Source organism: Nymphaea colorata, chromosome 1, assembly GCF_008831285.2.
Source record: "Nymphaea colorata isolate Beijing-Zhang1983 chromosome 1, ASM883128v2, whole genome shotgun sequence".
Classification (NCBI taxonomy): domain Eukaryota; kingdom Viridiplantae; phylum Streptophyta; class Magnoliopsida; order Nymphaeales; family Nymphaeaceae; genus Nymphaea; species Nymphaea colorata.
This window is the reverse complement of record NC_045138.2, coordinates 29,854,154-29,975,976: the sequence shown is the minus strand read 5'-3', so window position 1 is coordinate 29,975,976 and position 121,823 is coordinate 29,854,154. Positions and strand designations below refer to the sequence as shown.

At 39.0% G+C, this 121,823-nt stretch overlaps 13 protein-coding genes and 1 long non-coding RNA gene across 24 annotated transcripts in view; 8 read left to right on the top strand and 6 right to left on the bottom strand.

The window, feature by feature from the left end:
• The first annotated feature begins 1,517 nt into the window (after positions 1 to 1,517).
• LOC116255533 (rho guanine nucleotide exchange factor 8-like) lies at positions 1,518 to 5,373 on the top strand. The gene is made up of 7 exons (XM_031631391.2): positions 1,518 to 2,681; positions 2,863 to 2,979; positions 3,069 to 3,223; positions 3,542 to 3,616; positions 3,721 to 3,996; positions 4,248 to 4,568; positions 4,663 to 5,373. Exons 1-7 carry the CDS (start codon positions 2,456 to 2,458, stop codon positions 5,074 to 5,076), a joined length of 1,584 nt encoding a protein of 527 aa, XP_031487251.1. The 5' UTR covers positions 1,518 to 2,455; the 3' UTR covers positions 5,077 to 5,373.
• Positions 5,374 to 15,880: 10,507 nt separating this feature from the next.
• On the bottom strand, positions 15,881 to 17,633 carry LOC126409661 (uncharacterized). Its single transcript, XR_007572260.1, has 3 exons — positions 16,927 to 17,633; positions 16,083 to 16,148; positions 15,881 to 15,953 (listed from the first exon to the last, which is right to left on the bottom strand). It is a non-coding gene; the product is annotated as an uncharacterized LOC126409661 (long non-coding RNA).
• A 1,050-nt stretch (positions 17,634 to 18,683) lies between these two features.
• On the bottom strand, positions 18,684 to 31,232 carry LOC116246492 (uncharacterized). Of its 5 annotated transcripts, XM_050075614.1 has the most exons (12): positions 30,566 to 31,232; positions 29,558 to 29,889; positions 26,888 to 27,230; positions 25,129 to 25,277; positions 24,836 to 24,929; positions 23,793 to 23,864; positions 23,247 to 23,642; positions 22,122 to 22,516; positions 21,043 to 21,134; positions 20,753 to 20,950; positions 20,454 to 20,516; positions 18,684 to 19,261 (listed from the first exon to the last, which is right to left on the bottom strand). In XM_050075614.1, the coding sequence occupies exons 1-7, from the start codon at positions 31,121 to 31,123 to the stop codon at positions 23,598 to 23,600; spliced, it is 1,593 nt and encodes a 530-aa protein (XP_049931571.1). In that variant the 5' UTR covers positions 31,124 to 31,232; the 3' UTR covers positions 18,684 to 19,261; positions 20,454 to 20,516; positions 20,753 to 20,950; positions 21,043 to 21,134; positions 22,122 to 22,516; positions 23,247 to 23,597. The 5 variants fall into 5 exon arrangements, with proteins under 5 accessions (XP_049931571.1, XP_049931569.1, XP_049931570.1 ...); XM_050075612.1 differs by having other exon boundaries at positions 20,454 to 20,950; XM_050075613.1 differs by having other exon boundaries at positions 18,684 to 20,516.
• Positions 31,233 to 32,540: 1,308 nt separating this feature from the next.
• LOC116244854 (protein ABIL1-like) lies at positions 32,541 to 37,534 on the bottom strand. Of its 2 annotated transcripts, none has more exons than XM_031616690.2 (8): positions 37,350 to 37,534; positions 37,143 to 37,234; positions 36,059 to 36,209; positions 34,398 to 34,497; positions 34,151 to 34,181; positions 33,634 to 33,677; positions 33,223 to 33,323; positions 32,541 to 32,777 (listed from the first exon to the last, which is right to left on the bottom strand). In XM_031616690.2, exons 1-8 carry the CDS (start codon positions 37,434 to 37,436, stop codon positions 32,691 to 32,693), a joined length of 693 nt encoding a protein of 230 aa, XP_031472550.1. In that variant the 5' UTR covers positions 37,437 to 37,534; the 3' UTR covers positions 32,541 to 32,690. The 2 variants fall into 2 exon arrangements, with proteins under 2 accessions (XP_031472550.1, XP_031472551.1); XM_031616691.2 differs by having other exon boundaries at positions 33,634 to 33,674.
• Positions 37,535 to 39,451: 1,917 nt separating this feature from the next.
• LOC116246078 (uncharacterized) lies at positions 39,452 to 45,460 on the bottom strand. Of its 2 annotated transcripts, XR_004170637.2 has the most exons (4): positions 44,541 to 45,460; positions 41,485 to 41,565; positions 40,347 to 40,806; positions 39,452 to 40,021 (listed from the first exon to the last, which is right to left on the bottom strand). XR_004170637.2 is itself a non-coding variant. In XM_031617767.2 (3 exons), exons 1-3 carry the CDS (start codon positions 44,920 to 44,922, stop codon positions 40,436 to 40,438), a joined length of 834 nt encoding a protein of 277 aa, XP_031473627.1. In that variant the 5' UTR covers positions 44,923 to 45,460; the 3' UTR covers positions 40,157 to 40,435. The 2 variants fall into 2 exon arrangements, 1 of the variants encoding a protein (XP_031473627.1); XM_031617767.2 differs by lacking the exon at positions 39,452 to 40,021 and having other exon boundaries at positions 40,157 to 40,806.
• A 1,444-nt stretch (positions 45,461 to 46,904) lies between these two features.
• Positions 46,905 to 52,058, top strand: LOC116245895 (probable thiocyanate methyltransferase 2). Its single transcript, XM_031617500.2, has 8 exons — positions 46,905 to 47,162; positions 47,906 to 48,036; positions 49,073 to 49,159; positions 49,459 to 49,559; positions 49,647 to 49,746; positions 50,108 to 50,154; positions 50,269 to 50,347; positions 51,709 to 52,058. Exons 1-8 carry the CDS (start codon positions 46,949 to 46,951, stop codon positions 51,766 to 51,768), a joined length of 819 nt encoding a protein of 272 aa, XP_031473360.1. The 5' UTR covers positions 46,905 to 46,948; the 3' UTR covers positions 51,769 to 52,058.
• Positions 52,059 to 53,846: 1,788 nt separating this feature from the next.
• LOC116261207 (thiocyanate methyltransferase 1-like) lies at positions 53,847 to 59,968 on the top strand. Of its 2 annotated transcripts, XM_031639864.2 has the most exons (9): positions 53,847 to 54,211; positions 54,762 to 54,892; positions 55,559 to 55,645; positions 55,982 to 56,082; positions 56,199 to 56,298; positions 56,608 to 56,654; positions 56,761 to 56,839; positions 59,605 to 59,693; positions 59,950 to 59,968. In XM_031639864.2, the coding sequence occupies exons 1-8, from the start codon at positions 53,947 to 53,949 to the stop codon at positions 59,656 to 59,658; spliced, it is 864 nt and encodes a 287-aa protein (XP_031495724.1). In that variant the 5' UTR covers positions 53,847 to 53,946; the 3' UTR covers positions 59,659 to 59,693; positions 59,950 to 59,968. The 2 variants fall into 2 exon arrangements, with proteins under 2 accessions (XP_031495724.1, XP_031495715.1); XM_031639855.2 differs by lacking the exon at positions 59,950 to 59,968 and having other exon boundaries at positions 53,848 to 54,211; positions 59,605 to 59,884.
• Positions 59,969 to 64,111: 4,143 nt separating this feature from the next.
• Positions 64,112 to 73,421, top strand: LOC116259915 (TOM1-like protein 9). Its single transcript, XM_031637924.2, has 10 exons — positions 64,112 to 64,471; positions 66,579 to 66,657; positions 66,767 to 66,865; positions 66,949 to 67,062; positions 68,480 to 68,643; positions 70,239 to 70,320; positions 70,533 to 70,618; positions 70,812 to 70,997; positions 72,001 to 72,794; positions 72,908 to 73,421. The coding sequence occupies exons 1-10, from the start codon at positions 64,371 to 64,373 to the stop codon at positions 73,237 to 73,239; spliced, it is 2,037 nt and encodes a 678-aa protein (XP_031493784.1). The 5' UTR covers positions 64,112 to 64,370; the 3' UTR covers positions 73,240 to 73,421.
• Positions 73,422 to 74,505: 1,084 nt separating this feature from the next.
• LOC116267512 (uncharacterized) lies at positions 74,506 to 81,516 on the bottom strand. Its single transcript, XM_031649270.2, has 7 exons — positions 79,365 to 81,516; positions 78,477 to 78,566; positions 78,201 to 78,382; positions 77,084 to 77,204; positions 76,673 to 76,741; positions 76,174 to 76,306; positions 74,506 to 75,111 (listed from the first exon to the last, which is right to left on the bottom strand). Exons 1-7 carry the CDS (start codon positions 81,231 to 81,233, stop codon positions 74,870 to 74,872), a joined length of 2,706 nt encoding a protein of 901 aa, XP_031505130.1. The 5' UTR covers positions 81,234 to 81,516; the 3' UTR covers positions 74,506 to 74,869.
• An 880-nt stretch (positions 81,517 to 82,396) lies between these two features.
• LOC116246046 (TOM1-like protein 9) lies at positions 82,397 to 83,421 on the bottom strand. The gene is made up of 2 exons (XM_031617734.1): positions 82,971 to 83,421; positions 82,397 to 82,734 (listed from the first exon to the last, which is right to left on the bottom strand). The coding sequence occupies exons 1-2, from the start codon at positions 83,419 to 83,421 to the stop codon at positions 82,397 to 82,399; spliced, it is 789 nt and encodes a 262-aa protein (XP_031473594.1).
• Positions 83,422 to 84,299: 878 nt separating this feature from the next.
• LOC116261231 (protein CURVATURE THYLAKOID 1C, chloroplastic) lies at positions 84,300 to 89,367 on the top strand. 3 transcript variants are annotated; one of them, XM_031639918.2, is made up of 8 exons: positions 84,300 to 84,596; positions 85,518 to 85,640; positions 86,708 to 86,829; positions 87,250 to 87,344; positions 87,828 to 87,914; positions 88,037 to 88,099; positions 88,196 to 88,233; positions 88,947 to 89,367. In XM_031639918.2, the coding sequence occupies exons 3-8, from the start codon at positions 86,709 to 86,711 to the stop codon at positions 88,999 to 89,001; spliced, it is 459 nt and encodes a 152-aa protein (XP_031495778.1). In that variant the 5' UTR covers positions 84,300 to 84,596; positions 85,518 to 85,640; position 86,708; the 3' UTR covers positions 89,002 to 89,367. The 3 variants fall into 3 exon arrangements, with proteins under 3 accessions (XP_031495778.1, XP_031495769.1, XP_031495761.1); XM_031639909.2 differs by lacking the exon at positions 85,518 to 85,640 and adding an exon at positions 85,094 to 85,178; XM_031639901.2 differs by lacking the exon at positions 85,518 to 85,640 and having other exon boundaries at positions 84,303 to 84,596.
• A 1,479-nt stretch (positions 89,368 to 90,846) lies between these two features.
• LOC116261226 (protein PEROXIN-4) lies at positions 90,847 to 95,395 on the top strand. Its single transcript, XM_031639887.2, has 6 exons — positions 90,847 to 90,992; positions 91,785 to 91,823; positions 92,317 to 92,436; positions 92,517 to 92,645; positions 94,414 to 94,543; positions 95,020 to 95,395. The coding sequence occupies exons 1-6, from the start codon at positions 90,897 to 90,899 to the stop codon at positions 95,106 to 95,108; spliced, it is 603 nt and encodes a 200-aa protein (XP_031495747.1). The 5' UTR covers positions 90,847 to 90,896; the 3' UTR covers positions 95,109 to 95,395.
• Positions 95,396 to 97,556: 2,161 nt separating this feature from the next.
• On the top strand, positions 97,557 to 110,605 carry LOC116261219 (peroxisomal fatty acid beta-oxidation multifunctional protein). The gene is made up of 18 exons (XM_031639876.2): positions 97,557 to 97,843; positions 99,024 to 99,095; positions 99,320 to 99,382; positions 99,494 to 99,550; positions 99,697 to 99,764; positions 99,844 to 99,925; positions 100,039 to 100,094; positions 101,528 to 101,830; positions 101,955 to 102,041; positions 102,631 to 102,805; positions 105,262 to 105,383; positions 105,832 to 105,995; positions 107,196 to 107,450; positions 109,065 to 109,186; positions 109,304 to 109,425; positions 109,541 to 109,689; positions 109,846 to 109,984; positions 110,360 to 110,605. Exons 1-18 carry the CDS (start codon positions 97,759 to 97,761, stop codon positions 110,399 to 110,401), a joined length of 2,163 nt encoding a protein of 720 aa, XP_031495736.1. The 5' UTR covers positions 97,557 to 97,758; the 3' UTR covers positions 110,402 to 110,605.
• A 2,929-nt stretch (positions 110,606 to 113,534) lies between these two features.
• LOC116246428 (protein tesmin/TSO1-like CXC 5) overlaps positions 113,535 to 121,823 on the top strand; it is an 8,588-nt gene continuing 299 nt past the window's right edge. The window contains exons 1-9 of one of the 2 annotated variants that reach the window (XM_031618297.2): positions 113,535 to 114,026; positions 116,027 to 116,140; positions 117,433 to 117,610; positions 118,495 to 118,854; positions 119,807 to 119,916; positions 120,047 to 120,141; positions 120,583 to 120,984; positions 121,405 to 121,616; positions 121,703 to 121,823. The exon at positions 121,703 to 121,823 is cut by the window's right edge and continues 299 nt beyond it. In XM_031618297.2, coding sequence (XP_031474157.1) covers positions 113,899 to 114,026; positions 116,027 to 116,140; positions 117,433 to 117,610; positions 118,495 to 118,854; positions 119,807 to 119,916; positions 120,047 to 120,141; positions 120,583 to 120,984; positions 121,405 to 121,616; positions 121,703 to 121,823 — 1,720 coding nt within the window. In that variant the 5' untranslated portion in view covers positions 113,535 to 113,898. Of the gene's footprint in view, positions 114,027 to 116,026; positions 116,141 to 117,432; positions 117,611 to 118,494; positions 118,855 to 119,806; positions 119,917 to 120,046; positions 120,142 to 120,582; positions 120,985 to 121,404 lie in introns of both variants that reach the window. The other variant, XM_031618298.2, reaches the window with a different exon arrangement.

The window sequence follows — 121,823 nt, the reverse complement described above, 5'->3', positions numbered from 1 at the left end:
TAATTTTCTTCCAACCTAAAATGGATGAATCATAAAAATGAAAGAGCGTTGAAAAACACACATAAACAGTAATTTCAACCTTCCAGACTACCTTTTCCAGCCCCTTTTTTTCCTCCCCACTTTGGATGGAAGATTTGAGGCTGCACAAAAACCTGTAATTTTTTAGATCAATTTCAGTAACATGAATTTTATATTCATGCTATATGTTAAAAACCATAAATTTAGAAGGGGGGAGAGAGGTTGGTCCCACCTTAAATCCATGGATCTAAGATCTTAGGTACCATGGATCTTTAATCCACAGTGAAACAAACACAACTATAAAGATACTTGAAAAACAATAATAACAATAAAAAAACAACAAATAGATGTTTTTTATGTTTTCTTTTCAATTAATGAATAACAACAATAAAAAAGATACTTGAAAAACTTAAAGGATGTAGCATAACTGGTCAAGTGATGGCATAAAATTCCTATTATTGACTCAATTCTCATGAATGTTATTCTCCTAAATAGTAAACATTGGAGTTGATGATATTTAGTTGACAAGTGTAGTGTAGCTCAAAACTTTAGAGTGGGAGATGGGGAGCCTTTTTAATCACTTGTTATCTCGTTCTCATATAAAAACAGACACTTGAAAATTCATAAAAACTGCTAACTAATGAATACTTGAGGACTAAGATTCCTCCAAAAGAGATCTTGGTACAAACTGCAAGTTGCTGCCTTTATTTTGGAAGCTTTTTCGTCTGATAGGACACAGTAACTTTTTGGAGCTATCGCTTCACTTCACGAGAAAAAGCAAACTCTCTGGCAAAGCGAAGCACACCATATAAAGGTTGCTGAACTGTTTGAACTGGAAAGTAGATGCTTTTTATGTCATCTTTCTTCCACTCTGCAGATTCCTTGGCAGCCGAAGTGTGTGAGGAGAAAATGGAGCCGAGCCATTCCGAAGTTACAAGTGATGCCTGACAAGAAAAACGGCTCTGCGGAAACTAAAAGAATTTGAAAGGTTTCAGGTGCACTTCATTTCGTTTAAACTTGAAGAAAGAGAAAAAGAAAGAGAGCAACGCCTATGTTCAAGCATAGCTTGTAAAAAAGATCCGATTGTCTAAAGAAAGTTATGGTTCATTAAATTTTGAATCTGAATTACTGTTCTTTGATCTTGTCTATTGGTAATTCTTTTGAAAAGTGCTATTATTAACATTGGTTAGAGATGAATCATTTTGTGGAAAGATTACAAAGAAGCAGTCCCACAAGCTTGAATTAGCATTTAAAATTGTTAATTTAAGAAAATAAAATACTAAAAGCTGCTCTTGATCTGCCGAGGAGGGGCCAATATGTTGCATATTTGGCAATACAGACTGACGAACGTCTAATAAACATTGATTTGGGTGTTGAACTACAGGAAAAGCTCAGATAGTTAGTTCCTTCCAAAGCAATGTATCGTTAGTTCCTTCCAAAGCAATGTATCGGTGGCGTGAGACAATGGATGATTTTCTGTTTAATATATGTATATACACACACGTTGTCCTTCTGTTAGATGAAACAGGCCACTGCCATCATGTTCCTTCTTGACCAATTCTCGTCCTGGGACCCTCAGAAACTTGACCAGCATGTCTGCCGTCTCACTATTGACAAAATCTGCTGTTTCGAGTGAGTTACCAGCACGTTCATAGAACACCTAACTTTGAAAGAAGGGCCGGTCCTAAGAGCAACAGATGAAGACATGGACCGCCAACATTTCCTTAGTTGGAGGCCGGCTCACCATAAGCAGGCATGATTCTATCCTTCTTTTGAAAAAATTGTATTAATTACAATTGATTCTTGGGGAGGCTGATTTATGCCTATCTGGGAAGATTTGTGGCTGCCACGTTTGTTGCCAACCAGAAAATGAAGGAGGAAGAGCCGAGAGGATCACATAGAGAGAGTGCTGCTCTGTAACCTCCCAAAAAAACCAACGCCCAAAGAATCAATGGTGGGGGATTCTCTCATCAAAACGAGGAAAGCCAACGGTCTCAAGAGGTTTCTCAGTAATTGAGGTGGCTCAAAAAAGGCAAGTCAACCCCTAAGATCTCTCTCTCTCCCTCTCTCTGCACAGCCAGCCGACCAAATGGCATTAGTGGCTCTCACATCCCCCTGCCAGCCTTTCCAGCCTTACACCCCACAACAGATCAGAAGGAGAGAAAAAGGAAGAAAACTTTCTCCACTCCATTTCCTCTTCCAGCAGACAAACACGCAGTCTCTCTCTGTCCCTGTCTCTGTCTCTCTCTGTACATGCACACCATTAGCTGTTTTGAGGGGATGAAGGGAATGAAGTAGGAAAAACGAAAAGGAGAGAAGAAGTTGGTTGAGTTGATACAGCGCCTTATGCCAATTCAAGCAGAGAGAAATGGTGGTCTGGTCTTGGAGATTTGCTTTTAGTAGGCTAGTCTTCGGTCTTGCTTTTGATCGATAGAAGATGTTTGAGAAGGGGATGGTTGAAGGCAGGCAAGCACACAGTTTGGTGTTCGAACCTAGCAGTAATGCGGTGGATGATAAGCTGCTGTTCAGGAGTGCAGGATCAAAGTCGCCTTCGGACAGAGGATCGGATGGTCAGTTAGGATCTTCTCTGCGGAAAACTACCAACGAGGCGCCAAAATCAAGACTTGGCAAGGATGGTCTCAGCAAGGACCGGCCGCCATCAGGCAAGTACATTAATCTCACGAGAGAAAAGAGAAGGAACACCAGAAGTTGGTTTTATTTTGTTGGTACACCTGATTACAATAGCAAGACTATTGGCACATGTACTATACACTTTCCCAATGCAGAAATTGCTGATTCTTTTCTCAATAATGCTTCTTTTACTGTGTTACGAATCTTTTGCAGACATTGACTTGATGAAGGAACGATTTGCAAAGTTGCTGTTAGGTGAAGACATGTCTGGAGGTGGAAAGGGAGTTTCATCTGCATTAGCCCTGTCCAATGCAATCACCAACTTGGCAGGTTAGTTCCTCGTAGGACACCATCTCATGTTGTCATCGTCGTTATTAGCGTTCGTGAATCCGTAGTTCGATTTTTGCTGTTTCAAGCAGCTTCAGTATTTGGAGAACAATACCGGTTGGAGCCCATGTCTGCGGAAAGAAAAGCAAGATGGAAGAAGGAAGTTGATTGGCTATTGTCTGTGACGGATTACATTGTGGAATTTGTTCCTTCGCAGCAGATAGCTAAAGATGGGACTAGCATGGAGGTGGGTACCTGTTCTTCCTGAACATAATGTTCCTTCAGAATATATCAGCAGCAAAATTCTGCAAATTCTCAAACTCCTCCCAGAAGTCTGTTCCCTCAGAACATTGCTACTGCATTAAAATGATACAAAAATTTCGAAACTTCATTTTCTTTCCCGTCTCCGTCATCAGCAGTACCAACTATCAATCATGTTTTTCTCTGCTGAGAGACTGTTCGATTAAATCTGATTAAAATGGCCACAGATCACTGCATCCATTGAACTTGGTTGCAGTCGATTCATTTGTAATGGTTCTAAACGTCTCGTGCGTCTTGTGTGCAGGTAATGGTGACCCGTCAGCGGAAGGACTTGCTTGTTAATATCCCAGCCCTTCGAAAACTTGATGCCATGCTAATAGTATGAAAAACTCAATTTTTCTCTTCATCTTTTTCATGGTTAGTCCATTTTATGAATAAAAGTCGACATGGATTGAAATACCAACATATATTGGCTTTGAGCAGGAGTACCTTGATAATTTCAAAGATCGGAATGAGTTCTGGTATGTTTCTAGAGACCAAGAAGAAGCAGATAAAGGGAGTGCCCAGCAGAGACAGGGAGACAAATGGTGGCTTCCTAAACCAAGAGTTCCCCCCGAGGGATTGTCCGATATATCAAGAAAATGGCTTCAGTTTCAGAAGGACTCCGTCAACCAAGTCCTCAAGGCAGCAATGGCCATCAACGCGCAGGTGCTCACCGAAATGGAGATTCCTGAAGCGTACATCGAATCCCTCCCAAAGGTATTGACTTTCTGGGAAAAATTTGCCATCTTTAATTGCAGATTTGCTTAAGATGGCAGGAGTACCTTATTCTTGAAATTTACAATATCACATTTGTAGTACCAACAAGGTTATGGAGTTTATCAAATAATCCTGAATAACCCATTTTAGGAAGATGAAGATGCTTTTGCGTGAAAGATAATTTCTTTACAGATAACATAAGATGACAACAATTTGATTAACCGAGCTTTGTTTCCCTTTTTGATGGTAAGAATGGACGAGCAAGCTTAGGCGATTCAATATATCGAAGTATCACAGTGGATAGCTTCGATCCTCTACACTTTCTTTCCACCATTGACCTCTCCACAGAGCATAAAATTTTGGACTTGATGAATAGGATTGAAGCCTCGGTGATAATTTGGCAACGAAAGATGCACAACAAGGATGGAAAATCATCATGGGGTTCTGCTGTAAGCTTGGAAAAAAGAGAGCAGTTCGAAGAAAGAGCAGAAACCATTTTGCTTCTCCTTAAGCAGAGATTTCCAGGAATTCCTCAATCTGCGCTTGATATCAGCAAGATCCAATACAACAAAGTAAGTTCAAAGCAACCGTGCTAAATTTTGTTTCTCATGGCCTTGATAATTAAATTTTTGTTAACATTCAGTGCTCTTGTTCTTTGCTTTGCAGGATGTTGGCCATTCTATAATAGAGAGCTACTCCAGAGTATTGGAAAGCCTAGCATTCACGGTCCTATCACGAATAGATGATGTTCTGTTTGTCGATTCTCTCACAAGAAACCCTTCACTTGCCCATCAGAATAATAGCCCTGGTAAGCCCCCAAATACTGTAGAAAAGGTCAAGAAAATCAACTCCGTGGAAGGTGGCGGAAATGGCATGACTCTATCTGATTTCATGGGCTGGCAAGTTGATCAAGAAACAGACTCGGATAAGCAGGATCAAACAGGTAATCCACAGGACATGATGCATAAAGATGCGAAGTTATTTGTGAAACCTGCCAACATTGTGACAACCAAGAAGATCTCTTACATTGAGAAGCTTGAGAATCTGGGTGGCCTTAGAAGCCCAACATCAAGGCACTAAAACTTTTCGTGTAGAGAAAAAGAAGAAGAAAGTGTGTGCCAATTTGAGCTCCTCATGTTGTTGTTTTTCAGAAGATTCACTAGTCTTGCTTGCATCACAGCGTGCTTTCAACTCTTGTATTGCAGCTGAAGAATCCGAGCAGATGACTTGTCCTGACTAGAGGCACAGAGGCATGACATAGTCACTAACTTCCCATGACAGAAGCCTGAAGGACATTGCTTCGATTACAGAGCGTAGATTGATCATTGTAGTTGTATAAATTTGGCAAAGGAATCTTCGTGAGACCTCTTCTTTCCCTTTTCTTCCTCTCTTCTTGTGTACTTTCCTTTTCTTAATCCTAGCTTTCTAGGTCATGAATTTGGAGAAGAAATTCAATCTCAAACACCGGTTAATGGCGGAAAATTTGTCATAGCATAAAACAGGCATCTGATAATAGCGCATACAAACAGCAATTACAGGTTAATTTTCTCCTGAAAAAATTCAGTCGTGCTTGGTTTATCTACGGCTGTTTTCCAAGATCTCCGACCAGTTTCCACTGGGAATGGCTGTAGATCCAGTTTTCACATAGAAAAAAATTTTCCAACTTCTTAGAACACTGCTTCATCCAGTTTGATAAGAATATATTGTACTACACAGATTCTTAAAGCACATTATTCATAAACACCTTGTCCTTATTTTAGGAAACATAGCATGATTATAAATATTATTTTTCGAATATGACAATCAAATGTCATACATAATGGTACATGTTTCTTGAAACAAGCACATAATGTTCTTTAAACATAAAATAAGAAAACTTGTCTTTCAAAAATACTGTATTTTCTTATAGAGACATTTAATTACCTACAACGGCTCGACGCACATTAAATTCATGCATTAACATACAATTCTGAAAATGAACCAAAGTCACCACCGATTTCCACAAACCTGTAGACTTGGAATAGCGTTGAGGTGTTACGAGAGGCCTTCACACGTATAGCTTGTCAAAAATGATCGATATGTATCAATTGTGAGATCGGTTTGTCAACAGTTGTTTCATGAAACTGCCCAAAAAAGTGAGCTACATTCATAAAACACTTGTTAAAGTATTTCATGAATTTGCCCTATTTTTGGGGTATGCTCATAGATACACTTCGAAACAACCAGATGCATTAGGATAGAAGACATGAGATTCTTTTGAGCAAGTACAAAACTTGTTCATTTCAATAAATCATATATATATATATATATATATATATATCTTCCGCTCTTGTAGACACGGCTATTGTAGATGGACTAGCTTGGGCTCCCTCTCTCTCTCTCTCTCCTTACACTTGTTTTTGTTCAGTGTCTTTTCTCTTTTGTTGCCCTTATTCTTTGGTTCGATTGCCTTTGTTTCTTGGTGACCTCTTGTCAGCCGAACTTGTTTTTCATCAATGAAATTCCACTTTGTCCTCTCCCTCTCTCTCTAAAATTCACTGCAGCTTTTCTGTGACACAAAACTCTCAGGTGCATTAGGTAGAAAACATGAGACCCGTTTGACCAAGAAAACTTCTCCAATAAATCATGTCGTTTGATCTTCCTTTATTTATATTCGAATTACAACAACCAACAAGATTATTTCCTCAATTACAAGGATTGTTTCGATCGTTACACCTGAAAATTTCCTTGTTTAGTTGTTGCGCTTCTAGTTAAGAACGAGACCCTCTCTTTCTCTCACTTATGATACCAAGAGAAGAAACAGGAGAAGAGAAGGAAGAAGACGACACAAGGATTAGAAGCTAAGAACGAGACCCTCTCTTTCTCTCACTTATGATACCAAGAGAAGAAACAGAAGAAGAGAAGGAAGAAGACGACACAAGGATTTTACGTGGTTCGGAGACAAATTTCTCCTACATCCACGGTCGTACAGAGTTTTTCACTATGGATCAAAGAATACAAAAAATCGCCCCCCTCTGAATGAGGATTAGGAGTTAGAACAAACCTTTTAAATGCAAAAACAAATTACACGAATGCCTTCACAAAAATTCTAAGTATAGATCAAGCTCTACACTTCGACGCCTCCCTGTTTGACAGCTGCTTCATTATCTTCTGTGTAGTCGATAAATATAGTAACTTGTTCAGCCAGTTGCCTCCTTATCGCTAGCACCGTTATCGCCTTTAGCTTGGCCTCTGTCTCTCTCTCTAAACTTCACTGCAACATCTCTGTGAAAAAACACAACAGCCACAAAGAAACAATGATCAATTCTGCGAATGGGCGAAGAGTACAAGCAAGAAATCCACAAGCAGTTACAGAACAGCTTGGTGCATCAGAAACACAGCCAGCCTCCGGTTGCTGGACAAGTAGTCCCAATCTTACAAATTAGAAAAGGTGATCAGCGTGTGTGAATCATTCAAACTGAAAAAGATGATAAACAGGGGAACAAAAAAATGTGAACAGGCGAACCAGTGGGACACCCATTTCCCGAAATTCAGAAAAAGACAAGCAGAAGATTATGCTCGGTTCAGTGCTTAGAAAACGCATAACTAATTTGGACCCCGAGATCTAAGATCATAGCATGTCAGATCCATAGTTTTCAATAGCAACTGCACAACCCCGTTTCAGAAATATTTTAAAACATGGAACTTCAACTGCAAACTCCATGTTCAAGATCTTTATCATGCCTGATTGTAAACTGAAGCACAAAGTGGTCTCGAAGGGTAACTCCGTGTTGAAGAGCTTATCTCTCATTCTAACCATATGTGCTGCCACATACTATAAAATATGAACAAACCTTTTGGTAACCAATGGAGATGCAAAAACTTTGAATAATCCTACACTTTCAAACTTAATTTAAGTTATTAAATACGAATTGCATATAAGATAATCAATGTTGCTCTCAAGAAAGGCAAAAGAAAATCTTGTGATTAACAAATGGAATGACATGCATACCTGCGCACCATGATGTGATGGGATTGTTGGAGAAATCCATTTTGGGACGGTAATCTGTATGAGGGAAGGAGTTCCCACCATCTAAGCGAAGGCCGAAGATTCTTCAACTCCCATAAGCTATTAAAAAAGGAGAGAGAGAGAGAGTGCAAAGTGCAAATAACATGTCAGGCTCTCTAACAAGATGTTAGCTGAGCAAAAGCATGCAAGACAAAAGGGTGCCAACAAGATGTTGGAACAAACAAAGCTCATATATATAAGAGAGAGAGAGAGAGAGAGAGAGAGAGAGAACACACGCACAAGAGAGGGCCCGGGCAAGAACGCCCTGCGAAACCCTCCCTCAACAGAAAAAGGACAAATTTTATTAAATATGTTGGCTGGCCCGCAAGCGCACCCGCTAAGGCACAGCCTCCAACACACGACCACAAGAACACATGCCAAGCCATACATCCTGTCATCCTCCCCCTTTGTCGACCAGGTTCAGAAACCATATGAACATAGTTATTCTTGTACTTTTACAGACAAATCCACAAACAACATCTACATGCAGGAACAGAGGAACGGATCGTCATTTCCCATCGGCGTCAAACATGGAAGGCCAATCGCTATATCTTGCAGGTAACGAAGCCTCCAGTAGTAAAGCAATGGGACCCTGAATACCAAGTAACGAAATCCAGTATAAATACTAGATAAAACTTCAAAACAACATAACTCTTATTGTCAAACATGTTATAGAGAGGAGGAACAAACTTGTCTTGTCTGATCCTTCAACCAGCAGACGCTTTTATCCCACTCCTCCAGCCCCCACGTTGATTAGGCATGACCGATCCCCCATGAGGAGTTCTACCATCTGGAGAAAAATAATCACAATCAAAATCTTGGACAAGAGTATCAATGACGAAGCAAACAGATCCTAAAGATTAGAAGAGGACAAGGATACAGGAGTCCCACATCAACAAAGAACATAGCATGCCTACGAGAATCATCAACTTACATGTTGAGAAAAGAATGAAGAAGACGCAGGATATTTCGGGAAGAGATTATAAATTTTCAAGAAATGGAGCAAGAACAAGTCTCCTAGCGGCAAGAAACCATTCTACTTATTTAGCCGATCAACAGTGAGTAGCAAGAAATGACTTCATGGGGTTAATCTTTCTCCGAGAAGCATCATTAATAAAAGAAATTAAACCAGCCTTATACAAGAAATTAATTGCAAAAAGAATAGGAGGAAATAAGCTCCAAATCTAAATAAATGTGAAGGAAAGCTTGCTAGAAGGGAAGAACCTGCGAGTCTGCCACTACCTGAACGCAAACGGGCTAAAATAACCCATTATAAGAACCGTGGGCGACCGGACAACCAAAAACTTGAACTGATCTGCAAAGATCAGAACGGAAATGGGGTAAAACAACCAGACTGGACAATTCAAGACCAAAGAACGAGTTGACCACGACAAGAAAAAAAGAAAACCGCAAAAGCTTGTTCAAAGAAACGAAGCTAAATTTAGTTTTTCATGGCCTTTCTCCATTTGATTATTAAGCCTTTGTTTTGACATTTGGAGTTCTTGTTCTTCACCCTGCAGGAGATATATGTTGGGTTTCAAACACCCATTGGATACGTTCATGTCAAGTTAATTTGTAACAGAATATTGAGTTGCAGGATCTTACCTCTGTTCTTTTACTGTGGGAGATGAAGGGGTGCACCCTGTTTGCAGACAAAGATGGTCGATCGGCTTCTGGCGTCTGGACGGGGACGAGCATCTCACAGTGGAGAAACACCGTGTAAGAATTACTTCCTCCTCTTCCCGAAGTCTGAACGCCTCATAAATTTCTACCTCTTTCTTACACTGAATCATCCTCTATATATAGACAAGCACTGGTTTTGGATAAGTCCAGATCTTTTTTTTTTTTTAAAGATCACAGATAAACATTTGGTTTAACCGCCTTACATTTGTTCTTCGGATCCTGAAGATGAATTCTAAGGCGAAGGAAAACGGCATAACTCTACCGATTTCATGGGCCGCCAAATTGATGGAGAAGGATACTCAAACAAGCAGGATCAAACAGGCAATCCACGGCGAGACGCTATTCGTGAATCCTGCCAGCATTATGACCATCAAGAATAACTCTTATATGGAGATACTCGAGAATTCAGAAGTGGCCTAAGAAGCGCAACATCAAGGCACTAAAAAGTTTTCATGTAGAGAAAGAAGAAGAAAGTGTGTGCCAATTTGAGCTCCTCATGTTGTTCTTTTTCAGAAGATTCACTAGTCTTGCTTGCATCAGTGTGGTTTCAACACTTGTATGGCAGCTGAGGAACCCGAGCAGATGACTTGCCCTGACTAGTGTCACAGAGGCATGGCATAGTCACTAACTTCTCATAACAGACATCCTGATGGAGATTGCTTCGATTACAGAGCATAGCACAGGCATGGCATAGTCATCTCTTTTTTTTTCTCTCTTTTCTTCTCGAGTACTTTCGTTTTCTTATTAATCCTAGCTTTCTAGGCCCTGAATTTGAAAAAAGAATTCAATCCCAAACACTGGTTATTGAAGGAAAAAATTATGATAGCGTAGCAGAAAATGGGCATCTGATAATAGCGCGTTTTATACATACAAACGACAATTAGAGGTCATTTTTTCCTGAAAATTTTCATTTCGTGCTTGGCTTCAGCTTGCAGGAGCTGATAAAAACTTTTCATTCGTTCAGTGAAGCCTCCAGTGCTTTCCTTGCCTAGCTTTTAGTTCCCCTCTAAGCTACGGCTGTTTCGCAACATCAGCAGCCGAATTATAATGGGAACGGAGGTAGATCTACTTCACACAGAGCAAAATTTTCCAACTTAAAATAAACAGAAAAAGGAATGGAAATTTCCACTTGTGTATCTGCCCTTTCCCTTATTTTGAGTGGCAACTATTAGATAGCAACCTAATGTTAAATTTGTCTGTCTGAACATATGAAAAATCTAAGAGATCACTGAGGTCATTTTTTTTTTAATCTAACTAATCGATAAGCTGGCATTAGCGGCAATCATGAGCACAAAATCACTAAAGTTGTTTCCTCTTCATCAACGAGACCACACATTGTTTGGTTCATCTTTTAATTTCAATCATTCTTCGATTATTTTCAATCGCATATTGGGTTAGACAATCGCGATGAAGCAGAAGATGATTAATACTAAATGAGGTCTTATTGAAAAACAGCTGCGCCATGGAGCCGTTTGGCATTGAGAACTGCTGAGTTTTGGGGCAGATTTTAATATTACTGTTCTCAGTGCAAAATTTTCTCGATCAGTCTTAATCTTGCGAATAAGTATTTCGAAGCCTCAGTTGGACAACATATGCTCTCTTTTCTTTTCTTGGCTAGCACACGTCCTCGATCGGCTACCAAAAGTTGCAATCGATCCATGGAAAACATCAAAACATGACACTGTTGCTTAAGAGACAAGCATGCCCAGAAGCGTCCTTCCATTAACAAATATAAGATATACTTCAATCAGGAAACGATCAGATACATTAAGTAGAAGACGTGAGATTCATTTGTCCAAGTAAAAAACTTCTTTATTGCAATAAAACATAGTTACTTGCATCGATCATCCGCTCTTGTGCACACGGCTATCGTAGATGGGCTAGCTTGGGATATCTCTCTCTCTCTCTCTCTAAAATTCACTGCAGCGCTTCTGTAACATGAAACTGTGAGGTGCATTAGGTGGAGGACAGGAGACTCGTTTGAGCAAGAAAACTTCTTCACTTTTATTGATCATATTATTTGCATCATTATCCACTGTCGTGCACACAGCCATTGTACATGGAGTAGCTTGCCCTCTCTCCCTCTCTCTCTCTAAACTTCATTGCAGCATTTCTGTGAAGAACACAACAACCACAAAGAAACAATTACGAATATTCCGAATGAGCAAAGAGTAGAAGGAAGAAATCCACAAGTTGTTAGAAAACAGATTGGTGCAACGGCAACACAACCATCCGTCTGGAACTTATCAACTTTCACCAACTCTTCCATACAAGAAAATGGATCAAGTTTCAACCAAATGTTTCAAAATGCAACTGCACGTTGAACAGATTTATCATGCCTAATTGTGAACTTAAATACAAAACGATGCCCAAGTTCAAGTGCAACTCCAGGTTCAAGATGTTTGTCATGCCTAGTTATAAACTGAAGCACAAAGTGGTCTCGAAGAGCAACTCCACGTTGAAGCGCTTTGTCTATCATCATAGCTATATGTGTTACAACATACCACAAAATATAAACTCAAACTAATGAAGATGCAAAAAACTTAGAATAATCCTATAATTTCAAACTTAATCATTAAATACTCATTGCATTTAAGATAATCAGTGTTGCCCTCAAATAATGAAAAACGAAACATTGCAACCAACAACCAACAACGAAAGATAGGCATACATGTGCAGCAGGATGCGAAGAGCTCTGGTGCATGACAGATGTTTTGTGAAGTCCATGCATGTAGGGTTTTGTGATGTCCACAATTCATGACGGTAACTCCTGTGAATGGAATTCCAAGGAAAGGGTTAAGCCTCCTCCTTCTCCCTCCTCTCCTTTCAAGGGTCTGTTTTGGGTACTTAGGGAGTAACACCCTTAATGTGCTTCAGTGCCCTCCTGTTTAAAGCACAAGAGGATGACACTTTGAAACTCAAACCAGCAACTGGCCGCCTACCAGCTACTGGCCTAAGCTGTTGTACCAACCTCTTTAGAGAGAGAAAGAGAGAGAGAGAGATTACATCTTCAACATTGCGCAAAATGGTTTCAATTGGATGTTGGAACAAAGAGAAATCATACACACAAAGAGGAGAGAGACAGAGAGAGGGTCGACAAAATGGAAATGCATGAACAAAATTGAATAAGAACAAGTCACTGAATGTACAAGAGAAATGCTACTAACATTTTTGGTCCCATAACAAGATGTTAAGAGAGCAAAAACACAAATTACTTAAAATGTTGGAATGGTGCCAACAAGATGTTGGGTTAAACAAAGCTCATAGAGACAAAGTAGAGAGGGAGGGGAAGAGAGAGAGGACAGGCGCAGAGGAGAGGGCCCGGGCAAGAACGCCCGCGGCCCTCCCCACAAGAAAAAGGAAAATTTTTATTAAATAATTTGGCTGGCCCGCAAGCGCACCCGCAAAGGCACAGCCTCAAACGCACGACCACAAGAACACATGCAAAGCCAGACATCTCCTCATCCACAGACATACGTTCTCAACGTCTTAATTACAGTCTGACAAACAACCCTTCTAGGAACAATAGATCACAATTTCCCAGGAGCCAAACAAGGACGCCGATCGCTACATCTTGCACAGGCAAAAAGAAGCCTCCAGTAGTGAAGCAATGGACCCTGAATTACAAGTATAAATAGACAAGACTTCAAAAACAAAATAACTCTTATGAAACCTATTAACATATGGCAATATTAATCTGCCAATCTGCAAATACCTTAACGCAAATAGGGTAAAGCAACCCATTCAGGAGCCGGAAAATAAGAACAGCCGACCGGCCAACACAAAAGATTGCAGATCTGCAAAAACCTGAATGCAAACAAGGTAAAGCAACCCATTCAAGAACAGCCGAGGGGTCAACCCACAAAAGAAAAAGAAAAAAAAAAAAGTTAAAATCCTACCAAGTACAAGATGGAAGAAAAACTTAAAAGAGTTTGCAGATGTCCTACACGGCGATTGTAGCGGCAAGATTACCAGGCAGGCGGAGTCCTAAGAGTTCGTAAGAATTATTCTTTGGATGATGTTTCCATTCTTCTGAAGACGATTCCAAAGGCAGGTCATAGCGGCTGTTCTCCCCAACCTGCAAATGATTGGACATTGTGGCAGTCATTCGGCTCGGGAAATTCCAAAGTTCAAGCTGCTCAATATAACAGCAAAAACCGTGATCGAACAGCCATGGCAGCAACTCCAAGAGAAGATCATCAAAAGCTCCACGTACATGCTTACAAAGGCCTTAGCCGCAACTCCCATCGAGCAACATCTTCCTATGGATAGGCGTGGTGCGCCGCCAAGATCACTTGCTCCCAACGCCAAAGGACCAAACAAGTTAGTTTACCATACCGTGCGTGATTATGAACAGAAGAACAAGAACTGCAACTTTATATATGTTGAACAGATTTATCATGCACGATTATGAACAGGCAAGTGCAACTCCTTGTTCGAGATCTTTATCATTCCTGATTATGAACAGAAGAAGGAAATTGTATCGAAGTGCAATTTCATGTTGAGGAGCAAATCTATCATCGTTACTATGTGTGCTACCACATGCTCTAAAATATAATCAAATGTTCTCGAAAACAATGAAGATGCAAGAAGTCTGAATAATCCTACGATTTCAAACTTATCTTAAATCATTAAATACTCATTGCACATAAATTCAGTGCATTCTCAACTAAGTCAGATTGCAACCATCAATTAGAAGCATACTCATACCTGTAAACCAAGATGTGATGAAATGTGCTGAACTTGAGAAGTTTGGAGAAGTATGTGTAGGGTCTTGCGATGGCCATAACTAGCGATGGCATTCCACGCGAATGAAAGGAGGTCCCACCATTCGAGCGATGAAGTCTCCCTTCTTCGTCCCACGTTCCAAGGTCCAATGTTGCTTTTGATGATTATGCAGTGACACCCCAAATGTTCTTCAACTTGTGCAGCACCGATGTGATGCGTCAACAAAATTTGTGTGATTGTTTTCATCTATTACAAGATATTAAAGAGAGAGAGAGAGAGAGAGAGAGAGAGAGAGAGAGAGAGAGAGAGGGAGAGAGAGAGAGAGAGAGATGATGCTCAAACTAGTGCACCAGTTTTGCAGCATAGAAAGATGATGATCAAACTAGTGACTGGCCGCCTACCAGCCACAAGCCCAAGTCTTTATGTGGACCTCTTTGGTAATATTCATGTTGGTTCTCAAATGGCAGATTCCATTAAAGAGTGGGGTGAGGTTGAGGAGAGAGAGAGAGAGAAGAGAGTGGCATTCATTACGCGCTATAACTTGTACACTGGTGCCTTTTCATTTGCAGCATAGAAAGTTGATGCTCAAGACACTCGAACATGCAACTGGCCGCCTACCAGCTGCAGGCCCAAGTTGTTGTGCCAATCTCTCAGGATATTACTGATCATGTGCTATTGGCAAAAGCTATTAAAGAGAAAGAGGGAGGGAGATATGCTACTATTCATCATTACTCAAAATGGTTGGATTGGAATATCATTCAATATGGTTCCAACAGATGTTGGATCAAACAGAGATCATACACATGGAGAAGAGAGAGAGCACATGCGCATTACTCAAAATGATTCCAACATGATGTTGAAACAAGGAGAGCTTAAAGAGAGAAAAGTGGAGCATACAAAATGGTTCCAAGTTCCAACAAGATGTTGGAATAAACATGGCTCATACACACAAAGAAGAGAAGGGGGTATGTGTGTGTGTGTGTGTGTGAGAGAGAGAGAGAGAGAGAAAGAGAGAAGACACTCACAAGGGAGGGTCCGGGCAAGAACACCCTAAGAAACCCTCCCCACAACAAAAAAGGAAAAATTTTATTGAACTATTTTGGCTGGCCCGCAAGCGCACCCGCAAAGGCACAGCCACGAGCAGACGACCACTTTTCCTCTGGTTTCTTCCACCAGGCATAGTCAATCCCAACACCTTACAGACACATCCGCATACAAACTTTTGCAGGAACAAACATCACATTTCAAGGCATCGAGCCTGGACTTCAATTAATACATCTTAAAGGCAAAGAAGTCGAAGTCTCCAGTGATGCAGTGGACCTGAACGACAAGCAACCAATTGCAGTATAAATAGGAAAGACTTCAAAAACAACGTAACTCTACCATCAAACTTATCAAAGAAAGAAAGGACATACTCATCAGTCTCGAAAAACCAGAACACTTTTGTCCCTCTTCTCTCCCATACGATGCTGAGGCATCAAGCATCATCATCAGAAATCTACTACAAATAATAAACATTGTTACTACTTGTTCTCTTGGATAAGAACTTGGTGTTCCTTGAAACACTTGTGTTCCAGCTACCAATTGCTATTTAATTTAAGAAGCAATGGAAAGAACCTCGGTGTACCTCTTTAAGTAGGAAACAGAAAAGTCATTCGATGTGGTTGGTTTTATCTGCTGATGTCATTCATAGCTGCTAAGAAGAGCGAAGTCAAGAAAGTTAGACACTCCAAGATCCAAAATCCATATTCCCCCCATAATCTGGTAAGGTTTAGTCCGCCGAAAAAGAACAAAAGTGGGTTCTCACTGTAGGGAAGGAATGTAAAAAGTGGATTTATAAAAAGAATTTACAAGATTTGATCGAACTGGCTTATAATTTTCGGTCAAGAAAGTTAGACACTCCAAGATCCAAAATCCATCTTTAGTCTGCCGAAAAAGAGCAAAAGTGGGTCCTAGGGAAGAAATGTAAAAAGTGGATTTATAAAAAGAATTTACAAGATTTGATCGAATTGGATAAACTGTCGATTAAAAGCTGGACAAAAAGAAAACATAAGATGATGAACTTACAGAAACTACGTAGATAATTAGAGTCCCAACGATGCAGGAAGGCCTCAATAACAGTGGATAGCAAGAAAATATAATACAAGATTTCTGATTCTACCGAAACCACGAGTCCATGTGATTTGAGAGAGATGAGGAGAGGAGAGAGAGAGAGAGAGCTGACAAAACGGAAATGAATCTGGTGACAAGACGCCACTAATCGACAAAGGCGAAAGAAAAAGATAAAAGCGACAAACGAAAAAAATAAACAAACGAAAAGCAAGAACAAAAAAATTAGCAAACAAAAACAAGAACAAAGAACAGAAACCAGAACAAGAACAAAAGAGAGAGGAGGAGAAAGAAAGGGAGCTAGCAATGAACAGTTTGTCTGCATTAGACATCCGACTGTGAGAGAGAGAGAGAGAGAGTACCGTGATCGATCCGGAGACGATGAGGGAGAAGACGAAGCGGTCGCGCTCCGTAGGCCGGCGATGGCGGCTTCTCTCTCTCTCCGCCTGGCATTTCAGCAATTCACTCGCCCTCCTCACCGCATCTTCTACCCTCCAGCCATACTCCCCCTCTTCCTTCTTTCCTTGCTTCTGCTGCCGCATCAAGAAGGGAAGGCAAGAAAATGATAACAAGGCCGAGCAATGGAGGACTCCTCCCTTCTTTCATGCCTACGGACGAGCCACCTCACGGAATGCACGAATCTCCAAGCCCTTTTCGTTTGCCTTGTGCAGGCGAGGCAGGACAGCAATGGCCGACCATCTCCCCTTCGGTCCCATGACGGATGACCGCGTTCCTCGATGGAAATTTTAAAACAGCGCCCTCCGAAGGTATCATGCTCTACATATAGGTTCCATGGATAAGCACTGCATGGGAATCTGTTAAATGGCGGTTGCCTCAGGCAAACTGTTTCTGCATTTGTTCTTGGGGTCCTGCCCAATCCTTATCTAGAACCAACAGACAGCCTCCAGTTGGACATTGATTCGATTACAGACGGCGGATTTTTCTTTCCTTTCTTCTCCTGTCGTTTTTATGTGCTTTCGTTTTCTTGATCCTGGCTTTATATGCCATGATTTTGGGAAGGAATTCAATCTCCAAGACCGATTAATGAAGAAAAAATTGTCATACTAACATGGGCATCTAATAACAGCCCGTTTCATGCACAAAAACAGCACTGGAGGTTAGTTTTTCCTGAAAAGTTTCATCCGTGCGTGGTTTCAGCTTATAGGAGCTGATAAAAAGAAATATATCTTCCGTTCAGACTTCAGTGCACTTTGCATATACTTTTGTTGCTTAGCTACTGCCATTTTGCAAGAACAGCCACCAATTTATACTGGGGATGGCCGTAGATCCAGTTTGCACAACCGGAAAGAGTCAGCGCCGCAATAAGACACAGAAAGAATTTTCCAGCTTAAAATTTTCAGAAAAATGTCTTAACTTTCCGAGATCTAGAACAAGAAATAAGAAGGCATGTGCCGATCCGCATAAGGCAAACAAGTTGATGGATCAGCATATTACTGGACAGATCCATCTTTTATTCTTGAATCGGTTTGATCAATGTTTTCTTCTGCGGCTCATATTCCGGATTGAGATCATTCAGCGGCTCATATTCCGGTCGGATGAACCATACTGTAGACATGAGTAAGAACTCTACAGGACATGTGAATGCTTATCGAACTACTTCAAAAAGAAACAGGTCCGATCTAAAAAAACAAAAACATCTTCTTAAAAAGTAGATTGAATTCAGAAATAAAAATGTCGTCGAACCAAATTAGGATTCAAATTTAGTTTTAGAAAAAAAGCCAATTGGATACCCATTCAGATTTGAATTCTGATTTAATCTTAAATAAGTATCATGTACCAATATCTTCGCATTTTAAGTTGATCCAAGTTAAAATCCAATCAAATGACCAGTGGCAAAGACAAGAAAAATTAGCTGGACATTTATTTAAACAAACTCAAATCCAAGAAAAATTTGTGTCTCGACAAAAGTAATCGATTTCACATCAGGTGTGAGATGTCAAGTGTCACACAAGCCATTAGAGCTGTCTGTATCTCATTTCACTAGATGCCGATTAACTATCTAACTAACCCAGAAGATAATTGTTGGTAGAAGACGGCTTTATTGGAAAAACTTAAACAGACTGAATCCTAGTGTGGAGAACGTTGCGGCTAAGACACCTACGAATAAGGGGTACATCAATTGATAAAAGAATTGATACATTTTCAACCATAAGCAGTCTGATGCATGCTACAAAACATGAGAATCGCCAAACCAAGAGAAACTTTGTTACAATAAGTCATGTCATTTGACTCATCCGCTCTAGCATACGGCAGGCACAGGTCATGGATTCCAGGTAAAACTTCTCATTTCAAGAGAGCATATTATTTCCACCATCCAAACTCTTGAGCACGCGACTGGTAGAAGATATGGGATTTGTTTGATCAAGTAAAAGTTCGGCTTTTGGATGAATATTATTTGGCACCATCAGCTCGTGCACACGGCCATTTCTGGTGGACTAGCTTAGGCTCCCGCCCTCTCCAAACTTCAGCGCAAGCATTTACGGCGACGAAAGAGGCAAAATCACCCGGCAGGAGGAGTGGAGAGTTATCAAAGCAGCCGTCCAGTAGCTTCACAAGAACACCTTTGAGGAATCTTACATAGTCAACACAAGCACGTATGGAATTCGTAAAAAATTATTCCTTGATGAATGTTTCGAATCTTGTGAAGACGGTGCGACAGGCAGCTGATGGCAGTTCCTACAAATAAACGGACATGGTAGCAGTCATTCGGCATGGGAAAGTACAAACTTCAATCTGCAAACAATTTTTACTATAGGAGCAGGAACGGTCGAAAAAACCTGAGTAAATCATGATCCTCAAATTCTTGTATGCAAATCAAAAAATAGGTAACAGGGAAAAAGAAAAAGCATGAGGACGGGCAGCCGAAGACAGGCGTCCCCAAGGACCAGGTGAGCCCTCCCCCGCCAAAATAACAGCAAATTTCATTAAAGACTGAGCAGGTCCTTCGCAAGGGCACCTGCGAAAGCACAGCCCCTTCACACATACAGATCATTTCAAAAAGCAAATTTACTCAGACAGGTCTCCTTCGCCTTCTGCAGGCACCGTCCACGCATCATGATCCAGCATTAGAAATACATTTTCCTCCTAACAGCCATAGCAGCAACTCCAAGTATCAGGATCCAGCATCAGCAATACAAACTGCCGCAACAGCCACGGCAGCAAGTCCAAGAGACAAACGGCTTCGCGGCAAGTCCAATCATCCTCCTCCTATTTACAAAGTGCTGCGCCACCAAGACCACTTGCTCCCAATACCAAAGGACGACAAAACAATATACAACAAAACAAAGGGCACCAAAGGGCCAACAAGCAAAAACAAATGAAAGCCTTAATTTGCCCCTAAAGCAATGAGCAAGATGAAGGCAAGTATTAGATGGTGAACCAAGATGAGTGCATTTGAACCGTGCACCAAATCTGAATGCGAGAATCATTTTCAGGATAACATGAGGCAAATATTGGTGGCCCAAAAATCGGTGCAAGTCAGTTTATCATACGCTGCGTGATTGTGAAGCGAAGAGGAACAATTGCCACGGTATGTTGAACAGGTTTAGCATGCCTGACTATGAACTGAAAAACAAAATAATGCCCCAGTGCAACACCATGTTCAAGATCTTTATCCTGACAATAAACTGAAGAACAAAATGGTATCGAAGTGCAACTCCATGTTGAAGAGCTTATCTATCATCATTCTCATATGGTCATGATATAATATATAGACTTTTCAAAACCAATGAATATGCAAAAGCCTGCATTGTCCCACAATTTCATATTTTACCCAACTTAAATACTCAATGTGTAATAAGATAATCATTGTGCTCCCAAATAAGGCAGAATGAAACTTTGCGATCAACAGCAACAAACACACGCATACCTGTGCACCACGATGTGATGAGAAGCGCTGAACGATAGATGACTCGAGAAGTCCACATAGGGTCTGGAAGTGGTCAGAATTCGCGATGGCATTAGACTGGCAGGGGAGAGGGAAAGGGAGAGAAGAGAGGAGAGAAAGAGAGAGAGAGAGAGACAGCACACACGCACACGAGAGGGCCCGGGCAAGAACGCCCTGCGAAACCCTCCCCCAAAAAAAGGAAAATTTTTATTAAATTTTTTGGCTGGCCCGCAAGCGCACCCGCAAAGGCACAGCCTCAAAACACACAACGACTGGCACACCTGCCAAACCAGATATCCCCTCATCGTCCGCTTTTGTCGACCAGGCACAGAGGACATATAACATATATCCAGACACCTTACAGACACATCCACAAACAACCCTTGCAGGAACGATGGACCATCATTTTCCAGGCATCAAACCTGGACGCCAATCGCTACATCTTAAAGGTAAATAAGCCTCCAGTGAAGCAATGGAACCTGAATGCCAAGTAATCAAATCCAGTATAAATAGATAAGACTTCAAAACCACATAACTTGATCATAAAACGTGATGGAAGGGAGGGACAAACTCGTTACTCGTCAGCTTCGTCCGTCAACCAGCAGAAACCTTTATCCAACTACTCCCCCATGTTGAGGCAAGAAAAATCCCCCATGGCGAGACCTACCAAAGAAAAATAATCACCATCAGAAATCTAATACACTGAATATCAACGGCAGGGGCAAAAAAGTTGCTAAGGGGGTAAGACAAGGACGGAAAAGTCCCACAACAATAAAGAACATAACCTGCTCACGAGAATCATGAACTCACATGCTAAGAAAACAATGAAGAAGACAGAGGAGATTTCCAAAAAGATCGCAAATTTTCAAGAAAAGGAACAAGAACAAGTCTTTGAATGGCAGCAAAACACTCTGTCTTGGCCGATCAACAGCAAGCAGTCAGAACTAACTTCATAGGGCTCAACACTTGGGGAAAACATTATCTGGCGAAGGAAAAAGATGAGGAGCAGAAACCATGTAACAATTATGTAAAGTAGGGAAAAGCAGAAGAAAAACCAGACTTTTTGCATAAGACACAAGAAATTGAAACAACATACTGCAAAGTTCTAAAGTTCAGAAAATCATCAGAAAATTTTGCGGAACCGTTAACAATCTCAACAGTTGTGATCACAAAAAACATAAAAGAACAGTTTTGACGAAACCAGACTGGTTGTACAGACCGGGAAAAGGCACTACGAGACCTTTAATAGGAAAAGAAGCTCCTAGGAAAATCGAAAGAAAGGAAGACAAGTTAGATACGCTTAGACCAGAACTACAAGAAACGCAAGAGGTGAAACAAGACATTTTTAGCAGAAACGAAGATTTCACATGGAATCCGATTATTGAAAAAAAAAGGCATGCTTATAAAAGAAAATTACAAAAAAAATTAAAAAAAAAGGGGAAGAAAGTTTCAAATCGACATGGATCTAAAGAAAGCCTTATTACGGAGGCCAACACTTGGAGATCTGCAAAGATCTGAACGCAAACAGGTTAGAATATCCGATTCAAGGGTCGGGAAATGAAACCTGCCGACCGGCAAACACAGAAAGCAAAGAGACAGCAGAAAGGAAAAAAAAAAAAAGACCGGACAAAAAAAAGAAGCAGGACTCACAGAGGAGAGGCACGAGGAGGAAAGACTAAAGAGAGATTCCGGCGCCACCGATCCGCCTCCATGACCGCAGAAGATGATGCCGCCAACCTTTGCAGCAGTGGAAACCCTCGCCGACGAGCCGAATGAAACCAGGGCGTGAGGATAGCCAAGGAATGGTGTGGCTTTAAGGGAGCCGGTCGCGTAAAATCAACGGCAAGGATTCCATAATTCTACGGACGGTCCAGATTTCTTTTACTTATCCTGACGGGTCAGATGACTCCACGCGTCAACGGCCCCAACGGATGCCTTTCTTCTGCAGACTCGTTGCAAGTTGCAACCGCCAATAATTTCAAGTGATCTCGGATATTCAACCCGCTTGAGCGCACCCGAGTTCGAATCAATATTCGGGTTTGGGTCTGTGACAATGAGTCGGGTTGGACAGAGGAGTTACAGATCCCGGGAAATCAGATCCATGCAAAAAAACAAGAGACATGCATGATCGACGGCTTAACTCGGGCTGTAAATGGGTTCGATTGATTCGTTATCCATGTATAAATCGGACTTCGTAACCCAGGCTTTGTAAGAAAATATGATCCAGTTACCAGTTCGCTTCAGTCCATCTTGCAGCCTTGTCACGGGTCCGAATCTAAGTCTGAAACCCAACAACATGATTTTTGGATTTGGATTAGTTCATATATGAACTAGTTTGAACCTTGAACTGGATCCAGTCAGAACCCGTTCTCATTCATAGATTTAATTCCAGGTTGCAATTCTCTGGCACAAACAAGTATGAGGTAATGTACCCAGTTCCATGTTGGGCCCTTGCCAACTTTGGTTTTAACGGATAATGCGTAATCTGGATCCGATCTTGTGTAAGGCGATTTGGATTTGGAGTTGGGTTGAGTCCATACTTCCTAAAACCGAGTCCGGATCCACTAGTATATGACCCCAAATTTAGATGGGTTCAGCAAACTCCACGCTATAATAGGATATGAATTTTTTCACCAGATCCAGTTAAATGAATACAAACAATATCCAATCCATTTATATCCCACCACTAGTAGGTTAGAGGGAGTTAATCAAACGGAGAATGCATGCGCTGATAGTAGAAAATTATCATGAAATTGAATGAAATCAAAAGGACACCTCACTCTCAGCATACTCCGCCATTCCCAAAACCTGTTCTTGAGGATTCGACGACTCCACAAAACCGCGCGCTCAAAGCAGAAATCAGAATTCGTTGCATGAGAGAATCCATCACAAACACCGCCGACACCATACTATATTTTGCATTTTCAACAAAATCAAGCAACATTGCAGGGATTTTGGTTCAAAGGAACACAGAAGAGAGAGAAACTAAGGAAAAGATTTCTCATCAAAATTGAAGAACAAAATATTTCTGTTAACTAAAATAATGGTAGAACTAAGAACAGGTGGCTTCAGAAGAACAAGGCCGCCGTATGGAATCCTGAAAGAAGACTCTTGCAGAACAGATGCTCAGTCCAGCTTTATTCTGTCCATCTCACCAATTATTTCTTCGAACTGCACAACCAGAATAAGAATGTTTGCACTTGTATTTGCATTCAGAAAGGACAGTGACATCATATAGCATGGAGGCAAAATTAGCAGTTAAGAACAAGCGACAAGGTGGATATGACTTGCACCAGCTGTGCAAAGTAGAAGATGACATACCTTGAGAATCTGACGCAAGAAAAAGTCACCATAGTGCTTTCCTGACTTGGATTCAACAACATGTACGGTATCCTAAAGAGGTAAAAAACTCAACCAGTCAGCAAATATTAACAAGTATCATTTGAGAATAGAAGTCATGGATTTGTTAACTGCAGAAAAGTTGAAGAATACAATACATGGTATAATACACAATGGTCTCCTTCATCCACAACTACTTCATTCATTAATTGCTAGAAGAATACAGTACATGGTATAATACACAATGGTCTCCTTCATCCACAACTATTTCATTCATTAATTGCTATGTCCCAGTGCACAGTTCAACCCCACATGCTCACACGATGTAGAAGGGCTTTAATGGCGGCAATTCATATGCTAGCAGACATTGTAGCAACAACTCCTGTTAAAACTAAGGAGATTCACTCTTAAGCCTTACGACCCATTCCACATTCTAAACCCAAAAGGAAAATAAACAATCTGTTGTCAGGCACCAGCAATTGAAACCATGTATAACTGCATATCATCAGAAAATATAATCATGTCTCATTAGACTAGAAATCATTAGACATGAAGAACAAAATACATCTAATGTACCTACCATGAAAAAGGCATACTATGGATGATCACTACACCGTACCTACAGTTCGTGAGAAGATACACAAGAGGAACTAAAGGTGGAGCCTTGCCTAACCCAACCCCAATAATGAAAAGAATCTATAAAACATCAAAAGAATGGTAACTCCAGCAGGTATGAATTCTTGTCCATGTGTGTGCCTGTGTGGGTGTGGGTGTGGGTGTGGGTGTATCCACGTGATTACCGACAGTTCGCACAAAACAAGTGTGGCAAGCCAAACAGAAACAAGTTCGTACAGGGAATTGCACATGAATGACATACAACGATTGTAAGCTATGTCAAATTAATCAATTCAGTAAACAGGCCTTCGCAGCCACAACAGTTTATGTTTATTAATTGTGTTTATAGTTTAAAATTTCTCATATTTGCGCTTCACAGTAATCACATCTACGTAAACTGAACCACATACCTCATTGATATAGAAATCAATATCCGCATTTGAGAGAACCTTTCCGTCATTGCCAACAACATGCATTTTATGCTTGTAACTCATCAATATTGTCCTGCACCAGAAATATCAAAACAAAATGTATGATAATTCATTAATCAGTTGAATCTGGTTCACAAATTCAGGCATCCTACAATCGTTGCATTGTCATTTGCTCCAAAACAGCACAAACCATCACTGTTTATCACTGAGTTTAAGACTCTTCTCCATTTTTACAGGACGTCATAGGTTCTACTACGGACCATGAAACTTACCTTAAAGTTGACTCATCCACCTCCATGTAAGTCGCAAGCTTCCCAATTGAGATGGTTGTGTACAATTTCAAGAAACTGCGAACACCCGACAACAGTTGCTGCTGCTTCACTTCATAAAGGAAAAGCTTCAACTGCAACCTATAAGCATCCTGCAACAATTCACACAGCTTTTTGACAAAATGACATAACATGATAACAACCACAAAAAAAAACAAATAGAACTTGGAGATTTGTGTTAGCACATAGCCCTTCCACTGAAAGTTAATGACAATACGAATGAAAGAAGAAAAAGACATATAACTGAAAAGCAAGCAACAAAACAAAAGTTTCAGATCTCCATAATAAGGTAAAGATATCTAGGGGGTCAATCTAAACTTACTTTACCATATCTTTGAACATGCTGGAGCCTTTAACAGGGCCCAGATTCATCCATGTGGGAACCAGATTTAGCTAATAAGACTCTTCCCTGTTCTGTTTAGTGATTTATAGGTTACCTTAGATGGTTCAGATTTTATCAGGGTCCAGTTAAATACATTCCTGATTGAGTTAGGCTTGGGTCATAACAAATAGAACCAATAAGATTATATATATATATATATATATATATATATATATATATATTGTGTGTGTGTGTCGGGGGAGGGGGGGTGGGGGGTTGTTTAGGAAATACATATATAGCATTTAGCAAAATAATAAGTCTATCATTATCTAAAGACTAAAACATGTTTTCTATGACGAATTTATTCTTTTTAATTTTTTCTGATTTTTTTTATGAATTTTCCGATTTTTTTTAAATTTTTTCTGATTTATTATTATTATTTTTTAAAAATTTACGATACGGTTACGATACGTTACGATACTGCGTATCTTAAAGCCCGATCGATACGGCTTACGATACGCGTTTTACAACATTGCATGGAGTGCCTATTAGGTTCATAACAATATCATTCTTTTTCATCTTCATCTTCATGGTTTAAAAAAACCCCTTTCCTCCCAATGGGAATCAGCCACCCATGCACAAATCCATGGTTTAATAGATGATTTCACGGTGAAAATCGATGATTACACAATGGAAATCGATGATTTCCCTCTAAGGCGGTACAATCTATAGATTAGAAATGAAGAAGGGGTGGGTTTTTATAAAAAAAAAACTCGAAAAAATGGGGTTCAAGCCCCCTTTTTAGAAATCAGCCCGTATCGTACGATACGGGCCGTATCGCACCCTATCGTACGATACGGGGGCCCGTATCGCATGTATTGTACGATACACCCTCATTTACGATACAGGGGGTGTATCGTATCGTATTTTGTAAACGATACGATACGTAGCCCCATATTGTACGATACGTACAACACTGACTCCATGATCTAAACTATTAGAATACTCTACAAGTGATGCCATGAACATAATAATTTTTGAAGAACAAGACCAACCAGTTAGCATTGAACTGAATTCATGCCAGCAGACAAGTATCCCAAACCACTTGTACACCTTTTGCTATGATTGCCATGATGTAGACACCACAGATACATACTAAGAACAAAGATGCCTTATGAGCATCCAAACTGGGCAATTATCATAGGGTTGTCACATAAAACAGAAAGCATAATAAATAAGTTCTGCACAACACATTCTTTAGAAATTGCTCGTACTATTAACTTCTTACACACAATAAAATCCAAGCAGAAGACCAAACAAAAAGGAAAAAATAAGTAAACAAGGACATTGAGAGCCTACTGCAATTTGCAGCAAACTCACCTGGTTATAATTGACCAACGGCTCCTCGTAATTTGGCACTGATGGGGTGATGAACTTTGGACAAGCATATGAAAAAAGCTCATCATATAATGCATAGGCCTCATCATCATCGTACCTCTGCATCCTGGCCATTTTCTCACCATACTTCTCCCTCAGTTGGCTGTTAACACTCTCATCTACGAGCTTCAATTGTGGACACAATGAGAGACAAATAGCTAATAAGGCATACATTTGCTCATTCTTCTTCAAAATCTGATCAAATTGTGGAGATTTCTGATGATACTGTTTGGTCTTCATAATGTATAATAGAACCTTATTGAACTCACGCATTGCATCAACATATCTAGCAGAAAAGATACAGGCAAATCTAAGCTATAAAGAAAAGAAATTACCACAAGCAATACTATGAGCATCTAGAAGCATCTGAAAAAAGAAAAAAAATGGCATACTTACAGATGAGAGGCATATGCACAATATTTTCATAGAGAACTACATGATACGTAAACAACTTGAAAACCTATTTGCCACCCAACCCTTAAAATTTTTTCAAGCATACACCTTCGGCCTTCGTGAACATCCATGCCGGCATCACCATACTAGCAAAACACATAGCTCCTCCAACTAACTGTGTAGTCAAAAGTAACGCTAAGTTCTCTAGCTCTAGCCCCAAGGTTTACTCAGAACTCAGAAGACAGGAAACCATGGAAAGGATCTAAACTTTCTTTTCTTGCTTTTCTGGACAAACAAAATGCATGTGTGTCCTTTGTTTGAAGTTCCAAACTATATGGGTTTTCTTTCAATTGCTACAATTATTAGTGCAACGACGCTTTTTTTTCTCCATTGCTGCAATTCTTTAAAGTAGCGGCTTTTCATGTCAACAATAAAACCTTTTTATGGCTCCCACACAGGCACGAACTTGACTAGGGGCCTCCCAATCAAGGACTAGTTCAGACTATTTAGCTGACCAATGAAGCAAGCATGTAAGATATGCCATAACTACAATATCCAACACATGCCAATCTAGTCATCATTTCAGATCAAGTAACACCTGTGTCAGGAACTGCTCATTCAGAGAGCACGTATAGGCTGACCTGAATCCACTTTCATTTTAGGATATTTTGTGGTTTAACTTTGCATATGGTGATATGGGTGCACCAAAGATGGTTGTGCACCCGAGTCAACTCGGGTGCGGGTGCAGCCCAACACAGCACCTGACTCGGTGAAACTAAATCGGGTGCTGCTGACCACACCCGCTCTCATTTTCTCTTGTTCATTTCCAACTTTTTCCTTCTCTTATCCTTCCCTCTTCCTTTTTCCCTCTTATCTCTCTCCCCTCCTCTATTTTATTTAATAAATCCTTGAATTTTATATGAGATTAAGGTAACCTTCAAAAAAAAAGTTCAAAAATCATATATATATGTGTGTGTGTGTGTGTGTGTGTGTGTGTACTCTTGCCGCACTTACACCCTTTTTTTTTTTGGAATTTGCCGCATCCCGCACTCATACCCCACACCCATGTGACATAGCTTTCTTTCTGGAGATGTCATATTCACTGGTGGATCAAACAAATGACATTGATATCGAATCACTGTTTCTATTTTCTAGGCCATATTTTCAGGTGTGAAATTGGTGCCTTATGTGACAAGGAATGATGACTTAAGGGTTGCTACCTGCCTAATCTGCTTTCCACTACAGAAATTATGATCATAACAAACGAACCAAAAGCTATGTGTATGCAACCAAAAGCATTATAAGGGAGCAAATAGAAGGACAAGCTCCACCACTAGAAGGCTCTTACTAAATGTCTTGTGATGGGCATGGTCCGGACACCAACCTCACACCACTTCTGCAATACCCTCACCCAGATAGCACATGAAAGAGCTCCTACTGAAGAATCAGTCACGAATTCAAACATCCATGAAGATGTGTCAGATGAATTAGACACACATCTAAGTGAACGCAAGCAATCTGAACGATGAAACATATAAACAGGACATTGCACCAATCACACAAATTTTAGAAACAACTTGTCCCTGGTGTGCAATTACTGATGCAATAGAAAAGGATGACCAATCAATACTCAACAGCATGGCTAATTTCGGAGAATCTTCCCTCAAGTCCCTGACCATGACAAAAATTACTATACTTCATAGTTCATACATCAGGGAGCCTGTAAATAATCGTTGCATGAAATGGGCAGTGGCTTGTTCACCAAGGTAAGGTTAGAATCCCTGGACCCAAATCCAAAGCCCTTGCTGACATCGTTGATTATGTAGTTATGTCATGCCACTCATTGAACACAAAGTTTTACAATTAGGCAAATTGTCAGCAATTTGGTCTTATACAGTTACGTTTTTTAAGAGAAGACGGTAACATTCAACACCCAACCACCTTCCATCAATTGTAAGTAGAGTAAACCCACTCAAGGCCTATGACCTATAATTCTTTCCATGGAGGTGCAAAATATATCTCAGGATAACAGTCATAGACTCATAGTATGTATCTTCTTGATCTCAGAAAAGGAAAAGATAAAAAACTTATCTTATCTGTCATCTCATTGGTCTCAAAACATGAAAAGATAAAAACCATAGCTGCAGATACAAAAGCCCTAACCAAAAAATACTCACATACTAACAATAGCACAAAATAAAGAGGAATATGTGAACTTACCTCCGCAACATGAGGTTTGCAAAGCCATAATGATAAATTGTAGTTATATGGCTTCCAATAACAGATGTATAAACACCACTCTGACTGATATCAATGGGTGTCAAACATTTAAGACCAGTGCTATAATCACCGAGAAGGCAGTGGACTCGGAGCAACCCCACTATGCTGAAATAGCCCAGCACCTTAAGGACATTGCTTCCACCACTGTAATCATACCCATCCGTAGCAGTGAACTGTTCTAGGCCAGCCTTTTCACTTTCCAATATATTTATGATATTGGATTTCTCAACCAGAGCTTGCAAAAAGTTAAGAACTCCATAAACGTTCCATGCCTGAAAAATTCAAAAAGAACAATCATAATCAGATAACCCAAAGATGGGCTCTCAATTGGCAAGGCAGACAGCACAATGTCGGATTCAGCTATGGTAGGCGGCAATAATAACTGACGATGAATTACAGATCAAGCACACTCTTCCACGTGCCATTATCAGATGAACGTCAACATATTTTATCCACCAATCTCATACCGTCATACGACTTAAAAAGGAGGCATGACTAAACTAAAAACAGCATGAGGAAATAATCCCTAGCCAATGTGGACCTCTGATTCACTCAATGAATTAATCAATTCCATAATGCAAACAAAAGTCACTAAAAGGAAGAAGGAAAGACAGGGAAAGGAAGAAAAAGGAAACGGGAACCCAACTCGAAACCATTCACCCAACCATACCAAGCTTCCAGAACAATTCAAGTAACTGGAAATGATAATCCACTAAAACTCACCCACAACACCTCTGATCGAAAAGCAACCCAAATGAGATAAACAAATGCTCCAACACGTTTTTTCCTATAAATAAACTTATTCACCATTAAACCAGCCTTGCCCCTCAAAAATAACATTAGCCACCAAGTTCCTGACCCTTCTACGCATGAGTTAAAAAAACAAAAATGTTCTGAAAACAATGAATTAAACTAGCAAATGGCAGAGAAGGGGCGACGGAGCCTGACCTGATCAAACTGCTTCAGGAGGGCGATCTCATGTTCAGTCTTGCTCTTGAGCTTGGCACGGTACTGGCAGAAGGACTGGAACTGGTAGATGAACTCGTCGATCATGTCCCAGAGCCACTGGTTGGGAAGCTGCATGTTGACGACGCCATGGAGCACGACCTGGAAGAGGCTGCAGTAATTGTCCCAGGAGTCGACGCGCTGGCGGGGCGTCGGCGACAGACGAGCGTAGAGGTGGCGGAACCACATCTCCTGGTAGAGTAGGCAGAAGACGTGGTCGTTGTCGACGAAGGGGGCGATGGCCTCGACGGCCGGCCACGGCGTCTCCCTGAACATCCGTTCGCTCAGCTTCTGGAAGCTCCCCTCGTACATCTGGTGGATCTCATAGACGTTCTTCTCCCTGATGTGGCGATACAGTATCACGACGAACGTCCGGACGGCGTCGGGAACGTACGATGGGTCGTAGGAGGAGGCATCCTGCTGCGACGACGGAATCCCCACCCCGTCGTCGTACACGTCGTCGTAGTCCCTCCCGTAGCCTCCGCTGCTCTCGTACGCCATTTCCGCCCGCTCGATTGGATGACGATGACAGAGGGAGAGACACAGAGAGAGGGAAGAAGAGGAAGAGGAAGCACCAGGAAGCCCCAACCCGCAAAGCAGTCCGATGACGTTAGGGTTTTTCCCCCAGGAAAAATGTTCTCAATCAGTCCAACATCTAGGCTGCAATCTCATACACGCCTTCCATTTTTCATTTTTCTCATCTGACCCCTCGTCTTGAAAGCTCTCTATTTTTCTCAAGTTTGTGGGAACGATAATATGTTCGGCGTCTAACACGCGCCCCTCAGGTCCACCACGCGTTCTACATCCTATTTTCATTCGGACAAATGTGTTCGTCGGTACAAAGACTCAAACGCCCAAGACATGAATATTTTCTCCCCTCAAAATTCTAGGAATAATCTCATGCAATTGCACCTAGGCCCTGCTTAAAGAGTGTTTGATGGACGAATAAGTGTGGAAATCTTTCATGAGAACAATTACTTTTTTTTAAAAAAAAAAATTGTCTTTTAAAGTTTGTGTTTGATAGCCCATGTGTGTTTTGGGTTAAATTGAGGATCGCATATTAAATTCATGCTAATCTTAAAACCATGGATTTAAAGTTTGTGTTCGATAGCCCATGTGTGTTTTGGGTTAAATTGAGGATCGCATATCAAATTCATGCTAATCTTAAAACCATGGATTTAAGCTCGAATAGATAATTACCTGACCTGACCTTAAATTATGGATCTGATCAACGTGAATATGAGATCTACAGCGAAACAGATACAACCTAAAAGGCTGAACAGAGAACACAGAATAGTTGGTCGGACAGCGAAAAGAGGCTGGTTGGAGATGTGCTTTCCATGTTCTCTTAATATGGGACTGTATGTTCTCATGCTTTAATGGAAGGGTATTTTGATATTTTTTAAGGTAAAAAGTTTTCATATCCCATGGTGTTTGGCAACAATTGTGTTACAATTTTTTAAATTTTATTTAATAATAATATATTTTTTATTATTAAAAATATAATTTATATTTAAAAATTATTTTTTTATTTTAATCGGACCGAAACCAGGCTCGAGCATCAGGTAGGGCTCAGGCTCCGGTTTTGGGCTCTTATCGGGCTGAGCCAGCCAGCCGCCTGATGCCCAGGTCTATTTTAAAGATGAATTTATGCGGACCTAAATTGTCCAAAGAAAGTGGTGAAATAAACTTTAAAAAAGACACCATGTCAATTGTTCTAACTGCCAAAATCTTGGTGAAGAGATTTTTTTTTTTGGTGCAGGTTTCAACTTTCAAAGAAAAAGGTTTGCAAGATCCAAAACCCAAAAAAATTGGTTTTGCTGGGATCCAGCCAATGAAGGTAATCAATGAATATAAATTGAACCAGAACTAACTCAAATCCGATTCGGTGCCAACGCCACATAAATAAATCATATAATTACATCAAAAGATCATCAAATGTTCCTTTTATAATAGCAAAATTTCACTAATTCAACCGCTGTAGAACCCTCCAATATTCACTCATACATCCATAATATGACAAATATTTTAAACATAGCGCCAAAGAAGTAAAGGAGAACATCGTTTTCTACTTCCAAGGAAGAACTAGAAGCTTTCTATGTCGCCTGCTCTCCCCTGATTTCTTGGGCTGATCTTCAAACATTTCAATTCCTTGCTGCCAACAGAAGGAAATTATGAAAATCAAGGATATGTTAGCAAAGAAACACACCAAAAGGAGGTGCTTTATATCGACGATCTCTTTCGGACTAAATCATATCAAAACACATGCATCTTTGGTCTTTCAAGAGGCAGATTTGGATGGATGATATCTAAATAAAGTTCTATCTGCAATCTAATGTTCAAATACCCTTAAAATGACAAACTCCTAAGTAGATTCGATCACAATTGAACTGTGATTATCTGGTACATATCGATCTTTAAATTGCCATAACCCGACATTTATAGATAATTTATACAATTTCAAGTATATATTTAATGTGGAAAATGCCATTCTTTTGTCTCTTCAAATGCAGCAGATTTTTGCTTCTTTTTCTCCCATCAATTTCCTTGTGAATTGGAAAAATGAAAGGTTGCCATGAAGGAAGAAAAAAAGAACAAACCTCCCATGTCTGAGGATGTGATCTGAGAGAAGTGGTGCTCCCAGACTTCATCAGCAGTGGCTGGTTTTCGATCTTCGGCAGCAAAGCAGAAAACTCAAAGCCTACCATGAAAGGAGACAGAAGAATTATCACACAGGCATTTAAGATGCTCATGTCATAATAAACCGGGATACAAACCACACCAAGTTTGTGAACTCAGATTATGAAAGAGTTCTTTGATCTCCAATCGTGAAGGAAGTTCATGAACTCCATGCTTAGTGGAGTACACAAACCACACCAAGTTTGTGAACTCAGATTATGAAAGAGTTCTTTGATCTCCAATCGTGAAGGAAGTTCATGAACTCCATGCCTAGTGGAGTACAAAAGGCAGGCCATGTGGGAAGAGGAAATGGACATATGCTTGAGACTTACCTATAGAACATGAGGAAGCAAGTGGAAGGGTGGCCTTTGTCCTGCTTAGACAGAGAGAAAAGGATAAATAAAGAGAGTGTCAGCTAAAACAATTTCATCCAATAGTCCTTAGGCAAATCTATGAACATATGTACTTAGTCAAACTCCCGACGAAAATGCTGCAAATGTGACTAGGGGAGAAGCCAAAGAGGGGGTAAAAAAAATTAAAATTTACATATAAATTTCAAAAAACTTCATGTATCCTATATAAAAATTTTGAAAAATGACATTTCGGTCTATGTCAACATTTTAAAACCAGAATTCAGTCCTATTCATGAAAAACTCCTGGCTTCGCCCCAGAATGTGACTATGGATCATCTTAAAGTTACAACCTTCGCGTTGAAGGAGGTCTAGAGTTCAATATTTCAAAAAGGGTCTGACAAAGATCTGCCTAACCCCGGATACAGAAAAACACCGACTGAAATTCAAAAGAGAAGAAAAGAAGGGAAGAATTCAAAGGTGCAGACTAGAGAAGTACCCCACATCTTCATTTGATCTCGCAACTTTGCCTGTTGAGGTGAAGATTTAATCAACTATTCAGCTTTTAAATCCTCCAAAGAATTTTACTCATAATAAGATGCAGTATGCTACATTGGTCCTGATGCTCTTTTTTCAGGTTTTCTCTTCCTCCATTAAAACCAGTTCAGTCATTTCTTCCTTCCTCCATTAGAATTAGCATTCAGCAGATCATAAAAATCAGGCTACAGAAGGATGTAAAAGATTACCAGCGACCACATAACGTCTATGATGATTTGCCAAAGGCATATTCCACCATTGCTTAGCAAGTCCTTCTCTCTGACTGTACTGTTCACATGTGAGAAGTCTCTGCAACGCATGTTACAGATACCAATTAGCATTTGTATTCAAAACAAGTGGTTAGCTCCTCGGCCGTCGCGAACTAATTAACAATCTATATTCGTAATTCTTTAATTTTTCCCTTTCTATTTAAGAATAATTTAGAGAAAAAAAAAAAGATATCTTAAGTAAGGAGCTTGTATCAACTCGATACGATAGGACAAAGACAACAGTGCTTCCAAAACTAAGCCTTTCAGATCTAAGCTTTTAGTCTTTAGATATAAAAAATCACAAACTTTTTTTAAAAGAGCACAACGATCAAACAGTGGACTCCAGCAAAAAGCCAGGACCGTTTTGAAAGCAAGCCTCAAGGCACTAAAGTTCAATAAAAGGTCATCTAAAATTGGTGGGGCCCACAGGTGGACATTTATTATCTCATTTCACGGAACCTAAGCTAAGGCACAGGAGAGCCAGTGAAGACGTTTAGGGGGCTTTTCCCTTTTTCACTTCCTGAGGGCATATTTGTAATTTCAAACATCCCAACACGTTCCGGGCTCAAACGTATATATACTAGAGGAACGGGACACAATGTTCCTAGCATCCCAGGAACGCGGATGACAAATGCGGTCCATGGAGTTGAACCACATTCAACGGTAACATGGAGGCATTGGGTCTACATTTTGTGACAGCGAGTCAAACATCCTTCGTTCGGATGGTTCTGTCAATCACACATGTAATCGATGTATATGTATATATATATATATATATAACATCCTTCGTTCGGATGGTTCTGTCAATCACACATGTAATCGATGTATATATATATATATAACATATATATATATATATACATCGATTACATGTGTGATTATATAGTGAACTATAAGATGATGTGAAAACCTTACTCCACAATTTAGCAATATGGCGACTCGTAGTAATTAAATGTATAATGGGCACCTCAAAGTTTTTTTTCTAATGTTTACTTAAAGGAAACCGTTTAATGTTATAGCTGTATGAGTGATTTTTAAGATTTTAGCTTACTTTGAAGCATGAATTAATTGGCTTAGAGTACATGATTCAGTTCAACTCGAATGTAGAGTTTACCATCATTCACAGCACCCAAAATAACATACTGCAGTCTGCAATGTGATTGTGGTTAATGTGATGGTGACCACAGTATTCGAACTTTACACTTTACACCCCTTGCGTATGAGCCATACTGCCGTCCAGTTGCGGCTCCTCGAGCAATGGGCACACCAAAGTTACCACAAAGCAAAAACTAATAGGAGGACTTGTGCATTTGAAGATCAGAAGGGCGCTTTCCTGCTACCATCCATGTTCATGGTGGACGATACCGAGTGAGAGATTAGGCAACATTCACCTGTAAAGGTAGGCCTACCCGTCCTCGTAATGCACAAGCATGATCAGATGGGCAGCCTTATTTCATGGGTACTTTTGTACAGACATTGGACAGGCCATGGCTCCCTGTCTTCTTGCTCTAAAGAGGATTTGTATGAAGTTTTACTGCTATTCGGGAACAGGAAAGAACGCGTAACGGGCGTCACGGGAAAAGGAGAAGTGCGAGGCGCACCTGTTTCAAACAGTCGATTCTTAGCTCCACCCTTGAGATCTCGCCCAAGCTGAGACAGAGAAGGGATTCCAGGTTCGCCGAGACGCTTCCCAGATGATCAATGGTTGTCACGACCGCCTTCCCTATGTATTCCTTCGCATTCTCCAATGCCCTTCCAAGCAATTTATTCATATATATTTAGATATAATCCCCATCCTATATAGATATTAGTTTATGAATGCTAAAAAAATACAGGAAACAGCAAGACAGATCGTATTGCCACAACACCCACATGACATTACATTACAGTTTTTAGATGCTTCGGTAACACATAATGTTCGGAGGGATCTGCAAAATCAATTACATAAATGGGCACATGTTTTCTTCACATGGAGTAGTCATAGTAAATGGTTGCAGATTTTTTTTTTTCATTTTGGACAGAGGAGGAGCCACTCTCAAGATAGAGAGTCCGTCACATTGGTTTATATCCTGCGAGACTCTCCGGCAGTGGAAATAATGACGCATCGATCATACAACATACTCCGGCCGTTGAAATAATTAAGCATTTATCATGTCACACTCTCCGGCAATGGCAGTAATGATGCATTTATGGGGGTCGTTTTCATTGGCGACCTTCACTGAATGAAGGCTTACGAGAAGTACCACTGTAGCAGTCTCCTAAAAAGAACAAAAAAGGGAGCAGGAACTAGAAGCTAGGAGCAGTTGAATCAAGAGGCAGTCTGTTAGAAAGGTGCCATCTGAGTTTTGTCTGTAATCTCACTGTGGAGATCCTTTTTGGTGTTGTCATCATAAGGGTTTGATGATATGGGCATCTGGAAATCTAGGTGTAGGGTGAGTTCTTTTAGGAGAAACCAATCTCGTTGTTGTAGGCAGAGGCTGGAAATAAAACGGAGACACCATCCATGAAGGACAAAGAACTGAATGTCACTGATATGAAGAGGGGTGGGAGGTAGACGACACAATGTGAATCTTGTTTAATTGCAGTAAGCATGAGATTAGCTAGAACACAGACAGAGAGAGAGAGAGAGAGAGGGAGCCGTGATTGCATTTCGGGATAGATAGAAAAGGATGGGAGGCAACCAACTTCTTTCTCTGAGTTTTCTGAGCCGCTTCCCTCAGTGAAGCCTCACAGTAATCAGCAGCATAGTGAAGCTGTGGTCGCAATGATTTTAGCTCCTGCACCATTTGAAGCAGGACCAAAAATGACGACGAAAAAATGGTACAAAAGGAAGAAGAAGAAAAGGATTGAAATAAGGAGCGAAGAAGCTAGAAAGAGGAGAAGTACAGGTACCTGCAATGACTTCTGAAAGCGGGAAAGATCATCCAACTCCAGCGACTCCTCCCCGAGATCGCTCATCGACTTCTCTGAGACAACCATATCTCTCTCTTCCTCTCTCTATGGAGGGGACCGTCTGCTGTTTTATAAGGTGGCTCTCAGTACACTGATCCGGAAACAGAAAAAGAAGATATCCGCCACATTTCAGACAGAGATAGAGAAAGAGAATGACGACCCGTGAACCCTTTATATATATAGGTGGAATCTTTTCTGCATACAAATTAATTAAATTTTAGCATTTTTTTTCTAATCAATTGTATAGATGCAGTTAGTTCAACAACGATTAGCTTTTGATGATCTGACATGCATACGGGTGATCAAAAAATCAAAAAGTTTGAATAGTTCAAGAAAGACTAGCTTTTGATTGGCTGATCTAACATATACTAATGGGTGATCTAAAAAATCAAAGTCTGAAAGCGAATCAAATTTGCTAGGCCAACTAGAACATTTTTATGCCAAGAACACGGATGTGTATTTGATTTGAAAGTTCTTTAGTAGTGATGAACATTGTTACACCTTCAAATCATGTCAAATACAACTTAGATGGGTAAATACAGAATAGACTGTATATGCAATAAATTGTGTGTAGGTTAGGTTAGTTTATCTGTCTATAGAGATTTTTATTTTTCTAAGTTATTTGCAGACAGGCAGAGCTGACTTCCTGCTAGAGATGTGCATGGCTGTCGGATCGCAGTAAAACTTAACAAAATACTCGAACCAAATACGAACCACTTGCAACCCAAAAAACGACAGCTCCACTCTGAGTTTGTTTAAATCTTCAAGCACATATAATGAAACCATGGATCTTATGACAAGTTTGGATCTAAAACGAACTTGGATATGGAAACCCAAAAGAAAAAGAAGTAGCAGGACCAATGACCATCCTTGTTTAAATTGATCCATCAATACAAACTCCCCACCGGACTTGATTTATCGTCCTTTGGTTGGCTTAGTGTGCATGTTCATGTAGACATGTGAGTTTGATAGAGTTATTTTATATGTTGCCATTTAGTCTAAATTAGCTTCTCAATCCAGTTCGCATGAGTCCGATCCACTCGCACAATATGCTCGAGGGTATTTCCGTCATTCGCACTCGTCACGTAGAGGACCAAAAAAAAAAAGGCCCTTTTCTTCTTTGAAAATGGCCCATCAAGGAATTGCCTTGGTACTTGCGATTCGTCTCTTTTTTGCTGAGCTTTTGGATCTGTGCTGTCCATACCCTCCTGAAGCCAATCAGGTCTCATGTGAATTATATCGGCCCGTACCAATATGTATCGTATCGGTCCTATGTTGACCCGACATGAGGGCCGATATGCGGCTGACTCGGCTCATGTTGGCCGATACGGCCTGATGCATTAAAAAAAAATAAAAAATTAACTAAGGCATTTTTTAAAGATTGATACAAGCAAATGGGGAACCATGCATATTGCCCCCGTCAATCTTTCAAGGTTTTCGATGCAAGTGATGGTTAAAAGTGAGTGCACTGGTGGGTCTCACGCACAGGAAGGCGTTCAAACTTGGAAAGTCAAATTGATCAAGTAAGCCAACACTTGAGGGGTCTGAGATTTGAACCATGTCTGAATTTGAATCATGTGATTGCTTTCACCTTCCAATGTGTTACTCTTCTAAGCTGCAAGTGATAATAAATAGTAAATACGATAACTGAATTGAAAAATATACCATATAATAGATTCACCCAAGTCTCGAAGTAAGTCAAAACCTTAATACCCTTCTAGGTTTTAACTGAAAATATTGAAAAAGTAAGAACAAGTTTCAATGATTGAATCTGACTCCATTGCGTTTACTTGAATTTTTTGGACCTACTTCCGATGGGAGCTGAGCATGCCTGAAACGGATTCAAGCCACCTATCGATAAAGATAATTCATCTCTAAGGCTGTGTCCCGTCGGAAGCAAGTTGATGCGCCATTACTTACTATAGGCAGGCAGCAAAGCAAAGGAAACACAAAATGGGTCACCAACGCTCCAGCTTTAAGGGCCTGTTTGTTTGCAAATTCCAGAGAAATAGGCTTTCTGATCTTCCTGAATTTCTTATTGTGTATACAAATGTCGCCATTGGTAAAACTCAAGTTGTAGTATAGAATTGAACATCTTTCCGCCCTTGTTTTCCATCGAATCTGCAAGGGACCACCTGCCCACTGCATCTTTCTGTGTGTGTGTGTGTGTGTGTGCAGGAGAGAGCGGGCTTGGTTCTGTAACTTCTGTCAACCACTCATCGTTTGAATATCTCATTTACCGATACAGGGCCTCAATGGGGGAGGGAGAGAGGAAGGAAGAGGGCTGTTTTTTTTTTTCTCTTTTTTCTAGCGCCAACATGAGATACTGTATCAATGGAAACAGGCTGATCTGAATCCTGATTTTTTGACACTGATTTTAGTAGTTTATAATTATTTGGACGACTTTAATTTGTTTTTAATATAAATCCCCATCAGTCCACCCGCCGAAAGGTGCTGAGTTAGCCATGCGCCACCATGTTCCCCATTTCTCTGCAGATGCCCCGTGAGGAGTTGGTGGTGGAGCAGAGCAAGACACGAACTCCGAAGGCAGTGAGGCTCACATGCTCCCAACTACGCTGCCGACTGCACCCTCGCTAGTGGCCACCTCACACCTGCATCACACATAAAAAGGATCAAGTGTAGAAGCAGAATCATCAATAACGTGAAAAGCGAAAATTAGGTGAAATCACTTGAGCTGACGTCATGATATTCTGTTACTTATGCCCAACAATGATAGCTTCAAAGAATTAATTTGAACTTTGAACAAGCTTTCTAAACCATCAAAGGTTTTCATTTTCATCTTTTCATTCTTTACAGATTTCCCGCTGAAGATGACAGGCTTTCCAAGTGATGGCACCACGAATACCCTGTCTTTACAGATTACATTAAAAGACAACCATTTGCAGCCGGATGGCAGGAAACGCCTTTGTTCCCTACCTTATGTCTCACGACATCCACCAGTCTGGATGAGCTAGAGAATGCCAAAAGCACCTGAAAGTCTCTCTTCTTTTGTCATCTGCTGCTAGTCACCAGTTCTCAGGACCTTCTTCGTCATCAGAAGAAAGCAGCGACGAACCCATCCAAGACTTGAAACCTTCGTTTGCTCGCCTTGCCATCTCTGGTGTCACATCCATTGGAGCCTCAAGCATTTCCAGACCAATGGTCCGGCTGCCTGCAACCTCACCTTCATCGAGAATAGCTGCAGCTTTCCTTCGGAGAAGGAGCCCTGTGCCTCCATACAGGATCACAAGCCCCCAGCTGAACACTTCGTAGCACCAAAACAGGGCCGTTGAACAGTTACTTGCTAATGTGAGGATGCTGGAGCCCATGAATAAGGCAAGGAGTCCAAAAACAACAGCAAATATTAAGTTGAGAATGGACAAGCAGCGGACTCCACCTGATTGAGAAAAGAAAAAGTCTCACAAATTATAAATAAACAAATGCCCTACAGGCACAAACATGATACAAACTTTAGGCACACTAAATCCCCATATCCGTTTAAGAGTTGAATCAACAGCATTCGCTGACAGATCCATACCAAAGATGAGAAATACCAAATTGAGAAAAAAAAAAAAACAGTAGAACACAGATAAAGCAAAGACAGCATGATGGTCCAAAAATTAATTGTTCTGTATACACAGATGAAGTATGTATCGCTAATCACTTGCCATTTCTCAAGCAATGGTCCAACACAAAAGGCAGGTGATTTCATGTCTCAACCATATTGGGCAGCTGACACTAAACCTTCATTCCTATGATCAACTACTGCTCCATTGGACACTTTTCTCAGGCCAACCGAGCCTAGAGAGTTGACAGATCGATGAGTTCATCCTAAATGAATTATACAGGAAGTTGGTGTTGGTAGTTCTATCCAAGCTAAAAATGAAGTCAATGGACTCTAGGAACTAAAATGAGAACACACCAATTGCCATGAGAATTAAAATTGGATTCGACTATTCTTCATCGTTATGGACTGCAGCAGATTGGGAAAGGAAAGATAAAAAATTATAGGTGCAACTCATTGAGCAATTGCACAAAAAAAAAGGTTTTCTTCAATTAGAAATTTAGAGCATACCCCTCTTTGAAGCACAGTAGTTATTCTCAACAACCCTCAAGCATGCATGTCTTGCAGGAGCAGCATATGCAACAGCCATTCCTGCAGTGATCAGGATTTTGTTTATAAGTATTCACATATGATATATCATTAAACGTGAAAAGTAGACATCCTTAAACAACATGTGCAAATTATTTAACAGTTAATACTGTGTGGGAGTAGCACATAAACACACAAAGAAACTAATGGTTCAGAAAGGGTCATGAAACCCAATTCTTTGGGCATTCAAGAGCTGTCAACATAAACATCAAATAGCACAGTTGTCTGAACTCTACTTCTCACAGAGTAGAGATCAGATCGCCACCTGTTACCCCTTATCTGGTTTTCAATGTACTGCCACCAGTACACTGGCAACTCCAAGACCAGATGGTCCCAGTTGTTGGGCGACAGGCACAGTTGGTGACTGATCTCAATTTGTTTCCACAGGATGATGTCATCACTAAACCAAAAATAGTTGCCACTTATGAAGACTAGATACCTTAACATTCAACAAATGTCTGACCAGAAACTGACTGGCATGAAGAACTAAAATATTTAGGGGCTCAAAGTCATGGCAACCAATGTAAGCAAGTCCAGCACAAGTCATCCACCAGGTGGGTTCCCTTGGCACACACTGCCAGTGCTTGACCTAGTAATTGAGTCATAGATGGAACCCAGACAAGTTGACTATTGAGGGTCAAGTGTCTTTAAAAGCTACTCATGCAAGAAATTAAGCCGATTAGCCAACCAAGCTTTGCATATGCCATTCAATAAATTATCAACTCTGACTCGTGTCTTATGCTGAATTTAACTAATAATCATGTTCATAACACATGAACACAACAACCAGTAGATACAAATAAAGACAGTGCAAGCCATATAGAACATCATTTATACATGGAGTCAAATTCAGTTTCAACCGCAACCTAGGTCAGAAACTGCATTCTAGCTTTATACCTAATCGTGACAAGGTTGGCTTTCTTATCATTAACAAGGCCAGATTATAAATGAATCGGTTATAGTAGCTGCAGGAATCAGAAAAACTATCATCTCCGAGCTCTACACATATCTATTACCCTTGAACGTGCTTGGCTTTCTTATCATTAACAAGGCCCGATTATAAACGAATCGGTTATAGTAGCTGCAGGAATCAGAAAAACTATCATCTCCGAGCTCTGCACATATCTATTACCCTTGAACGTGCTGGAGGTTGGCTTTCTTATCATTAACAAGGCCGGATTATAAATGAATCGGTTATAGTAGCTGCGGGAATCAGAAAAACTATCATCTCCGAGCTTTGCACATATCTATTACCCTTGAACGTGGGTGTGGACCTCCTCGGCTCCTACCATTATTGAGAAGATATAAAAAACTAACGCACCAAAGAAGTGGAAAACAAACCAATGTTGTAAAAAACGTATCATAAGCAGTATTGGTCTAGCTTTAAGATACGTTGTATCGTAAAATATTGTAGCGTATCGTAACTGTATCATATTTTAAAAAAATAATCAGAAGAAAATCATAAAAAATCAGTAAAAATCACTGTATTGTAACTGCATCGTAGGATACAGTGCTTGTATCATATAATATATGTGCAATACAGGCACGGTACACCACCTATTTACGATATAGGTGGTGTATCATATCGTATTTTTGAAACTGCAATAATATGTATCGTACGATACGTACAACACTGAAACAAACTGCTATACACACCAGCATTTCAAAAAAATCATGAGACAAGAACACTGCAAAGTGCAAACAATCATAGGTTGGCAGGTCCAAAGGCTTCTATAATCCTGGCCATCCAGGATCATGGCTTAGAGCTTTGACCAAAAGTTCACCCTCAAAGAAGGCCATCCTATGGAACCACTTCCAAACGCAAGTCCATGTTGGAGCAGATGCGAAAAAATGCTGCCTAATTTTTTGTCCACCCTCCTTCAAGTGGACCATATCTACCATATCCCTGAGAAAAACTTCTGGCACCAACATCACTCTAACCATTTGAACTTGAACTTCCTTTTGAGTCATTTTGAAAAATGCTGCTGTCAATCCTCACAGGCCTTCCAAACTGTCGATTATCAACTTACCAACAATATCAAGTAACTGCACATTCACCACAGATGATGATGGGTCTCCATAACTCAAAGATGACACTATTATAAAGGTGAAATTTCAAATGCTGTTAGGTGTACCTAGCTCCTCTTCATTACAGTAGAAGAAAAAGCAGATCTGCTGAATTTATTTGCGTATTTGTCAATATCTTCAATAAATGCATTGAAGAACTACAAGTTTTATCATTGAGGACCAGCAAGCGTCGCACAGGACATCGGGAAGTGCGGTCATCTTTACCAAAGAGGATTAGCAATAATTGGCTCCAGAACACTAAACCCAAGTAGAATGTTATGCTATCAAACTATGCACAAATGAAGATCTGTCGCCATTTTATCATGTTCCCCACTTAGAACGACTGGGTTGATTTTATGGCTTTTCTACCAAACTTACCCTCTATCGCAAACTGGAGAGACTAAAACCAAGTATTATGCAATTTCTTAGTCATACTAGAAACCAATGTTTCAACGAAGACAATAATCGAGTTCACTCTAAAATCCCTCCTTATAAGCAAGTGGCAGAGAAGGCAGGAAAAAAAAATAGAACCTCTTTCTTCTCCCCAAAATCTAATGAACGAACAAATGAAGATACACATCACAAGGCATAGAACAACAAAAGGACGATGTCGGTGGCCGTAGTAAGCGTGCATAAAAATAACTAGCACATACCCGCCTTCATTCATAATTTATTCCTACGAAAGGAAAACCAACCATCAACGTGAACAGAGAGATGCAAGAGACACGTTCTGAATGATGTAAGATATCTTTCAATACTTTAACGGTAAGTCGGTAACCATAGACTACTGCAATTTCAGAAGCAAAGAAGTCCCACATTTGGGTGGTGGCTACATATATGGAAGTCCACCAAAACGAAAGTGGTGGCGATAGTTGTTAAGGTGATGAGACGACAGAAGTTGAAACATTTACCTGCTAAGAGGTAAATAACCGAGCACAGGAAGAGGATAGCAGAAGGGATGAACACCACTACCCAGTAATATTGAGCCGCCTCTTCGTCCGTCAAGTAATACGCGTGGGGCAACAACTCGACGCCCTCGGATCTATTCTCAGGCACGACGGGTAACGGCTGAATCCGGCGGTCATCGCACAGAGGCCGGTCGCCACCGTCGGCTGGAAACACAATGTTCAGGCTTAAGGAAGCAGAAAGAAGCACTGCAAACCAAAGAAGCGCCACCGTGCCGGTAACCAACGGCCGCTGGATCCGTCCCCACGCTTTCTCCTCTTCCCTCAGATTATCATACTCATGTCTCGGCATGAAGGCCTGCCGGAGGGCGTCCCCAATTATCGCCATGCGAAAGGGGAGAGAAATGAAAACCTGCCGCAAGTCCCAAAACCTGGAAAATCTCCGCACGCGGCTCCCCTCCGTGAAAACCTCAAAAAACCCACGCCGAATTCAGGATTTCTGATTGCGAATGCTGCCAATTAGCAACCCTTGATTGGCCAAAATGCAGCATCATCGAATTGGAACAACAAGAAGGACGAAATTCAGGTAACATCGATCGGGATCCGGACGGGGATATCATCAATCCTCCGAACACTAAATCCGGCGCTCGGTAACGTGGAGGACGGTGGAAATGGACGAGGAATCGCGGGGTTCAGGGCGCGTGGTCGAGTGCTCCTGGAGCTCGATTTTTTGGGTTTTGAGGAAAACCGACATGATTATGGCGGGCAAAAAGGAGGCAGTTAATGGATAAGAATTGAACAAATTCGTGGGGCTCCTGCAACTGTAATTTTCAGAAGATTCAAGAATCTAGGGTTTCCCCCTTCGCTCCCTTGCAGCCGCGGACCATGAGTTCTCCCTCCATCCCTCTCTCCGTTCTCCCCTTCTCGTGGACGCGCTTTTCTTGGACGTCGTTGAAAATTTAATGCTACTTTAACCCCCGAAATAAAGCTCATATTCAGAAAACCTCACTACACGTTTACTTTTAACCCCTTGTCTTAGCAAGCACTAATAAATGCAGGGAAAATCATTCTTAAAAACCTTTTTTTTTCAATTGTATATTCCATGGTTTTTTAATCTTAATTTTTATTTTAATTATTCAAATCGCCCTATATAAATACAACTTTTTAAAATGAGCTTGAAACTCATTTATTAAAACCACAGCCCCCCAGCTTAGTTGGACTTAGATTAAAAAAGTAAAAAAAAAAAAAAGAAAAAAATAGTAATAGCATGGCGGTTCTATCCACCTATGAAATTAGATAGATGGCCAACAAAAGACTTGAAGGAATTGGCTCAACAGCCACAACTTACTTCCGCCATTGATGGCTTCCCTTTGCTTTCATGGGTCATTTACTAAAAGAGTGTTTGATATACCAGAATCATAGAATTTTAGAATCAAAATCTTCAATTTTTGAGAAATTGTAATTATTAATCAAAACCTTACCAACAATATATTTTTTTTGTTTAAATATTGTAAATTTTCTTCCCATAAACTGCTCTTGAGCTGACAGGCTCATCATCTGCTTAGAATCATCAAACTTATAAATCTTTCAAATTGTAGAGATAGCTAACTTCAGTACTCCATTCTTAGGGATAAACATTAGATAAACGATTATAAATAAAGCACTATACTTCAGTGGTCCAAGCACATTTTACAATGCAGAATTTTTCATTTCTGATCTCTGCTGTATGTACAAACACGGTACTGATTAGTCGAATATTGATCTGCTGATGCATTCTGCAAATAAATGCAGGTGTATTCAAAACATTTTTAGTCTAATTTCCCATAAGATCAAAACACGAAACAATATATTAAACATGAATTGTGTATTTATAACAATAATAGCTCGGATTGAGTGATTGGGCAGGGCCAAATCCATTGACGCCTACCTTTTTCAAGTTTGGACTTTGAATAATAGATTATTTTCAAGGCGTGAAGTCAGCCCTGACGCATTACAAGTTTCCCTTTTGCTTTTCCTGAAAGCGACTTCGATAAGAATATGTATCTTATAGGTGGATCCAAAGCCAAACATTTCATACGTTGTTGGATTCGTGTCCAAATCCAGGTTTAAACTCAAATAAATCAGAGTGGACATGGTTGGAAGAAATCATGGCAGCTCTATGTAACAGAGTTCTGAAGGGGACGGGTTTGATCCAAATATATTGTTTATATTTGGAGCGGAAAGAGATCTGGATCTTCCTAGGTCTTTTTTTGAGATCCAGTACACATCTTGGACCACAGGTAGACACCAGTAATGGCGTGCCTCTTGTCACGTTCTGGTGTCCCAATCCCAACCTCCCAAGAAATGCTTATCTGTCTATAAAAAGAGGGTGAGGGGTTGAAGATCCTGCCTCTGGAGAAGCTCATCAGCTCAACATGGAGTGTTTGAAGTCCACCAGGGAAGATGGTGATGATCATAACAATGGCGAGACCAAAAGCTGCTGCCCAAGTACACAAACGTCAGGCTCTTCCCAAGCTGAGCGGCAAAACATGGAGTGTCTGAAGTGCAGGAGGGAGGATGGTGATGATCATGACGATGGCAAGCCTAAAAGCTTCTGCCCAAGTGCCCGATCGTCAGGCTCTTCCCAAGGTTCACTACTTAATCGTCTTTAACTTGTTCTTTTTGTTGATGATGATTTCAGAACAAGCGGCGAATCATTTTGAAAATGAACAAAAGTTGACTTGAGTTTGCCCTATCTAATCATCATGGAAATCTAAATTGGCATTCTAAAATGTCTTTTGTACTTGAAGAATGCAAAACAATAAAAAACTGTCGTTGTTTTTATTGAGTAAGGAGCTGATATGGGACGGGTTAGCCGATTCAGGCTAAGCTTCACCGGTTTCTGAAAGACCATCTATCAACTCTTGCAGCATGTTAGTGAAGGGCCGAGGCAATGTGTATTGACCGATACGGGCAATACGCCCTCCTTGAGAAAAATCTGCCTGCTGTTCATGAATTTGTCAATAGCTAAGTTTTTCATGTATCCATCTTTCCAACGTAGGGGGTGCATATTTTTCATGTTTTTGTATTGACTGTTGCTTGGTGTTAATGTTTCAGTTCTCAATTACGATAGCCATATATATATATATACCAAAATTCACGACAATATATATATATATATATATTGTCGTTAATTTGGTTTTCTCACAAATGGACACCCGTCTGGAGTATCGGGGACTCCAATTTGGAAGCTTTAAATCTCAAGTCGATTTAAATGATGCTTGGCAATGTGTTGATTGTGTATTTTCTTTTCCACCAACCTCTGTTTTTATTTTTTTTCCTTAATTTTTAGCTTTTCCTAATTATATATCTGGATTTTAATGGTGACTTAGATCGATGGAATAAGTGTTACGAGGACGGAGTTATACCCTGGGATTTAGGACAGGCAACCCCACTGGTGGTTCATCTAGTTCAGTCTGGTTCCCTCCCAAAAGGCAGGGGCCTCGTCCCTGGATGTGGTACCGTAAGTGTCGTTACAACTTTTATTTATCATGAATTTTGCGGAGTTCAGTTTCAAGAAGTTTCTATTATGCATAGTTTTTAATTTAATGGGGCTAGTTGTCGGACTTTAGACTTAGCTTCTTGCATATCAGCTTGGGCATGCTTATTAATCTCTGTGGCTTCTTGGTATTCCGAAGTTATGATCAGATTCGGTTGGAGGATCCTTGGTTTTTGAACTAAATGGTTTAATTGAGAGTTTCTGGCCTAAAAGATGATATCCGGGTATCTACATACTGATTTCTAGCCCAAAAAGTGTCTTTCTATGGCTTCTACTGCATGATTTACTGATAATGTTTGCTCTGTAGCGAACTTCAGCTTTAACTTGGAACAAGTTGTATCAGAGCCACTGAGTAGCTTGCAAAGTCTCTTTATGCACATACATCTTCGAGCTATCTGATAGGTTCCAATTAAGTCCAGCAATTGTGAAACTTTGAGTGCTTGAAGTGTTTGGAATTGGAAATGACAGCATCCTCTGACATAACTATAAGGTGTTTGGTTTCCCTAATAGGTCGGTATATTCAGTCAGTATAGGCAATATATATCTACTTGTGTTCTGTGATTTGCAGACTTCAGATTTCATGAAGTACATAAGCTGTTTTGTTTGGACTCCTTGTAGGTCATGCTCGGTCATCTTACAGACATATAGATTTTTCGGCCATTTATTTGCAAAAATTCCTTTATAGAGCTGTTACTAGGGAAAGAAGCCAGCAGCTTTCGAGTAACTTATCTAAAAGTTGTTGAATAAAGAAAAACATGCCACAGTCAGCTGGCCATCTTGGAAAGAATTTCTTAACTTGCTTTATGTTTATTCAAAGCCCTTCCACCATCATGTCAAATAATAGGGGGCTGAAAGTTAGCTTGCAGTTCAATAAACAATTAACCTTAATAATGATGCTATGTTTGTTGCTTCTGGGATGTTTCTTTCTTTTTTGTCCTGCAACTATTTTCAAGGTTTATGTTAATTATTTCAAGTTTTCCCTTTGTTTTCTTCCTTGCAGGGATATGATGTAGTGGAAATGGCCAGTCCTGAACGTTATGTTGTAGGTTTGGACATATCAGAAAAGGCTATGGCACGTTCTAGAGAAGTAAGTATTCTTGAGCATTCATGTTTTCATTGTTAAACTGCTAATTTACTCACTTATGAATTAGTCATGCTTGAACTTTTTTCTCTTTGTAAGATTATATAGAGATATGTACTATCATGAATTGATTTAAATTATTGTTGCAATAATCACCCTGGTCTTTCATGTGCATTATTTTTGCTGGTCAATGGATTGCTTAATGTGTGTGCTTTGGGTCTTCTTTTTTGTCTTATTGCATTTACAGTTAGTGCAAATGGACTTATGAGCAACTAATGTAATTTCTGGTTCTTAACACTATGCAGTTGTTTTCCTCAGTCCCAAACGTGGATAACTTCACCTTTGTTGCTGCGGACTTTTTCAATTGGAAGACAACAGAGTCGTTTGATTTTATCTTTGATTACACGCAAGTTTCTTGCACAATGCTTGCTTCCAAATCAGCTTAATTGAATGATTTTTTTGTCCATCCTAATTCTTTGCTTGGAAAATGTAGGTTTTTCTGTGCTATTGACCCAAGCATGAGGTCAGCTTGGGCAAAACGCATGCATGAGCTCTTGACAGTCGATGGGGAGCTTATTATTTTGATGTTCCCGGTAAAGTTTGTGCTTCCTTTCGCATCCTTTCCTTTTAGCAGATGCTTGTCTTCTTGGTTAAAGACTGAAGTGAAGTCATTACATATTTCTGTTATTGGTTTTGTAAAGTTTCAACTATATGATGATGAATGTCACACTAGGAACATTCTAGACATACATTTTACCTGTAATCCTCTTTAATAAACAAGTGCTGCCAATGTTTTCAACCTATAGTAAGATAGTCTGTAAGTTCAAAGTGGTACTAGCATGTTTATTTGAATTGCCCAATGCCTCTTCATAAACTGGGAATCAAGAGATCTTTCACTGTTCATGGTAGTGGCTGAAGTAAGTAGACTGATAAATGGCTACTGTTGTGAGGCAGGTTGATGATCATAGTGGAGGTCCACCATTTAAAGTTTCTGTTGAAGCGTAATGTCCAATCCTTTGTCTTATATTATACTCTTTGAGGTTGGTATATATGCTAGCATTGGAAAAAAGAGGATGGATGTAAAACTTTTTGCATGGTGTTTCTGCACTCTGCAGTTATGATGAAGTTCTACGTGCACTTGGTTTCGAGGTAATAAAGGTTGAAGATAATGAATATGCAGTGGAGAGCCGTAAGGTCTGTATGCATATCTATGTTTCTTGTTCCTTTTGTCTAGATTATGTTATAAACATTTCACTTGATATAGCTCAGTAGTGTCAAGAATAAAAGTCAGTGTCGAAGTGCCATATTTCATCTGACCTTAGTGTTGATTGTTTTTTCTCTTGTGTCTGGTTTTCCATGAGTGAAAATTTTATGAGAAGCAACCTTATTATCATTTTGAGATTTTTAAGGTATTCAATATTCATTGCTCAAAGTGCATGTTGCACATTGTATTGTCTGCTTCAGACATAATAGATACCATAGCAACATGTTGGAAAGCCATTTTTTGGTGTGACTGTCTAACCACTGAGTGTATTTGGGGTCCACCCTTTTGACATTTCGTGGATGAGTTCTTTAAAATAGTTGTGCCAGGTGATAGTGAGAGAGAGATTGAAGATATAAAACAGCACGGGAAAGTTCTGGTATATCATCCCTAGGAACTGCTAAGGTGATTCTTTTCAGTTAGCATCCTTGGATTACCTAAGTGGATCTTACTTTCTCATGAAAACTGCGCACCAAATAATGCTTGAATAAAACTAGAAGGGGGGAGCTCAATTCAGTTGGCACTCTTTTAAATTGAACTGCGACACGTTAAAAGAATTAAGAGCAACTAGATTTTATTGTTCCCTATCAAAGGCTGATTTGAAATGTAATCTACCTTGTAATTATTCGATTTATTATCTCAGATGTTGTGGGTTTTAAGGACGTGTTTCCCATTGTTCATAATATGCAATAGTGCCACTGGTGAATGGTGCTAAGTTATCGGAAATATGACTCAAAAGCGGGCCTTTGTGTTTCAGTCATTCAGGATACTGGAGCTCTTACTGCAATTTATTTTGTTACACTTAATAATTGGCCTTTATTTTGTGTTTTACAAGTTGTCACTTCATTTTAAGTGTAAGGAAGAGGATCTAGTTCCTAAATTTAATGTTAGTTCCAATTGTAATCAATGACATTTGGACATTGGAGGATGTCCAAAACTGCGGCTCATGCATATCATGCTTTGCCCAGTGAGAATCTGTGAGACTATGTAAAGGACTTTGCTTATGCAAGGACAGATCAGCCATCTGCTCTGCCAACCAGCCAATGCCTCGTGATTCGTGAATGAACGAGATAGTTCATGGGCTGCACAACTTCTGAGCAGATGAAATCTGTAATGTGTTCTTAAAATTGAATATATGTTAGCAAGCATTCTGTTTACATGTACATGAAAGAAGTTGTGCCCACATATGAGTTTAATAATCCTGGTTCGCTTGCCATATAAATTATTTCTCTATTCTAGTGAGAAAGAGATACTCAGGTGTTACTTCATGGTTCTTTGTGATTTTTTGCTACAGGGAAGGGAAATACTGGGAAGGTGGAGAAGGACCTCAAACCCTTCTTTAGTAAGCGAGTAACAGATGGATGAAGATTTAAAGTCATTCTGGCTTGAGAATGCAGTAGTGCCAGTAATATGTTCTCAGATTTAAGGATGTCTTGTTTGCTGTCAAGTTTCATTCCTGTTATGTGTTGGTAGTGGTTTGTGGTAATTGGTGTTCCATTTATGAAATAAATGTCATAAATAAAATGTCGGTTACTTTGAAAAATTCTTCATGACATGGTGGTGTGAGTGGATTACAAGGAACTATGCAATATATAGACAACTCGAAGTTGATATCACATGCATAACCATAGCAGTGCTTTGTTATGTGGCTACAATTGTCTCTCTCTCTCCCTTTCCCTCTCTCTCTCACTATCACTATATATATATATATATATATATATATATATATAATCTCTCTCTCTCCCTTTCCCTCTCTCTCTCACTATCACTATATATATATATATATATATATATATATATATATATATATATATATATATATATATATATATATCCTTCCCCCTCGCTTTCTTTTGCTCTCCCACACACATAATATTTCTTTTGGTGAAAAGAAGATAGTGAGTGCATTGGAATTTTAGCTGCTGATTACAATTCTGACTGGGAAATGAATGATTTCACAGCAACTCAGCTACCTTGAAATATTTGAATCTTTAAACATTTTTTCATAAACTTATTGTGTTTCAAAAAGGATCATGATTCCCCTAGCTTTGTTGCTACTTCCAACTGGATAGATGAGGTTGATGACAATTAAGTCTTAAGTGTGCACAGGGAAAATGCAGAACCTTGTGCAAACTAACAGATTATTGAATCATCCCTGCCACTTCTGCTTTCAACAGATTTTCCACTGATGAGCACGAGTAACTGACCAGGTTGTACCTTCGCAATTTCAATTAAATTTTTGGCTTCGACGAAGCAAAGCCATTGATCAGTTCATTTTTGTGCTAAGATGTTGGATCCTGGCATCAAGCTATTGAGATCATTCAACTTAAAAGATCCTAAATCTAAACCCCTAGCCAGGTGGATGGAACTCCCCTCGGTATGTTGGTATTGGTAGTCACATCATTGGCTATATTATCTAGAAACAACATTCATAAACACATCATATTTATTCAGTCAACAACATAATACTTTTCATGTGCTCTACGTTCGTGTGTCCCAAGAACCACAATCATCTTACCAAACACCATCCAAAAAATTTACTCAAATTTACAGGTAGTAGTTATACATGCAATTATTCATGCCTCCAATTAGTGCTGAATCTTCATTGCGCTATCACGTATGCAAATCGGATGGCATGTCCTCCTCTCACTCTCAATCTCTTGTGAAGACAGTCAATTACTTGGGAGGAATGATCGGCTGCAACCACGTTACGTGCTAACGAAGATTACGTGAAAGACCACAAATACTAAATAATTACACAAACTTCAAGGAGCGAGCGATCCGATTGGACAAGAACCAAACTTTTGAGGACCATTCTTTGAACAGTAAGGGAGAGAGAGTAGGATGAAGTCATTGCTGACGCATGCAATGGTGCAAACATCCAAAGATGCACATCGAGTTCAACTTAACTGTTTGATTAGGTTCAAATTCAGGCTTGGGGGTCAGACAAGTGCCGGTATGCATAGATGGATCTGGATCAGATTTAGATTCAGATTTTAAAGTTATTATTGAGTTTGGCAATAACTGGTTGGACTCATGCCCGCTCAGAATTTGAGATCATCATAGAGGCACAACAGTGACAGTAAATTTTGCTGCATAGTGTTTGATTCGCTCAGTAGTTGGAAAAACTAACTTCATTTGTCATTTATTCTGCAAATTACTTCGCTACTTCCTTCTTCTTCATTCATTCACTTTGTTTGATGTAGGAACTCATTTTTTAAGAATTCCGCGACAACCCAGCTGGAGGATGAGGCCTCTGACCTTTGATTCAAACAAAAAGTATGTATAGAGCTTTACAGAAAGAACAACAAAAGGGAGAGGTAGGAGGTTGGCCTTCAACTGGCAAATGAAAATCATGCGACCTACATATGAAATTATGATAAAAATTGACCAACGAATGAAATTGTTTCTCCTCTTTTTCCTCGTCGTTTTTTCTCCCCGAACCGCGTAAATCCATCTCCTCCCCTGTGGGGTTGGTGGAGGAGCACGGGCACGTTACATACCGGTGAGCCAAGCCTTCGAAATACATGAAATGAATAGATTTCGATCCGTTTTCTGCAGATCCAGTATTACTGGGGCTTGGATCAAGGCTGGCCACCAATCTAGCGAGGCCCTTGTGATACGTAGAAGAGGCGTGGGAGGAGTTCCAGCATCCAGGGAGGTTCATCAGCTCAACATGGAGTCCACGAAGAAAGGCGCGAAGGATGATGGTGTGTGTGACGATGGCAAGTGCATGAGCAGGACACAACCTCAACCGCCGTCCAAGCTTCAGGCGATCATGCGGCAACATGGCTTAGGTGACACTTGGATTCCCCAAATTCAGACCGTCGTTCATTGGGTGGTTATTCATGAACACTTTCCATGTCTCTTTTCTTGATAATCGTAGAGTTTCTGATTTTCGATATTGAACTCGTCGACTCTCCTGTGCTTTATTGCCTTTTTCCACTATAATAATTCTACTTTGTGGACAAGCGGATGCTGATCAGCAGAAGCGAACTCTAGACCTCTGCCAATGTGAAGGCGTTAACCTTAAACCATCTAATTCAGAACGGGAGCATTGTGCACAGCCTTGTAGGCTGTTGTTGGGCTATTGCATGTGGAATGCAAATTTTGTTGTCCCTATCGTTCCCTGTTTTATGAGGATTGACAAATTCATTATACCTTTATAGCTAGTGAAAGTTTCTTTTCTAGTTTTGTTGTTATACTCGAAATTGGCAATTGAAATTAAAGTTGCTTTACTTATAGTCATGTTTGAAATGGGTGGAATTTTTTCTTTTCTTACTAGTGAACCTTTTTTTTTTCACTGTTTTCCTTTGTGCTTTTCTCATAACTATACTGGCAACTTAGATGGATGGGATAAATGTTGGGAGGAAGAATTTGCACCTTGGGACTTAGGAAAGCCAACGCCGGTCGTTCTTCATCTTGTTCAGAACGGATCCCTCCCAAAAGGCAGGGGCCTTGTCCCAGGATGTGGTAGTGTAAGCATCTTTTCAACTTATATTTTTATAATTTTTTTGCTAGTTCAGTTTCTAGAAGTAAATATAATGTATATATTTTTAACTTTATGGGGTAAGTCGTTGGACCACTCCCTGGTCTTCTTGGTAACTCCTAAACGCAGAGCTAGTCGACCATGATTTCTGGATTCCTGCTTCTCCTTGGACCTTGGTTGTGCATATTGATGTCTTTGGCACTTGGCCATTGCTAAGTTGTGATAAGTTTCAGTTGGGTAGTCCTTGGTTTCTAAAAATAAATGGTGTTCTTTGAGTCATCTGGTCTAATTGTTGGTCTTGGAACATTTAGATTCTCATTCCTTTAGAGTAAAAAAATGTCTTTTCTTGACTACATTTCATCATGTGTGGCAATTTATATACTGATTTCTTTCAGCCAAAAAGTGCCTTGGTGCATCCTATTTGTGCATGTGTCACTGCAGGAAGAGACCAGTTATTTCTTGGTAACTTGTCTAAAAGCTGTTGAACTGATGAAGTCATTATAAGTTAGCTTGCAATTAGTTGGTCAGTTCACCTCAATGGTGAAACACTAGTCTATTTTCTCCCACATGACTGTTCCTGGAAGGTCAATTTATCTTTAACTATTTTCAAGGTTTTACATATCCACTTTCAGTTTTCCAATTTCCTTCTTTGCAGGGGTATGATGTAGTGGCTCTTGCCAGTGCTGATCTCTTTGTTGTAGGTTTGGACATATCAGAAAAGGCTATTAAACGGGCCAAAGGAGTAAGTATGCACTCATTTCTGTCGTGATTTGAATTCTTCATCTATGAACCTGCCAAAAATATAAGCTTTTCTTGTAAATTCGTTGCTGTCATTCTGATCTAAAGTGTTTGTATGTAACTTTTCTCTAAGGTTAGATTAGAATTATTGGTGGTTCCAGGTCACCATTCACAGAATTGATACTGCAGATTAGGTTTTTTATGTACATGGATTGCTTAACCTATATATGTTATTTTGGTTCTCTTGTTTTTCTTTTTTCACATTTGGTTTACCATCAGCACAAAAAACATGGATCTTCATGTGACTAATGCCATTGTTGGTCTTCGTAACTCTATGCAGTTATTTTCCTCAGCCACCAATTTTGATAACTTTGCCTTCATCGCTGCTGACTTTTTCACTTGGAGACCAACAGAGTTGTTTGATTTTATCTTTGATTATACGTAAGTTTCTTTAACATTTGTTTTGCAATCAGCTATATCAATCCCATTCTGTTACTTATCACCATTAAGTTTTATACCCCTATTATATCCTGACTATTTGTTTCAAAAGTCTACAGGTTTTTCTGCGGCCTGGAACCAAGCATGAGGTCAGCTTGGGCAAAAGGCATGCATGAACTCTTGAGAATTGATGGGGAACTTATTACATTGATGTTCCCAGTAAAGTTTGAACCTGTGCTCAGTTCCTTTCTTATTTGGCTCTTTGGTTCAACCTTGCTGGAGTCCTTAAAAAGTTCTGTTATTAGTTTTTAAGTTGCAACTTATGATGATCACAGTACACTTGGATTATTCTACATATAACTTTTACATATAATTCTCATTATGAGATGTTTAATGCCAGTACTTTGAAAGTACAGCGAATTTGGAAATTGCAGGTTGATGCCTTCATTTTCTTAACTGTGTAAGATGGTATCGTACTTGTAATGGTGGAGGCTTAATAGACTAATAGATGGCTACTGTGTGGGACAGGTTGATGATCATATCGGAGGTCCACCATTTAAAGTTTCTGTGACTGAGTAATTTCCAATCCTTGAAGTTGTTCTTGCATCTTTGAGATTAATACATTTGGTTGCACCATAAGTGGAGTGTGTGATTTTTTGCATGGTGTTTATGCACTTGCAGTTATGAGGAAGTGCTACATCCATTTGGTTTCAAGGCAATCACAATTGAAGATAATCAACTTGCAATTAAGCCTCGGAAGGTTTACAAACATATTTATTTCTCCTTTAGCTTTTGTCTTTTTATAATGTCAACATTTGCTTGAGAAAATCAGACAGAGAGAGAGTTTGGCTATAGTCAATGTGCAGTGTGGCATGTGACCAAGCTCATGGTGCTCCTTGTTCTCTAGTGTGTAGTGTACCAAGTATATATTTTTTTTTCAGTGAGATGTCTGCATTGTTGCAGCATCTGAGGTGAGTAGTTTTTTGTTCTTAAAATGCATTCTGCATTTTTTATGATTTGCAATAGATACTCTAAAAGTGCTGGAAGGCCATGTACTGTAGCATATCTAGTAAGTGTATATGAGTACACTTTCATATTTCATAAATGGGTTCTCAAAAATTACGAAATTCTGCTGGCTTAAATTGAAGAATAAAATGTCCCCTACTTCTCAAATTGATCACAGTAGTGAAACCTAATAGCTCAATGCCTTATGCTCAGATATTGGAAAGTGTGTGCCTCTCAAAACTGACCCAGAGATGGTGGCAAACTAACTGAGACCATGTTGCTGAACCTCAAAGAACTTGTTGCACCAAATAAAACTTGGCTGTTGAGAGAAAGAAGTTTGACCTATTAGAAGTTGGCTGTTCTTTTTTACATTTTGGAAACTTATTGGTTACTCTTGCACTCACCCTTGCTTACTTCATTAGGTGGTATTTTATTAGTTCTTCTCAGGTGAATCTTCCATGCATGTGCTTGATAATTCTCATGCTCTTTCCTGGCTGCTTGCTTCCGTATGATCGGCTGTATGAGTTATGTGCATGTTAAAAAGTGTAAGACAAATTTAATCTGGAACTAAGAAAGTGTCTTTTCATTCGTAGGGGATGAGTGCTATAATGTTCACTAGAAACAAGCTTGTCTAACTTACTTCTTTTGAAAATCTGAAATTGAAAGGGAAATTTGTAATAGTTAACCTCCATCCCTTATTGACTGTTTGTTCCACCAAAATGTCTTACTGGTAGTTATGGCAAAGGAATTCCAGATGGTGGAGATTGCATACCTTAGAGGAGAAAGGAGTGTATCTGTGCCTTCTAGATTTGAGGTTTCAATGATTCAACAGGCTCAGAAATCAGACCGTAGAGTTTGCCTCAACACGTGACTTTGGTCATCTTCTTATTGCCATTTCGTAAAGGGAACCCAAATGTTCAGTTGTGTGATCTGCCTCACATCACTTGTTTCTAGATTCAGCATCACCTGCACGGCCAACTGTACTTTATAGCCATGTCATGTCAGGAATGAGGAAAAGGCCTTGAATGCTTAAGAACAGATACATGATGATGGAGGCTTTCTGGAACTAACAAGTTGGGATTTTGATGTTAACCCAAGAGACAAGGTGAACAGATGAGAGTAAATTTATGTTATGAAATGAAAATGTGATGTCTATAAAGAGGTTCAAACTTCAAACTAGTTTATAAAGGTATGCTTAAAGAGAGGAGCTTACTTGGTGATTTTTCTCCAACCGCAATATTGAGCTATATTGGAATGTTTGTTTCCTGTTATTATGAATTAAATCTCTCTCAGCTGAATATGTACAGTTACGTACTTGGTCTAAAGAAAGAGGAATATATGTTCTTGATTCTTAGTCTTTGCCAAGGGAATAGTTATATACAAGCTCAAACCGGTATGCTGAATTTGCAGTGTATGTGAGTGTGAGTTGAAGATCTGAAAGAGCCATTATGGACTTTAGTTTCATGCAGAGATGTTGATAACATACTTGAAGAACTACTTGTATTATGGTCTTATTGTTCATGTGCAATGTGCATGATATAGCTGAATGCCTGAACCAGGTGGTATAGTGAGAGGGTGATTGCAGATCTGAAGCAAGATTAAGGAAATCAGATATCATTCTTAGGAATTCTTAAGAGGCACTTCTTGGAGAGTGGACCTAAATGGAATATTAGTTTCTCAAATGAATCACAACAAATATCTAGGGAAACTAGAGACTAAATGGGGGACCAAAAGACTGATGATGGTGTTCTCCCGTATCAACAGCAGGCCTTCGAAGTTAATGTACTTCTCAACTGCTAGCTTGAGTATCTCACAAGTCTTGCTATAAGTTCCATTACTGATCGTATGCAATAGTTGCAACTGTGAAATGGCCTGCTGCATACCAATCATATTCGATCGGATGAATCAAGTCTCCAGAAGCTCATACGAGCATTGGTCTGATTGCACTTGATGATCAACCTCAACTTTTCATTATACGAGGATGTAGCTTTCAATACGATCTTAATGTTAACATTCTTCGAATTATTATGCTTATAATACCAAGTCTAGTGCCATCTTCAAGAGGAAGAAACATGATGTATCTTTGAAATCTCATGTGAAGTCCAAGTATGAGCTGGCACTTGAAGCATGTGAAGGACTTGTGTCTATTGGTGTGCTTTGCTAGATGTGATACCGATTCAAACAAACTGTTTATGAAATGAATTCACAAATCTTCCATCTGCTTTGTGAATTATCCGATGTTCTGTGGAAAATGCAAACATTGTTCGCTGGTTGTGAAACTGAGTGCATGAACTCTTCACTGCATTCTTAAAATCATAGGTAAGAGAGAGAAAAAGCATTTTGTTAAAATCTCTATGACTTGGTGGATCATGTAGGATGTGGTGTCATGTCCATATGCAGATGCTGTTTGTCTGACCGTCTGGTTCACATGCCTTTCAATTTGTTCTTCTTGTAGGCCAAAATGAGATACTTATTCCATTCTAGTGCATGATCGTGCTGATTCTTTCACAAACTGTACAGGGAAGAGAAATATTGGGGAGGTGGAGGAAGACTGCGTATCCTTCTCGAATGTGAGAGTAACAGATGAACGAAGATTCCAAACCACTCATGTAAGAATTACTTAGGTTCTCAGTTTCTCACTTATGGATGTCTTCTTCTCTGTCACATGCTTTATTTATTTAGTTAGTTGCTCGCGGGCAACTGCTGATTCACTGATTCATGTATGCAATGGAAGTGAGGAACAGTTTCAAGGAGAAAATCCCTTCACATATAATGAAGCATATACTGGAATTTTTCTTTATGTAAATTTTTGTATTCTCATCATATGTTGTAAACGGCATTCATGGCCAAGAATTGCCCTTTCAGATTTCTATGAGCAGCAATATGCTTTAGCTAACAATCCCAGACAATTTTCACAGACGATTTCAAAATGTATACGTGACAACATGTGAATTGTACACAGGTGAGTTGGATCAAATTTTAGTATTTACTGTTTCAGTGAAGCAAAACCATTAATCAGTTGGATGTTTACATCCATGAGAAGTTGGCTCTAGATATTAAACTAGGGATGATATGGTTTCAGTCACCAAATCCAAATTTGAGATTTGAATGGGTGCCAACCCAACTATATGTAAACCTGGGATCTTATCCCTGTTGGATCTGATAGCAGTTTCAAAAACTTAAGTCTAAATCTGAGTTTCAGTCCGTATCTGGTTAATGAAGACCCGATCAAGTTGGATCTGGTAATTGTAGATCCAACGAGAGTTCAAACCGTTTAGATAAGCAATCTTTGTTAAATGGGTTTTCGAATCGAAATGTTTTCCAAGAAGATTAGGAGAAACAACTGAATTAATTGGATCAATATAATAAAAGTTTGGAGTTAGAAAATTCTGGAAAATGTAAAGGCGACATGATTTGTTGAGCAAAGATTTGAAAATAACTAATTATAATGTTCGGCCAATTGGAAAATCAATACCGGTTAAGTCACCCATGCTAAAGCGTGTTCCAACTCGAGGCCCACGTTTTAAAAGGAGAAGAGCGAATACCACCTAGCCCGAGATTGAACAGGCTCAACGTTGGTGGGTACGGTCTAGTGGATCTTGACAGCGATTGGATGACATCTTTAAATACAAAAAAAAAAAAATCCTTTAAGTGGTTCATTATAAGATTTTTTTAATATATATTTTATCAATTTTTATATATTATTTTATATTAAAAATATATATTCTTTTAATCGGGCTAGGCCCGAGCCCAGCTTGAGTTTTAAGTGTCGGGCAGGGCCGGGCCCAGGCCTGGGCTTCAGGTGTCAGGCCAGTCCAAACCCAACTCCTTACCAGGTCGGGCTGAGCCGATGCCTAGGCTTAACCTATATCAATCTGCACTTCGCAAAAGATACTTATGATTATTAGCCACTCTGAACTTGCTCGATCGAAGATGGGTGGTGCCTCCAAGCCCATAAGACCAACAATTTTGAACTATGTCACACGGACACCCCAATTATTTACGGTAGTATGAAATTTCTACGGCAAATTTGTAAAAGACAAGGTGCGGAAATCGGCCGTGTCCTTGTGATACAAGAGTTTCGGAAAAGATATCTTACATGCAATTGTACTTTTTTTTTAAAGTAAAGTCAGGTGGTAGTGGTTTGCTGAGCTAAATGTGCACTTTCCATGGCTATGGTTGCTGATGACTTTGCTGGTTGCTGGTGCTGTTCAGGGCATCAGCAATTTGTGAATCAAAGAGAAAGTGGAGGTCCAAGCATGCGCCCTCCAATCTGTGTGTATGTGATTTCGTGTCCAATATGGACGGCGCAGAATCTTTCGTCTCTGACTTTGCAATTGCTTTCCACATTATGACTTTTTGCTTTATGATCTAGATATCCACTGTATGATGATACTCTTTATTTTTTTCAAAAAAATAAATGATATCAGATATAGTAGAGGCATTTCATTGTTCAAATCCTTAAATGCATGGTTTAGTGTGATAATTAAGTGAGTTAAGAGTAAATGGTTATATGTTGAAATTATACAGATTGGGTTCTTGTTTAGAAAATAGTTCAACATCACTAAGATAGATTATGTATATTGATTGCGAGTTCGTTTAACAAAATCTTACATGGGCAGTTATTGCTTTACTTTGAAATATTAACTTTAAATTTGAACTTTGTAGACTATGAATTAAATTAATTAGATGACTAATGATCAACCAAAAAAGGGTTTTATATTTAATCACTTTATTATACGTTAAGTAACCGCTTCTCTTATTAAAGATCTGCTTTGAGATGCCTTGTAAATTTTCACATAAATCATGAATTTAGAAATTTACCTTTTGTATGTTTGCAAAAAGTTTTTTATCAAGAGGACCACCTTTTAGTTATGAACACAAATGGGGTACTTGTATTTCTATTTTTGCTCATATGAATCCTAAAAGGTGGTCCATAACACCTTTTCACTTAAAAGTGGGCTAGGGTGAAAATTGAAGACTTGAGGAGGCTACTTGGATATTATAGCATTTAACAAAGACTTGAGGAGGCTACTTGGATATTATAGCATTTAACAAATTATAACAAACATTTTACCGTCGTAAATGGAATGCCATAATAAATAACCTACTTTAAAAAGACCTCAACATTCCAGCATATTATAATGTATCCACAGGCTACTTTACCCTAGGCTGTAAGGCTATGACGGTGCGCCTGTGTTATACATCAGCTAGTGGATCGCTGCATCCTCATTTACAGCACAAGAGAGTGATGCCTATAATCAGCCGTTTGTCGGCCACTGACCCCCACTAGTGCACCAACAACCTCCGAGCCCCGCCACGTTGCTTGGTGTTCTGACTAACATCGTTGCAGTTCTGCAGTAAGTAATGAACCTTAAGGTGTGTTTGATAGCATCATATTATCACCGAGGCTGATCTAAAATCACTTTTATGACAAAGTACATAAATACTGGATTTCTATATATCAGGATTTGAGTATGTGGCAAAAACCACGTATTTAATTTCTTCAAATCATCAGATCTGAGGTACTCAGGGTGCGTTTGATAGCTTCTTGGATATGAGATTCGAGGCTGATTTAAAATCCCAACACTGGATTTCAGACCTATAGAAAAATAATGATATGAGATCATCACAATGTAGTCAAAGTATCCGATGAAAGTAGTTCTGACTTCAATTCCTCGACCTAGAGATCCTCAGTGATCTCAAATCAACACGAATCTGTAATCCGAAGCTGTCAAACACGCCATTAATGAAGGATCACTCAAACATGGAAAATAGGTCAGATCTGATATGATATGATATTTTTCTTATTTATTTATTTATTTTTTTGCACTGAATGTCTCAACCTATCTACTGTATTTTTTTTATTTTTTTTTCTGGGTACCCCACATGCATTTCTACTAAGTTATGAATAGTATTCAAATGACCGACATTAAAATGCCAGGTATTTAATACCGTATACATATGGGGCGAAACTAAGATCCCACGCCACCGATGATCCTTCAATCAGTCATTCTGTACAATTATTTCATAAAAAAAAGTGGCACCTATTTAGGTGTCACTTCTTTTTTGGTATTATTATTCGATGACCAACTAGCACCTGGTATTTCTCTTCTATGTTGGTATTGGAATTCTGCTTTTTTCTCTTTTTACTTTAGAAAGAGAAAAAACCGATAAAATGAGAATATATAACAAAATTTTGAAAACAAAAAGTTTCCTAAATACAAAAATAAACCGTAAAAACAGAAGTAAAAGACAAAATATACAATACAATACAATGCACAGTGAAATAAGAGAGCTTTGAATAGAGAGAAAAGGCGGAGCGAAATAGTTACTCAGCTGCATACAGACAATGGCGCCTCAATCAAAGAGAAAGAGAGAGATGATCATGTGGGTTGATTAATGTCTGCTATTTTTGTTTATCACCAAAATATTATATCTTCATAAATACCTGATTGTAACATACAAGAAAGAGAGTGCAGAGGGTAGTGTCTAGGATTAGTTTACTATGTATAGATACACGCAGAAATGAATTATGAGCTACGTTTTGAGATTGGTATGGCAGAATATTATGTTTCCAAGATTTTTATTGAAAAATAATATTTATGATTAATTTATTATGTATAAATACATAAAAAATATTAAATGAGTTATATTTCAAGATTGGTATTACCAAATTTTATTTTTCCAATAGTTTTTTAGAAAACAAATATAACGAGGTCATGTTTATGTTCGAAAGCACAAAAATGGACGTAAAGTAATGTTCAAAAATTCATAATGTCACAGATATGAAAAGAGAATTAATTAGTCGGATTGTGTAAAAAATGATTGAAGAGCATTAGAAATAATGCGATCGATGGGACTGATTGAACGCCTCTTACACCATTGAGTTTAAATAAGAACTCAGTCGCGCGCAATGAGGAGCTTTCCGAAAAATGTGGACATTACAGCTGGTTAACTGCAATATGCGCGGCAGTTCAGCAACTATGTATAAATTTGTTTCTTTTTCTTGTTGCTTTTTGGATCTCTTTTACGCTGTAGATTCATACGCCCATATTTCAGGGAGGAGAGGGAGAGAGAGAGGGTGGGAAAGTTCTCTCTCTATTGCGTTTCCCACCCGCTTGGCTCTCCTTTATTCTCCATTTTTGGCCGTCGCCCCACCGGTTCCTCCTCGCTGTCTCCGAAGCCAATTGGATTCCCGCCCGGAAAAGTTTTTCCAGCGACGCCCCGCCGCTCGTTCATCACCGCTGCCCGTCGATTAGAGTGGTGCAATCGAGTCGGACGAAATGGTGCATCCGATGGTGGATAGGGCGACAAGCGATATGCTGATCGGTGCGGATTGGGCCATGAACATTGAAATCTGCGATATGCTTAATCACGACCCTGGGTACCGCTTTCTTCTCTTCCTTCTTCTTAAAAATTGACGTTCGTGGGTCTTCGTCTTTTTTCCCACAACCGCCATTGTCTTTTGGTTGTCCTTGTGTGGATTTGTGCCGTGGTTGGACTGAATTTGTCTTGGAATTCGTCTTCTTTGGAGGTGTAAATATGTTGCTATTGTCATTCTTGATCGGATAGGTTTTGTTCTGAATTGCTTGGTTTTTTGCTGAATTCTTTGGACATCTGGGTTAGGGTTTGCAATTACTTTTTCGCTGATCTCTCGTTGAATTTGATCCATTTTCTTAACTATTTGGACGGATTCAATGTTTCTTAAAGGCAGTGATGTGTGTCTCCATTTCGAGCATCCATTTGTAGAGCTTCTTTTGCGTAGCTTTGGTTCATTGATTTGGTTTGTTGGGAAGGAAGGTGTGGTAGGGTTGTGGTTAGGAAGGAGATGTGGGGGGAGGGTGGGGGGTGTTGTGGGGGTTGGGGAGGGGGGGTGGGGTGTGTTGGCGAGGGGGAACTGATGATTTGCTCGCAATTCAGTTTTGTCGTAAGGGTAGTGAGCACCATGCCCTGTCTAAACTGATAGATAGCGGCTAGCCGTTTTAGGCATTGCAGATTTTTGTGAAAATGCAGAGTCACTCAGCAATTCAGCGCAGTCGTTCGATTGCATAAACATGAGTATACGACCAACTTAGACACCATAATAATTCAGGCATTGCATGGCATTTTGGCAAATGTTTGTGATGAAGAATTCTCGTGACCTTTAGGACATGTCAAGGATGTACTATTTTTTGAATTCTATATTTCAAATTTTGAGTTATGGACCAACTAGTAGCTTTCAGGAGCTTAATTTATTATATGTCATATCTTTGTGCATGCCTTGCAATGAGTTCTTCTCGCCTCAAGAATAACTCTCCTTAAGAAGAATGTGAAGTACTTGAACTGGATTCACATAATGTTGGGTTTTGCTTCCATATCTTCAATCTCTGGAGGTTTTTCTAATGGTGAGAATCGTAGAAAATAAGAAGGAATACCATATGGGGTTATTTTGAGACGTGGCTAGACTTCTCTTCCATTCCATGTGCTTGCACTGTTTGAGAACATGCCATGAATTTTGAACACGAAGATTTGTCCTGTATCTTGTCCTCAAGAAGATATCAGGTGAACAGAGGTTAGCAGGGTCGGAATTTTGTTAGAAGCATGACAAATAAATACTGGTTGTTCACTATGTCAGGAAAATAATTATGCAAACACATAATCTTAGCCAAGTGAGTACACAACAAACAGAAATTATTATCAGATTCTAAGCATTTGTAATGTCGTCAGCTTTTCAACCGGGCTTTTCTCTACTTCGTGCTAGGTGTGGTGTGGCATGCCTTTTGACATACCTGGGGCCATGGGAAGTGGCTTAGGATACAGTTTAACTCAGGCAGGAATGTTTGCCAAGCTGACTTATATCCAACACTGACGTTAGTATCAGTGTCCTGGTAATGTTATGTTTTCTTTATGATGACCATTTATGCCACTAGAGCAGGCTGATAATATTCTTGTTGACCTTGATATTGCTGTCGGGTAATAGGATTTCTGCTGAGAGAATATGTACTTTTCTCTCCCAAAAGTATGCCGTCATTTCTTTTTCCTGACATGAGGTCCTGGCTAATCATTCTCCACATGACCTTGTTCAGCTTTCATTTAGTGCCAGGTTCAGCTTATCTGTTCATATCTATATATGTATTGCCAGCTTCAGCTTATCTGTTCATTGCTATATATGTAAGCAAATCAAGAAATGTTTTCCAGCTTTATTTTTTCATCTGTTGACTGTATTGAGAGTCACAAAAATAATGCTGTAGATGTGATTGCATGTGTCAATTACATGATTCCAGGCATATTATATTGCTTATAAATCTTCTATATTATCTGACTTATCCTTCCTCCTAATTTGTCCATGTTTAATTGGACACATATCTACATATATGTAACAGGCACTCTTAGGAAATAGGAAGTACTCCAATGTCATAAGTTCTTCCTAGCAGTTATTTTGCCAATACATTTTTATGTGGCTATTAGTTATTGTAGATTATTATCATGACATACTTTTTTTGCAAGAACAGGCAAACTAAAGATGTGATAAAGGGAGTTAAGAGACGTCTTGGACACAAGAACCCCAAAATCCAGCATCTTGCTCTTACAGTAAGCAGATCTTGATCTCCTATTCACTTTGCACTTCAATTTAGCAGCTTGTTATTTATGAGGGTATCAATTTTCGATTTTTGACCTATTCTTGCTTAAACTGTCTCAGCTGCTGGAGACATTGATAAAGAATTGTGGTGATATTGTCCACATGCACGTTGCTGAAAGAGATATCCTGCATGAAATGGTGAAGATTGTTAAAAAGAAGGTAACATTATTTTGTCAAGTCATGGTAAACAATCTCCTTTATTTTTGTCTTTTCTTAAGATTCTAAACTTCTTGTTATTGCAGCCTGACATGCATGTTAGAGAAAAGATATTGACGCTTATTGACACCTGGCAAGAAGCCTTTGGTGGGCCAAGGGCAAGATATCCTCAATACTATGCTGCATACCAGGAGTTGTTGGTAGGCAAACATTTTGCTTTATGTTATAGACATTGAGGTTAATTAGATGTGCATTTAAGTAGTAATGGGAAGAAATTTTGATGGGACACCTCATTATTCTGTAGAGGATATCAGATGGGCATTACAGACAATGTTGCTGTATGGATTGGAGTTAATGCATGACTAATTTCTTATTTGAAAATAGAATAGTTAAGATTATGAGTTGCTCAGATGTCCATGTTTTCAAATGTTTCCACCTTGTAAGGACGTTTCAGACTTTCAGTAAACTTTCCAGGTGGATTCCTGGCTGATGAAGCGTGCTCCCTATCCAACACAGCATAAATGGAAAAAATATTCTGATTTATTTGTAGTGTACAAATGAATCCTGTTCTTCCTCCTTTCTCAGTTGTCAAACTGACATGTACATGTGATCTACAAGCTTAGGCTAGCAGGAGTCACATAATCACATTTATGTTTGTGGGATATGAATAATATTTTCTGGTGATCCAAACATCAACATCCTTAAATTTCACCTTTTTCTATCAACCAAAATTTTCCTTGTAAGGACACATAGCAAGGGCCAACACACATACGTTTGTACTTTGTATGCTTGTGTATAATGCACATTTGCATAACACACGTATCAGTACACAAATCAAGGGTTTCATCATTGGTCTTTCGCCCATGTTGAGTACATGTACAAAGGCAGATTTGTTTTAATTGGTTTGGTCATGTTATCTTACTGACACATATATCCATCTACGGCAGTCGGCAAATCTTTTCCCAGTGTAAATACGTGCATGTAAGTGAATATATGTGAATATATATACATGTATGCTTATATTACCTGTATATTGTAGTACTTGGTTCCTCTTAATGGTAAGAGGGTATGACAATTTTAATTTTGTGATCTTTTTCCCCTCATTTTTTCAGGCTGTTTTGGAGTTTGACCAAGTGCATGTGATTTACATGCTTTGTTTAGTAGAATACATGTTTGGATCATCTGATTACTACACATAAGTAGGCATCTGAAACACTTGAAATGTCAAAATTCTAACGTCTAGCTATTATTTTCAAGTATTAGAAAATCATATTTATAATAGAAAACTTGACAAAAATTTGTTTACTGGACATGCTGAAACATGTATGAAGTCTGATTTGGAAAACATGATTGGAAGATTGAAATCACAATCTTTTATAGGATGACCCATACAGTTCATCTTTAAATTTTTTCTTATAAGTAAGCTCCAGTTCGCGAATTCACTGTTATCTGTTTGATGCTAGTATTGCATAACTTTAAATAAGTGAAAACTTTGCTTTTTCTGTCTCTTTTCGGAGAATGATCTGATCATCAAGTAGACTTGATTGGATTTGCTGAAAAAAAGTAATGTGCATTGCCATTGGTCTACTGTTTTTACAAAAGTTATTTCCATGCCAGCGTTCAGGTGCTGTGTTTCCCCAGAGGTCTGAGAGAGCTGCCCCCATATTCACTCCTCCTCAAACACAGCCTCTGTCACATTATCCTCCTCAATCCTTAAATAATGCAGATTACCAGCAAGAAGCTCCTGCCCCATCAGTACCTTCAGACTTTCCTAGTTTGAGGTACATGCACTGTTCTACAGTATGCTGCACTAGATATCAGATGTGATGGTGGTTGAATTTTTGGACTAGTTTTGACTTTTGAGATATGTATGACTCATGAACTAGTTTGGCGTTTGTAACTTTGCTGTATGTGTTTAGCAGTGTCTTTTATTTTATGGTTACAACATGGGTTTAGCTTGTGTTATATCATCAAAATACAAAAAGAGCCAAAAACTTTTTCCATTTTTTTGGGTTCAGAGTTGCATTAAACCCCTTGAGAGACTCCTATTAAATGTGTCATATGAGGTATTCTTAGTTCTTCCATATTTGTGGAAAAATAAGATTAGGGGATGTTTCCGTGACACCCTTAAACACCATTTTAGAAGCAGTTGAAACTGGGTTTCTGAAAACCCCAGTTTCTACAAAACAACATTTTCAAAGGGGCGGGAACAACCTGGCCCCTTGCTCCCCCCTAGTGTTTTCAAGGAACATGTCGTTTTGTCTTGTCAACCAAAACTGGTTAAAAAACTAGGTTGTCACAAAATCTGGTTTCATAAAATGTTGTTTTTCACTGGTGTCATCCATACACAACCTTCAAGATGGTTACACACATAGAAGATAGAACCTTGGTGGGTTTCTTGAGTAACGAAAAAAATGATAAAATTATGCAAAAAGTTGTATGCACAGTCATTTGTTGGATTTAGTTTAACTACTGGAAGTGGCTTAAGTGGTTCACATTTATTTATTTATTTTATGGTGAAAATATGTAGTCTTGTACCTTTTATTGGTGTGTTCAATGTAATTCTTGGTCATTTTAATGTGAACTTAGTCCTATGTTCTAGTTAAATATAATTTTCTGTAAAACATGTTTTTTTTCTAAACTTTTTTTATTTTTTAGACTTCAATATTTTCATATGAAAATTACAATTTGTATGATATGTATCTTTTTGGGACCCGATCGAAGGAAGAACTATATATTTTTACGACATAGGCAGGATTCTGGTTTTTAACTCATAATGTGACTCAATTGAAGCAGTTTTGCAAGCTGTTACCATTTTTTCCCAATTTCACTTGAAAGGACGGTATGGCTTGAGCCTATTTTTGTTAACTTTGAACACTCATTGGTTATTTATCTTTTTAGAAACATAATAAGCAACATTTTCTTATGCGGATCAAGTAGGATTCCTCAGTTTCACATTATTGATCTAATCATTTTTGACATGTGGAAATGTACATGACTCGCTCTTTCAAGCTGCCAAGGAATTTTTCCTTCTGATTTGAAACAATGACATGAGTGGACCTGCTTGCGTTAACCTTGTATTGACATAGTGTGTAGTATTTGCAGCTAATGACTTATTTGTAAATTTAATGTCTGAAAGGAACTAGTTATACATTTTTGAATCACCCGTACATGCTTACTCTTCCTCAAGCTTTCACTGCGTAATACAAGTTTGAACCCATGATGTGGAGCTTGCTTCCATTTTATCATGAACACTCATCCATATGCTTAAGTCATTAATTTTCATTGCTTTTGGATGAGCTGACAGGTAGATTGTACCATGTTTCTATGCACTTTCAGGTGTCCTTATGAATTATTTTTGTTTCTTCATTGGTAGCCTGACTGAAATTCAGAATGCGCGTGGAATCATGGATGTTCTTGCTGAGATGCTGAATGCTTTGGAGCCAGGCAACAAGGAGGTAGTTTTCAGATGTTTGGTGTTGTAATGTAGATATCTCAGAGTTGATAATTCTGAACTGCATAATCATGACACTTGAAAGTTATACGGTTATCATATTTGAATATTGAGTTTACATTTTACAATATTATAGAGATTTGAAATAATGGTTTCAGTTATGGAAATTCACTTATTGATCTACCAAGATACTGAAACTTTTATCTTAACTTGCAGGGTCTCAGACAAGATGTAATTGTAGACCTTGTAGAACAATGCCGTTCTTATAGGCAGCAAGTTGTTCAGCTTGCGAACACTACTTCGTAAGAATCTGCAAACTTCTTATTGTTGACAATGTCAGTCAGAAGATACTTACAAGATTATTGAACAGCTATTCTGGACATGTTCCGTTGAAAATTTAGTATGCCATTGTACATCCTATAATGAGACAAAATTTCAGATGAGTCAAATTTTATGCTGACAAATGGTATCAATGTTATTGTTTTTCAATTGCAGAGATGAGGAACTACTCCGTCAAGGCTTAGCTCTGAATGATGACTTGCAAAGACTGCTTTCTAAACATGATGCAATTGCTTCAGGAATGGTCATTCGCCCTGAGCAGAAAAAGCCTCCGCCTGCCCTTTTAGATATTGGTGATGGTTCAGATGCTGCACAGACTAGTTCAAAGGATGTGGAACAGGGGTAATAAGTGAACATCCTGACTTTTCCTTGTGCCATGTTGTTTCCTTTGTGTTTTCTGTTACTGTGAAGAGTACACATGGTAGCCTTAAATTTTTTGCAAGTTTATAAAAATTGAATTTCTGTGAATAACGTGCATAAAAAATGTGATTTATGAACTACAATGGGAGTCCTGACAATTTTCAGGATTTGTTAAACTCCCTTTGAGTTGAAATGATCTAGGATATTCCGCTCAAATTTTAGCACTTAGATTTGGTCCATGCCCATCTGTGAACCACATTCATCACCTAGTCCAGGCTGCAAATTCCGATTTATGTGATAGTCAAGGACTCAATGACAGTTAGGACTGCAGTGCAAACTAGCGTGGGTTAGTTGATGAGATATATGTTTCTTACTCATATCTGGACTACTTTGAGAATCAGTGTCACTGATGAGCCCTGGGCCAACTAAAGTTGATTATTTGACTTTTAGTTGCTTTTTGGTCATCATTGGTCCACATTTTGAGCAAGTAGGCTTGACCAATGCATAATAATGGTTAATCAAGCTTAGGAGTTAGGAGTAACTCGGACGAGATTAAATTTGTTATCTTCATGTCTAAATTTTATAATGGTTCTTGTGCAAGCTACTTAAAAGGACTTAAACAATTACCAAGTCAACCTCAGTCTAGGCATATTTTTACAGGAAATCAATGAAAAATTAATGGCAGAGAATATAACAGTGGATGCATGCACGCTATTGACTGAAGGAAGCATCTTATAACCCATATGTATGGATTATGAACCACAATTCCAGCAAACGAAGTTGCATATAATACTTATCTTATGTTGAGGTTTTTGTAAGTTTAAATCATTGACTTTGTAACTACAGTTTGTGAGCAATCTGAAAGTAAGAACGTGTTTTGTGGATATTATTCTATTTTCCATTTCCTTCATGGAAATTCCAATCAATGGAAGCATTTTTTTGCCTTTACTTCAAACTAAAATTTTAAATATCATGTACAATGTAGGTCCACATCAGGAAGCATTATAAATCAACCTCCTCTGCAGCAACTGCTGCTTCCTGCACCACCAGGAGCTGCTGCAGCTCCTGCCACCAGAGCGGACCCCAACCTGGACCTTCTTAGTGGTGAAGATTTCCAGTCACCAGCCAGCAAAGATGTGTTAGCTCTAGTTTCTGTTGGTCAATCAACTGCCAGTGCCCCCCAGCTGCAACCGCCGCAGCAGCAGGACATGCTAGCCCTTTCAGATCCATTCTCTCATAATTCAGCTATTGATTCTCTTGGCTCTCAAATGACTCTACCAACATCACAGGCAGCCACACAGTTTCAGAGTCTGCAACAAGCAACAATACAGGAGCAGCAACAAGCACAGTCCATATTATACTCAAATGGAAGCGTTCCGAACATAGGAGAACTTCAACAGCAGCAACAGATGCAGCCTGCATCATATACAAATGGAACCATCCCCATGACAGGGGCACCTCAACAGTTTCAGCACCAGATGCAGCCCACGTTATATCCAAATGGCATTATCCCAACCATGGGGGCACCTCAACAGTTGCAGCAGCAGATGCAGCCCACACTTTATTCAAATGGGACCATTTCTTCAATGGGAGCACCTCTTCAACAACAGCAACAGATGCAGCCTGGATTTTTTCCAAATGGAAGCATGCCGAGCATGGGTCCTCCACAGTTTGAACAAGCAGCTTACCTGCAGGGTGTGCATATGAATCAGAGCCATCCTGCCTGGGGTGGGCAGGTTGCGCCAATCATGAATACACAACAGCAAACTTTTGTTTATGGTATTGTTGGCATCTTCTTGTACTTTGACTGCTTCCCAAGAATTTCTGTTCTTAAACTTTGTTATTTACATGCTTTTGAGTTATTTCTTTTGATCTCAATGCTACACGAGCAGGCTCTCAGAGTGTGGGACCACTTCCACCAGCACCCTGGGATATGCAATCAATGCAAAGTCCTCAACCCTTGGCCTTTGCTTATGGTCAGCAGGCAGAGGTGCAATTTGGTGATCAGAGGCAGGCCACATACTCCATGGCAACACCTGATGACATATCTCGAAGGACACAAGGGCTTTCCCTTCAAGATGACAGATACACGAGCTCTTTTCAAGGTTCTTCTGCAGCTTATTTGCAGCCGAAGAAGCCAGCTAAGGCTGAAGATAAACTTTTTGGTGATCTAGTAAGCATTGCAAAGACAAAATCTAAACCCTCGAGTACCCCGGCAACATAGGATTCTTGTGATGGATTTGCGTGATAGAGCTTTTATTCCTTGCTCTAATAATTTCTTTCAGCTCCCACTTGAATGTTGATTTGCTTATTGAAGTTATGTACATTCTTTTTTCACATATGTTATTGTAATCACAATCCCCTGTAAAATAAGAGCTTCATGCTTCTTTTGCTTCTGCTGTTCAACTAGGTATATTCTTCTGTTTGTTTGGAGCATTTTGTTGGATGCAGTTGTCTCTGCAATTAAATCAAAGGTGCCATAGAGTTGTTCAGCAGCAGCACTTGTGGTGCATGATTGCACTTTGTTCTGCCTCATCTCGGTCCATCCATGAAAAATTTATGCTACCATCGAAATGCATCTTAAATGGGAAGCCCAGGCATCTGTAGTCCTGGTTCCAGGGAAGTTTTTGGCCTTGTTGAACTTCAAAATTTCTCAACTGAAATTGTTTCATGTAACTCCATGGTCACCTGTCTTTTAAGATGATTTATTATATCTTGGTCAAATTTACTACCCCCAGTTGTACTTCTGTTATTACCATGCCCTGATAGCTTACGGGATGCAATTTATCTGATTCATGAACATGAACTAGAGGCCTCAGATCTAGATTATCGATTTGAACTAGCTGCGTATTTCAACATTTGAAAAAAGTCAATTTCTACACTAGATGACAAATGCTAAAAGTAACATTATGAGTGCAGCAATGATGGTAATATGACCTTGTTGGAGGTCATTGAGCGAAACTTGCTTGGGCATGACATGAATACATGTGACTCGTATAACGGGATCGTGAATTTTGATATCCTAGTCTTCCATAAGATTTTGAGCATAGTTCTTGAAATCAGCACCCGTCTACTCTTCTTCAAGGCAAAGAGCGAGGAATGTAGGGGGTGTGAACGAGTGGAGAAGAATGCTTTCGTCTGAGTTTCTTGTCGCGCCTGCAAGGAGCATCCTTTGAATGAGAAGTGTCAGATGCTGTCCAACCCCCCAACAACCTCACCTTCTCTTGAGGCTGATGTGGAGGAAGGAATCGTGACAAAGCCAAAAGATTGAAGTACTTGACTGGAGCAATCTGATGAACTTAGCCATGGGCGGTTGGAAACAAGGGTTTGTCTGAGTAATCAAATTGAGTCAAGTATCAACTTGATTTAATTTTGTAAAAGATTCAAAGGAAAGACCCTGAAAACTTTCAAGTAGATTAAACCTCTTGGATCTTAAATGGCTTAATTGATCACTAAACTATATCTAGTTCGGTTAACAAAATAATTACATATAAAGAATATAATAGTTGCTATGTTCAATGGTGCCTTTTACATGTGAAGCCGATGTGAACTGGAAAGATCAGTCGCTTGGATCAGATCTCCTGGTGACAGGTAATAAACAAAGAGCCTTGCATTTGACTGACTTTTACACCATCAGTTTCTGAATTTCCTTGTTAGAACATTCTAACTTCAGTGTTCCCATAATTATCCTCCTGAAAGAATACAAGATTGAAAGAATTGAACAGGGAGAATATCTACCGAATCTGTACAATTAGCAGCTTGATGGCAAAAGAAAAAATGCACATAGGCTCATCTGACGGCACCAACAAAGACAATGAATAGAACAAGATAGTTTCTTTTGCAGCTGAAATAACTCATATCTGAAAATCAAGAACACATCCACCAAGTCTTTGAGCTGCCATTATTTGAGATGAGACAGTCTGATGTTGGGAAAAGGATTTAAGTAATGCTTGTCCATCCTGTGTATGCAATCTTTGTCCTCCTTCCTCCATATTGCAGGAATTCGCCATTCCTTGAGAATTTTCTGAAGTTGTACTTCTGTTCTTGACGGCAGCAGATGCTGAAGGACCACCATCTGGCTCACAATTATAGATATCTGATGAAAATAATAAACTGTAACATTTAGCCAAACTTCGAAAATAAGTAATAGGTAACTAGGAAAGAAACAAGCTCAATCAGATTATAGAGATAATTTAGTTAAACCGGCTAAACATTTTCCTAGGTCATCCAGAAAATTCCAAGCTGACTTCCTGATATAACCAGAGTCAATTCCAGTCACAACTCGGTTTTAGCTTCAAGCAATACAAATGACATTTCACAGGGACATTTTGCTTATGTGATATTCCACATACACATGGCATGATGGTTGGACGCAACAGGATACTTCACGGATACTCTCAAATTAGTGTGGGAAACAGTCTTGGGTCAACAATCATTTATATATATATATATTTATATTTATTTATTTATTTCTTTTGAGAATGACACATAGAACCTACCCTGCATTCGCATCCATGTAAAGTGGTTCCTGGTTCATTTTAATTTTTAGGCTTTTTCATTTGGTTGCTAGGATATTTCCAGAACTTAGCACTGCAGATATCCAGAGTCCAAGAAAACTTGAGAAGAATGCAATAAAAAGAAGGAAGTGAAGAACAAAACCAATGCAATCACTGCATCGAACTGAACCATTCCTCTTAAAGTACAATCTCAGGAACTGGTATCACTATGTGAGAGAAAATCTCTAGGTCAACATGGTCAAAGCCCATTCCATATTGCATCTATCCGTCAATCGCCAAGCAACCCAATCTGCAGTAGCATGGAGCATCAATTCCAATAACAGGCTCCATAAGTGACCAAGCACCAAATACACCACAAACCACAGGTTGCAACTTCTAAAGAAGAAAACAACCATGTAACAATACCTAGCTTCCCATCTCACAGACAAATTTCAGTCTGGCTGGTAAGATTTACCAAGTGCCCTTTCTGCCGGCAGGACCAATAAACAGATCAACTTTCAGTTGTATATTGTATGACAGCTCTTGCTGAACTTCCAAGGTACATTCTTGGATGATGTTTTACAAAAGCAAATAAAAAAATTTTCAGGAGCACATGCTGCCTGAGACTCTGACTTAGCCCGAAGAGTATTCATAAAATTCACCTTTGGACTTTGTTGTTGACTTCTGGGCAGGTTTGCTCCGTCTAGCCCTCGATGCACATAGCCAAATTCTTTCTTTCTCAAATTCATGACACTCTGCTGCCACAGGGACATGCCAATGTCCTTGTTCTGATTCCTGTGACAAGATAGCTGACTTGAAAACATTCGTCTGTGGCAAATGAAAAAACCAATACCTATATTTCTTCAACAAAAAAGAGTGGGTCAACTTAGGAATTGATTAATCTCCAAACCGAGCTCAAGCATGCCTAAGTGGCATAACAAACTTGAACTCAAAAGGACATGGGTTCATGGAGTTAGCCTACAAAACCTCTATAGCTGTCCAAAAAACCATTTATGTCGCTCCTGTTTGTGATTGATGCCAGCCAGGATTTGTGTCTTAGTTTGGCCTAAAGAATTTCATTGTTCTCATGTTCCCGTTAATGAAACTTTGTTTTTTTCTGATAACACTACTGTATATTGGCATTGGGTGGATTCTCATTACCTGAATCACCACAGAGCAAGATGGAGGCATGTGGAATTTGACACCAGTATCACTAAAACTGAAGCGCACCTTCACAAAGACAAAAAAACACCACATTATTAGCAAGGACGAAAAAATGGAACAAATGAAATTCTATGTTTATTACATTTGTATATGTGGTCAAAATTTTCATAGTGATTATATTATTACAGTTATATTTGTTCTCAGAAATCATTCATATTATATTCCTTACATTACATGCTGATGTAACGTGTTGATCTAACTTGTAAAATCTTAAAAACTAAAAATATTCAGCCTAGGCAAAGTGATAGATCAACTTATGATGGTAGCTATTGTGATTTTTCATTTTAGACCATCAGTATACCGAGTTTATCAGCCATCTAAAATATGTTGTCTAGATACTCCTTATACCTGATGTCTTTCTTTCCATCTGGGAAAGAAATCATTCCCTAGCATCTGAAATATATGATCTCTCATTTCATCATTAGTCACCAGCAAGCACTTACACTTTATAGCTGCATACAACCAGTACCTGAAGAATAGGTTAGTACTTAATACAAGCAATATGCACACCAATCAGTACTTGAAGTATATGTAAACATATGTAGTACTGTGTTACACGTGTTAGAGAGAGAGAGAGACAGAGACAGAGAGAGAGGAGAGAGAGGGGGAGAGAGACAGATTCTCTTTGAATGTGGATTATGTGTATGCACATGCATAGGAAGGAGGAATGTGCAATCAAAGTATCTATAGAGCTTGAACATTTGATTAGCTTCAAAAAGATCCTTTTCTCTGAAAAGTGACCCCCAATGATATTCCTCACCTATAGTTATTCCCACATAAAACAGAGTATGTCACACGAATTCTTCAAAAAAGGGGAAGCTCGTGTTGACATGACCCTGGTGCAGGTGCAGGTGCCAGATACGGGTTTGGCTCCCACTCTTTCTTTGTTTACAACAATAAAAGTAAGAAACAACTAAAGAGGACATATTAATCTAATATACAACCATATAATTATATAATATATATATATATATATATTATGAACTACATATATTTATATATATATAATAAATATATGTATATACCCTTTCCGCATCTGCACCCCCACACCATACTCATGTGACATAGAAAAGATGCTCTTGGCCATTATCTAGACTATCATTTACCATAGAAGTTACACAGAAGTTGTTAGGCACATAGACTATCCATACGATCAGATGATGTGATAAATATTCCATGATGCAGTCAGTTCAGCCTTGCAACTTCCTCCTCCTCATCAGTAAACCTGCCTTGATGATGTCTGAGCAGGAACTTGATCATTTTCTTGCTAATATGCAAACAAAATGCTGGTTTCCAAAAAACTGGTCAACAACTTCAATTTTAAAAACCAGTAGTTTCTGAAAAAAAACAGAAGATGCATAGACAGTTATTCAGATGAATGTACAGGAGACTACAACAGTGAGCTTATAATTGACTAAGAATAGCCTACATGTGTTTATAACTTTATCTAACCAAACATTCTCACCAATCATCATTTGATCCAGTTGGAGTGGCATAAAGCGCATCAGCAGTTCTCCACTTTTCTATAATCCTTCTATTTGGGGGATCATCTGCCCTGCCTCCTTTAATACGCCTGTTGTGCACAATGATCAATGGCCATTTTCTTGAAGGAAACTTTTGTCTCATTGCATTGACAACTGCATTGACCTGAATTTTTTTAATAAGCATATAGCTAATTAGCTGGATGAATTGTAAAGATAAGGTTCAATATGCTTGCCTACTCTTAGCATCAGACAGTTACCTTAGGTATTGAGAATCGTCTCTGGCTAAAAAGGCCAACATTTGCAGCATCCACTACAGTTTCAAAAGGTCCATAATAGTCAAGCCAGTTCTGCACATGGTAATATCAGTTACTTCGTCAGATGAAGATACCTAACTTTGTAGAGGAACATTTTCATCTCAATCACACTTAAGCAATGAAAATCGTAAACTCTTTCCATATTCATGTTATACCTAGATAGAGTTGCTAATATGAGAAATGGAACTGGGATTGCACCCAGCCACAACTTTAAAGAGTAAGATGATGATGGCCACAATCAAGAGGTTTCAATTTTCATGTATTACTGATACCAGAGCAAAATATATCAATTTGAAAGCTTCGTGTGCCAGCGATGTCAGGCAGATGATCTTAACAAATGGACCTTGGCCCTTGGGTTCAAGTTCCACCCTATAACATCTGAGTGCGGCTGCTGATGTGAGTGCAAATGCCTCAATTTTTCAAAAAAATTTAGGTGCGGGTGCTGCAAGAGCCGTTGATATATATTTTGTATGCTATTTATTTGTTTATGTTGATGTATATTCTTTATTTTGATTATATTTTTTAAGTATTTCTTATATGTATATATATATATATACGGCCATACCCCCGCACCCAAGTTTTTTGAAAATGGACAGTAACCGTACCTGCACCCGTACTTATGTGACATCGATCATCATAGTCTGAATAGTGCACTAGTCAACTAAGTAGTAGCAAAATCCTAACAAATCAGTTGAACTTGCTTGGTAAAGAAGCTGATTGATTTAGCAGCAATAAGCAGCATAATCGATGACCATTTTAGTTTGACTGACCAACGAACCATGTTGTTTGAGGCCCTCATTCAAACCTTGCTATTTACAAAGAGATTCTTACTTGGAAATTTTGAAAGCTTGCATCCCGCTCTCTCTTTCTAGCTATGGATGCTACTGAATTTGCAAAAGCTTCAGTTTCTATCGGATCAGTGTCTATGGTGACAAGCTTCTCTTTGCAATGTCTACAAATGCCGTCTTCTCCAATGGTTGTACGCACCACACTCCACTTTCCACTTCCTAGCCATCCTAGGCCATGCCAACCACCACCTCCACTTTCCATTGCCTTACTTATTGATTCTGGATTCCATTTTCTCTTCCCCACTCTAGAAGCTGCCTTGCTTTTGAACCATTTCTCTATCAACTCTGCCATTAACAAGGGAACTTGTCGTATGCTTTTTCTGAGCTTATGCATCAGATAATAAATCTTGTCAGCTCTACTATTCACAATGCTTACCTTGAGAAGAGCTTCTAGCTCAGGCTCTTCTGGATAAACTCCCGAACTTAGCATATGTTCCTCAACCTTGAAAGCGTTATCGAGGTCACCACTATTGCAGTAGCAGAACAATGCAGGACCATAAGACCTTAATCTCGGAGTTATACCCATGGCTTTCATCTGTTTTACAATGTCAAACGCAAAGTCTCCATTGCCCATTGCCATTGCCATCCGAGCAACTGATGTCAATGTTGCTTCATTCATAGGAATTTCCTCCCTTGTCATCCTTTCATAAATCTCAAACCCTCTAGAAAGTGCATACTGTTTAATATCGCCTCCTACCAAAATTACGCTCTTCTTTTCCTTATCCTCTTCACAGCTTTCATCCGATTCATTAGAGAACGTACTTGAAGGCTGCATTTTAGTCTCCCCTTGATTGCAGTCCTTCACACATTCAGCCACGTCTTCTCCCAATTCATCCTCAGCTTCAGTCCCTCTTGAAACTGCAGGGTTTAGATTCCGACTGCCACTTTTTGCAGGTTGGACTACCCCCATTGCAGCCGATGAACATAGATACAGAAGAACAGTGTAATGATACTGGTTCAACTTCACCCCATCTCTCACAGCAGAATCGTATAAAGCAATTGCTCCCATCACGTCACCTCTCTTAGAACACATATCCAACCCTATTCTTGCTTGTGTTCCTGGAGAATCAGTCTGGCCTTTCTTAGTCTTCTTGGGTACCGCCTCCTTTCTGGAACTCTGACTGGGGGACCCTGAGTCCAAGTGTGCCATACCATCAGCATCTGAGCTCTTAGCAGCATCTATTCTCTCACTAGCTTTTCTAAATTCTTCTGGACTTCTGACCAGAGTCTTTGCGTATTTTTTCCTTTCATCTTCACTTCCAGTATTCCAACTGGAGATCCTAGAATTAAACTCGTTTGAAGCTTCAGAGTTTTTAGCCACTACCGAATGAGCCTGCTGCGTGGAACCGATAGGTTTCTTCCTTTTTCTGTTTATCATCAAAGACTCCCTCGGTTTCTTGCATACCTTAACCTCCCCACTTTCATTCCTCAAAATTAACTCTTTAAGGACCCTAGAGTCTAGGGCTTTAGTGGACCTTGCTTCCTTAATGCTGCCTTCCTCCTCTACTGGACTAGCCATAGCCATCTTCTTCCTGTAACTTTTTGTGGCCTTCTCGCCTTTGCATTTCAAACCAGAAATTCCAGAATTTAGAACGTCCAGGACACCAGAGTTCGTAACTTTGGTGCACTGGCACTTCTGAGCATCACCCACCATTTTCACTATGTTTCTACTATGAATTTCCAACACGGGTAGTGCAGCACCGTCGTGAAAGTTTTGTGGAAATTTACACCTAGAGTTGAACAGTTGAAGAAAAGTGTGGCATTTGCTGTCTGGAGTTAGTGGGCACTTACAAATGGTGATGGAAGAGAGCTCCCGGTGGTGAAGAACCTTAAGGCGCGTCCCCATGGCCATGACTCTGTGGTTTCACAGAAAGCCGTTTGCTCTCTGTTCTAGCTCAATAGACACGCCCTTTAGTTATCTGCTTCTATCTATCTCTCCTTTATGATAAGGACGAGCTTCGTATTTCCTACTCCAGAAACCAGAGTTGGCGGAATTGCATGGCCTACAGAGACCCGTCTAAGAAGACTCTGGTCGGCCGGATATGAAAGCTTTGGACCCTTGGTCGGACTCATCAACCGCATGAGTCGCTTCTCCTACAATGACCATATTTGGTCGAGTCCTCCCCTGTCCGTCTTACAGTGGTTTTTTTCAATCTTCTTCGCACACTTTCTCGTTTCCACCCGAAAGTAAACCTTCTTTTCGAGGTGACTATTCCTTAATCTAGCTCAAATTTTTTGATCAGTGGATTTCCTTTCTCCAATGCACCTGAAGACCTTTTGTCACTGCTGTTGTTTTTGGTAACTGTAAGATCAGATCATATTTTATCATTCATGTCCTAACTCTTTACTAGATAAATAATTTAAACAAACTAATGTTTTATTTTAGAAATTTTACAAAGGGACCGCTTAAATAACAAGCCTAGTATAGATAACCATTCATGTTTTAAAGAACATCAAACAACCCCTAATTTTCTCTTCTGTTTCTCAAAAAACCGCTCTTTACAAAAAATATTAAACTAACCTGGAAAATAACCCTTTGCCTCTTGAATAAAATTGTTAAAAGGCAAAAAAAAAACAACTATTCGCTTGCTCATATCTTGAGAGTGAGTGGCAGGACTCCGGGAGACTATAAATGCCTGGGCTTCCATTTTAAGATGCATTTCGATGGTAGCATACATTTTCATGATGGTCCGAGATGAGGCAGAACAAAGTGCAATCATGCACAGAAGCATGAACTGCTGCTGCTGAACAACTCAATATGATACCTTCGTTTTAATTGCAGGGACAACTGCATTCAACAACAGGCTCCAAACGAACAGAAGAATATACCAAGTTGAACAGCAGAAGCAAAAGAAGCATGAATCTCTTATTTTACAGGGAATTGTGATTACAATAACATGTGTGGAAAAAGAATGTGCACAACTTCAATAAGCAAATCAACATTCAAGTGGGAGCTGAAAGAAATTACTAGAGCAAGGAATAAAAGCTCTATCACGCAAATCCATCACAAGAATCCTAAGTTGTCGGGGTACTTGAGGGTTTAGATTTTGTCTTTGCAATGCTTACGAGATCACCAAAAAGTTTGTCTTCTGCCTTAGATGGCTTCTTCTGCTGCAAATAAGATGCAGAAGAACCTTGAAAAAAGCTCGTGTATCCGTCATCTTCAAGGGAAAGCCCTTGTGTTTTTCGAGATATGTCATCAGGTGTTGCCAGGGAGCATGTGGCCCGCCTCTGATCACCAAATTGCACATCTGCCTGCTGACCATAAGCAAAGACCATGGGTTGAGGATTTTGCATTGATTGCATATCCCAGGGTGCTGGTGGAAGAGGCCCCAGGCTCTGAGAGCCTGCTCCTGTAGCATTGAGAACAAAAGAAATAACTCAACAGCAAGTAAATCACAAAAAGTTTAAGAAAATAAATTCTTGGGAAGCAGTCAAAGTAGATGAAGATCTCAACAATACCATAAACAAAAGTTTGCTGTTGTGCATTCATGATTGGTGCAACCTGCCGACCCCAGGCAGGATGGCTCTAATTCATATGCGCACCCTGCACGTAAGCTGCTTGTTCAAAGTTCAAACTCTGGAGGACCCATGCTCGGCATGCTTCCATTTGGAAAAACTCCAGGCTGCATCTGTTGCTGTTGTTGAAGAGGTGCTCCCATTGAAGAAATAGTCCCATCTGAATAAAGTGCGGGCTGCATCTGCTGCTGCAACTGTTGAGGTGCCCCCATGGTTGGGATAATGCCATTTGGATATAACGTGGGCCGCATCTGGTGCTGAAACTGTTGAAGTTCCCCTGTCATGGGGATGGTTCCATTTGTATATGATGCAGGCTGCATCTGTTGCTGCTGTTGAAGTTCTCCTATGTTCGGAACGCTTCCATTTGAGTATAATATGGACTGTGCTTGTTGCTGCTCCTGTATTGTTGCTTGTTGCAGACTCTGGAACTGTGTGGCTGCCTGTGATGTTGGTAGAGTCATTTGAGAGCCAAGAGAATCAATAGCTGAATTATGAGAGAATGGATCTGAAAGGGCTAGCATGTCCTGCTGCTGCGGCGGTTGCAGCTGGGGGGCACTGGCAGTTGATTGACCAGCAGAAACTAGAGCTAACACATCATTGATGGTTAGTGACTGAAACCTTCACCACTAAGATGGCCTATGTTGGTGCCAGCTGTGGTAGCAGGAGCTGGAGAGCTATGGGTGCATCAAGTCCGAGGGAGGATCAGACTTCATGCACGGATCTTAGATCCATGACGGAAGGCCGCATGGCCTTTCACCATGCGAAACCAGAGAGAGACTTAGCTATTTGAACCGATTATATTTGAACAAGACAGTGGCTGTATTACTAAATTGAACTAACCAAATATTGCTTACAATCCAACTCGGAGTAGGGTTTGGATTCAGACGTACAAAATTACAAAACCATGTTTAGATCTTTACATATAATAAAAACTTAAGATCCATGGGATTGGAAAATGAAACTGATGCTAAACTCAGACTCAGACGTTCGATATATATGCCAAGTGGCCTCCCTTCCCTTAGCTCCAACCTTGTCTTTTCTAGTAATCTAATTGAGTTTATCAAGTTACTCCACCGTCCATATAATTTCTTTGTAAGACATTGTCAATATATATATATATATATATATATATATATATATATAATACTAACAATATCAATAATTGGGCATGTTAATCGCCAAAAATACATGTTCCTGCTTATCAAGAAGAAAATAAATCACAAAAAATACAACTATTCCTGTCACATAAAACAAGTCCTTCCTACTACAGTTCTCTAGTTGCTTCACCCAACTAGTGATTGGTTCAAAAATGAGAAAAATTCAAAAATATGTGATCCACGAATTCCAGGCCATACAAAATCTTTCTTCATGATATCCATCGAATAAAATAATGAAGATCAAGTCGCATGCCAGACAAGGGATTCAATCCTGAAAATGGAACAGATTTGAGAATTTTGTTCCAACAATTTAAGGTGGGTACTGCGACTCTGGGAAATCCAGAGATCCCACGGTAGAGTAAAACTTAAAATTATGTGCTAAAACCGAGCTCCCAGGAACGTTAAAGAGCACGAGACCTGCTACCATATAAATCATATCATCATATGTGAAGGGTGGGAGACTCAGAAAGGAGTTCGGTCGCTCTGGTTTCCTCGTTCAATCGCTTGACTGGTCTCGCTCGTTCCTGAAACACCGAGAGGTGCGTATTCTTTCGAACACCTTGGATTCTTTGTATTCCTGTCTCTCTTTGATTGCTTATGGGAAAACCCATTTCGGATTAGCTCTCTTTTCGCTCATTAAGTTCCAGTTACCAGAATGGCAGCAGAAAGATAGTGCCCTACCTATAACGTGCCATTTCGAGTTGTGTTAACGTTCTTTGTGAAATTTTTTGCTTTTCGTAAGACTTCTTCAGATTTTGCCTGCCGTTTCTTGTTTCAGGGTCGATTCCTAAATGTGGGTCGGAAAGCTTCTTTAACCGTTCTGAGCACTACTCCTTGTTTCGTCAAGTTGGTTTCTCGTAATATAGCCATTATTTTGTTGTTTCGAAAGAAAGAAGTGCAAGATTTTCTTGTTCGATGCGTTTGTCATCATAACATGAGCACAAGGTTTCAGTTTTCGGGGCAGCCTTATTTGTATAAGTTGCTTGGATCCCTCTACAATAAGTTTGGACTACAAATTTACTGTTTTTTCTCTTAGATGGTGGAGCCGGTTTTTAGCAGCAGAACCCACCAGTGGAATAATCGACTATCACTACATTGGATGGAACTTGGGGGCTACTCTGGTTGGTTTATCCTTCCATATCTAGTTTCTGTCTCACCGCAACTAATATGGCTCAGTTCCAGGAACGAGAATCCGCTTAAGACTATACAAAAAAACTTGTTTCAACCATAGTTCGCTACCGTATTACTTCTGACGAGTTGTAATGAATTCCGTTACATTTCTTTTTATGACTACCTTTGTCAGGCTGCACAAGAAATCCATGACCTAGCTTAGATGCTCAAGGCCTGTCTGATGATCACTTAACAACTTTCGATGGCTGTTTCTGCTCTACAATTTCAAATTCACAAAGACATCATCCACAAAGAGAGTTCTTTTCCTATTTTATTTTGCTGTTTGACAGGGAATATGTGAATGGCCCCTGGCCTTCTCTACATTGCATACATTCCCATCAAATATCGTTGCAGTCTTGAACTCTTGAAGGCTTGAAGCTGGTTCAACTTTCAACTCATTGAGGAAGCAATTGGTATGAGCTGGCCCGAAAGTATTGTAAGAGCTGCCACAACGATATGTTACTTGACCTAATTTAGACAGCTTAAGGAAACTGGAAAAGAGATTCACCATAGAATGGACTGCTATCTTGGGAACCACTGAGAAATGATAGCTAAAAAGCAATTATACCTGATGGAACTGGTCTTGCATATTGTCAGCTGAGATCTAAGGTTCCCATCCTGTGCAACTCACTGTCAATTGCATAAATAATAAAGGAAAAATGCCTACCTAAAAATCAAATTAAGATTGATCTGCCATTTCACCCTTTATCCTCCTTGCATTTCACATGCTTAATTTCAGACTCATAATCTCATGAAGGAACCTTTTTTCTTTTTCAATAAATGGATTCAACGTGAAGACAAATCCAAAAGATTGTTCCAAGGTTTAGATATCTTATGAACTACCTGTATTTAAGCAAGCCAGCTCAAGCTCATTTATTTATTGAGCAAATTAATCTGAAACTTCATTATATACCTGGAATGGACATTGTTCCTCAACACAGGTTTTAAACTCAATGAAGCTAATCTAAGTATGCTTAGTTATGGGATGTACATTCTCCACAGAACTAGTAATTGAGAAAGCCATGCCACAGATAGAAGCTGCTAATTCCAGTACTCAATTGTCATAGAACTGTTATGTTATATGCCCATAACTTGTAAATCAGGCTTGGGGTTGAGTATTTCACTTGTAATATGTTGCTCCATTGAAAAGGTTTTGCATTTGAGAGTTCTTGGGTCTAGCGACCTTGGAGGAAAGGAACAAGAGTTCTTATTCCTCCCCAGTGAAAAGCCTTTAATATTTATGCTCCATTTTTTGTAAAATTAGTTTCTTAATAGAATAGTTACCAGATTTTTACTTGGTGAGATCCATATCACCAATGAGATTTGCTTTTGCAAGCAAGGTAAGTTTCAGTTACATGCTTACAACCTACTTTAGGAAGTATAGTTTTCTTTCCTTTTCTCATTTCATAGTGGTCCCTGAAAATTTGTGAATTGTGATATCCTTTTCTTTTATGTTTTTGTTTCTTTGCACCTTGTTCAGAATGATGGCCTCCTACATCGTAACCTCAATTTCAGCAATTTATTTGCAAGGAAGGCCCACAACAAGCAAGTCCCTCCAAAAACTTCCAGTACGAACATGGAAACTACAGCGGGTTGTTCCAGGTAATTGGTTTTCACCTTTGACTGCTCTACCTAACATTTTTTGTACCATAAGTTTGAGCAAATGCTCATCTATGAAAAGAAAAAATTGAAAATCCTGTTGTTGTGCAATAAAAGGTTCCCAACATACCTCTTCAATTTGAGTTTGCTTGTTGCTTTGGTAATGGAGCTGCAAATGGGTGAAACTAGGAAATACACCACCTGGCTAAATTAGTAAATGAAAAACGAAGATACATTGGTCCAGGAGCTCTCTGAGCCTATTCTTATAAATTGGTAACGTTGACCTTTTAAGTGCTTACACTGAAAAGTCTTGGCTGGCGTTCTGATTTGGAAAACTAGTCAGAACGACCTTGGGTTTCAATTGTCTATATTTAGCTGTTGTAATTCTAACATTCTGGATATCTTCCTTTCATTTTTTACTAGCGCGGACAAGAAAGAGCCCCTTTATTGTTTCAATGGCTACTGGAGAAAAGTCTGATCCTTCTAGCGAGAGTATTTTGAAGTCCATTGCTGCATCTGTAAGTGTTTTGGTTTTCTTTTGTGTGCGGGTGCTTTTTATGAATTCAAGGATACATGAAATTGCTAATTAGAATCCCTTGGAACTTATCATGTACTACACTTTCTAACTCAACCAATTTCATTCTAGCTAATGGCTTTTGCAAAATTATTGAATGCCTCCAGGCAGAGCTGCATGGAACATGTTCCGCAATCATGGTCCTCTTAAGATGCCTTAGAGCATTGATCATACTAGATATCTTTTCCAGTAGCATGGTGCACCTCTCTTTCCGTACCAAGTTAGCTTGTTGAATATGATCTCCCTCTTGTTCGTGTATGTTTTTAAATGCTGGAACCTAATAGTCTATCCAGAATTTTCAATATTTTCTATGTATGTACGTATCAATCATGAAATGGAAATTCCACTAAATTTGACACATCAAAGTAGCAGGTTTTTAATCAGGCATTACAGGTTCTTCTGATCAGTGACTTTCTTCTGTATGCAGTGGAATAGTTCTGAAGATAGGATTGCTTTAGCTGGTTTGGGCTTTGCAACTATAGCAGCAATCTGGGCATCCAGCAATCTGATTTCGGTATTCCATTATTGCTTTTCTGCTGCGAAGCATGTTGTACCTTAAATTTTACTTGTGAAAAGTGTTTGACTTGAATTATTCCTGTGGATATTTGACTACCTTCCACCATCATTCTCTCGTAGGTTATTGATAATCTTCCTTTCATCCCAACTGCATTGGAACTTGTTGGTATACTATTTTCGTGGGTAAGAATGGACAAGTCCCTCATAAAAGCTGCTTTTTTTTTCTTCTTTATTTTGCTGCTGTGGAAGTATGGATAACTTTTACCTGTTTCCTTGCAGTGGTTCATATACCGCTATCTTCTGTTTAAGCCAGACAGGTGAGCTGCTTCAGATATCACAGAATTTGCCAATTCTAATTTCTACCTACTTCTATAGTTTTATTGTTCATTTGCAAATAAACATTAGTGAATTCTATATAATTTTTGTCAAAAGCTTCCTCACCCCGTGTCTTATGGGTCCTATGGATTCTCTCCTCATATCCAGTCTCTCCAAATGAGTTTTTTCATGTGTGTGTCCATAATATATATATATATATATATATATATATATATATATATATATATATTTGTTATTCGATTCCTCCGGCCATCCAAATGTCCCAGGCAGGTAGCCGATGCATTAGCTGCATGTGGGAGACATCCCGATGGACAGATGGCTGGAGGATTTCAGCTTCTCTACATACAAACACAATATAAAGAAGCAGTAAAACCAGTAGCCAGTTTTTTGTTTGAAAGAAAAGATACCTCTGTAACTGTAATTAGAGGTGAAAATCAGATTAGACGAGCTGTAGAGTCCCAATCAGATCAGATTTTTACAAGCCAAAAATTACCAATTTTACATGTTTATCACTTCGTGAGATTAGCTGACAGAGACATCTAGGCTTTCTTAAAAAAAAAAAAAAAAAAAAAAAAAGCAAGGTTTGTGTTGTTATTCTTCTATTGCAATTGGCAGCTGATGTCTCAGAACTTTGAGCTTCGAGCCAGCTCAAGTTGAATAATTTGGCTTACTGTTTTTTGCATGTGCATTTCAGGCAAGAGTTAATAAGAATTATCAAAGGCTCAATATCTGAGGTCTTGGGCAAGTAAAAGCGCATGGAAGTCTTCTATTTGAAGCTATCTTGAACCTTCTGTATATTTTCTCATATATCCAGCTGCCCCTTTGTCCATATGAAACCATTTGTGTTTTGAAACTCTCCTGTATGCCACTGGTTTGAAACCCTCTCCTCTACTCTTGTCTATCTCTCACTCACGCAAACGGACCTCCATGTTGAGTCTTGCTAATTGGTATGACAATGGCTAGATGGTGCTGGTTTTAAATGTCAAATTTAGCTTTAGTTTTATGAACAAAGGTACCTTCGATGGTACACTCCAGGATGATTATCATGTGTTGTTTGTGAATTAATGATCCTTTGATGAAGAAAAAATTAATGGATTAAAGAATAATTAGAATTATCTATTGTCTTGTTCCCCACCACACCTATGGTCCAGACAAGGATGTGTTTCCGCGAGTCCCTTCATGCGCACATAGTTGCAAAATAGGAATCATTTTTTAGTTTGAACCACATGTTTCTTTACTTGGACTTTGGGATGTTCTTAGCTTTGCCGTTTGAGAGCATCCTTACAAGAAAATATTGCAGCACAATATTCATAAGATCAAAGGCATTGCCTCCCCATAACAAAAAGAGAGAATGAAATTTAAAGAGCTTGACACACTACAAAACCAGGACGTGAAACAGGCTACTAACCTATTGAATGGTCTCAGATCAAATGCAGAATAAAGCAACAGTTGAAATATTAGGCTCACGTTGGTGTACAAAAAGCTGAAATATGTTCAGTCTAAATATAGAATCAGATTAAATCATTAAAGAAAATGACATTAAGGACATCAGTCCGATTAATAAGCTACACAATAATCCACAGATTACTATACACAGGTCCATTAATGGCCTAGCTCATGTATCAGAAGACTATACGATCCTCAATTTATTGTTTACAGCATACTGCATAGTTACCCAAGAAATGAGAAGGATGATGGTAGATGCGAAGCAAAAGCAGAGAAGCGAATCTTTCTAAATAATGTCACCATTAGCATGGGTAGTGGGATTTGGAGAAGCAGTGGGAGGTCAGGAAATGGATTTTATAAAAGGAAAGCAGGTCTCCTTGTGAATGTGGTTTCGTGAGCAGCAAATTGAAGATGCCAATGTCGGAGGTCCGGAGGACCATGCTCTTACCATGATCCTCGGTGGGTTTCGGGAGCATCTCAGGCACATCTCAGACGGTAAGAAGATTCTTGAATAAACAACTTGACTTTTCTATTTATAACTTAATCTCTACCGTCTGATCTCCTTATAGACAACAGCATAAATTATTAAATGACACTTATCTTGCCTAACATAGCAGCATTTTCATTGCTTCAGCTTTAAGTAAAGGACACATAGGGCATATAGTTGAGTATTGAGATCCAACATTTGAACTTGCAGACTGTAGACCAACTTAATTGACCAAATTTGTGATACCATTATAACGCTATAACTCCAAATTTTTATACTCAAAGAATTGATATTAATTCATTCAGTGTTTCATGTACATTGCAATAGAAAACCAAATTATATTCCTAATAACTTTGGTGTAAAAAGTATAAATTGAGAAATAAATATATGGTCATGATGTTATTTCACATATTGCTAAGTAAAAGCATCGAATCCAACTGGACAAACTTTGTTGTTTTCTGGAAAACTAAACCAATTGGTTGGTGTTTTATGAATGTTGAACCTTTTTCTCACAAAATTTTGGGAAACTAAATTTATTCCACTATTTAAGTCACTCTTCGAGTTTTTGATTTGTTACGTTGAAAAATGTGAGGCTCATAGAATTGTCAAAGGATCCGGTCCGGCCCCCAAGCTGCCTTTAGGAATTATGAAAAGGAATGGGGACTCCACGAGAAAATTAAGGTCAACATAGGAAACGAAATTTCAGAGTGGATGATCCGAGAGCCCGCGGGAAGACTAGGACGGCACCGGTTCCGCGTCTCTCCGGCCAGACCGCACGTGCAACCTTTTCCGGCTTTCCAGATTCAGGTTTGATTATTTTCTTCCTTTCTTCTTTTCTTTTGATTGATCTTGGCTCTCATCACTTTCCGGAGAGGGATTAATTCGAGAATTGTCACTGCGGAATTGACAAATTAGGGTTGGGATTCTCCGTGAATTTCGTTTATAAAGATCAGTGATCGATTGCTTGGTGAAGTGGGGTCTGTGTGGTGTGCGGGGAAATTTTGTTTCACTGCAATAACCGATTCTCTCTGTAATTCGTGGTGGCATAAGGACGAATGATGATTCGAATCATGTGTGCAGTTCTTTCTGCATGATCATGAGCGGAAGCCGAAATATCGTTGTTCAATTGCTTTTCTCGGGATTAGTTTCCATCTACGAATTCTCTTTTCTGGAAGCGGCAGGGGAACATGGGTTGTGTGGTTTCTTGTGGCTTGAGTCAAGGGAAGCCTTTCTCCGACTATTTGGTTGTGGCCGGAAATGATGGGGAAAGGGGGCCACCTGACCTGATCGATGAAGTATCCATCTCCCCTTTGTCTGGTTCCTCAATTCTTGAATTGCAGTTAGGTTCAATTAGTTGAGCGTATCTGAGGAATCTATTCAGCCCGTTGATCACCTAAAATCAGGTTGGTCTGATGTGGGAAGCAGATGTCATTGTGAAAACTTTGCAATCGATCTTTTTAATCTACAGCTCTTCACTAGACGGAAAATGTGAAAATTGTCTGAGAGGAGTTGCAAAATAAAGCTAAGAGTAGTTAACCCATAAAATGCTATTCTTGACTTTATTTGTCTAACTCAAAGTGGTTCTTGGTGTCAAATCAGAGAGATTGGAAGGCAGGCCAAGGGGCAAGCGATATGCAGGTCAGTGTTTTACTTCAGTCAAAGGGTTCTGCTTTCTGCTTCTTTTGACGATATCGTGGATTGGTGATACCATGAAATTTCTGCTTGTTTATTTGTTCCTGCTGTGTTGTCTTATGTTCTTTTCCCTTGTATTCTATATTCGTGGTATATGAGCGTCTATCCAAGCAAAAAAAGGTGATGAAGGTATTTTACTTATTAGTTTTTCCTGATCCGCATCCTGTTTTGTGGCTTATCCATGAAGATACCAAGAAAGCACCCTTAGTGGGGAAGTTCATTACTTGATTCTATCATAGGCAGTTCATTCAAGAAGGGAAGAAGAAAAGGGTTTTGCAGATTGTTTTCTTGATGACTATACATTGTTGTGTTACCGAACGAACTTGTCAGAGCCTATAAATTTGGCTTGGAAACCTGATTATGTTTTTGGTGGTGTGCCACTGAGCATGATCTTTGTTCGTTAGTGATGTGATTCTCTTTGGCTTTGCATGGCATGTAGGCATCAAGAGCTAGGCTTTTTAAAGAGTACAAGGAGGTGCAGAAAGAGAAATCAGCAGATTCCGACATTCAGCTCATATGTGATGATTCAAATATATTCAAGTGGACTGCTCTTATAAAGGTAAAGCACGAGAACATGTTCTACTTTTACCATTCATGGCATTGACTGAGAACCTGAGTGTGTGCTGTTTTTGCTTTCAGGGACCTTCGGAAACACCCTATGAGGGTGGCGTTTTTCAGCTAGCCTTCTCTGTGCCAGAACAATATCCGTTGCTGCCTCCTCAAGTCCGGTTCTTGACAAAAATATTTCATCCAAACGTACATTTCAAGGTAACAATTTCTCTCTTCATTAGTTACTGGATACTGCTTGCTGCTTAGTTTTCTTAAGCACCATTTGGCTTTTGCATTTGCAAATGCAACTCAAATATAGAAAGACTGAGGGAAGTTTTTCTCTGCAAGTAGGTTACTGAGATCTAATTAACTTTTATTTACATGTGCAATTATCACTCTACTTTCTTATTATGATTTTTACTGATTCTTTTGCCAGCCATTTTTTTGTTCTAACTTCCGAGTCTCCGACTATTTGGATTATGGAACAAACAGCATTTGTACTGTTCTTTGGTAAATTCTGGTTGGTTAAACCTATTTGCTTTTGCAAGTAGTTGCTTCATGTTTTGTTTGGAGCGACCTAGTTTAGTTTCCAAATGCAGGTCACTTGAATCTCATGCTATTTGGAGTTTACCTCGATGTAGGTGTTTTACCATGGTATCAAGCTTCTGACATAAGCACATGGGTTCGGTAGATTGATCCTCGTGCCCATGTCGACACGCCATCATGGCAACACGGGTATGGCAACACATCATGGTACATTTTGGATTGGATCTGGGTCGGACCCAATCCAGAAACGCATTAAACCCTTTTCTCTTCAACAAAATGCATGAATTTTTGTGGGATATATATATATATATATATATATATATATATATATATATATATATATATATATATATAATGTTGCCGTATCCCCATAACCAAATTTTCTAAAATTGTGTAATACATACATCGGTGTTCTCACACCCATACCCATGTAACTTAGGCTTTTGTTTTAGTTCTAGAAAACAGCTGCATTGATTCTACATTTCGAGAAAGAGAAAGTTTGACATATTAGGAAACTTGGATCACTATATTTCTATGAAGCATAAAGCTTATCATCTTGAAGACTGTTTCAAGTGGCAACTCCATCTAATGATTGCCCTTATTATGAGGAATGAGCATCCAGGTTCCATTAAAATGCAAATATCATGATAATCAAAAAACTTGTTACCAACTATGTCACATGGGCGCGGGATGCAGGTGTGGACGTGGCAATTTTTCAAAAAAGTTAGGTGCGTGTGCGCAAAGATGCATATATGTGTGTGTGTATGTATTTATATCATTTCTTATATAGTAATTTAACTATTTAGTGGTCTTATTTATTTATGTTTACATATAAACTTTTTATATTAGAGCTAGTTAGTCAGGTACACATTTAAAATGGTCAGTTTCGGCTGATTCAATTGACTGCATGGGACGTGCTGTGTCAGAAAAGCACCAGCATCAACATGGTGTGACACAGGTGCGGCAGCCATTTAAGAGCATTTGTGTGGCATAGGTTACCAAATGTACAGCCAGTTGTTAGGGGGTGCAGAATGTTTAGGATTTGTTTGGCCTGTGCCTGTTTTATCTGTTGACGCACTCCTATAGTGTTTTTGAAATATCAAAACAAGTTATTTGTGGAACAGTAAATGGCTCACAGTCAAGTCTGAGCCAATGATTCAAGCAGTTTAAGGCCAACCCTGCGGCTAACTCGGGATTGTTACCAAGCTGGGACCTAGAGGTGCTTCTGTCGGTGGTGCTCATGTTTTCCCATCTGTCTCATGTTTCTATATTATTCAAAGTGATATAGCGTATTGATTGCCAAAGCCTAATAATATCGGAATTTGGAAGCACATATATCTTCTCAAACATTAATAGTATGGAAGCTCAACCTGTCAATGATTGTCCATTTTATAACATGTTTGGTTTCACTTTCTGAAATTTTTTCCCCTAAAATCTGCAGACGGGAGAGATATGCCTTGATATTTTGAAAAATGCTTGGAGCCCTGCATGGACCCTTCAGTCGGTGTGCAGGGCCATAATTGCATTGATGGCGCATCCAGAACCTGACAGTCCACTCAACTGTGATTCAGGTACTGAAAAGACCACCAACCATGTAGCATATAATCGATTTCCTCTTTCCTATCCTATGTAGAACTCCATTAGTGTAAGTAGTATTTCTCTATCTGGTCTATTGTCTTTCGCCGATGGTGTACAATTCTAAAGTTTACTGGGGAGGCCTGAACAGTAGGTGCCATTTCTCCACAACCTTTCGTTGTTTGAGAACACTGAGGATTTCCAAACACCCCATATTTTTTGAGACTCCACCAATGTGGGTCACTCCTTGTTTACTCACCGAATGTGGATCACAAATTTGAGTCCACAAGGCTTTATTAGTGACGTTACACTAGCAAGTAAAGAGATGGCTGTAGTGGCATGTCACCTTGTTAAGTAGAAGCTTCGAGTAACCTGATCTCGACTCACCAATGGAAAGCTTCCTTATGTGAAGCTGTATTCTATTTTATTTGTTCCGTTATTATGTCTTCAATTTTATCCACATTCATGGCAGGTAATCTTTTGAGGTCTGGCGACTACAGGGGATACTACTCCATGGCTAGAATGTATACCAAGCTTGCTGCCATGTCCAAGAAGGGATAACCGGATAAGGAGTGAAATGCCGGCATGTTTCTTACATGGGTATGCATTGTAGCCTTGTATTGTATTAAGAAAGCGTTTGTGGTTGAAGCAACGCTTTATCAACTTTCGAGACTCTGTTCTGTTTCTTGATTGGAACAAGGAAAATCCCAGTCTTTAGTCATGTCTTCTCTTTTCTTAGGCTCTAATTTGGTGTAGTCCTGAAAATGTCGCTGCTGCTTTCATATAGGAAAATCCTAAAATAATAAAATGTTCACATTATGTCTGGGTGCAGACATTTTGGTGTTGTATCTAGGTTTTCCAATTTTCCCATCGATTTCCCATATACTTCTGGATATAACTGACAAACAAGGGAGAAATATAAAACTGATGCATCTGGCGGCGATGCATGGTTTGAAATCAAACTGTGATTAACAATCAAAGTCATAGACGTTTAAAGCCAGCCTTTTTTTTGGCAAATAACACCAGCAACAATCGGGTTTTGATCCAAAGTTTTTTACAAAATCACTTTATGATTCAAATCTAGCAGTTGGCTGATCCAGAGAATCTGATGAATCGAATTCGAATCACAATTAGGTGTGAACTGGGAGAAAAATACTATATACAATTTAAACAGTTATAAGAAATAAAAATAAAAAAAATGCCGGGCACATAGCACCATAAAATCAGTCAAATCAACATCGCCATCAACCACTCTTCTTCATAATTTTTTACGAGCGAGATACCGACATTGCTATGCACCATTGTCATCAGAGTTGGCCGGAATCGACCAGATTTGATCCAATGGCCGATTGGAGAGCGCTCAGTATCCACTTTAAAATTCTTATTTTTATTAATTTTTAATATCTTTTACCAATTTACAGCAGATTCACCAAATCGGCAGTTCCACCGACTCGATTGTTGAGTCGATTCATGCAGCACTGCTATGCGCGCCAAAAAAACAGTGTTCGTGTGGAAATTGAATTCCATTTGTAATTGATCTTTGCTTCTCTTTTCTTCGTTGAACTCTGTCCACTTTTGTCCTTTCTCATTGAGTTCCGTGTCTGATTTTCTCACTTCCTCCATTACTGTCCATGGTGAAACGATGTATAAAACAAAAAAAAAATATAACAAAATAAAAAAAAATTATATATATATATATACACATATATTAAAAGCAGACAGAGACAGAAAGACTTGATGGGGTTAATATTACATTAATTGCACAACGCTTTTAAGAGTCAATAAAAATCGTATATCAGCATGTATTGAACTTCGAAAAGAAAAACATTGACTTCTCATCTTCACCAACGCGTTGGACTAGAAGAAACATAAATCATGAACAATGCTATAACAGTTGGTTAAATGGCTTGTATTTGTATTGAACAATGTGTGATCTCTTATAGGTGGAGATGTGAACTTGGTCGCAACTATTCAATGACAAAAAAAACGTGGTCACTATCTTTGACGTTCCATTCGTCCGTGTGTGAACACTATCTGCGGTGCTCCTTTCGGAATGCGTTCTGCCGTGGCCCCTACGGCCACAAGCAAACACGTTCATGGTAAGCTCATGAACTTCTCTTGTACAATGAAAATTCTCATTTTTTGAAGAAATTGGAATTAGGTCGTCCAAGAAAAAAAGTTGATTTAAGAACTATAAGCTTATTATTATTGAATCAAAGTTTCAAAATTATGTTTATATTTTAAGAGGTGAAATTATGATTCAATTTTTTTTTTTTCATTTCTCTTTAGAGCACATGAATGTTTTAATAGGTTGTATTTAATAGCTTTGGATTTATGTCTTTGAAACTGGTCTGTTTTGGCTTGTATGAATTTTAAATCCATGCCACATGTTAAAACTCATGAATTTAGGATTGGATGAAAAGTGGTCTGATCTTAAATCTATGAATTTGAGATCTTAGAATCTCAAATCACTTCAGATATTAGATTTGAGATCTGCAATAAAACATGCACAACCTTATCAAATTTTAATTTATATTTTTATAAAAAACGTTATCTTTAATTTTAAACTAAAAAGTAAAGGCTAATAGAATTTTCATTCCAATCTCATTAAAGCAAAATTTTGTTTCTACTAGAATCAAAATTCAAAGCTTCAAAATTTGAGCTTTATTTAACACGTGAAAGGGGAAATTTATACTTTCCAAGAATAAAATTCGGATAATGCCATTTTCTTAAAAGGATAAAAATAAAAACAAAATATTTTTTAAGAGAATATTTAAATAATATTTTCCTATTGCTGTTATTTGTTTTGCTCATTACATACAAGGTTAAATGAAACAAACCAAAACTTAAAATATAAACAAGATTAGTCAGGGGCACGTTAAAAACGATTTATTAAAAACTTTTCAAATCCACGTGCAAGTTAGTCGGAACTTTTTGACGTGTGAGGGTTAAATGGTAATTTCATCAGGAGGAAGAATGGCCCGCGGTATGTACACAAGCCGGCGTCCGGCGTGCCATCACGGGCTCACAGAAGCTCATTTTCGTTGCTTCTTCTGTTTTTCCTTCTCTCGCTTCTGTGGGACGAGGCCAGCTCTTTTGTCTTCTCCTTCCGCCGCTCGTCTCTTGCTTCTTCTTCTTCGTTCTGAATCCCTCAATTCACCTGTCAGGAGGTATCTTAAGGAGGATCAGGCGGTCATAGAGAAGAGCAGCCATGAAGGTCACGATGGACGTCGGGCCGGATGGTGTCGCCCTGATCACTATCAGCAATCCCCCGGTCAACGCGTTGGCGAATCCCAGTAATATTTTCCACTTTTTTTTTTTTTGAAAATGGTTTGATCTGCTGTTACTTCTTCGAGTATTTGGAGAGTGTTTGGAGTTGATGGCTTTGTGATGAAAACGATGTCTCTCTCTCTCTCTCTTTAATTGCGGTGGGAACTGAAAAACCGGAAATTTTGTCTATGTGATTCTTCTATTTCTCATGACGAGGGGTGAATTCATCATGGATGACGGATCTGTATATATATCTATTCCCGGGATGGATGACTTCTGTATATTCTTTGTATGCATGAGTTATTTTTGAAGGGTTCATTTACTCATCAAGGATGAGTTCGTTGAGAGGTGTGCAATCTGCAGTAGAAAATCTGCTTCGTCAATTCTTCTTCAAGAGGGAAGGAAAGAAAGAGTAAAAAAGCAAGGACTTGCATTCTAAGCTGTCCTTTTTTGTGGAAGATGTTGACAAGTTTACTTTGGTACCGTTACTTCTTGTTATCCAGTATTTGTACATTCAGTCGGATTTGGTTTCTGTAGTAACAGTGTTGGCTGTTGAAGCACGAATAGTGCTTTTGTTTGATATTTTGAGGGTTTAGAAGACGGTAGTAAGGTCCTTTAATTTGTTTGACTAAATAAATAGTGACCATATGACTACCACCAACTGTAATGGTGTTCACAGCCTTTGCCTAAATAATCGGGGGAACTACTAATGGCATATCAGGACATGAGTTTAACATCTATCCTTTTCGGTTCCTTATATGGGTTTTCTTTCATTGTACAAGTGCCTTATTTATGTTACAATCGGTCCTTTTAATTCTCCTTTATGCCCTCTTGTTACGTGAGCAGTGGATTGTTCGATATGTTTTTCTGTTAATTGCAATGTTTTAATGATACAAAAGTTGTTTGCCCCTCAGATCATTGTTTCTTGTTTATATTCCTGCTACTTTCCTGGTTGTTTCTGCATGTGTTCTGAGCTCAAGGCTGTCTAGCTTCTTCCCCCCTGCTAATGGTACATTAAAATGTTGCCTATTTGTTGATACTGTGGCCAACCTTTATTTCTTGAAATGATCAGATATACTGTTATTAGTTTCTTTCCTTGGAAAATGTAGCTGTTATCAACTTTGCAGGTGAAACAATTGGTTTAGTGAGAGTTTTCTTTCTATTGATACTAAATCTGCTGTCTGACACCAACATTTGTCACTACAGTTCTCGCAGGATTAATTCAGAAATATGATGAAGCAAATGCAAGGGATGATGTGAAAGCTATTGTTATTATTGGTATGATGAACATGTGATGGTTTCAGCATTCCATTCTTGAACTGCATAAATAAAAAAGTTTGCATCATATCATGTCGATGAAAAGATATGATAATCATATAGTTTTGTTACTTTCTGGACATTAAGCAGTTTCTTCTTTTATCTCTCTTTTTGGTGATGACAATTGAACCTACCTTTATTTGGAGACACACTCATCCTGCCTTTCCCCCTGTTATTTTGTGAAGGTGAGGGTGGCAAATTTTCTGGTGGTTTTGACATCAATGTCTTCACAGAAGTCCAAAAGACTGGTGAATTCTCCCGCCTTGTATTTTGAGAACAGTAACAGACCTTCTCTTATTTGTCAGGATGTGACAGATCCACTTACTTATTCACCTGCTGGATGTTCTTTGTCTTGGCAGGCGATCTTTCACTTCTTGGAGATGTGGCTATTGACCTGATGGTTAATAGAATTGAAGGTCATTTTCCAAGCGATTGCTTAGTGCCTGATCTTAGATACCATAATTCCATTCATTAGACTTTTTTTTATGGCCTATGTTGTACTCAAAATATATTAAGATCCTTATCTATGCTTGTTTCCATTATGGTGCATTGGTCTCTTCAGTTTCCAGAAAACCTTCTGTAGCAGCTATTCAAGGTCTTGCACTTGGTGGTGGTTTGGAGTTGGCAATGGTATACAAATATAAGTTCTGGTTTTGGCAGTATTCCTGTAGTCAAAATTACATTTTTTTGTGCAATTTCCATCTTACAGGCATGCCATGCACGGATTGCCACTCCAAAAACTCAACTTGGCCTGCCAGAACTTTCACTTGGTGTAATTCCAGGATTTGGAGGTTGATTGCATTCTGTGGCTTTTAGGGTTTTGATATTTTCCATGTGCTTTTTCACATTGCTTGGTTTATACTTTATAGTCATTGCTTATGCCAAAAACTCTCTTGTGTTTAAGGTACACAAATGCTTCCAAGGCTTGTTGGGATTTCAAAAGCTATTGATATGATGCTAGTAAGTCACATTCTGTTCAAATCCAATGAGGATTCTGACATTAAGATTGGTAGATGTCAATGCAGTTATGTGTTCAGTCTATTGTTTTCTTTGTTTGTTCATATAAGTACTTTGGTACCTCAACATCGATAAATGTTGATTGCATACTCATGATTGTGGAATATCTTTTTTATTATTTTTGTAACCATTACAATAAAAGTTGTTTGCCACATTTTTGGAAGTTTAAGACAATCTGGAATTATTGCTTGATAACTATCACATTACTTATTTTGGGGCTAGTGGGGGATTAATTAATCTTAAGATGTGCTTCATAACTCCTGGGATGTAATGTAAGAAAGGTTTGATAATGAAAATGTCATTTTGAACAAGCATAAGACCAATGTTGTAAAAAACGTATCGTAAGGCGTATCGGTCGGGCTTTAAGATACGCCGTATCGTAACGTATCGTAACCGTATCGTAAATTTTAAAAAAATAATAATAATAAATCAGAAAAAATTAAAAAAAAATCAAAAAATTCATAAAAAATCAGAAAAAAATAAAAATAATAAATTCTTCATAGAAAACATGGTTTAGTCTTTTAGATAATGATAGACTTATTATTTTGCTAAATGCTATAAACTTACACGTTCACGGTTCATCATTCATACTTCATAGACATCAAAATTCATAACAATATCATTCTTTTTCATCTTTATCTTCATGGTTTAAAAAAAAACCATTTCCTCTCAGTGGGAATCAGCCACCCATGCACAAATCCATGCTTTAATAGATGATTTCACGGTGACAATCGATGATTTCACAATGGAAATCAATGATTTCCCTCTAAAACGGTACAATCTATAGATTAGAAATGAGGAAGGGGTGGGTTTTTATAAAAAAAACTCGAAAAAATGGGGTTTAAGTCTCCTTTTTAGAAATCAGCCCGTATCGCACGTACGATACAGGTACGATACACCCCCATTTGCGATACAGGGGGTGTATCGTATCGTATTTTGCAAACGATACGTACAACACTGCATAAGACTGCTGGTATTAGATTTTGGGCATTTGCAAGTGGACACATAAAAGGCCCAGGTTGAAGAGATAAACAGCTTCTGCTTTCTCTGTAGTTTGGAGGAAGCTAGAAATAGGAAAATGCATATGTTCGTACAGGGACAAAGCCAGGTGACACAACTTTGAGATGTATATGTATAAGATTTTTTGTACAGGAAACTTGAAAGATATTAGCAAAGCACTAAATGATGGATCATTTTGATGGTTTATTGCTACAGAAATTTTGAATGGCTTCTCTGTCGCATCAATTCCTATGTGTATTTTATATTTCTTTATTTAACGTTCAAAAAGAACTTGCTAGTGAGTTCCTATATTTCCTAGTACACTTTTAGGGAAATGCTAAAAGGTCTTTGTTTTTGTTCTGTCATGCTTTTTTCAGTCATCAAAGCCAATAACTTCTGAAGAAGGAAAGGAACGTGGCCTTATTGATGCAATTGTACCTCCCAATGAGTTGCTAAAAGCAGCTAGGCTTTGGGCATTAGATATCGCTAATAGGCATAAACCTTGGATGAGTTCTTTGAGGAGGACAGATAGAATTGGCTCTTTTTCTGAAGCTCGAGACATAATAAATGCTGCTCGACAACGTGCAAAACAGACTGCTAAGAATCTTCCACATCATCAAGGTTGTCTTGATGTGATTGAGGAGGGTGTTATTTTTGGAAGCTATGCAGGACTTCTCAAAGTATGTGGATTGATAGTGTTGGAAGAGGAGCTTGATCCTTTCCCATAATTCATGGCCTTGTTTGTAATTGTTGTACTTTTTTGAGAGCATCAATTTATGTGTTAATAGTAACTTTTGGTTCCAGGAGACAAAGGTGTTCAAAGAGTTAGTGCTAGGCAATACCTCTAGAGGCCTTGTGCACGTGTTCTTTGCTCAGCGTTTAACAGCCAAGGTACTGACTTTTGCTAGTATATCTATTTGAATCCATTTAAAACACATGCTTGTATTTTCTTCATTGGAAGTCTCTATGTGATTGATTAGATTTGAGGCCTTGCCTGCCCCACCTTGGTAGAACTCCTGAATGTACGTTTTGTTTCTGGTTGTTCATGATTTGCAACCCTTCAGCCTGTATGTGCATGCATTGCTATCCCTTCCCATGGCTCACATGTGCATCATATGAGTACTATCTTGGAGCTTCTGATAAGTGGTCCATCCCAGCTTGTAGGTGAATCCGTCCATCTCCTATCCCATATAGTAATGGGACTAAAGTTCTACCAGCTTTATGATGTGGATGCCTACCTGGAAGCAGAGAATTCTATACTTCTGTAACCTTCCTTGGTTGCCAGTACCTGTTCCTTGAGATTGATTATGCCTTTGCTGGCGTGCATTTGAATCTCATAGATTATGCAATTTTTCTCAAAGGCAAAGTAGACAAAAAGGGGCAGATGTATTGCAATTATTGCCAACTCATTCGTTTCTTCTATTTCTTGGTGATAGCCTACTCTGAATGGTGCAAGATGTCCTTAATTTTTGTGTCACAGATACCCGGTGTCACTGATATAGGGCTGAAGCCTCGGAAAATGCAAAAAGTTGCAGTAATTGGTGGAGGGTTGATGGGTGCTGGAATAGCAACTGCTCTTATTGTCAGTGGCACACATGTGATTCTTAAGGAAATAAATGCTGATTATTTAAAGCAGGGCATTAACAGGATAGCAGGTTGTCTATTTTATTATTATTATTATTATTTCACTATTTTTTATGATTCATGAAAAATTTTGCTGGTCTAGTGCATTTTGCATTCTTATTTAATTCAATGCCTGTTGTGATTTGTCAGTTATGAGGAATTGCTATACTATTTCTTAGACAAGTGGCATACAAGCCTTTTTTTCTTTTAAGTTTTAACAGAAACGTTATAATTTATATGTTTCTTGTCTTGTGTCCCTCTTTTGTGGAGTCTTTCTGTATAGTTGCCTAGTAATAAGCGCATGTACATGAAAAATAATATCACAACGTTTTCACAAGTTATGCACAAGGTTGCTCTTTTCAAGTTTTCAATTTTGTTAAAGTAGTTATTTTGCTGAGGCAGTTCTTGAAAATATTGGTTCATGGGAACTGCTATCAAGTGGCAGTTCAACATACTTAATGGATGTTTAAACATGTTTAAAAAGGATGCAATGGATATGACATATGACTAGACTAAAGAGCTAAAGAAGGGCTTTAGTGTTGTGATAACTGATAACCTTTAGATCTTATCTGCTATTTTCTTATTTATAAGTTCATTTTTACGTGGTTTTTTGGAGATTTTATAGCACCCTCGTATTTGTGGTGGTTGATTTGTTAGGATAGCAAACTTAAAATCTTATGACATATTTAAGATTAATAAACCTACTGACATGGCAAATGAATAATACGCCATTGGTCATGTGGTATGATTGAGCATGTGGTGGCTCGATAAAAATGGAGCTCATCATCTTAAAATTTCACAGTACCATAATCACAAAATATCAACAGTATTTTCAAATCCGCACCAACATTCTTGAAAAAGAATAAGGCGAAAAAAAGGGGAATCTATCATGACATTTCAAAGATATTACCAATTTTTGTTTCCTGCATAAAATATCCGCAAAATTTTATGATATTTTAAAGCAAAGTTTACTTTTTTTGTTTCTTTTGACATTTTAGCAATTATTGTGATTTTTGCAAATGTTTTTCTGAAAAAATAGCAGAAAACTAGTAATTTCATATGTAACACCCCAAAAGTTTATTCATGTATTTAAGATTGTGAGGGATCTAGTGGAGCTTAGAAAGAGGGTTGTGAAAGTGGTTGGTTGTTATGTTTCCTATCCTTTTTCGGGCTGAAACTGAAACTATTAGAGGAGGTGGGTTGGGGATCCGCCTGTCTAGGGGCTCGAGCCCAATGTGTGAGTAGGTCGCATCGCTATAGTGATATCATAGCATGGTTCGACACTCGGACTTAGGGTCCCACATGTGCGGATGCATGTGCTTTAAGGGAGGTGGATTGTAACACCCCAAAAGTATAGTTCTATATCTAAGATTGTGAGGGATCTTAGGAGACTTATAAAGGGGGTTGTTAAAATGGTTGGTCGTCTTGGTTCCTAACTTTTTTTTGTACTGGAATTGAAACTGCTATGGGGCAGGTTGGATTTGCCGGATCAAGGGCCTGATCTCAATGTGGGAGTGGGTCGGGGGTCATCACAGTGGTAATCAGAGCACGGTTCAACACTCGGACATGGAGTACTACACGTGCGGATACATGTGCCTTAAGTGGGGTGAATTATAACACCCCATAAGTTTAGTCTCGTATCTAAGATTGTGAGGGATCTTGGGGGACTTATAGAGAAAGTTGTTAAAGTTGTTTGTTTGTCATGGTTCTTAGCTTTTTTTCAGGCTGAAACCGAAATTGCTAGGGGGCAGCTTGGCCTGAGCCTAATGTGAGAGTGGGTCGGGTTATTACATTATAAGTTTTTTAGTACTTTCTGTATATTTTTATTTTTTTGAGTTCCCAAAGAAAGGTAATCTTTCCAATACATTCTTGAGAGAAACGTCTCTAACAAAAACCTGGGAACTATATTTGGTAGCTGTGCATGAAACTACACTCATTCTCATATGCAAGATACCAATTTAACTTTGCATTTGGTATGTCAAAAAGTGGTAAATCATAATGTGACATGCTTTCTTAGTCCTCAGCTACATAATCAGAAAAACAAGAAATGACTGAGCATCACCTCAAGCAATATATGAGAGAAGAAGAATCTTTCCATTGTTATGTAATACAGCATGATTGGAGATTTGTTGGAGTGCATAAAGTAGAGATTCACTATTGAATAGGTTTAGACTTTCAAGTTCAAGGTTTGATGAAGGCGGAGTGATGCATTTTAGTCAAAAGACACAGTTTACTAAAAACAGCAAACAGCAATAAGGCACTCTATGATTACCTTAGTTAGGTTAGTTGCAGTGTCCTCTCATTGTTTCGGCTTAAACCTCTCCCTGGGTCATGCTTTCTATTTCCTAGGTATCTTAACATGTTTTGGATATCGAGAATGAAGGGAGTCCCTTTCATATACTGCATAGCATAGTGGTCTACTGCCTCAGACTTGCTTTCTTTCACTATATCAAATGGTTTGATGATTCGTTTGCATGAACTGTGGCAGAAAATCTCCAAGGCCATGTGAAAAAGGGAATTGTGCCAAAAGCAAAGTTTCATGAAATCATGTCAAATGTAAAGGGTGTGCTGGACTATTCAGAATTTAAGAATGTCGATATGGTGATAGAGGTAACTCTTTTTTTTTTTTTCCATGAGTAAACAGAGTTTTCTGTTTGTAAGACGGAGTTTTTCTGTTTGGATTCTTGTGTCTATTAGCTCTAAAGATGCATCATGCATGTTGAGAAGCAAGTTGGTCCAAGACCCAAAAGAGTGTGTACTTTAAATTGTAATACATAGCAGAATATTGTTGGATACTAGATAAAATTTCAATTATGGTTTATTGAAACAGATTCTGACTTTAGACAGATGAAGGCTGGCTGCTTCTTGTTTCAGTTCATGTATATTCACATCTAAGTCACAATTTTTTTTCTTTATTTGAGACATCTCATGATAAGTTTATTGTCTTCGTCCTGTTAAAATGTTTCTTTGTTTCATTCCCTGAGTTTCTCATATAAGATGTTAGTTATTTCTTGAAATAAGCAGGAGCAGGATTTAGTATCATCTTGCTTTCTTGTAGGCTGTCATAGAAAAGGTTCCTCTGAAGCAATCAATATTCAATGACCTAGAAAAAGCTTGTCCTTCTCACTGCATTTTGGCAACAAATACTTCCACCATTGACCTTAATGTGGTTGGCGCAAGGACCCATTCTCAAGATCGTATTATCGGGGCACATTTCTTCAGGTATTCTTTAATTTCCTACATAACTTGCATCTTCAGACATTAGTGGTTAGATCATATGGTAACAGAATTCAACCATATGCTGCATGGACATAACTTTCTAAACACCAAAGTTTTCTTAATACACCAATAGGGCACAATCTTAGGTAAGCTTTTTCTGAATGTTTTGGTTTCTTTTTGAATTGGTTACATTTGAGCATTTAGTCGCTTGTGAGGAAATTAGATATTCCAAAGAAGGAAAGTTCAAAAGTTGGATTTTTGGAGATGCAATTATTCTCTGCAGGGGAAGATCCTGGAAAGCCCATATTTGGGTAACAGAAAGTTCATGACTTGGATGTGTTTATAAATCCACCTTGTCCAAGCCTTAAGCAGAATTTCTTCATTAGAAACTGAAGCGATCATCCATTGCTGTTGTGCATCTATGATGTTCTCGTATTGGCTATGCTTAGTCAAAGCATTAAGTGTGTTCTGAAGAAGGTTAGGTGCCACATTATGAATTGGTGTTCTTCTATCTTAATCAGGATGCGAGGAGGTAATCACGTCATTCTTGGGTTGCTGTTAAGAAGAGAAAATTGCATTTCTAACAAAACAAAAGAAACCCTGAACGCTTACATATCTGAGCTTGAAATATTTCTGTGTTTAAATGGATTTATAAGTGTGTAAATGTGTTAACTGAAACGGTGAAGTAGAAACCTCGTGGTCCATGGATAAATGAGGAGAGAAAATTTGAAGCTGGAGGAATATTACTTCGAATCATCACCTATTAGTCTTGTCCTTTACGAAATGATTCCAAATGAACAAGTATGGAAGCTATAATTGTAAAATACGATCGAATCTATGGAAGCATTGGTTTATACTTTATGCTTTCCTGTTCGTCTCAACTCTGGGGACAATGTGGACCTGTCCTACCAAAATTTTTAAGTATTTGAAAGGATTTTGTAAATGTCAAATGGATATTAGCACCACACGATGGTGATGTTGATTTCCTTGTCGATGCTGTCAGTCTAATTATGACAGTAAGCTTAAGAAGCAAACTCCAACATAGTATGTAAGTGCAGGATGCATTTATTTTGTCCTAACTTCAAGGCAAGCATGAAAATTTGGTTAAACTGTTGATTTTTTGTTCGTGCATTTTATTTGTGCATCTAGATAATGTGTTTCAGTTATCAGAGCAATGATTGCATTTTGATTTTCAATGGACAGCCCTGCTCATGTTATGCCCCTGTTAGAAATAGTTCGCACCGAGAAGACATCTCCCCAGGCGATTCTTGATCTTATGACTCTTGGGAAGGCTATAAAGAAAGTCCCTGTTGTTGTTGGGAACTGCACTGGTTTTGCGGTTAATCGAACCTTCTTTCCTTACACTGATGGGGCACACCTTTTGGCCAACCTGGGTGTGGATGTATTCAGGATTGACAGAGCAATAAGCAGTTTTGGCATGCCCATGGGTCCTTTCCAGTAAGTTCATCTTCTTTTAGTGCCTGATGTTTGTTTTAGTAATATATGGATATCCATAATCATGTACTTAAAAGCTCTAGGCAGGCCTAAGTCACGGACTAGTAAAGAAGCGTAGGCAGCACCTAGTTGGGGGTTAGGTGGTATTAATTCAAAAGAAGATAAAGGGGAAAACGTAAAAAGGGAAGAAAGGAAAGGGAGAAGGATCGGATGGGGGTTTTGAGGGACCCCATATCTTGATCAATGTGCTATAAATTAGAAACTTTAATAAATAGTATTTTTTTGTTTGGATTGCCTAGGTGCCTTAGCCTAAGTGTTTAGGCTGCCATCCGGTGCTTTGGCTGGAGTCTAGGCATGATTTTAACTGCAAAAACCAATAGGCAAAGGAGAAAAAGGATGTGAACTGAAATACTTTTTGATGATGCACGTATATAGCAACAGCAATTTCTGTGTAATTCTTCCTAAAAAGCCATCATGAGGAGATACAATTTCTTGGTTGACAATCAGATACAACTTTTGCATATAATATAAGGGTAAAAGTGGTGTATTGTAGTCTGGTTACTGAGTGCGAGCATGTGACACATACGTGTGTTTACATTTGATATTTATCTCACTAATCTAGTTGTAAGTTGTAACTCATGCTCTATTTGTGGCTGTGTCATTTCATTCATTTGATGCTTTTATTGCATCAAAATTTGGTAGCTTGGCATCTTATACCTTCCTTTTCCCGGTTCATGATTTTATACTCTTATTTTGGCCCGAGTGAAACCTTTCCTTAGAAAAAGGAAATTTCCATTAAGGCCATCTTTTTCGCCATACTCCCGACAATGGGAGACGTGTCATTGATTTTCTTCATGCAGGTAGACATTTTCTGAGGTGATGACATCTGACAACAGATTAATGCCAAACTAGGGGCTTAGCTTACCATTGCACCTTAGCTTGGGCCTACTGTTATATTGTTTCTTTTTAATGTAAGGAAGGCCAGAATGTAAGAATTAAGAAAGGGGTTTTCTAATTCAACCTTAACTTATAGGTAATTGACAAATCCCTCCTTGCTTTCTGAAGTGGTTCAAAATAGTTGAGGTCAGAATTGTAATTGAACTGTGTTCTCTCAATGAATTTACTTGAGTTCTCTTCAAAAAGAAAGCAAAAAGAAAGGGTTAGTAAATTGTGCACAAGCATTGGCACATGAGAAAAATTAAAAGCCCAACTTATTAAGTTAATGACTACTGCAATCTGCTGCACCATGGTTAAAGTATCAAAAGGATGGCTTCATCTTAGAAGTACAGATGTTGCGGTTTTATTAGTGTCAGGAAGGCACCAATGGATGTGTTAGTTGCCTGTGAGTCAATTTGGCAAAACCCCAATGGTCATCACCTTTTAAGTTGAAAGGAAAACATAGAAAGCCACAAAGTTAAATTTTTAAAACGGGGGACTTGCAACCCGAGTGTCCATTTAGAAATTGTCAGCTAAAAGTGTTGCCTGTAACAGAAAATTGAAAAAATAAGGCACCTTTTGGTATATTACATTAATCTCTAATGGTCTTACTATGTTTGTGGCCACATCTACAGACTTTCTGCTTGTTTTTACAATAAACTGCTTAATCTTTATTTGCAGGCTTCAAGATTTGGCTGGCTATGATGTGGCACTGGCTGTTGCTGTAGAGTTTTCTGCTGCTTTTGCAGATCGTAAATTTAATTCTCCATTGGTGAAAATTATGGTTGAGAATGGGCGATATGGTAATCTCTATAATTTGGTTGACTTAGCATTGGTGTTTATGTTTAATGTATGCTTTCGCTGTTGATTTTTTCCCCTAGGTGTCTTAAGTTTTTCTTCTTTCACCTGGTCTGATGTAGGGAAGAAGAATGGCAGAGGATATTACTTATATGAGAGGGGAAGCAAACCAAAGCCAGATCCAGACGTACTCCCAATTCTTGAGGAGTGCCGAAGGCGTACACATGTAATGCCTGGTGGAAAGGTCTCTCCTCTCTCTCTCTCTCTCTCTCTCTCTCTCTCTTTTTCTCTTTCTCTCTGATGTTATTCTTTTGAAGGCATTCGTAGCTTGTTTATATTTTGTTCCTGCGTCTCGACAGCCAATATCTGTCAGCGATCAAGAAATTGTTGAGATGATACTTTTCCCAGTTGTCAATGAAGCATGCCGGGTATTAGATGAAGGAGTAGTTGTTAGAGCATCAGACCTGGATACTGCATCTGTTCTTGGAATGAGCTTCCCTTCTTATCGGTGAGCGAACTCAAACATTAACTTTTGCTGTCCTTCTTTTGGCTGGATACAGCTGGAGTTTGATGAGATAAAATGTTATCTTAAAGACTTAAACATTAGATTAACACACACAGTCTCTCTATGCCCTATATAATACACCATGTTCTTGGTTCGCAGGGGTGGGATAGTTTTCTGGGCAGATACAGTTGGAGCTGGTTATATATATTCACGTCTAAAGAAGTGGGCAGAAACATATGGACCATTCTACAAACCGTCTGCTTTCCTAGAGCAAAGGGCTGCGACAGGCTTGCCTCTGGTAATGGAAGAAACTTGTTCAGTTCTCTTTTCTTTCCATCTTAAAACCACAACTTGAGAAAAAACATATTGTTTCCAACGAGCCAGCAGTTATCAGGGTAGTTTTGCCATTTTTTTATGTTTCACTAATTAAGATGAATGAGAATAGACATTCTTTTGCTTCTGACCCGGAGAGGAAAGGTGTTTCATCTTTTCTATATTTTTGCCCCCTTTCCCTGGTCGAACCATGAAGGCGTTGACATTCATTTTCAACTGCTGCTCTGAGCTTATTTGCATTCATTAACTTTAACAATGAGGCCTATTAACTTTCTGGTTTTCCTTATACAAACTATAAGGTAAGGGTTATTTCTAACTGAAGATACGCTGTTCATTGCAGAGCTCACCTTCTGTAGCAGAAAAATCAAGGGCGCGCATGTAAGCTCATGGATGGTTTTCTCCTGTTTCTTTAATCCACTTCTTTGGGAATCAAAAGGGATCCGTTCAAGGTAATTAAGGGTCATTAGCTGAAGAATAAGGTGACATAATTTGAGGAACTGATGTGTACCAAGAAAGATTTTCATTGTGGGATGACAAAGTGTTCATGCAAAATAATGTTTAAATAGTTCCCTTTTGCTTCCTGATCGATGGCACTGTTCATCTTGTTTTGCTTACTCTTTTTGTCCGGCAATCCTAAATACTTGCACTGAGTACTAAATGCTCAATTAAGCCTTCATTGTGCTAGTTGATGGGAAGCGCTAAAAATTTGGTCCACCGAGTTGTCTAGCTAGGTGAAATTCCGTTTACGAGAAAGGTGGTTTTGAATCTCACGGCAAGTAATTTTACATACGAGTGCTTATATGAAGACAATGGCAGTATGGAAAACTTTTTTTGGTTCGTCTGCATCTTAGAATCTTATTGGAAATCGGAGAGAGAAGATGCAATACTGAAATTTTCGTATGTTCCCTGATGAAGAAATTTCTCTTACGAAAATCTTGAATTTTTGAGAAGTTTTTTTGCGAAATATTTTCCGTTGTCCTGCTCGAACTGAAGCAACGCCAAAAAGCTAATACTTTTGTTTTATGGAATTTTTAATGTTACGAGTTTGCGTGCATGATGATGTCAACGAGTTCCATCTTCGGATCCGTGATTTTATCTTCACGCATTTTCCTTTTGAAAAGCTATCTTCGTAAAATTGTGCAGTCCGTTATTTGCGATCTTGCAGATCAAAGTTTTATGAAACGTGGGCGATGATTGAACCTGTTCGCATTCTATGCGAAGTAAAGGTCAAATATAATAGTTGGAGATTAAATCTATTTTCCATATAAAGGGGAGGAGGGTGAAATCTGGGTCTGATGGGGAATCCAGTTATCCATGCACGTTAGCTGATTGGAATCGAAGACAGCCCAAGCCTACTCATTTAGTTATCGGTCCGGCTTTACCGTTAATTTCATGTAACATTTACGTTTTTAATATCTTATAAAAATTGGATGTCTGTCGAGGAAAACTCTCTCTCTCTTGTATATTTCTTCTTTTTGCTTTTGTTTAAAGGATTGCTTTTATATATAGGGAACTTCTTATCTCCCAATTTGGTTATATGTTTTTCATTTTATCGGCTCTCTCTCTCTCTCTCTCTTATATATATATATATATATATAGAGAGAGAGAGAGAGAGAGAAATCAAAACAAAAATGTGAAAAAATGTATATCAGGTTGAGTCGGAGCCCTGATGCTCAACTCAGGCCAGTCCAGCCCCCGCATTATAACTAGTCTAAGCCCGACTCCATACCCACCCTCATTTGGAACAGGACTTTGGATAGGTTTGATTATGACACTAACGGCTAGAAAAATGATAATTTGAGACCTTTTATGGTATTGTCTTTGTAAAATGCAAATATATACTTCGATCAAGTTCTCTTACCGTTGGTCTTTAAAATAGCATTTCATTCACGATTAATATCTTAAAATGTAACGTTTTGGAATAAGTAGATTTTCATTTAGGTGCCAACCATGCAGTTTATAAATTCAATGAGGCCCGCAATATTTCTGATGTTTTCGAAACATATATCTTATGTAAAAATAATATCGGGTCAGATCTATTTAGCCAGGTTCAGAAGCTAAAGTTGGTTGGACATAGACATGTTTCCAAAGTTATTTTGCGTCTAAAATTCAAGTCAAATTTCAAATAAAAAAAAATCGAAACTCGGGGTCGTACAAATGTCAGATTTTGGAGTGCCCTGTTTGGATGGTCAGGATAAAATCTGATTAGAACAAACTAGATCGAACCCAAACCCATTAGCATCCCAAACTGGATATGAATACTTATTGGATTTAGATTTATGCGGTTTGACAAGCGAATCCGGATAAAGGTCATGCTGGATTACATATAACTATTAGTTAGAGACATGCATTTGAAAAAAACATAAAATCTGGATCCAGAGTTCAAAGTCGACCCGAGTTTTCAGGATGGCCATTTCTTGGCACCTTGGTTTTGTTATTTGCTTATCATCAAGAAAATGGTTGTCTGTTTATTTATGATGCACCTGAAATTCTTGCAGCAAACATTTCTAATCTTAGTTGTCAGCAAACAAACAAGTAGTTACTCAAGTTTGGGTTCCGTAGATTATTGCCATTAATAAAACTTAAGTTTGCACTTTCTATTACATTCTAAGGTGCACATATTGGCTGCTGATGGAACCCCTAAAATTGATCCCCCAATGAAGTAAATTTTATCTCTTGTTTGAGAGAGTGAGAGAGAGTTGGATTATTCTCGAGACAGTTCATATTTCTGGAAATTGTTTTTTTTTTTTTTAGAAATTAAGAGATATATCCTTTGTATTTTGAGTCATAATTTATAGAGCTTTGGTCACATGTATATATATATATATATTTCTACATTTCTACCTTAAATGTGTACAGTTTCTATTAACTTTGCCATTTAAATTAATTAACTCTAAATCAACTATCGTTAAGCTGAAAGTTTTTGAAAGCACTTCTCAAACCCATTTTTTGGTCATCCAAACATAAATCAGGTTTTAAAAATTGAAGACCTCGTTTTTTTAAAAAAACTAGATTTTCAAAACTCAGAAAAAAAATGGTTGTACAAGAACTTGTTTGGTTCATCCAAACGCTACCAAACTCTTTTCCTAAAAAGGAAGCTGCGGTGTTTTGAGTGGGATTTGAAACGAAGACCCGCGTAAATCACAAACCAAGGACATTTTCGTCATTGTGAGAAATGCCAACGTCAGAGTTACGGGAGTTCTTAGATCCACCAGCAAGTGAGGTTATTTTCGTAATTTTATAACTTGACGTGGCCATTGGAATAAGGCGGCTGCAGGAGTTGGAGCTCCTTCTTCTTGACTCGTCTTCGAAATGACCGTTTTGCCCTGAAAGGAAGCGGATATCAACGCTCCCGCCAGGATACCGTCTCGAGACCGACGGCCGAGGGTTCTCCTTCCGAACCACCATTGAATTCGGGCCGTCGGATATGCTCAAAGTTTTCGGCCGTCCGATTGACTCGAGGGCACCGATCTGACCGTCGAATATCGCGAATTCAATTTCAAAAGGAAGAGAGGGAGGAGGAGACACAGAATGCTTCCTCCCGTCCCTTTTTATTTTCAATTTTGTTCTGAATTATTTCTCGAGAGCGAAATCCCCCTCCTTTTTTTCCCCGCCACGATGCTCTGTTGATCGCAATCGGCAGTCCTTCGATGTCCCTTGTGGTTTTGCGGGCCTCCATTACCGGGACTCTGGCGGATGAGTTTCCTGCTTGACGGCCGGACTGTTGCTCTTGCCCCGGCCTCTTCCTTTTGAGCGATCCCTCCGCGCGGGTGGTCGAGGAATCTAGGTTTCCCTTAGCTGACCCGTGAATTGCCGTTCGGGAATTGGGGAATCCAGGAGACTGGTATGTGAATTCGGGTGCGTTGCGGGGAAGGCCTGATGGAGCAAGGACTCCAGCAGGCGGATTTCACGGGGAAGAAGCTCACCGCTAGGCAGCTGGACTTCACCGGTATCTGTAGCACCTCCACGGCCGTGTCTGAACCTCTGGCTCGCTCTCTTAGCGTCTTGTGAGTGTCCGGTTCTTCCTTGCCTCTCCCTCGTTTGATTTCTTTTTTGGTGTTTGTTCTCTCTGTGTCAGCGTGTTTAGTTCTTTGCTTCGGAAGAGTTTTTTCTGTTTTGTTGTTTTAAGGATTTGAAACCTACCAGCGCGCATGGATTGGCAAAGATGTAGTGATGATCCTGTCATTTGTTTTATTTTTTGCCGAAAATTGTCAGCTTTTTAGTCTTGCAGTCATCTTGATCTTTGTTTTTTATTTTCTTCTTCTCTGTAATGCATCCATGTTCCTTTTTGTGGTTTTAGAACGTCTATACGAATTGGTCGTATATTTAAATTTCCTGACCGTAGGGCTTGAATTTAAAATTCGTAAGAATAGATGGGTGAAATTAGCTTCCTATCAACCATGGTTTTCCTTTCTCTGTAATGCATCCATGTTCCTTTTTGTGGTTTTAGAACGTCTATACGAATTGGTCGTATATTTAAATTTCCTGACCGTAGGGCTTGAATTTAAAATTCGTAAGAATAGATGGGTGAAATTAGCTTCCTATCAACCATGGTTTTCCTTTCTTTGTAGCATGGCCTCTTTTTTCTTTCGTTTATTCTTCCTGCATCTCCAGCAGGTAAGTATAAGTTGAATCTGAATTTCAAACAATTATTTCTTTTTTGAATTGCAGGCGTGTCATTTTTTATTTTTTTTCCGGTTTTGTCTTTTTAAGGGAAAGATGCTATTATCTCATTCTGTAAAATTCGAGTTCATATAATTCCCTTCCCTGTTCAAAATCTTTAATTACTGTTGGCCTGAACTAAGAAAATACATATTTCCTTAGGTACCAAAATAGACAACTCCTTCATTCTAATCCTCCTCCTAACAAATTCAAATGTTTAAATTGTCTCCAACTTTCCACTTTTAGGTTCTAACATATCTAGCATGTTTTTTTCCCTTAGGCATGTTTAGTAAGTTGTAATCTCTAGGCGTTAACTGGGAAATGGTGGTTTTGGGAGCTAATTTTTGGTGTAGTAATTGAATTTCACTACTAAATATTTTCTCCGAGAGATACATTCAGGAGGCATAGAACAAGTTACCTTTTCATTTTTTTTTCTTTTTATTGCACCCAATAAGTGAAGTTTGCAATTGCCAATGCCAAGAACCAGAATGCATTCATTTGACCAAATTCCTAACTTCCTACAATAGATAGCTGCCATAAGAGTTCTCCCTTTGGTTCTTTTAGATGGACTTTTTACTTTCAATTTTCTTATGTGATTCTGTTGTTCTTTTTTTATTCTTAGTTCCAACTCGTTCCATTAAGGTTATGAACACCATCGAGATAGAATTGGTTAACTTTAATTCCTAATATTCAATATGATTTGCTTTTAACATTTCTATCTTGTTTATCTTTTGTAAATTGTCGACTTATGAGTGTGGTTGATTTCATTTTTTTTTAATTTCTTGTACTTCCATGTCATGCAGTATTTGGGATTTTGAATTTCGCATCATCCCTTGTCTTTCAACCTACTTTCACAAATCTATTTTTCTCAAGCTTCTTGAACCAGAAAGTATGCATGCTTTTCTGGTTCCTGACTTTCATGCATCCATTTATCTATCTACCTCATCTTCTTTATCTATTTATATAATTAGCCTCGTGCATATGTATGTCTTTTTTTTGAGTGTCACCTAATTGCTCTCTTCTATGTATTGACAAAGCTAAATCTGTAGGTTTTTGGTAAATGAAAGATTTATGCATTTAATCTGCACTGGTATATCAGGTATTTTTCTATTATGTGATGGAAGTAAGTGTTTCGTTACTAAACAAATAGTGATCTCTTGTTCCGCTTTGCGGAAGCAATTTGAGAGGCTTGTGGGGTCTTAGTTTTTGGTTTGCAGTAAAAACAAATTTTAGAGTCCCAGAGTGTTCTCTTTTTCACTTGTTTCTTCAGTAGTATAGTAGATTTTGGTTCAATTGCTTATTATTGATGCTGGTTAGTGATTAGCATTCTGATGTTTTTATCCAGGAAGCCCGAATCACCAAGGTCTTCAAGACCTCCTCGTTCTATTTTTGATTCAAAAGATGGTACTCCAAAGAAAGCAAAGCAATGCAACTGCAAACATTCAAAGTGCTTAAAATTGTAAGTGTATTACTATTTTTATGTGCTGGTGGTGCAGCAGCTTTCTTGATCACAGAAAGTTTGTTGATCATTTCATTTAGAGCAGGAGTTGCCTTCATGAAATAGCACATTAGAGTTCTGGGTTGTGCGATGTGGGAGGAGGATTGTAGTGATAGGAACTCTAGTGAAAGTGATTTTGGAGCATTTGGAAGCTGGAAGTGAAAGGAAATATTGGAATTTTTCTTGTTTAATTTTTTTTTGGGTACCTTAGAAGCTGGTGTGAGGTCCAAAGTCAAGCACATGTAAGATCTCCAATAGCAAGGTCAGGTACTTGAGATTTGAAAGCTGTTTTTTCTTTTTCCATAGGTCTTCACCCTCGGATTTTAAAAGGTAGAAGATCTCTCTAGCAGTAAAATAGGCCTTGGACGTAAACCAATATGAATTTCGGGCCTGGGTTTATTGAAATGCTACCATGAGAAAGGATGGTCTCTATGGGGAAATCATGTTCTTTATGACTAAGTTGCCCTTTGTGTGCAACAATGTTCTTGTTGGTTGGCCGTTGTGCATTTGTTAAAGAAAGTAAGCTTCTCATTATTGGTATTAATGTGGCTTATGAAACTGCTCATGATAAAAATGCTTTTTGAGATGTGCCGCATGCTTTGGAATCTAGGTATCAAGGTCTCTTATGTCCTCAAGAAGAATGTTGAATTTTGCCTTTGAGTGCATGTTTCTACGCATGCGCTTCCATGCATGCCAAATTGCTCCTGCACCACCCTTTGCCTTCCATGCTTGCTATACATTTGATGAGGCACTTAATTCCATCTCGTGAGCTACACTAGATAACTGTCACCAGATGGTTCTGCTTACTATAGAAAACAAACGTTTGTCTATAGGATTGCAAATGGGTCATATCTGCTTTGATGGTTTCATAATTTTTTTTTGTATCCTATCCAATTCTAGCTTGACCTCTAAGTTTTACCTGCGAGATTTTACCCATTTTAAACCTATTTGCCATGACTCTCTATTGGATTTATGGTACTTGTAGTTTGTGTGTCCTGCTGAGTTACAAGCTCTGTTCTTTTTCTTCTTCTTCTTCTTCTATTTGCAAGTAATCTGATTGCAGTGCTTTGATTGCTACAAGGTATTCTTTTGTTCAGTTCATTCTTATGAATATGGAGTATAAGTCAATGTCGTTATGGTGGTCAATTTTCTTTTACTTTCTATGTTTAATGAGTTTGATGGGTTAATGGTCAGGAACAAAACTAACTTTCTACCAACTTTGTACTCTCCCTCTCTCTCTTTTTGTGTGTCAGGTATTGTGAATGCTTCGCAGCAGGAATATATTGTGATGGTTGCAACTGTGTGAACTGTTGCAACAATGCTGAGAATGAGGCTGTTAGGCATGATGCTGTTGAAGCAACTCTAGAGCGTAACCCAAATGCATTTCGGCCAAAAATTGCTAGCAGCCCTATTGCATTGAGAGACAATCGGGTAAATAATTCACATTAATGATATTAACAAGAATAACTATTAAATTACTTGTGTTGAGATATGAAGTGCATTCATTCCTTGTACCTCTCTCGTAGAAAGTAAGAAGGAGAGGAAGGGAGGGGGGGGGGTGCTTGTATGGGATAGTACTTGCAATTCGATTACAGTTTCCTTTCACTAATTTTCTTCCGAGATTTTTAATTTAACCAGCTTCATCTGGTATTTCCATCACTCTTGATATAAACATGATCTTATGCTTGTAATTTCAGTATTTCACTGATGGAAGACAAACCCTGTTGGACTTGGCTGTGCTGTTGAGATTCTTCAGAAGTCTATATAATACCAAAGATCAATCTGTGTGTCTATCTTAGTTCTATAAGAAAAGAAGCTATTTAAGGAATAGAATGCTCAATATAAAAGACAAATCCAAGTTAGGCTGGATGGAAATTAAATGCAGAAAATTTCTATAGCTGGCATCAAACTATGGATCTTGTGAGTACTTGCTTCTGCATGTAATGGCATTTCGAGTGTAGAGATTTGGCTGAAATAAATTTGACTGTTACATTTCTGTGGTTAACTTGCATCTTGAGTATCCCCCAATGATATGCATCTTGAGTATCCTTTTGATTTAGTCTGAAACAAATTTCGCTATTACCTTTCTATTGTTAAGTCGCATATAGAATATCCTGATGATATATCTGGAGTCGCAAACATCTGTTTCATATTGTACTTAACATATGAAAAACTTCAGACTTCAGTTGCACATTCATCTTGTTGGTGCATGATCAATATTATTTGTGTTGAGCTAAGGCTACAGCAGACACATTTTTTTCCTCTGTTTTTCTTTGTACCTTGCTGACACATTGCATGGATTGATGTGGTTCTAGGAAGAAACAGGTGAACTGCCTCTGGTAGGAAAACATAACAAAGGCTGCCATTGCAAAAAGTCAGGATGTCTCAAGAAGTACTGCGAGTGCTTCCAAGCTGGTGTTTTGTGCTCTGAAAACTGCAAATGTATGGACTGCAAGAACTTTGAAGGCAGTGATGAGAGAAGGGCTCTCTGTCATTCTGATCCAAATGTGGCCTTGAGTTACATCCAGCAAGCTGCTAATGCTGCCATTACTGGAGCTATTGGGTCCTCAGGTTTTGCTTCCCCTCCACTGAACAAGAAGAGGAGAAACCAAGAAACGTTCTATAGCATGGCACTTAAGGATCCTTCTAATCAAAGGCTTGCTCAATTTCCTCAGGCATGTTTGCAGCGGCACCACTTGAGGATGTGTCTGTCCTTTCTTTCTTTTTGGCATTCTTTTGATTGGATCTTGAAATGTGGACAATTGTATGGTCTTCAGCACTATGTCTTGTTGGGGATGTTTTCAGTGGCATGGAGGGAAACCTTATTCCTCTAGAGAATAGGTAGAGCCAAGACTGAGATGTTGCTAGTGCTAACCAGCCAAAAGGTTTTTGAATCTCCTATTGTTTTCCAGAAATGTAGCTTGAAGTTCATTAATTTTCATTTACCAGCCACAAAATTGTCAATGTTTCTGCTTGCACCCTTAGGAACACTCGGGCAGTTTAATTGTTGGGATATAAGAGAGGATGGCATCTTGTGTTTCCAATCAGTTTCTGTCCAGCAATCTGTAAACAGGAGGAGGCACCAAACGTCCTCCCTCTTACGTCCATAACACGGAAATGGGTCTCTGAGGAACACATCCTCATTGGTGATTTTTGTCCGAGTGTTGGATCTTTTGATTGTGTTAAATGTTGATTGAATTATTTCTTCTAAATGTAGGTTAGCGTAGTGGCTTCATTCAGGGTGATGGGAACCAATAGCTCTAACGTGGATCTATTTTTGATACCCTGGATCCATGTTGAGGACTCTACTGACTCTACTTGCTGTATATTTAGTGAATCTAAAATCACCATCCATATGTCATGTGCCTCAAATCTTGAGAAGTTTTGTTAGTTGTATAGGAACAGAAAATAGCGAATTGGCATTGGAACAGAAAATAACGAATTGGCAAATGCAACTGGTTTTTCCGACCAGAAGTCGGGGCACTACTTATTTTCTCACTAAGTTTGCCCTCTGATTATGTTGCTTATTTTCTCATTATTTAAGTATGCAATGAAAGAACGTCAGTTGGTGCTCGAAGTTGAAGCAAATTGTTAATTCAATTTTTTTTTCTTGTTATTGATGTTCAGCTAAATCAACTTAAGGCATCACACTCAACTACTTCGTCTTCCATATCTTCTTTACCTGCTGCTCGTGCTGCTGCTCCTGTAGCATTGGGTTCCTCAAGATATGCTTACAGGCAATGCACGTTCCTTTTCTTTTTCTCCTTTGCTTTGTTTTGGAAGAGGTGATTTTGATATATAGAATGTCTGAAGTTCCTATCTTGTGTAAAATTTTCTAATATGCTGGCTGCGTTATCCTGTGATTAGGTCCTTGTTAGCGGATGTCGTCCAGCCAGAGGATGTGAAGGAATTCTGCAAACTCTTGGTAGTAGTTTCAGGAGAAGCTGCTAAAACATTCACAGGTATCCTCAGTGCATCTCTGTTCCAGGAATAAGATTTTCTTTGGTGACTAATTGGCAATATTCTTGGCAATCTCGTCATGGCATATTCAACAAATAAAACCTGAATATTTCCATATTTTCTATAAACTACCTTTAGCAACAAGAAAGTTGACTATATAATATGTATGACATCAAAACTTTTTTGCCACATAAAATTCTTTAGCTTGTTGAAATTTTACCGTACTAGGATCTTATAATCACATTTATGCCATTGCTCAGAGGTATGCATACTGATAGAAATCATTGCTTTCAGCACTCACTAAAGCTCCATTTTTTGTAAAATGGTGCTATTGCTTATAGACAATCTGCAAGTCAGTTGAAGCATAGCCTTGAGTCCTTACCTTGTCAATCCTTAATTTTGTGTTTTTTTTAATCTGCTTGATTCTTAACTAATTTTAATAGGAAGACATGGCGAAAAGGAAAGGAAGACAGAGGTAGATGGTCAGTCTGAAAAATCCCAGGAGCTGGCTGCAGGAGCACATAGTGATTCTTTCAAAACGGCAGAGGGTTCAAATGCAAGTCAACCAGATAAGAGTGGTGGAAATGAGTCGGGCCTGGAAGATGCCGAGACACAAAAAAGCAGGCCTATGTCACCAGGAACTCTCGCACTCATGTGTGATGAGCAAGACACCATGTTCATGGCTGCAGCATCGCCATCTGCAGTGCCAGGTCTTGGAAGCAGGATGGCACCACGATTGCCAAGCAGTGATAGGCCATCAGAACTTTACGCAGAGCAGGAAAGGCGTGTGCTAACTGAGTTCCGAGACTGCCTGCAGAAGCTCATAACAGTTGGAAGGATGAGAGGTAAACCTAGCAAATTTTAATGGTCGTACAGAATCTTGTAGGTCCACAAAGGATCACATGCTTGTTGAACTGTGTCTAGGCTTCATGTCTTACTAATATTTTTTGTATGATGCTTAGTGGTATTTGTTTCAGTCCATTTCACATGAAACAAGAGCTCTTGTCACATGGCTGAAACAAAGTTCACTATGAGAAAAATGCAATTGGACCACATTCATTGATGTGGGAGCCCATTTTACAGTGGGAATGAAAATTACACTGCTTTATCAAAAGATGCATTTTCTCATAAAAGGTGGGATCCTTGTGAAAGCCAGTTGCTGGCGCATTTGTAGCAAATTCTCTGTGAAATATATAGAAGCTTTCTCTGGGGTTTGCTAGAAGATGTAACGATTGCCCAAACATGAAACTGTTTTTTTTTTGCAGAAACACAGTATTCTATGCAATTAGAGAAGGCAGAGCCTCGTCTAAATCAACAAGAAATGGGTGGGAGTGTGGCAGCAAGAGCTGCAGTATCAGCTAGTGCTGAACTTTCCCAAACAGAGAATCCAGTACCTCCAGCGGTTCCGGCAAGCGCAGTGTATGGTAATGGTTTGCCCTTGAAGATTTCTGCCGAAAATGGTGAAAAACATTTAAAGGTAGAGACGACTGAGCCATGAAAGCTGACTCTAAATCAGCATTGTTATAATCACCTGATACCTTCTGCTGATGTTTTTTTTCTCAGCAGGCTCTAACGCAGTATAAGCAAATGTTGTCCACCATTGATGCCCTTGTTTTGGGGCCAATTTTTTCCTTATCATTATTAATGTATTTATATGTTCTTTCAAATTCTATGGCTCAATCTT

Bases quoted from the DNA above. Each gene is read 5' to 3' on its own strand.
- LOC116255533 (XM_031631391.2), top strand. From the start codon at position 2,456: ATGTTTGAGAAGGGGATGGTTGAAGGCAGGCAAGCACACAGTTTGGTG. The intron at 3,617-3,720 runs GTATGAAAAACT...GGCTTTGAGCAG, and splicing joins AACTTGATGCCATGCTAATA to GAGTACCTTGATAATTTCAA. The intron at 3,997-4,247 runs GTATTGACTTTC...TTTGATGGTAAG, and splicing joins ACATCGAATCCCTCCCAAAG to AATGGACGAGCAAGCTTAGG.
- LOC116246492 (XM_031618398.2), bottom strand. From the start codon at position 31,123: ATGGCGTACGAGAGCAGCGGAGGCTACGGGAGGGACTACGACGACGTG. The intron at 27,231-29,557 runs GTAAGTTCACAT...CTTTTCTGCTAG, and splicing joins GCAAACCTCATGTTGCGGAG to ATATGTTGATGCAATGCGTG. The intron at 24,930-25,128 runs GTAAGTTTCATG...TTTCTGGTGCAG, and splicing joins GTGGATGAGTCAACTTTAAG to GACAATATTGATGAGTTACA.
- LOC116244854 (XM_031616690.2), bottom strand. From the start codon at position 37,436: ATGGTTGTCTCAGAGAAGTCGATGAGCGATCTCGGGGAGGAGTCGCTG. The intron at 34,498-36,058 runs GTGCGCCTCGCA...CATGCGTTGCAG, and splicing joins GAATCGACTGTTTGAAACAG to AGACTTCTCACATGTGAACA. The intron at 34,182-34,397 runs GTAATCTTTTAC...TCACCTCAACAG, and splicing joins TAGACGTTATGTGGTCGCTG to GCAAAGTTGCGAGATCAAAT.
- LOC116246078 (XM_031617767.2), bottom strand. From the start codon at position 44,922: ATGGCGATAATTGGGGACGCCCTCCGGCAGGCCTTCATGCCGAGACAT. The intron at 41,566-44,540 runs GTAAATGTTTCA...TGATCACTGCAG, and splicing joins GGTTATTTACCTCTTAGCAG to GAATGGCTGTTGCATATGCT. The intron at 40,807-41,484 runs GTATGCTCTAAA...TTTCTCAATCAG, and splicing joins CTACTGTGCTTCAAAGAGGG to GTGGAGTCCGCTGCTTGTCC.
- LOC116245895 (XM_031617500.2), top strand. From the start codon at position 46,949: ATGGAGTGTTTGAAGTCCACCAGGGAAGATGGTGATGATCATAACAAT. The intron at 49,160-49,458 runs GTAAGTATTCTT...AACACTATGCAG, and splicing joins CTATGGCACGTTCTAGAGAA to TTGTTTTCCTCAGTCCCAAA. The intron at 50,155-50,268 runs GTAATGTCCAAT...TGCACTCTGCAG, and splicing joins TTTAAAGTTTCTGTTGAAGC to TTATGATGAAGTTCTACGTG.
- LOC116261207 (XM_031639864.2), top strand. From the start codon at position 53,947: ATGAATAGATTTCGATCCGTTTTCTGCAGATCCAGTATTACTGGGGCT. The intron at 54,212-54,761 runs GTGACACTTGGA...CTGGCAACTTAG, and splicing joins CATGCGGCAACATGGCTTAG to ATGGATGGGATAAATGTTGG. The intron at 56,083-56,198 runs GTAAGTTTCTTT...AAAAGTCTACAG, and splicing joins GATTTTATCTTTGATTATAC to GTTTTTCTGCGGCCTGGAAC.
- LOC116259915 (XM_031637924.2), top strand. From the start codon at position 64,371: ATGGTGCATCCGATGGTGGATAGGGCGACAAGCGATATGCTGATCGGT. The intron at 66,866-66,948 runs GTAACATTATTT...TTGTTATTGCAG, and splicing joins TGAAGATTGTTAAAAAGAAG to CCTGACATGCATGTTAGAGA. The intron at 67,063-68,479 runs GTAGGCAAACAT...TTTCCATGCCAG, and splicing joins CTGCATACCAGGAGTTGTTG to CGTTCAGGTGCTGTGTTTCC.
- LOC116267512 (XM_031649270.2), bottom strand. From the start codon at position 81,233: ATGGCCATGGGGACGCGCCTTAAGGTTCTTCACCACCGGGAGCTCTCT. The intron at 78,383-78,476 runs GTAACTGTCTGA...AAAAAAATTCAG, and splicing joins GACGATTCTCAATACCTAAG to GTCAATGCAGTTGTCAATGC. The intron at 76,742-77,083 runs GTATAAGGAGTA...GTCTTTGTGAAG, and splicing joins GATGGAAAGAAAGACATCAG to GTGCGCTTCAGTTTTAGTGA.
- LOC116246046 (XM_031617734.1), bottom strand. From the start codon at position 83,421: ATGCTAGCCCTTTCAGATCCATTCTCTCATAATTCAGCTATTGATTCT. The intron at 82,735-82,970 runs GTCCTCCAGAGT...TCAATGCTACAG, and splicing joins TGGAAGCATGCCGAGCATGG to GAGCAGGCTCTCAGAGCCTG.
- LOC116261231 (XM_031639918.2), top strand. From the start codon at position 86,709: ATGATGGCCTCCTACATCGTAACCTCAATTTCAGCAATTTATTTGCAA. The intron at 87,915-88,036 runs GTATTCCATTAT...ATTCTCTCGTAG, and splicing joins CATCCAGCAATCTGATTTCG to GTTATTGATAATCTTCCTTT. The intron at 88,234-88,946 runs GTGAGCTGCTTC...TGTGCATTTCAG, and splicing joins CTTCTGTTTAAGCCAGACAG to GCAAGAGTTAATAAGAATTA.
- LOC116261226 (XM_031639887.2), top strand. From the start codon at position 90,897: ATGATCCGAGAGCCCGCGGGAAGACTAGGACGGCACCGGTTCCGCGTC. The intron at 91,824-92,316 runs GTCAGTGTTTTA...CATGGCATGTAG, and splicing joins AAGGGGCAAGCGATATGCAG to GCATCAAGAGCTAGGCTTTT. The intron at 94,544-95,019 runs GTACTGAAAAGA...CATTCATGGCAG, and splicing joins TCCACTCAACTGTGATTCAG to GTAATCTTTTGAGGTCTGGC.
- LOC116261219 (XM_031639876.2), top strand. From the start codon at position 97,759: ATGAAGGTCACGATGGACGTCGGGCCGGATGGTGTCGCCCTGATCACT. The intron at 99,096-99,319 runs GTATGATGAACA...TATTTTGTGAAG, and splicing joins GAAAGCTATTGTTATTATTG to GTGAGGGTGGCAAATTTTCT. The intron at 107,451-109,064 runs GTAAGTTCATCT...CTTTATTTGCAG, and splicing joins ATGCCCATGGGTCCTTTCCA to GCTTCAAGATTTGGCTGGCT.